Source organism: Cyprinus carpio, chromosome A7 (genome assembly GCF_018340385.1).
Source record: "Cyprinus carpio isolate SPL01 chromosome A7, ASM1834038v1, whole genome shotgun sequence".
Classification (NCBI taxonomy): domain Eukaryota; kingdom Metazoa; phylum Chordata; class Actinopteri; order Cypriniformes; family Cyprinidae; genus Cyprinus; species Cyprinus carpio.
This window is the reverse complement of record NC_056578.1, coordinates 28764580-28881963: the sequence shown is the minus strand read 5'-3', so window position 1 is coordinate 28881963 and position 117384 is coordinate 28764580. Positions and strand designations below refer to the sequence as shown.

General features: G+C 36.6%; 9 protein-coding genes across 18 annotated transcripts; 6 read left to right on the top strand and 3 right to left on the bottom strand.

Moving 5' to 3' along the window:
* The first annotated feature begins 4821 nt into the window (after positions 1-4821).
* On the top strand, positions 4822-21092 carry adamtsl5 (ADAMTS like 5). 5 transcript variants are annotated; one of them, XM_042760691.1, is made up of 15 exons: positions 4822-4971; positions 5389-5621; positions 5729-5978; positions 7741-7813; positions 10114-10265; positions 10683-10743; positions 11761-11866; positions 11975-12102; positions 16763-16886; positions 17886-17969; positions 18242-18405; positions 18546-18735; positions 18998-19105; positions 19735-19806; positions 19913-21092. In XM_042760691.1, the coding sequence occupies exons 3-15, from the start codon at positions 5959-5961 to the stop codon at positions 20239-20241; spliced, it is 1611 nt and encodes a 536-aa protein (XP_042616625.1). In that variant the 5' UTR covers positions 4822-4971; positions 5389-5621; positions 5729-5958; the 3' UTR covers positions 20242-21092. The 5 variants fall into 5 exon arrangements, with proteins under 5 accessions (XP_042616625.1, XP_042616626.1, XP_018936206.1 ...); XM_042760692.1 differs by lacking the exon at positions 5729-5978 and having other exon boundaries at positions 5389-5518; XM_019080661.2 differs by having other exon boundaries at positions 5389-5978.
* Positions 21093-21113: 21 nt separating this feature from the next.
* Positions 21114-35521, bottom strand: LOC109064234 (serine incorporator 4). 2 transcript variants are annotated; one of them, XM_042760695.1, is made up of 12 exons: positions 34937-35521; positions 32637-32804; positions 32239-32417; positions 31775-31854; positions 30294-30387; positions 29645-29856; positions 29364-29459; positions 25015-25141; positions 24868-24940; positions 24400-24439; positions 24163-24310; positions 21114-21868 (listed from the first exon to the last, which is right to left on the bottom strand). In XM_042760695.1, exons 1-12 carry the CDS (start codon positions 35003-35005, stop codon positions 21658-21660), a joined length of 1497 nt encoding a protein of 498 aa, XP_042616629.1. In that variant the 5' UTR covers positions 35006-35521; the 3' UTR covers positions 21114-21657. The 2 variants fall into 2 exon arrangements, with proteins under 2 accessions (XP_042616629.1, XP_042616630.1); XM_042760696.1 differs by lacking the exon at positions 34937-35521 and adding an exon at positions 34250-34891.
* Positions 35522-40309: 4788 nt separating this feature from the next.
* Positions 40310-41329, top strand: LOC109067045 (huntingtin-interacting protein K). The gene is made up of 4 exons (XM_019084083.2): positions 40310-40542; positions 40843-40898; positions 40993-41044; positions 41116-41329. The coding sequence occupies exons 1-4, from the start codon at positions 40381-40383 to the stop codon at positions 41209-41211; spliced, it is 366 nt and encodes a 121-aa protein (XP_018939628.1). The 5' UTR covers positions 40310-40380; the 3' UTR covers positions 41212-41329.
* An 83-nt stretch (positions 41330-41412) lies between these two features.
* Positions 41413-44940, bottom strand: mfap1 (microfibril associated protein 1). The gene is made up of 8 exons (XM_042760697.1): positions 44724-44940; positions 43748-43964; positions 43543-43675; positions 43269-43462; positions 42573-42842; positions 42324-42483; positions 42157-42246; positions 41413-41827 (listed from the first exon to the last, which is right to left on the bottom strand). The coding sequence occupies exons 1-8, from the start codon at positions 44803-44805 to the stop codon at positions 41648-41650; spliced, it is 1326 nt and encodes a 441-aa protein (XP_042616631.1). The 5' UTR covers positions 44806-44940; the 3' UTR covers positions 41413-41647.
* Positions 44941-45311: 371 nt separating this feature from the next.
* On the bottom strand, positions 45312-46726 carry hddc3 (HD domain containing 3). 2 transcript variants are annotated; one of them, XM_042760700.1, is made up of 5 exons: positions 46569-46726; positions 46359-46475; positions 46232-46287; positions 45860-46100; positions 45312-45776 (listed from the first exon to the last, which is right to left on the bottom strand). In XM_042760700.1, the coding sequence occupies exons 2-5, from the start codon at positions 46471-46473 to the stop codon at positions 45646-45648; spliced, it is 543 nt and encodes a 180-aa protein (XP_042616634.1). In that variant the 5' UTR covers positions 46474-46475; positions 46569-46726; the 3' UTR covers positions 45312-45645. The 2 variants fall into 2 exon arrangements, with proteins under 2 accessions (XP_042616634.1, XP_042616632.1); XM_042760698.1 differs by having other exon boundaries at positions 46359-46478; positions 46569-46717.
* Positions 46727-47009: 283 nt separating this feature from the next.
* Positions 47010-52783, top strand: LOC109096266 (VPS33B late endosome and lysosome associated). The gene is made up of 24 exons (XM_042760686.1): positions 47010-47151; positions 47439-47573; positions 47676-47756; positions 47899-47960; positions 48053-48102; positions 48188-48255; positions 48340-48385; positions 48468-48562; positions 48883-48987; positions 49071-49161; positions 49277-49354; positions 49459-49532; positions 49617-49703; positions 49810-49900; positions 50329-50403; positions 50503-50567; positions 50658-50712; positions 50795-50841; positions 50981-51113; positions 51239-51312; positions 51398-51499; positions 51597-51672; positions 51909-52031; positions 52127-52783. The coding sequence occupies exons 2-24, from the start codon at positions 47478-47480 to the stop codon at positions 52204-52206; spliced, it is 1854 nt and encodes a 617-aa protein (XP_042616620.1). The 5' UTR covers positions 47010-47151; positions 47439-47477; the 3' UTR covers positions 52207-52783.
* A 489-nt stretch (positions 52784-53272) lies between these two features.
* Positions 53273-61751, top strand: prc1b (protein regulator of cytokinesis 1b). 3 transcript variants are annotated; one of them, XM_042760689.1, is made up of 14 exons: positions 53273-53420; positions 53983-54115; positions 54198-54320; positions 55151-55384; positions 55487-55657; positions 55732-55881; positions 57277-57424; positions 57518-57654; positions 57725-57820; positions 58410-58556; positions 58730-58840; positions 59132-59239; positions 59358-59531; positions 61267-61751. In XM_042760689.1, the coding sequence occupies exons 1-14, from the start codon at positions 53410-53412 to the stop codon at positions 61336-61338; spliced, it is 1815 nt and encodes a 604-aa protein (XP_042616623.1). In that variant the 5' UTR covers positions 53273-53409; the 3' UTR covers positions 61339-61751. The 3 variants fall into 3 exon arrangements, with proteins under 3 accessions (XP_042616623.1, XP_042616622.1, XP_042616624.1); XM_042760688.1 differs by having other exon boundaries at positions 59355-59531; XM_042760690.1 differs by lacking the exon at positions 61267-61751 and adding an exon at positions 60910-61001 and having other exon boundaries at positions 59355-59531.
* An 840-nt stretch (positions 61752-62591) lies between these two features.
* Positions 62592-80391, top strand: LOC109062553 (tetratricopeptide repeat protein 17). The gene is made up of 25 exons (XM_019079672.2): positions 62592-62849; positions 63209-63298; positions 63428-63597; positions 63725-63836; positions 64470-64601; positions 65565-65674; positions 65820-65967; positions 66166-66305; positions 67767-67927; positions 68072-68184; positions 68845-68991; positions 69456-69571; positions 69667-69817; positions 69984-70055; positions 70840-71064; positions 73723-73909; positions 74558-74689; positions 75915-76177; positions 76266-76416; positions 76843-76963; positions 77047-77206; positions 77318-77401; positions 78669-78788; positions 78890-79033; positions 79116-80391. The coding sequence occupies exons 1-25, from the start codon at positions 62640-62642 to the stop codon at positions 79245-79247; spliced, it is 3591 nt and encodes a 1196-aa protein (XP_018935217.2). The 5' UTR covers positions 62592-62639; the 3' UTR covers positions 79248-80391.
* Positions 80392-81594: 1203 nt separating this feature from the next.
* Positions 81595-115898, top strand: hsd17b12b (hydroxysteroid (17-beta) dehydrogenase 12b). Of its 2 annotated transcripts, none has more exons than XM_042760684.1 (11): positions 81595-81703; positions 106093-106139; positions 106545-106620; positions 109756-109863; positions 110090-110154; positions 110284-110328; positions 111763-111797; positions 112460-112541; positions 113798-113863; positions 114215-114364; positions 114990-115898. In XM_042760684.1, the coding sequence occupies exons 1-11, from the start codon at positions 81610-81612 to the stop codon at positions 115095-115097; spliced, it is 876 nt and encodes a 291-aa protein (XP_042616618.1). In that variant the 5' UTR covers positions 81595-81609; the 3' UTR covers positions 115098-115898. The 2 variants fall into 2 exon arrangements, with proteins under 2 accessions (XP_042616618.1, XP_042616619.1); XM_042760685.1 differs by lacking the exon at positions 81595-81703 and adding an exon at positions 94175-94486.
* The last annotated feature ends 1486 nt before the right edge of the window (positions 115899-117384 follow it).

Below are 117384 nucleotides of genomic sequence, written 5' to 3'. Positions count from 1 at the left end.
GCAAGAGCTGATTTATGTCCACTTCCCGGACACACTACAGGTTTTGTCATTCATTTGCCACCCAGTATTATATACAAAGGAGTGAGAGCCTTTTCCACAGGTCATTCAGAAACCGTGTGCATGGACATGACTGCTCTTTTTCAGACTTCTGTTTCATTCTCAATAGTATCCCAAAAAAAAGAGTTGTGCTGTGTTTGTGACTGTTAGCTCAACACACAGTAACGACAGCAAGTCCATTAATAACTTTTATTTCAAACAGCAACACTCACTGGCATAAATTTAGCACAGTCATCCAGCTGCTTCTGGGTTCTTGGATTACAATGTATTGGCTTAGTGGTAACAGAAATAGCCAACGCTGATGTGATCAGCTAACAACCACAAAAATAATGCGCTGGAAGTGCTTCCAGTTGTGTACTTAATACTAAATTTAACTGATATTTATGGGAAATAAATTACATTGAAAGATGTTACTTTCCTGTTTGCTAAATTCTTTCTTTGTAGGAAGTTAACTTAATTTCACGCTAGCATTGTTACAGGTATTGCATGTTATGACAAAACAGGCAGATTTAACCTATTAGTGTGATTAAGATACAGCCAACTGAACTGACCGACATGCTAACAGAGGATCATCTCTCACAAACGTGTCTACAGACACAAACACTGACACTGTGTAATCACTGACCTGACCTTTTGTTGAGTCGGAGCACAGCTGTGTTTAAACACTGTGTTTTATGAAGATACTCGGAAGTGGTTTATTCACCCCAGTCTCCTCAGGTCCCCTTCCTTTCCTGTATGTCAAACTACTGTGTTTCTCAAGGACCTCACATAAGAAAATGTGGTGGAATGGCTGAACTTGTGTTTATTTGTCCTAGAGTGTTATCGGTAAATCTCTGCACAAAGATGCCTGATATAATCAGTGATAAAATCAGGGGAACTCCATAGTTTATCATGACAACTCTTGTGATATAGTTTGCACAGCCATGCTGCTGTGAAGATGTAGACATGGCACTGCAGTGCAAATAACATACATGAAATTACCCATAGCAGATCTGGGCAGGTGGAGCTGGGGGAGGTGGAGGGTTTCAAAGGAACTCTGCACTGCAGGACCAGGGGTGTTTTCCACTTCGCTTTTAGACACACGCTCACAAACATCCCTAAACACTTCTTTTCTATGGAGTCTCCACCTCCACTAAAGTGTGTTCCACTTGACTAAGGGAACGAGTCACCTAATATAGTATGTATACTTCATGCAGCTCCATATAACACAATGCAACATGATTTTGACGATACAGCAGATCACAATAATTTTACCCCCATCACACACAACTATATGAATAATTTAAAGATATAACGGTGTATTTTTTAAAAATTAGCCCAAGTGTACTTGATCAAGGGCTTAGGACATTCCAAATTCAACCCAGTGCAAGGATTCTGCCAGAAGTGGGTGCTTGTGCAACATAAACAATGCCGTATGAACATGGCCCATGAGGCTAAATAGACCAATCAGCTTGTGCTCTGTAGTGAACAATGTGATTGCTAGCAAATTGCATTACGGACCCATTAGCATGCGCCATCTAGAGTTTAATGACAGAAATAGATATTTATCAATCACAAATTAAGCATGGACAGAGAACCAGTAGTCATTTGTGTACTGTCACTGTGGGCGTCACTGAGAGGCACTATGTATTTAAAGATTACAAGGGAAATTCCCTTTCAGTGTTGTTTTTTTAAATGACGTTTGATAGTAATTTATTCATTTTTTTTTTACCTTGTTTTATTTTTGCCTCCCACACTTTTTCTGTAATGGTGTTTGTGCACATTTCTGGTTTAGATGGTAAAAAAAAAAAACTCTCACACATCTGCTGCCCTCTGGGCTTTCACACTGTGAGATTATTCCAGCTACTAAGCAGCTGTTCTATATTTTAACCTTTAGCTGATGATCCTCTGAGATTTCATTCCAAATCACTCAGCTGTTTACATCGTGATGAGCAGAGCCTCGTATGAAATACCTCTCAGGTCAAAATAGTTGACGTGCTTGTTAATTTTCCTATTAAACTCAATTTAAGTCAGAACATTGTTTGGGATAAGTGCTCTCTGAGCTAAAAGATGTCATGTAATGATCTGTCAACACACAATTAGTGGATTTTTGTTCCTCACTACTAGGAATGAAGCAGGCATTCTTGTTTTCCCTAAAGCTTAAATATTATGCATTTTGAGAGGGAATAATAGAAAGAACACCTACCTATACTATTAGTGGCTGTTACCTGTCAAACATCCACCATATCTGGCATAAACCATTTAGAGCAGCTGTCATAAGTGAAGTGTACAGGAGGGAGTCAATCCTCCAGAGACCTGTTATCATCAACTCTTATACATGTGTGCTATCTGGCTCACAAAGCCTATCCCAAAACAGCCCTCACCATGCAGTCATTCCACTCTCGCATACCTAGTAACTGCACACAGGGAATGGATTCATTAGCACTGTGGGATACATCACTATTGCCACTAATAAACAGCGTGCAAGTTGAAGGCTAGTCAGGTTTCCAGGGCAACTATTAAACTTTGCACTTGCTGAATGCAGACGAGTTGTGTACAGATACAGTATATCTCCATCAAGAGAGAATGTGTAAACTAGCTGCTGTTTGTATATCATACACAGCATATATATACACTTGAATGTGATGCTTGTATATGGAGTGATTTATATGTTTAGATGTCTCTTCATTAGACTTTTGCACTCACTAACCCCCGTTCTGAAAATAAGCTCCATTGTGAGTGGCTGTAAGGCTGTATAAGAATGAATCATTGAATAAAATTTGGACATACTACAACCCCCTTATTGTCTTTTGACTTAAGAGTGTCAGTTGCGTCGCATTACTGGCATTCTCAACTCCTGTACCGTGGCCTCGTGGGATAGATAGTAAAGTGTCCTGTTCAGAATAGGTCACCGGGTACTTTTTGCCTATTGTTTTTTGAATACTGAATTTGGGCATACTACTCTTTTCACATGCTGTTTTTTTACCTACTATGTAGTAGGGAAGTATGCAGCCATAGTCACTTGTTTTGTTCCTGAATGAATCAGTATTTTAAACTAATGGGTTGAATAAATTATTCAGTGACTCACTTTTTGCCACCTACAGGTGTTATGACTTAACATGCAGAAAGACAATATGAACACACTCATATACTTTTATTTGCTTCATAAAAAGATGTTGGTGCAGTGAATCAAGGATTCTGTTGGCAAAACCACAAGTTGAGTATAGCTGTCAGTGTTTACTGGGATTACACTCTGCCTGTTAGCCACACATGCATGGAACTCTGGAACTCTGTCATTCCCAGGTTTTTTATTCCTTTGTATTATGGTTACTAAATATTATTTTAGTTATTCTGATTGACCAGTCAAGTGGTTATACATCTATGACCTGGAGAAATAAAGACTGAATAAAAATATGAAAGTATATACACAAAAGTGTATAGGTCAACAAACCAGAAGATGCACTGTGGTCTGTTCACTGCAGCATCCACTGAGACTGCTTGTCAAAACTGCTAAGCATTCAGTGTTCAAGAAACATATTGTTGAGCAATCGCACAAATCTATATCAATGAATGTCTATATTTTCAAATTGAAATCTCTGTGCTTGAATGCAATACATGGCTATCTATTTAAAAATGCTGAATGGGATCTTCTTAGTAATTTGTCATTTGTTTTAGTAAAAATGGAAAGCCCAAAAATGAATCATCATCATTCCCTCACCCTTAAGTTTTTCCAATCCTGTATGAGTTTCTTTCTTCTGTTGATGGTTACCAACATTCTTCAAAAAAATCGTCTTTTGTGTTCAACAGAAATTCGTACAGGTTTTGAACAACTTCAGGGTGAGGAAATGATGACAACATTTTCATTTTTTGGGTGAATGATTCCTGTGGCTGTGAATCAGAGGTTGACTTTGTTCATTGAGGAGCATAAAGATGTGGTACACTTGCTAAAGACATTTCTCTGCAAGCTGAAACTTGCCATCCGAGGCTCTGGGGCACTTTCATCATGCTCAAGTAAAGTGCTTAGTAGAGTTAGCATCGCTTTCTTTTTTTTCTTTTTTTAATCAATGGACCTACAGACAAGAGACATACTGTAACAATGCCTGGGTCTGTGGTTTATATGTGATGATCCATTGCAGCTGATAGGAGTTATTTTAGGGACTGTTTCCATGGTCATGGCTGGAGTCTGTAGGAGAGCTCAATATAACCGCAGCCACTTGTTGAGCTGTGGCCTGTCATTGTTCTGATATTTCTAAACATCTAGGAAACAGTGACAAATTTCCAATTATTTGTATCATATCTGCCTTTTGTCATCCACATGAGAATGTTTCAAACAACACTTCATTATATGTAACTACACAGGTTATCTTACCATTATGTTTAGACATAATTGCTGCGGAGCGATTTCCTTCCATCAGTAATGGATAGCATATTGATAAAATATCATTAGGCATTCCTGTTGCTTCACTTACAGATCACCTAACCATATTTTGTTTTGAAAGACTAACTGTGCCAACAGTGCCAAAAGACTATTTGACTTCCACAGGACGAGCCTCAACAGATTGAGCCTTGAAAATTACCTATGGAAAATCCATTAAAAAATTTAATCCCTCTGGGAGTTGTTCTCTGATTCATAGTCTGATGGCATGCCCATCTTTCAATTTATCTAAACTTTCTGTAACTTAAGGCTCACAATACATGGACAATTTAGTACATGCACGAACTACAGCTACTGGAGCATTTGCAATCTGGATTGGACAGCATTCCGTTTAAGAGGGGCGTGTTTACTAGTTTTTCATCGGAATGTAGGCACACACTGGGCTGAGCTTCAGGTGAGCGCGGCGGCACGCAAAGCTGCGGCTCTCATTCACATCAGTACAAACTCTGGCTTACTTTATTTACATGCGCCGGGTCATCACAGACGCTGCTTTGTGACGGGTAACTCACTACTACTTTATTATGCGTGCTGCGTTTATATATGTTTTGCTTGTCATCTGAAATAAGTTTTACTCCCACAGAAGATGCTCTGTAGCCTGTAACGAAATGTGAACTGTAAAAATATTTCATTATGATGTAGGCTACATGTTTTCCCCTCCCCATCATTTCTAATCAGAGTTTCAACTTGATTTTCTTTATCAGTAAGTGCATGCAACTTTGATTTTACCGGGGGAAAAAGGCAGCAATTAGGCTACATTTGATTTAGCGATTTAATGTTGTTGTTGTTGTTATTAATATTATTTATTATTATTTTTTATAAAAAAAAAAAAAAGTCCTGTTGAGTTTTTGGATACAATGACGCATAACGTTTGTGCAACGATCAAATTAGAACAAACGCAATATTATATCTCTTCTCAGATGATATTCAGCGCCTGATGATGTGAATCTGAAACTGAATGTGAAATCCACAGGAGGACCAGGTGTCCTGACCGAGGAGCCGTTATTTTCTCTCAGGGAATACGGATGTTGTGTGTGCTGAGAGGCTCAGGTAGAGTTCACAGAAAGCCACCTGAAGACAGAAGATCTGAAATCTAATAACCAGAGCTTCTTGTGAGATCGGACGCTGATATGAAACTGAAAGCGATTCAGAGGTTTGCTCTATAAAACAAAACCTTGGAAAGTGAGAAGGACCTTAATTCAAATAAGCAGGGATGATGTGAAGTAGCCTATTTATTTTCAATGCTTCATTTTTATTCAGGATTATGTAGGATTCAGGACATCCTCTTTGGGTTCTGCGTGTTAGAAAACTTCAGGAAAAGTAGCTACCCAGCGGAGGAAGCACTTGTGAAACATGGATGCAATTAGGTTTCCCGATTTTTTTGATGATAAAAACCACTGGGATCACACATCTCGTGGTCTTTACTTTATCAGATGAGTGCAGTTTCAGATCTCAAGAAGTTATTTTGTGACACCTGACGAAGACCTAAAATGCAGAAGTCAAACAACAGGTATGTGGATCATGCTCCTCTGCTGTGAGGGGAAACACGTTGATTTTATTGTATTGCTGAAGGGAAGATGGAAAAGAACAAAGAAAACCACCCGGGACAGACTCGAGTCCTCTGTTTAGTTAAGACTATATGGGTCATTGACTTAATAATAAAAAAAAAATGCAGTAAAAATTCACCTCTTCTACGACAAAAACATGTTTTCACCTCTGAATTAAAATTATTATTAAAATGATATTATTATTTGATGCTTACCTTTTTAATTTAGTTAAAAAGCACCAACACACAGGAAGCCATTTTTTTGTCATGTGACCCTTTGAAAACGGTATATTTCAAATATTTTTTTATCATCTCAGACATTCTCATTTGCTTTATTTGTTGCAACTGAATTGTACAAAGCCAAATTTTATTTCAGTCACAGATACTTAGCAAGTGTTACAGTGTTATTGTTCAACATTTTTATTATCAGTTTCTCTGGAAACTCACTATATTGATTGCTTTTGAATTTTTTTTTATAGTATTTTCAACCATCACCATAGCTGTTCAGTATAATATATCAAAATAATATAATTATGAGCTCATGTACTGTTGGTGGCTTATATTTTTGTCTTGTTAGCAGCATTCTTGGTTATGGATGAACATTTTTCTCAGTTGTTTTTAAAATGGTCCCACATCCAGGAAACAGCTGTTTAATCTAATCTTTAAGAGGAGAACAGTTTACTGTTCACATAAACTTGAGATGCTTCAGCATGACTCAAAACAAATGTTAGATTCCAATTAGTTCAGATTTAGGACTTTGTGGTTCGTCTGCCTGAAACCTAATGGTTGCAGACCCATTTAATGTTTCTTTCATGTGGCTTTAAATGGTTTAACTTTAAAATATTTATTTAGAATTAAAAGCATTATTAATGATAAAGTCATTGTTTTTTTTTTTTTTGTTTTTTTTTTTATCACATTTTCATGACAGGCATAGGTTTATGTTCTTACCTTCGGGCAATGGCATTCAAAACCATCTAAATGAACATCATTATTGCCTTTTAACTATTGACCTTTTGACCCTTAACCTTGCTAATAAACTGAGCTAATATGCTAAACTGAGAATTTTATTTTAGGTAATTGTGATGCATTACTTACACTCTGTATCTCTTTTGATCTTGTTTATTCACAATGATTAGAGATGCACATGTAATCAAAGAAAGATGTATTTCATCATGTTGCTCTTCTGAATCAGTTCTTAATGGGAGTGTATTGTTTATAATTGACCAGTGTCCACTCTGGGTTGCTATTTAAATAAGCGTCTTAGCCCATGTTCATAGAAGATTAGGAAGAAGAACAATGTTTGTACACAATTCTATGATGGAGAAAGAAACACTGTGCCATGTTAATATGAGTCTTCCCCTATAAATTTTTGAATTCTTAGGCATTACAACAATACAGAAGACAGTCAGGCTTTAGCAAAGCTGTAAAGAGTTTCTGAGAATCTGCTTCTTTGATGAATCAATCGTTGTGTGGTCTCTTAGTATGCTGACCTCACTGCTGGGAGTCAGACTCATAGTCAAAAAATGCACGTAAACATGTTTTCTCAGTGACGTTAATGTATAGGACACACCATCACTATTTGTTATCATTAATCAAGAGTCTTTGATGTAGAGCAACAACACTTATACAGTGAGCCCTGAAGTCCGGGCTCCATTTTAAAGTCAAATAGGGTGGTGTGTAAGACTTGGTGTGATTGACTTACATGATTTATTTTCTCTGTCTCCAGGAAACTGTCTCTGTGCCAGGCCCTCATCCTCATAACAATACTGTTGTCTCCAAGTTGCCTGTCCTCTCTGCCTGTAAGATGGCCCCTATCCCATTATCCTTCAGTTAATAGACCATTTGCAACAGTAACTTTAATGTCCTGTCATGCAGTTAAACTGAATTTTTAGGGACAATCTTGAACAGTCAGTGTGATATGCTCAGATTGGCAAGGCTCACGGTTTTGCTCACTTTAACTAGAGTGCTATCTTTCCTGTTGATTGCCAAGAGCGAAGCTTAATCAGAGCAACCAGGGCAGGATCACCTAGGCCGGGGGTTCAGAAACCGGGATGCCTCCCTGTATTGTTTTGGATTTGCTGTTTATACACATTGCAGAAATGATCAGTTAAGAAGAACATGATCATTTGGCTCACTCCCTCTTTTGGGTTGTTCAGCCAAAAAACAGAAATTAAAATGTTTTAATGAAACCTGAGTGAATTCTGTCCTTCCAATGGAAGTCTATTCATCAAAAACTTATGATAAAACTGTCAAGCAAGCACGTTTGAGCTTGCCTTTACCATATTTGATGATTTTTATGTATGTGTGATGTTTATATATGAATGAAAAGCCTAAAATAAATCTGTAGAAAGAGATTGTGTCTCTTCAAATGACTTTTAAACAGTTTGATTCATATGGATTACTTATGATGTCTCCACCAAAGCGTCAAAGTTTTGGTGGAATTAATTTTTCAGTGGAGGGACAGACATTTCTCAGGTTTCATTAAAAATATCTTAATTAAGGAATGAAGAATGAAAGTCTAATGAGTTTGGAATGACTTGATTTGAGTAAATAATGACAGACTTTTGATTTTTGGGTTATCTAGACCTTTTAGTTTCACTGGTAGCTATAGGGAAAGCCTGCATGTACTACTCTGCCTTTGGTGCCTTCTGGACCTCACCCAGTTTATTTTCCCAGTTTCCCTCCCAAGATCCAAGCTAGGTCTTGTCCACCAGTCATTATCATCTTCATTCCTCTGGAATGACTTTCACATCTCCTTAAAAACAGCACAAGCAGGACCTATCTACAGGAAACCAAGTTCATTTTAGAATTAGGAATTTCATTTTTTTTTTAAAAACCCTTTTAAGGAATATACTCCAAAGTCAACATGTCTTTTTTAAAATCTTGCCTTTGGGGGGAAGCTGGTGTTCTGAAGTTGAAAGGTCGATTTCATTAATCTGCCTTGCCTACGGGCCCCATGGCAGACTGTCATTAACACTAATTTGAGTCTTTGCTACGGTAAGGAGGGCAGTTCCAGGTCATTCCGGTATTGAAGATGATGGACGTCGGTCATAAAGCACTATTGTGTCTGTGTGTCATTTTAACCCTCACAGCTAGACATCCTCACTCATTACCAAACCTCTATTCACCACAGGTCTCCAGGCTAAATGAGGTCAGGAGATTCTGATACACATTCCATTTCTTCCTGCAGTGGTAATCTTATTAGATGAGTCCAACCAAACCTAATTCTTCTGTAATGTTTTCACTGAAAGGTTAATCTCAGGAACCAGGACAAAGCTCTGGACCAAAAAGCAGTCATATATGTGCCAGTAAAACATCCCTTTAGGGGTCAAACTTTGGAATGCAAGTTTGGTGCTCTGTTTGTATTTCATGTTGTTGTTACGTGTACACACCTCATGTGACTCTCTGAGGTTCCTTAAATTAAATTTACGTGATGTCGTGGATGAATACTATTTTAGAAAAACAAACAGCTGCTCTGTATGAGGATGTTTAACATGATAGAAGCAGAAAACATGCTCTCCACACCTACATTACATTTACAAGAATACACATACACCTTGAGGGAGACCTTAGGCCTCAGGCAACCCATGGAAGCTACTCGCTCTTCACTGGCTTTTACTGCCTGTTTGTCTCAGATCAAAGCCAGAAACGGATCTAAGAATGACAGAGTAATGGTATCCTTGAAGACGATTAGTGGTGGTCTGATATGAATACTGCTTGTGTAATGGAGGCTGTGTGTAATAGAGCTGATGTGGCGTCCTCAGTCGAGCACCTGGGGAACACTCAAACACTTCCACAAATGTCAAGTGCAGTCTAGCATAGCCGATGAGCAGGAAATGTTTTGGTGGCCTCTCATATCATGTGTCTTGAGAACTAGTGAACAATCATTAACACTGAAAGCACAGGATTCCTTCAGTTTAGTGCATGACATACATCAAATGATTTTTGTAGTATAAATATATTTTACATACTGTTTTTATAGTGTATGAGCTTGCAAAAAACCTCTTGGCACAACTTAGTTGATCAAATCTGCCACCTCTGCTGTCTCTCTTTGTTGTTGTTCGGCAACCTTTAATTCACTTTGTTTATACATTTGCAGTCATCCAGACGAGTAGAGCTGGGAGGTGAGGAACCACAGATGCACAGGCAAATACATTTCATGAATGAGTGGGCTTCGTGGGGCGGGTGGTCTGTGTGTTCACGCTCCTGTGGGGGAGGGGCATCTGTCCGTACACGCACCTGCATCACCAGGTAAAGCACAGCCTTTGTTTACCCCATAATGCTATCTTCTCTGCTGTCAGATTATTATACATGTTTTCTGTCGGCAGAGAAATATTAGTAGCCAAGAAAAGAACTGAACTCTAATTTTTTTCTTCTTGACCATAAAAGGCATACAATCTAATTTCAATACACTGCACATTGCTTAATTGCAAAGGTTCATAGTTGTATCTTAAAAAGTACATAGGCCTATTACTACTTTAAGTTACTAATATGCATCTTTTAGGTGTAGATAAGCTGCAGTACAGTTCTTTTACTGCCCCAGTAACAAGCTGTTGTACCCCTAAAGGTTCATTTTTTTCTGACAGTGAAAAATGTAAGAACGCATTCTGTGTAAACAGCCTTACAGTGTTTTACTTGATCATGCTTGATTATTGTTTCTCCCTTTAGAAATCTGATAGGAGGGCCGTGCCCGGGGGACACCAGGCAATACAAGATTTGTAACACAAAGGTGCAGTAAATTCTTTACTGTTTGAACAGGATGTCTACATAGAAATACATTATAGCTTATGCTTATCCTAAGTGTGCTAGTGCAATATCAATAGTTTTTATGTATTTGGTTATCTAATTCTACAGTGCACTTTGTTGTATTTTTGCTTGGACTTAAGGTCATCCACCTTCAAACTTGTCAGATTTTAAATGGATGGTCCTCAATTTCATAACATCACTTTATACATACATATATATATATATCAGTTACTACACAAGTGTGTTGATGCATGCTAACATTATAAAATACCACAAAAAAAAGAAAAGTTTCATCCCCTGTATTAATTTTACTTTAGATGTGCATTGTTCTCATGATCTGTGTCACTATATTGATGTCAGGCAAACTAAAGTTCCCTGAAGTCTTGAGCTTGTATATGTATGGACTTCTCCAAATTTTCCAGAATGACAAAGAATGGTTTTAATGTTAACCCTTGTTTTAGTACATGGTTGCTTTTACCATATTTGATGATTTTTATGTATGTGTGATGTTTATATATGAATGCCTAAAATAAATCTGTATAAAGTGATTGTGTCTCTTCAAAAGACTTTTAAACCATTTGATTCATATGGATTACTTATGATGTCTCCACCAAAGCGTCACAGTTTCGGTGGAATTAATTTTTCAGTGGAGGGACAGAAATCTCTCATTTTTCATTAAAAATATCTTAATTTAGGAATGTGACACATCAAGATGGATTAGCGCTTGCACCTCAAATGCAATATCATATGTGTTCCTGACTACCTCTGAATGTGGACTGAGTGATCAGATCATTGCTTACACCTGTGATCCCATCACCCTGGACAGATGTTAAAACCAGCTTTAAATGGGGTCATTGTGTCAGCACACAGATGCATGTGTTGTATTGATCCTGAGTCATCCAGGGCTGTTCTAGTAACTCTAAGAGTGTTAATAAATCAGGATTTTAGCAGCTTTAGATGTGTGTGTTTTCTCTCCTGAGCTTTGCGTCTGTAACATCAGGAGTGTCCTGCTGACTCTATGGACTTCAGAGAACTGCAGTGTAAAGCTTTCAATGACAGACCCGTGGTTGCTGGCAGCAGTTACCGTTGGACTACCTTTCATGGAGGTCAGTGAAGCATGACTCTTCCCTTTTGAAGCATGTGTTGTGTTACTGTGTGGATTTTTCCGTCTGCTAGGTGCTTATACCGACTGAAACCTGATTTATACTACTTAGGATCCAAGCCATGTGAGCTCAGTTGCCTGGCGATTGGACACAACTTCTACTACAACTTTGGAAGGGTGCTTGATGGCACACCATGCCAATCAGATCAGGGGACAGTCTGTGTGAATGGAAAATGTCTGGTGAGTATATGGTTCTTCATAATTTCATAATAGCTGACAACCTCAAAATACTGTCCACCCTCACAAGAATATTTAAAAGGCTTATTTTAAAGACCTATTTCTACCTGATCTGACACTTTAAAATGACTTTTGTTGGGCTTTTGTTAGGACTAACAATTCTATTTTTAATAGGACAACTTAATAGAAATATTTCAAAATGTTTTTAGTTCATGTTTTAAATATAAGAAAACAATCAATAATTTGTTTTTTAATTGACTAATAAAATGGACGTTTAACAGTAGCTATTTAAAATAAATGTTTTAAAGAAAATACTAAGTGAAAATCATTTTAAAATGTTTGAAATACATTCAGGTTTGTTCCATCATATTACGTCATATTTTTGAGTTGATAACTGTTTATTCAAATTTCATGACATAAAACATTTTTAGGTTACCTTATCAAACTTTTTTTTTCTTTTTTTTTCTTTACAGTACTTTTGTCTGTCTCACCCCTTCTTCTCTCTAAACTCGTTATGCCATGTTTTTACCAGTATTGTTTAAAGTATCTTTTATTATATATTATAATATTATAATAGAGTTTTGGACTTGTGTTGTTACTTGTCACTATCGTATGTATATGGTATTCTGTACTGTGGTGTGTATCACCATCTGATTCCATCAATGTACTATTTTTTTTTTTTTTTTTGGAAGAGGTTATTATAAGGGCAAAGTGAAGTATTACAAAAACCTATACTGTATATGCACATGTAAAAATGACTGAATAGACCTTAAGCCCCATCTAGTCCTGAAGTCATGCTGGTGTGAATTTAGTTTCCATCACATGAGGACTGGAAAGGAGAAGCACATGCATAGTGGGGCCCAATCATTAGCACCATGTGGCAGATTGAATCCATATGTGTGAAGCACACCTTGTGTGTGTGTGTGTGGTTGCCCCTCTGTGAGGCCTCCGAGTCTTGGGAATGTGCCATTGAGAATCATTATTTCACAAGCTACCAAGATTAAGAAAGGAAAGGCAGAGAAAGGCAAAGAAGGAGATAAGGATGGGAGGTCATGTATTAGGAGGAGGGTTGCACCTGCATGAAATGGAGTGCACGGGAAGTCTAAAGACAAACAAGGGCTTAATTATATCCTGCAGAAATTGCTGAGGACAGTGCACTCCTGCACACCTCCCTTCTACCTCTGCAGTCTCCTGTGATGTCTCCTTCTCCACCCCTGCACTCTGGAGCTCAAGCCAAACTTCAGCCTGAATGGTCTTGATCCCTGCCAGGGCCTCATGATCTCACTGTTTGTGTGCGGTGGCTCAGACAGAGATCTTTGTAGCGCAGAGCACACATAGGCTTCTGTATGAAATACTGTTATAATGATTATATTATAAATATTATACATAGCCTACGCAATACGCAACACATATACACACGCATTAGCATACAGGTGACAGTTGACCATGCAGAGCATCACAGAGAAGTTGGAGCGGGGAAGTTAATAAAAGTTCCCAATGCTTCTGGAAAAGCTGCATTTTGAAAGAGTTTTGATTTGATTACCACGACAAACAACAAGCCAATTGGTCATGTGATAATAAGATAATAATAAGAATGTAACAGGCACAACATTAATTTGTAGGGATGTAACAATTAACCGTGAGCCGGTTGAAAATCGATTCAAATATGTGACGATTCATATCGGTTTAGATGCTAAACAAATCGCGATTCATTTAGGGGTAGGAGATTATATGAATGTATGTCTGAGGGGAACTTACTGTCTTTAGAAAAGTTTAGATGGTATTTTTCCTTTTATCTTGCCTCTGTATAATGCATATTAAATTTCATAAGTGCAGCACTGCTTTGTTTACAGCAGAAACCAAGGAGACACTTTAAGATCCACATGCTGGCAGAAAGTGAATCTGCATCTTGTTCAGCTCATCTACTGTTTCATGCAGATATTTTTATGTATAGTTTAACAAAACTGAAGTCAAACCATTCTGTTTTTGCTTCAAAATTTCGAAATTATACAATCTAATTTAGATTACAAACTGCTCATGTTGCATGTATGCAGCATCTTTGTTTGGATCATGATTAAAATCCAGTGGTTGCCTCTAATTTTAAAAGGTGTGAGCACAGACAAAGCCTTATTTTGTTTATATTAAGAGATTTATTTTATTTGGGTTACTTATTTATTTGATTTGGGGCTTGTTTTAAAATTTAAATTTAGTTTTGTTATTTACATTTACATTCTGTTTAAATTTTGTCATTTACTAAAGCGACTTACAAATGAGGACAAGAGAAGCAATCAAAACCAACAAAAGAGAAATAATATGCAAGTGCTATATTAGTATATTATTATAGTTATATTTCAATTTCACAAAGAAATGTACAGCATTTTCTCCAAGCAATAATAAAAGGACACATTTAATTCATAATTTGTCTTAAATATAATTTTGTAAAAAATAAAATAAAAAAAAAAATAAAAAAAGTGAATCGAATGGTGAAATCAAAATCGTGAATTGAATTGTGAGTTGAGTGAATTGTTACATTCCTATTAATTGGAAAAGCTAAATCCTCTTAATATTGCCAATTTTTGATGCTTTTGACAATATCCCTGCCTATTTTAGATTAGATTAGATTCAACTTTATTGTCACTGTGCAGAGTACAAGTACAGAGCCAATGAAATGCAGTTAACATCTAACCAGAAGTGCAAATAACAGCGTATATAAAATAAATATAAGAATGTGTGCATATACATTAAGATTTATGACATATAGTGCAAGTTATGAGGTAGGAGGGCAGAGACCAGCTCAATGCAAATGACTGTACATACAACACGGTACAAAGAAAGTATAAACAGAAAATGCATTGTACAGTGAATATAAAAAAAGAAGGTGCATTATACAGTGAGGTATGTAAATAGCATAAGTTTATATATGGCCAATGACCATAACAGTGCAAATGGCATCCAGAGGTAGAAATGTGCAAGGAAATGTGCAAAAAAATCAGAAATGTGCAAAACAGAGGGAATAATAAGAACATTGTGAGTGAGGATTGTAGACAGGTTATTGTTCAGGTGACTTTTTTTTTAAGCATAATCCAGGATATTGTTGACACATATGAAGCATCTCAGCAAGGAAAGCTTATCGCGGGCCGCCCACAGTGCATGCCCATCCGCTATGCTACTGTGTGGAAATAGCTGTATGAATTGTCAGAAATTATTTATTGTAAAAAATGGTTAGAATTAACCATGTTTTCCTGCCAGTTGGCATTGAGAGTGACTGAAACTTGATGGTCAGAAAAAATGACTAAATAGATTATAGTACTAATAACAGTGACATATGAGAAGTTTAATACCACAGAATTTTTTTTACATTTGCCTTTTTAGAAGCTGCTGTATATAAAAAAAACACAACGTGGCTGAATGCTATTTAGATAGCTGAAGCTTATAGGCGTTCATTATTTTCACTCAATTTAATTAGTTTTTTAGCACCCCCTCTGAACTGTTAAGCCACTCCTTAGCACCCCCAACAAAAAATCTTTGGGACGCCATTTGACAGAGATGATGGATGGTGCAGCTTTACTTTAGAGATACACTTACATAGTGGAGGTGGAAACGGATCGTTTTGTCTTGAACGTGTTTAAAGAATTCAACCCACTATTATTATTATTTGATCTCCATATTGTGGAGTAGATTGTTTTGGAATGATTCATAGTATCAAAATGTTGATATCAGAAATGATGCATATTGTTTGCTTTTAGTTTTTTCAAATGTATGTTGAAAAACAAAGCATTCTGCACCACCCCTTGTTTTTACATGTACTACTGTTAAAAATCATTTTAATATGTTGATTTGGTACTTAAGATTATTATCAATGATGAAAACAGTCATGCTGCTTGATAACTTAATATTTTGGGGGAAACCAGGACACATTGTTTTTCTGGATTCTTTGATGAATAGGCTAGAAAGTTTAAAAGAACAGCATTTAGTTGAAATACAAATGTTTTGTAACATTAAAAAAATATTTACATTATCTTCAATTTAACAAATGTTTGATGAACAAAAGTATTCAAATTTAAAAAAAATGAAATAAAATAAAAAAAACGCTTACCAACCCCACATTTATATGCATTCCAAAACAGTGATTAGACATTTAATAATTGTGAATAAAGACAACAACAGCATAAGTAAAAGCAACAAGAAATAAACAGCAGTCTGCATTATGAATACTTCATTGAATTTCTGTTTGCAGTGTTAAATTCATTACACCTAATCCATCCAGAATATACATATGATTAAAGAAGTTGAAACACTGAAAACTCATGAAATCAATTACAAACGCCAGAAAATATTGTGCCAAGATGAACAGATGAAAACAAACTGTTGCTGCTATTACAACGACAAAATAATTTTTAGTGTAGTAGATAATGGATTTATTTTGAGGGTCTTTAATCTTGGATGCTTCACTCTTTAGTAGTGTCTAAATTTATTTCTTGGAAGGTCTCCAACATTCTGTGGCCCATAAGCTGTTCCTGTTTTTCGTCAGGAGTGTTGTGGGATCAGCTTGTACTGTTAAAACAGAATGTGACAGTGCTTGATATTTTGGCTTCTAATCACAGGGATTGTATGTGTGCGTGTGTGTGTGTGTGTGTGTGTGTGTGTGTGTGGGTGGGTGCAGAAGCCAGGATGTGACTTGATCTTTGGATCTGAGCAGCAGGAGGATGTCTGCATGGTGTGTGGAGGCCACAACTCAACCTGCCTTCATCACAGAAGTGTTTATCAAAGCAACAGGCAGAACAACGGTCAGCAATGAATCTACCTATACTCACACTGACTCTAAACAGCAGAACAGAAAAATAAGTTCAGAATTCAGCAAATATGTTCAGTCTGATTTATATAATATAACGACTTTGAAATGGATATTTTATCAGTTTGAATGAATCTTTGTATGAATCTTGTTTAGAGTTGAGGACAATGACCTCCGAACTGTAAAAACTGGCATTTAGCCATGAAATTCTTAACATAACCACTGTTCAAAAATGTAAAGTTTCTATAAGATTTTTGTAATGTTTTCGAAAATGTTGTTGTGCTGCTTAATATTTTTGTGGAAATTCAGAATTTTTCTGGATTCTTTGATGAATAGAAATTTCAAGAGAACAGCATTTATTTGAAACAGAATGTTTTTGTAAGAAAGCAACACTCTTCACTGACACTTTTGGTCAAATTTATGGATTCTTTTTTTAATCTTTCTGACACCAAACTTTGAACTGTAGTGTAAGTGGTTTCTGGGTGACTCTCTGTCTCTCTTTCTCTTATTTATCTCACACTTTCTCTCCCCCTCACACATATCTGCATGCTTAGAACACTGACACTTCTGGCTTTGAGCTTCTCCACATTAAAACAGAATCTCTTTTAAAATCTTCCATCACACTGGCCAGCTGAAAATACAGAGCATTTACACTGGGGAAAACACAGTGATAATAGTGGCATTGTTTGGCCACCCAAAAAATACGCAGTTTTCCACTCTCTTGCATCTGGATTTCTGAGAGTAGGATAACAGATCCAAGGCTGCCAGCACAGAGCTCTGTAAAGAAGGTCAAAAGTCAAAGGAGAAGAGAAAAAAAAACAGCCTGGGTCATAATTCTGCAGTTCAGTGCCTCGCAATCCATGCTGCAGCTGCAGCAAGACACATCATGGAAACATACAGTTCCATTCAGGACTTTGCACCTGTTGGAAATAACAGTTTTTTTTTTTTTTCAAATAGGCTGAGATGCATTACTCACTCATATGTTTCCCTGCAGGACTGTTTGGGTACAGTGAGGTCACTATGATCCCGGCCGGAGCTACACACATCAGAGTGACTGATAACAGCAGAAACTATCTAGGTTAGAGCACCGCCTTGTGTGAGATCTCTCCAACATATGTTTCTCAAAGCAAAAGTGGCAAGGTGCACAGTTTGAGACAGAATTGTAGAAGATTACAGAAAAAAGCATTTACTTTGTCTTTATTGGTGCAATAAAATAACATATTGGAGAACTTGCAGTTTTTCACTAGGTTCTTGCAGTAACTAAACTTTGTGCAATTTGTCTGATTGCTATCTAAGAGCATTACAATAATGCTGTGTTATGGTAGTGCAATGTTTTTTTGTTTTTTAAAGCACTCCAGAATGGGCGCTCTCAGTTTGTGATCAATGGGAACTGGAAGATCAATGTTCCCGGTGAGTACAATGTGGCAGGAACCAAACTTCTATATCGGCGCTCTGCTGATACCTGGGAGAGTTTCGAAGTTCCAGGACCAACTCAGGAGGACCTGCACATCATGGTTAGCTTTTAAATTACACAAAAACTTGTTAAGTTCAAACTTGAAAAAAAAATTATTAATAATAATAATAATAATTCAACACAATTATTAACCCCTAGTAGCCAGTGCAACTGTGTTTATTTGTTCTGGTCTGATTCTAGGTCTTGTCCACTGATAAGAACTCTGGGATTGAATATGAGTACTGGCTGCCTCCAGACCGCTATGCCCTGTATCATGGGAGAAGTCAACTTCAGCAGCCTCATCACACGTCAAACCACTTACCCTTTGAACTTCCAACCACAACGACTACCACCACTACAACACAGCCAGTCACAAAACCTCATTTCTGGGGTAAAAACCTTTCCTTCCTGATATTTAGGAATAAATTCTATTAAGCTTTTGTTTAAATTACACTAGTTGTATAGTATGGTATTAGAAGTATCTTATCTGTGCAGTGACAAGATCTTGGTTTAAGATAAATTTACAGATTTAATGTTGAGTTCACTTGAAGTCTGTGTGATGGTAAATAATTGGCAGAAATGCCCCAGTCGCTTAAAGCTTAAATAGGAGTCTTTTGTAAATACAACTGTGATTTACGAGGTCATGCTCTCAGATCCTGCTGCTCGCTGGCCTCTTCACCCCCCCTATCAACAGCAGCCAGTCCCACGTTTGGAAAGAGATGAAAACCGCAGGAACCGAATGCCTGAAATACATCGCAGAGGTCAGTGCTATATCATTGCCATTAGTGTAAGTCACCGCAATTCTAGATTCAATCTTGCTTTTAAATATGCTTATTACTTCCGAAACTTTGCAATGTGTGCTTAGTAGCATGAAAAGTAAAACTTTTATTCAAATTGTGAATTGGTCATATATAGAAAGCGGGCAAATAGTGCCCCCTTTATCATCACTGAAGCTGTCAATCACCTCAGTTCAGCACAAATTGATCACTGGCTGAGTTCTGCACTTCTGTCTAACTTGAATGCCTCTTATTGGCTACTGCATTGATGTGCAGATATCTTTGATTGGCTACAATTCTTAGAAGACACATTGCAAATAGAAAACTCTGAAGCTCTTCACACAAATACCATTTGCACAGGAAGTGTTTGAAAGTTTTGATACCGAAGTGACTTGGTACTTTGTACTACCAGTACTGCACAAATGGCAATGTTACATTTTTACAATTTCAGTGTAAACCTGCTACGGAAGTACACATAGTTTTCCGTTATTTGCATATTATCATGTTTCTTGTTCATTCCCTTTGGTAATTGTTGTTTGCATGGATGACAAAGTCTGGGCTTTTTATTTATTTATTTTTTTGTTATGTCATGAATACATTACGTCCTTTTGTAGGCCACTGTGGGAAATGTCGCCGGGTACGAGGGAAGGGTGAGCGCCAGAGACAGTATTGCCAAAAAGATTTTGGTGAGTTCAATCAGTATCAAGTCTCCAATGCCAACATAAAACAAGTGGTTTCATATACATACTGTAGTATATTGGATGATGACAATACATTTGTCTGCTGCGACAGTATTTCGAGCAAAAGTGCTGGAAAAAGTCTATCATGGAGAGGAGACCCGCTATGACGTCCAAATCATTCACACATACCGCAACAGTTATCGTCTGGAACACCGGGAGTTCCTGTGGGCCCCCAACAAATGTGACTGTCCCTTTCTGGAGGAGGGGCATCAGTATGTATTGATGCTGCGACGGCATATTAATTATGAACGCACTCTCAATCGCATCCTGTTGGAGGAGGACAGCTATGCTCAGCCTTATCGAGCACGTGAGGACAGCCTTCTGCGCCCCCTACAGGAGCTCTGCGGTAACAGAGGCAGCAGGACTCAGTTCAGGGGATAAACACATGGACGATCACACTTTCACTGCACACTTATTCTGAAGTTCAACTCTTGTGCCAAAAAACAAGGCACAGACAGAACCCCCGCTCTGACGCTGAAATTAAATCTATGATGACTTTACTAAGGCATTTTGCATTCCTCAATAAAGACAATGGACACTTTGTTGGGATGAATTATGTCCATTAGGACAATTATGGGCATGAGAGAACGCAAAGAGAGTCACTAAATGAAGCACTTTAGGTGGACAGTCACCTTCTTTTAAAATTATACACCAAAGTAAATAATACACAAAGGATTTATGATGCCCTTTCTAGCACCACGTGTTTGTTAATGGCATAAAATCATTTAACAGCATGTCTGTCTTTATCATGTGCATTTTGATGTTGTTTTTTATATATGTATTTATAAGCAGACAGTATTTCTAGAGGAAACCTTGATTTATATATTGTCTTATAATTTTAAATGTTTTACCATCCATATATTTGCTTTTATCAATGGTTATGAAGTCCCTCAGTGAAATGATAATGAGTGTTATGAGTCATATATATTTACACATTCAAGATAAGCAGCATATACATATAACTGTCTATAGTGGAGTGCTTTTGCCAGTGAACAGTTGCTTTCTGCTTTATTTTTAGCAGCTATTTTTGCCTTTCATTATTTGCAGACTAACTAAGATTATTTTATTACCTTGATGAGGTTGTTAAATTATAGTCCAGCCTTTCTACAAAACACACATAAACTCTAGAATGTGTTTTATTAAAAATATATTTACAAAAATAACATTGTTTATGACAGTGACATCAAACTTTCTAACATAAACAGGCAATTAGAGCTAAATAGGCTGTAGCTTGGTTTTTAAAGTCATTATACTTTAGATAACAGCTTTTTCTCCCTGTGGAATCTGATTGGCTGTATATATACATACATACATACATAAGTACAAGCCACAGATCAATGAAATAAAGCATTGCTCACATAATTTATCCAACTTAATATACATAAATATAACAAAAGCTTAAATTAAATAGGAAAAAGCCCATTTCAGGTAGTTTCCGTATATCTATGCTGTAAGCCAATGAAAAATTCTTCTACATTTTAGAAAAAAACCTCCACTAAATGTACAGACATCCAGCATGTCCAGAAAATGTTAATGTTCCTTTTGGCAATTGTTACACATCCCCTAAAGGTATGCTTGTACAGTCTTAAACATGGTTAACATTTTCTGTTCCCATGTTGAATTGCATTCATAGTGCTGCTGATTTTAATCCTAACAGGATTATCTGGAGGATCAATGTTCATTTAACTAAAGTCTTCTCTTCAGTGGATCCACCATGACCCATTTCCTTTGCGGTGGAAATCTCCAGTAAACTGCACCCGTCCCCAATGTCTCTGACACTGTTGAACAATCTGTTTTTCACACGCTAACGCTAACGAGGCGGTGGGTGGCAGCCCGTCTCTTGATGCGGGCGCGGCGAGGTTGTTTGTGATCAGACTGGCAGTGGCACAGGGGACCCAGGAGGAGCCACAGATACAGAACCACACACGCCCAGCAGGAGGACAGCTTGACCCAGAACGTGGAGTAACTCCCATGAGTGAAGGTGGTCTCCAGCACTGCAGTCTCATAACTGGGGGAGACAGTATAGTATTATCAATATGATTCGAGCCCGCTTCAATTTCATGTACAGTAGGTAAAGAAAAGAATCCCCCCCCCCTTTAAAATAATCACATTCTGTTGCTTTGCAGCCTGAAATGAAGATGGACACCGTTTTTGTTTTAGTTTTATCCAGCTGTATTTACACTGTGCAACTTCCAAATGAAAGATATAACATCAACATGTTAGAGTTGGCAAAATGATCACCCCCTCCTAAAAATGACTTGTAAACTCAGTCAGGTGTAGCTAATCACCTTCTCAATGGCACACAAAGCTATTTGACTTCCATCTGATCAGCTGTGGTCATTTTGATTTAGCTCAGCATGGAAAGAGCTTTCTTGGAGCATTTCAGTCCTTGGTAGTGCAACTGAAGCAAACCATAAACTCTGAATGGCAAGGCACTGTCTAAAGATCTCCGGGATAAAGTTGTGGACAGGCACAAGTCAGGAGATGGATACAAATAAATTCCATGGGCTTTATCAATGCCTAGAAGCACAGTGAAGTCTATCATAAAAAAGTGGAATGTATTTGGTATAACACAGACCCTCCCTGGATCAGGACGTCCCTCCAAACTGGATGAAGGAGCAGGAGGAAACTGGTCAGAGAGACTATCAAGAGGCCTACAGCAACTCTGAAGCAGCTGCAGGAATTTATGACAAAGAGTCGTCATTGTGTGCATGTGACTACAATATCACAGATTCTCCACAAATGTGGTTTGTATGGGAGGGTTCAAGAAAAAAGCCACTCCTCAAGAAAGGCCACATGCAGTCACGACTGAGCTTTGCCAAAACACACCTTGAGGATTCTGAGGCAGATGAGACTAAAATGTATTTATTTGGCCTCAACACAATATTTCTGTCGGAAATCCTATACAGCTTACCATTCAAATGATAGCATCCTCCAGTAAAGCATGGAGGTTTGTTATATCCTGTTATGGGGGAGTTTCTCAGCAGCAGGGACTGGAGCACTTCTCAGGGTAGAAAGAAAAATGGATGGGGCAAAATACTGTCAAATTCTTGAGGAAAATCTGCTGCCCTCTGCCTGAAAGTTGTCAATGGGAAGAAGGTTTATCTTCGAACATGACAATGACCCAAAGCACACAGCAAACTGAGCACACAGTGGTTGAAGCCGAAAAAGGTGAATGTTCTTGCATGGCATGGTCAGAGTCCAGACTTAAACCCTACTGAAAATCTGTGGAATGACTTGAAGACTGCAGTCCACAAACACACACCATCAAATTGAACTGAACTTGAGCAGATCTACAAAGAAGAGTGAGCAAATATTGCAAAGTCTAGATGTGCAAAGTTAGTAGAGACAAATCCCAACAGACTAACAAAATACTGAAACAAGGGGGTGATCCTTTTTCCAACTTTTTTTTTCTGACAAGTTGATGTTTTTATCTTTCACTTGGATAAGTTTCACTGAATAAATACAGCTGGATAAAACAAAAACTGTGTCTGTCTTCATTTCAGGCTGCAAAGCAACAAAATGTGATTATTTTAAAGGGGATGATTATTTTTTATACCCACTGTACATTTGTCTGAAATAAATCTGAAAAAGAAAAAAAATATTTATAGATGTTATCAAAAGGAAAAAAATATAAGCAAAAATATTAAACTCTTTATTTACCTCAAAAATATTATTATTATTTTTTTCAGACTCAGGTAAGTCTATAACAGGAGGTTTTAAACTTTACAGACCCCAACCCAACCCATGGACCCCAAAATATATATATATTTATTATATATATATATATATATATATATATATATATATATATATATATATATATATATATATATATATATATATATATATATATATATATATATAATTTTTTTTTTTTTTTTTTCTCTGGTATACTTTCTTTGATCACAAATATAAATACCTTCTACGATATTTAAAAGTGCAATAATGCTCCACATTTAGAAATGATTCAATATTTTTTTAATCACTTTTTAATTTATTTATTTTTTTTAAAAAACTGGAGTAATGGCTGCTGAAAATTATCCCTTCTTTTAATCTTATCAACCAAACTTTTGAACAGAAATGTATATAATACATCAGGCTGAAGGCTACTCACAGACACTGGGAATTATTGTGTTTTTTTTTTTTTTTTTTTTATCTCTGTTTAGATAGTTGTGTGTCTGTGCTTGTACACATGGTTCCATCCACAGTAAATAAGATTAAATATGAAAACTCTTGGGTGTTCCAGTGCTTTCTACTCTGATCTCCAGAACAGTTCAGAGGAGTTCTTTAACAACTGACCTGAACCAGTTAGTGAGAGTCATCATTACGTAGAGGGAAGCCAAAAAGAAAACAAAATGGAAGAAAAAGTAGCTGTAAGCAACGCGCTGGCTTTCATTGTGGATGACTTTCTGACAGCCTTTGTTCTCGTCAATGACAAACTCTTCCTCTGACAGGACAGAAACAAAGATGTTAATCTCATAATGACATTAATATGTTTGTGAAATCTATGGCTATTGGAACTTGTTATATTCTCACCATCTTCAGCCTCTGGCCAGCAGAAGCAACAGGAGGCTTTCTGTTCAGGACAGAGAGTGAGAGACATTGTCAGAGATGTTAATTCAAAGACAATGTATTTAAGTACAATGATTCTGTAATTGTAATGGGTTATTTCACCCAAGAATGAAAAGTCTGTCATCATTTGCTCACCCTCATGTAGTTCCAAAATTTGTATTAGTTTTTTTTTTATACCTGCTTGTATTGTTTTAATTTTTGAAAATGATATTTTTTGAAGAGTTTTGGTTCCTAATGGGTTGATTTTTTTGGATTAGATATCTTCTTTTGTGTTCCACAGATGACAGAAACTCAAGCAGGTTTGGAACTACACGAGGGTGAGTAAATAATGACAGAATTTCATTTTTTTTTTTTTTTTTTTTTTTTTTTTAATAGTTAGAGTTGATCAGATCAAAACAATTATTTTTATTATGTTATGTTATGGTAAAGTACCTGGAACTCATAGCGGTAAACCTTAATCATCCAGAAAGGTCCAAAGACCTCAGCTAAGTATGAAGCCTCATTGCTGTGAGAGATAATCAGCAGTTAGCCATTTTACTAATATTCTAATTATTAATAACTCAATACGTTTTTACTCACCATGCAAAGAGAACACAGCAGTACATGATTGCAGCCCCAATAATGGCCACAGCATTGCCTTCATTTTGAATCTCATCCCTGCTGACTTTAGGGTAGCACACCGTCATGTTGACCCCCTGATACTCCACTGAAAGCACACACAAAAGCTGGTGTGAGTCATCACACATTTATTTATGTGAATTAAGTTTCTGGATTTGTTTTCCACAAACTCGTCATTCAGGGTTTCAGAATCATGCCCTGCAAATTCCTGTTCAATTAACAGCAAATGCTCAGCTAATTGAAAATGACTAATTACATTTAGTGTCACATTTATATGCTCCATTTAGGATTTCTTGAGCCCATTGCTGCTGGGTTTAGTGAAGCTTTAGAGGTCTGTGGATACTGTGTGCTATGTGTCTGAGAGAATTCCTCTGAGATGGGATTAAACTCCCAGCATGCCTCAGGGTGCACTTCAGTCCTTTATGAAGTCATGCAGCAAACAACGGCTATAAAACCGCTGATAGTTAGGGAACAAGACACGACACAACAAACACACATATACACACACGGTGCCATTCACCAAAATGAAAAAAGGGCACAGGAAGTCAGTACACTGTTTCTCTAGAAGCAACAACAGCCTACTGCCATATTAATCACACTACAAGCATGATGTTTCAAGCCAAAAGTGCTTCATCAGGCATTATGTAAATCATACTAAATCCAAAACCCGCCAAATGTAAGAATTATTCTTCAATCCTTTACGTCACCGGCTGTAATTTTTCTTCTCTGAACTTTACCATCCGTATAACATCTGTATTTCAAATACCCACATGAAACACCCTTAGCTACATCTGTGTTACATGCTTGAGAGCTTTTCTATGACCTCAGACACCAAAGCTTTTCTTTCTGGAAATCTCATTCATCTCTGTCCTATGTTAAGCATGCACCATTCATCACCTTTGCAGTGTGCCACAGTTTTCTCTAAAATTCTCGTATGGATGAAATGATGTGAGATGAGATGACGAACCAAGAAGAGTTTTGCGTGCTCCACTGATGACTTTTTGTTAATGACTATGTGATTACAGCCAGTTTGATTAACTTTGCTGAGGGATAAATCAATTCAATTACTCCTGTGAGGGTTTGCACGCACTGCTGCATGGAGGCTGCACATTGACCTTGAAAGTCTGTGATTCTACGTTGCTCTCTAAAAGGCATTTTAGTGTTTCATAAAGTACAGAAAGTATTCAAACAGGTCACCAATCACTCTTTAAGTTCCCGTCATCATTCTTGTGATGGTTAGTTACTTGGCTTTGTGTTGACAGATAGAGACAGACTCACACTTGCTGGATCAAGTATAATTTTTTTGCCAGATCAATCAGGGTTAAGTGTTTAATGATCTTGCAAATAGATAACTGTAATTTAAGCATTTCTTGTCCCATCAGGATTGTTGTGATTCATTTTATTTAAGAATAGTTTTGGTAGAATTTATTCATATTTTGGAAAACACACACACACACACACACACACACACACACAAATTACATAAGTAAATTGGGCTAAGTGTTTTATATTAATATTTGACAAATCAGTATTTGGAAGCAGGAAAGAGCAGAGTGACAGTATTCTGAATTGGGTTCTGTCCCGTGGCTAAAAAAGTAAATAATAAAAAAAAAAAAAACTACCTAAAAAGTTTTCTAGGTAGGTCGCAATGTCTGGAAATTTTAGCATAATCTAATTTAATCTGGATTACGTAACCCAAAATTGCAAGATTACGTAATTCCAAAAATGAAGTACTTGTAATTAAATTAAATTACATTTTAAAATACTAGTAATCAGACTACAGTTACTTTTTTATGGATTACATGATTACATATAATTTACACAATAGCAATACATTATTCATGATTGATTGATTCTCCCTAATTTCTCTTTTTCATCTTTTAAATTTTCCTTTCTAAAATAACCTGCTAATATACACTCCAGTTTTGTGGACCACTGGATTTACAAAAATCATTTCAGGTTTAAGAAGTGTTTCAACTTTCCATCAACTAACTACACGTACACTTATAAAACACTTACCAGACGTATGATCATATTGAAATGTGCTCATGCGAAAAACTATCAAAAGGCACACATTTATTTAATTTTAATTTTTTATTTTCGTTTATTTGCACATTAAGAATAATGTACTTGTGCATCTAATAGGCCAGTGCACGATTGCTGTATGTCACTGTAATCGTCTTTACCTTCATTACAATTGTCACCCATCTAAACTTTACTGGTGAGATACTGGTTTGCTTTATTCAGCCCATACAGACTCAACGGGTCACTTCAGCTTTATGCTGAATATTGGTGACTACCACATTTACCCGTACTGAGTGTAAATATTTTGCATTTATGGTGAGACAGAAAACACTTTAATATGAATATATAAAGCCTATTTTACATAGACTTTACATTTAATTCATTATAATTGTTGTTTCTTTATTTAGTTCAAAGTTAACATAAAAGCGTCTCAGTCTAGCTTTTTCGGTGTTTTGTGTATAAATCTGCACCCAGTGATTGGTCAAATCATTACGCTCAGGTGTTAGCGTCAGTCTGCCTTTGTCCTTCAGTGTTTCTTTAAAGTTTATGCTGAACTGAAATGTGTGTGAAATGTGTACAGACTTATAACACAAAGGTCGCAGGTTCGAGTCTCGGTACTGGCACGGATTGTAGGTGGGGGGAGTGAATGACCAGTGCTCTCTTCCACCTTCAATAACAAGACTGAGGTGAGAGACTCTTGAGCAAGGCACCGAACCCCCAACTGCTCCCCGGGTGCTGCAGCAATAAATAGCTGCCCACTCGTCCCGGTGTGTGCTTGTCTGGGGGTTATGGGACACCATTCTTAAGTTGGCCACACGTCTCTTCACTTTCACTAATATGATTTTGATACAAAAAAACAACATCAATAGGCCAAGGGCCACATTTTTATATATATTAATATAAGACAAGAATTCTGAAATGTTATTCTGAAATTATATATATATATATATATATACAGTACAGACCAAAAGTTTGGAAACATTACTATTTTTAATGTTTTTGAAAGAAGTTTCTTCTGCTCATCAAGCCTGCATTTATTTGATCAAAAATACAGAAAAAAATGTAATATTGTGAAATATTATTACAATTTAAAATAATAGTTTTTAAATTTATTATACTTTAAATGATCATTTATTTCTGTGATGCAAAGCTGAATTTTTAGGATCATTATCACATGATCCTTTAGAAATCATTCTAATATGATGGTTCATTATCAAAGTTGGAAACAGTTCTGCTGCTTAATATTTTTTCAGAACATGTGATACTTTTTAAGGATACTTTTTGATGAATAAAAAGTACAACAAAAAAAAAAAAAGAAGCTATGTTTTTAAAATATAAATATTTTGTAATAACAATATACACTACTGGTCAGTAATTTAGGGTCAGTATTTTTTTTTCTTTTTTTTTTTTAAATAAAATCAATACTTTTATTCAGCAAGGATGTGTTAAATTGATAAAAAGTGATAGTAAAGAAAATATATTATTAGAATATATATTATTAGAATTTTTTTTTGAATAAATGCAGTTCTTTTTAACCTTTTATTCATCAAATATATTAGACAGCAGAACTGTTTCCAACACTCATAATAAATCAGAATATTAGAATGATTTCTAAATGATCATGTGATAGACTGGATGTTACATGTGACACTGAAGGCTGGAGTAATGATGCTGAAAATTCAGCTTTGCATCACAGGAATAAATTTTTTTTTTTTAAGTATATTCAAATAGAAAACTATTATTTTAAGTTGTAATAATATTTCACAATATTACTTTACTGTTTTTTCTGTATTTTTGATCAAATAAATGCAGGCTTTATGAGCAGAAGAAACTTCTTTCAAAAACATTAAAAATAGTAATGTTTCCAAACTTTTGGTCTGTATTGTATATGCATAGTCTAGTTTGCATATATTTCCAGAACAGAAATCTAAACATTGGATAAATGTTTAGGTTCAAAATACTTGTTTCATTTTGGTGATATATTACAGTGAAGGGTTTTTAAAAGGGGGATGTTGGATATCTGTTCTTAAATCAGAAAATACTGTCAACAACCAGCAACTGAAGTGAGTTGAGAAAATGGCTTTTAAGGATGCATTGTAATTGAAATCAGCTGATGCAAATAGTGTATTTTGGATGTTTTCTTTCCACTTGGTCTGAAAGAAGACATGTTATGAAAGCAAAATAGCCCCAAACCCTAAAATTTACCAGTGCACGAAACAACAGTGGTTTTACCTGTAGTATCATGTCTTAAGACCTGAAACAATTCTGCAATCTTTCCGACTTACCCTTCTCTGGTGGGCGGCTGGATAGAGCAGAGAAGGTCAGGTACATGACATAGCAGCAAATGATGGAAGCCTGCAGGAGTCCTGAGCGGGGCTGCTCTGAGAGGGACAGCAAAACAAACCGTCAGCTTAAATGATTAGTCATACTTGATTTAGACTGCTTCAAGAGTATTCCCACAAAACTTTATCTTTTCTTGAGTTGTTAATATCTAAACTGCTGATATAAACTACTAAACTATTGTTTTGGTGAGAGAACAGAAACAGATGAAAAATGTAGCACTAACTTTGCTGCACACAGGGAGTGATTGCAATGAAAGACATGATGGTGCAGAGGGCCAGGTTAGTCCACAGCAGGGCTTTGTTCAGGTGGCATCCCGCTGGGTGAGTGTAGTATTTGTACATGAATGTGAAGGCCATGGTGGCGATGGTGTAGAAAAAGAGGGTAGCACACATGACTGCCACGTACCACCTCTTATTCTCAGCTGCACCGGTTAACCTGGGAATGAGAGGCGGGGCAGAGATGGGGTGCGATCAGTGACGCTTCACGTCTAAATCGAAAAGGAGAATTCATAATCCCATTGTGTTAAGGTGACTTTCGGCCTGAAAATGGCTTGAGGTAGACTCCACAAGCATCTGGGAAAAGCTGGAAGTCAGAGGGTAAACGGAGAGATAAGTTTGAATGCATGTTTGTATGTGTGTGTGTGTATGAATAAGTGAGATACTGGAGCAAGAAACAGGAAGGGACAGTGATCATCTACAACTCTAAAACTGTAGAGGGTGATATTTTATCATTCCAGAGCGAGATGTGACTCAGACAGCAACCATGTGGTTCTTCATATTCTGGTATTGGGTAGTAGTTGTAGTTAGTTAGTGCAGGTTTGCCTCAAGAAAACATACCCATTCTGTCTGTGTGAACCCAGTTTCCTCACTCACCAGTTTTTATTCCAGGTATGAGCGAAAGCAGTGATGAGAATGAGTTGAATGAGGATAAAAGCAAAGCCTCCCACTACTCCAACATAATGCCAGGCTACATGGAGAGAGGACAGAGAGGAGAAATTAAATGAAAACAGTAAAATCCAGTGAAATTAGATTTATGGGACACTGGGCTTTATTTATAATTTGAGCAGAGCAAAATCATACGTAGAACCATTGTATGTAAATGTACCACTGAATTGAACACAACAGTTTACACACAAATTCTGAACGATTTTCAAAGAAAAGTGTTCATTAATGAGGTTCATTAGTGAATCCCCACTTTGTGCTCTAATGAAAAATGTCCAGTGTGTCTATAGTGCCACCTGGAGGAATTAAATAAGAATTGCATGCCTGTAATATAATCACACTAAGCACATAATCACTTTAGATAACGACTATGCACTACACTCACCATGTTTTGATCGATGTACTTCCTTTCCCATAACAGTAGGGATGCGATGTATTGGTATCGTATTGGTTGCCAATTGGCTGCCAAATTTAGAGATTGATTAATTGGTATCAGTGTTGATTATTTAAGTGTGTATTCTCATTTCCCCTATTTTTTTATTTATTTTATTTTTTTTTGCATTTGGATTATCTTTACCATCATGTAACACAAAAGTTAATCTTTAAAATTAATATAATTTTCATTGTTAAAAGCAATATGTAGCAAATCTCCAAATGAATATCAATTTTTTATACTGTATGCATTATAATTTTGTGATGTCTAAATTCACTTGTTGTGTTTCAAATGATTTATTTTAGTTTTTAGTGTTTTATTTTTGATATGTAGACACAGTAGTATAGAATTGATCATGACTTGACCATAACATGCAGAACTTTTTGGGGTCAGTGAGATTTTGTTAATGTTTTTAAAAGAAGACTCTCATTTTTTTTCTTTTTACATAATACTATGAAATATTATTTAAAACAACTGAAAATTATTTTCTATTTTGATATATTTTCAAAAGTAAGTTTTCCTGTAAAGCAGAATTTTCAGCAGCCATTAATCCTGTTTACAGTGTCATATAATCTTTCAGAAATCAAAATATGCAGATTTGGTGTTCAAGATAAAACAATTTATTATCAAGGTTGAAAAAAATTTTACTTAATATTTTTAAGGTTTCTTTGATGAATAGTGCAGCATTTATTTGAGATGGAAATCTACAATTTTATAAATGTTTTTGCGCAATTAAAAAAATAATAATAATAATATAAAAAAAAAAACAGTCAGAATAAAAATTCTGACCTTGCACATTTAAATGGTAGTTTTATTATTGGATTCATTGGTATCAGTCTGCATTTTGATATCAGTGGATCCCTATATATTATTTATCAGAAATATAATGACTAAATATATATATATATATATATATATATATATATATATATATATATATATATATATATATATATATATATATATATGAACAGCTCACCATGCAAAAAGGATTCTGTGGGAATAAAGAAGGCAGCAGCAATCATTCCAAGCATGGTGATGAACTTCAGAAACCAAAACCTAAGTGAAGATGTGGAGAATTGGTGTGTGTTAGTTTATTTATATTAAGTAACTTAATAAAGCTGTTGGATGAGGCAAGATGTCATTTATATTTATAGTCCAAAATCTGTTGGGGTTGGTCCTACAAGAGCCTCCAAAGATGGTTGACCCTTGTCTATATCATGTTCTTCCTCTTAAGAACATAATAACGTCTTTTCAAAATATACACTTAAAAAAAGTTTTTCTCAGCAAAGTCATAGAAGAACCTCCAATAATCGAAAGAAGAAGAAGTCCATCTTTTGCCACCATAAAGAACCTTTTTGTGCAACAGAAAGTTTCTTCATGGAACCATAGATGCCAATAAAGAACCTTTATTTAAAGAGTGTAGGGAATAATGACACTGACCCATTATGAATGAGGGCTCGGAAATCCTGACTAGACTTCACATCAATGAGGAAGATGGCCATCATCAAGTAGAAACAAGCTGTGCCGAAACACACCCTGTAGACAGCAGAGTAGCCCACCAGCATCTGACAGTCTCCTCCACCATGAGCCTCATCACACACCACATTAAAGAAAGGCACCTGATGAAGAATGACATCTGTTATTGCATGCCAGTGTTTCTGTAGGGTACAGACTACTAGCATGTGTAGCTGGTGTGTGTCCTGCCAAGCAGATTAGCCAAGATTTGATTGCATGAGACTAGATATATAAATGAAATGAGTTTATGGTGTTTACAGCACCGGCGATACAGTGATAAAAGTTAGAACCACTGGAGCCTGTGCAACTTGTAAACAACTTACATTCTCCCTCACTGCCTCTGACACAGTCTTAGACAGCATGAGGCATGAGACAGTGCACGCCAGGATGTGGAACAACGTGTACATGACCCGCGTGCTGCTTGATGATTTGACGGGCGGACAGAAGGAGCAGCACAGGGAACATGGTGCCGGGCCACAGCAGCAGTATATCTGACAGAAAGAAAAGCAGACCGGTCAGGGGTTGGGATTAATCGAGGTCACTCAAAGCATCTGGAATTTTCTGATGGATCAGGGCTGGTTGCCTGGATGAGATCCAGGTAACCTCAGCTAAACCCAGAAGCATAGATTGGTCTGAAGCACAGTTCCCACTGACTTTAAAGATTAACAAACCGTCTTTTATGAGCACATACAGGATTTGAAATGATAGAGATGATAGAGATATGTGGTTATAATGAAAAATCTTTCAGAAGTTTTTAACGTGCTTCAATCCAATATCCTGTTGCAGTTATTCACTATTTGAAATGCAGGGAAAAGCCATCAAAATATATAATAATTCCTAATGGAAATGTTGAACCCTTATATTGTGATCCGGTCATTTTGGCCTGGAGGACTTTCTTTCTTCCAAAAATACTAGATAGTGTTATCACATTGGGCTAAAACTCACTGACTTTACTCACACAGGGTATAACAACTTAGTTATAACTAGTGCAGATTAGTGAGGCCTATGATCAATCAGTTCCAAAAAGCACAAAACCTGTGCTAACTGAAAGAAAACAAGTTGACAAAATTTGGTGATAATATAGCATAATGAGAGATTTACAAGCAACTTTTAAAAGGCTGGCCATTTTTGACAACAGCACAAGGGATAATTCATCCATAATTGTATATTCTGTCATTATTTACTCACCCTCATGATGTTCAAAACCTGGGTTTCTTCCTTCTCATAAACACAAAATAATATTTTTGAAAAATGTCTCAGTGTTTAGTTCATACAATGGATGTCATTGAGGGACCAGCATTGTTTTGGACCTCACTGATTCATTGTATGGACAAAAAAAAAAAAAAAAAAAAAACATCCTAATAAACAAACAAAAAACATTCTTCTATGTTCCACAGATGAAAAATAGTCATACAAGTTTGGAAGGACATGAAAGTGAGTAAAGGATGAGTAAATGATCATTATTATTTATTTGACATTGCTGTTTAAAGACAAAACCATCAGGTGCATGGTAGAAGGCCATAATTGTTAAATACAGCAAATTAGTTTTAAAGGAATGGTGAAAGGAGAATATTTTTGACCTAAAATTCCATGACTAAGTATATTTGTGCCAGCAGGAGGATTTGATTTTATTCTTTATAGAAACTGATTCACAGAAATTAAACAGAAGTTTAATAGTTTTATCAGTGATTCTCATGTCTCAGCAGTAAAACAAAAAAGCAAACTGAACAATGTATTACTACAAAATAAATAAATAAATAAATCATCTTCTCTTGATTACAATTATTTTACAAATTTTTAATTTACATAAAAACATGTCTAATGGCTTACTGACTGTGCATTGATAATTGTCTAATTGCTATGTAACTCAAACTGCTCTTAATAAATCAGTGGCAATATTCCTACAGCCAGTGAAGGAGGATGAAAACACACTGACTCTTAAAGCTCCTGATGATAGAATGAGTCATCCATCATCTTAATTTCTTTTGACAGAAAGAATGTTCCATGATGGCTGTGCTTTCTGTTGAGAGAGGAGTTTTACCTTCTCATACCAAACAACAGTAATAACTGACCAAATGATTTTAACAGTGCAATAACAATAGTAGCCATCTAAAATAGTAGTGGAATTAAAGTTTAAAAGTTGATTGTTCTATTCCGGTGAATAAACTCGACCACTACTTATGTAAATAATTATGTAGTTATTCAAATGAAAATGCACTAATGCAGGGTTATATAGTTAATACAAATAAAATGAGAAATGAGCTGAGTACTAAGAGCATTATGCCAGAGCATTATGACAACCTGTAAACATAGCGTGTCACTGCACAAGCTTTTCAATCATTTTTTCAATGATCCAACTAAAGCCACAGACAGTGCAGTACCTGCAAAAGTTAAGAGATGAAATAGGCAGATTCCTTATGTTTATCATTCATCATAAATTGTCTTTCAGTTCTAAGTTCTACAAAGGCAGATTAGGTTCTTGTAAGAGACGTTTGAATAAAGTGTTTCTTGTATTCCAGTGATCAGAGAACTATGAGAAATAAGTCTCATCTGAAAAACCTGACATGTCATTCTCACATCTTTCCTCACTATGAAACAATCTCCACCTCTACCTCTCTCTCACCTGATAAGCCACCATGTTCAGGAAATAGTTGTAGACACCGCTTTGGTGAAAAGCTTGATCAGTCGACATGGCTTCTTTTATTTCAAGGACGCTTAGTTATTAAAACACGACCTCCGGAAAAAAATAAATAAAAACAGTATATGCTATAACCAGTCAGGGTCAGGACACTGTATTATCTGTAGGAGCTCAGCTTTACAGGAAAGAGTCCTCAGCTAGTTTCTCCTGAAGGTGTAGTTCCACTGATCCCCAACTGCACACCCTCATGTTGCTCTCGTGGGAACATCTGAACATTCTTCTCATATCCTATACGAGCAGCCTGGTGGCATCGAATGGTACCAGGAGAGTGTGTAAGCAAGGGTGGATGCCCAGTTGCCCTCCCTCCAGTCGCCTGTACTCACGCAGTGAGATTAGGCAACAAGAGCAGCGGCAGGAGGGGGCAGGTTCTGTATGTTGGCCCATCTGTCCCTCCCTTCCCCCTCGCTCCAGTGCACCAGTGCATCCTCATGCTCAATAGGATTGCTCCAGTGTCTAATCGGTTTAGGGCTAAATAATGAAATTATTCTTGCGGTATTGTGATTTCTCTCACAAAGTAGACAAACTTTTAGATCCCCCTTTTGACACCTTAGCAACCGTTCCCTTGTCTGACTTTATATGTGATCTGGTCATCATGCTTTGACCCAGAAACTGAAGGGTGCAATTAAAGCAGGTGTTTGGAGGAATGCACAGGACCAGTCCCGCATTATTTTAGATACATTGACCACAGCCTCAATGTACAATGGGGGTACACTTCAACAAACACTAGCAACCTTTACATAATAAGTCTTCAAAATCAAAGACAGATTGTTTCAGTTGTTATAATGAAGTGGATAGGAGTTGTTAGCGTGCAGAGCGGCCTGTAGCTCTATATTTAGGTCAGTGTGTATTTGTGAGGATGTGCACTGGGATTATCCTGGAGTTTTTAGTCCTCGTCTCAGCCTGGGTGACCTTCTCTCTCCGGTAGAGTGACACACTAATCCAGACAGCAGGGTCTGACAAACACAGTCCCACTTGAACTCATCATCAGCCTTCAGCATCATGTACATGACATTGTGATTCAGAAATCACACTTGAAATCATTTAAAAGTAGAAATTGTTATTATTTACTCATCCTCATGTCATTCCAAACCTGTATGGCTTTCATATTGCTTCTGGGGATTACAAATGAATATATTCTAAAGAAAGCTGGGGTCCAAACAATCCTGGATCACACTGACATTCATTTTTTTATGAAATGAAACATTTAATTTAATTTTTAACAATATCTTCTGGTTACACTTTGTTTTAAGGTGATGTTGTTACACTGTCATTACACAAATAAGTACTGAGTAATGTTAATTAAATGTATTTACTATGGGTTTAGGTTAGAGTTTGGGTTAGGGTTACTGTTATAGTTAGTTATTATTATAGTAAGTACATGAAACGTAATTCTACATGATGTTGAAATATCACTTTTCTTCTTTTATTTTCTGCAGGTGAAAGAAAATCATACATGTCTGGAATTATATGAGATTGAGTAAATGAAGACTAAATGATCAATTTCTATTTTTGGGTGAACCATCCTTTTCTGCCACAAGGAAAACATTCTTTAATGTAAAATTGAAAACTTTTTTCTTTATATGTTATCCTCAGATGTGGCGAAACTGTCAACCCAGCTAACAGGGAATATTACTTTCAGAACTTATACTGGCGAGGTTTTCTCAAAGTTCTTCCAGTAACATTAATAGAATGTTTGTTCCAAGTTATCTGGCCTTTAATAACATTCTCAAAATGATAGCATGCATGTTCTTTACAATCTGTCCATGGACGTTTTTTTTTCTGGAACATTTTAGTTTTATCCTTGACATGTTGGGTTCAGCATTCTAGTTCGAGGCACTGACAAAGGTGCCAATGCATCTCAATGCATCTGTCAAAGATATCCATCTAGCACATTTTTTAGATAGAAAATCTATTAAAAATCAGTACCGTGAAAGAAAAAACTTTTGAATGTGACAGTCACTTGTATAAAGATTTTCCAATCAGCTAATGCTCTGTAGGTCTGGTGCATTAATTAATTTCCCTGAAAATCTGCCAAGGAAATGAATAGCAGGATGTGATTGTAAAATAGAACTGCATGTGCAAAAGCATTTGAAAGTCAGTGTTTAAGGTTATTGTGGTTTAAGTACTTCTCTTAATAAAGACTCTGTGTACTATTTCAGGCTTTTTCAGTATTGACAGTTCCACAGAGTCTTGTGGCCAAAACTTTGCTGGACACAATATCATTACATAACACTGTTTGTGGGATGTAGCTATCAGAGTGGCAGCGCATTACAGCAAAGGCTTTGTAGTATTCTTTCTAAAGAGGAGAAAAATCTATAAAATATGTTAAGAGAGGAAGAAATTTGTCTGTTTTGTAATTAACGTACTTTATGAATAAACATTATTTTTCTGTGTGGTGCATAGCAAAAAAAAAAAAGTATTACTAGGAACTGACTGTTTAATTTAGCAGCTGTAATCCCTGGTTAGCTAAATCACACAGTATGAACTTTTCTAAACCAATTAGAGCCTTTTAAAGTATACAGAGTGTATACTCAATGAACACCCTGAATGACTGCAGGTCTTTTCACTCAATAATTGGGAGGCTTGTGTGAGTGAGGAACACTAGCACATGGTTTAAACAAAAGCATGGCTGACAACATACAATGCAAATCACTCAGCTAGACCCATGAGAAACATTTGATCCATGTTATTTCATGGGCTTTAGACGAAGTGAGGGGAAAAATTCCTGCACAGACGCATATACAATTCTACAATCTGGCCTTTACAAGAATGAACGTTTACATTCATGGAATGACCAACAAATAGGGTAACAGTTGCTTGTGTTATTAGATCAAAAGATAATGTTAAATGTTGACAATACATTAACTTTGTGTTTTACGAAAAGAGAAACATATGTCATCACATCTGAAAAACATCATCTGATGGAACTGTGAAAACCATGAGGAGATAAACAGGTCAGTAAATGAATAAATAAATACATTCCAGCAAAAATTCTTGTAGAAAATATAATAAATAAAAAACAACTTATGATATGTACAGAACAAACATATGCTGTGATAATAATAATAACATTAATGATAATAACATAAAGCTTAAAGGAATGGTTTGTTTAATCCCTTCCAAATTTTGTCATCATAGACACAGGGTTACCATGGGTCTTTAAAACATCTTTAAAAGTCTTAATTCGCCCTTCCACAAATTAAAGCTTTAAAAAGGTCTTAAATTGGAGCAGAAAGTCTTGAATTCATAATTGTTTTGTTTTCAATACAAATATACAAATATTGTTATATCAAGATTTCAAAAGATATCATTTATTTGAGATACAAATGAAGATATTGAGTTTTTTTCTGAGACATTTAACAAAATTTGTTTATACTTAAAACAATAATAAAAATAAATAAAAAATCTGTCGACAAGGTATGACAACTTGATTCTCCTTTGTATTAAAGGGATACTCCATCCCAAAATGAACATTTTGTCATTAATCACTTACCCCCATGTTGTTCCAAACCCGTAAAAGCTTTGTTCATCTTCGGAACAATTTCAGATATTTTGGATGAACACCGGCAGGCCTGAGACTGTTCCATAGACTGTCAAATAAATAACAGTGTCAAGGTCCAGGAAAGTATGAAAGACATCGTCAGAATAGTCCATCTGCCATCAGTGATTCAACTGTAACGTTATGAAGTGACGACAATACTTTTTGTAAGTGCAGAAAACAAAAATAACGAGTTTATTCAACAATTCCTTTGTCAACAGTCTCCTCTGTGTCTCTCCTTATCACTGTATGCTCTTCTGTATCATCCGCGCCACAAGGATGCGCTGTTTTATTTAAAGGCAAAGCTAAATACACGTAGAAACAGCCATCCTTGTGGTGCAGCTGATATAGAAAAGCATACACAGCATACGGTGATATGGAGAGACACAGAGGAGAAGAATTGTTGAATAAAGTTGTTATTTTTATTTTCTTTGCTTACAAAAAGTGTTCCCGTCACTTCATAACATTACGATTGAATCACTGATGGCAGATGGAGTATTCTGACGATGTCTTTCATACTTTCCTGGACCTTTACAGTTTTATTTACTTGGCAGTCAATGGGACAGTCACAAGCCTCCCGGTTTTCATCCAAAATATCTTAAATTGTGTTCCGAAGACGAACAAAGCTTTCACGGGTTTGGAACGACATGGGGGTAAGTGATTAATGACAAAATTTTCATTTTGGGTTGGAATATACCTTTAAGTGTACTTTTCTGACCCCATTGGCAGATATTTGTTTTTGTTTTAATCATAAACTCATTTCATTTTGTTAACAGAAGGTACATTAAAAAGCCATTTTCCATATTCTAGTTAAGTTTTTTTAATTAATTAAAAATGAATGGCGATATTTTGGAAGCTGTATTTTCAAACTTTGAAGTGTTGCTATTAGAACTCATTGTCTGCTTCTTAGACTTTAACATGTACAGAATTTAATTGTATTGTGTTCCCTTTAGTATATTCCTCAAATTTTCTCTGCATGCCCTCTTCATCTATTGATTAATTTACAGCCACAGCTCAATCCCATCCTCACTGAAGCATGCTGCCCTACTAAATTAAAAATCGAGCTACATTTTAGGTCAATCTCTAAATGCTAAAGCTCACACAGTGCTACCATCACATGCAGTAAAGCTTACTTGGGCCCAGCAACAGCGACAACACATCACTTGCCACTGATCCGGCTGTCAGAGGAAATCTCCACGTCCACTGACTGTCAGAGATCAATCGTACAGTAGAATAAACAGATTGGAAATGATGGGGAAAGGCTTCCTATAAAACCTTTGTAACATTCCTCAAAGATCATAAACATATTACACTGAGAAGAGCAGGTGCTGCACTTCAGGTGTGCTCTGAAAAGGCTTCCTTTTTTTGTTAAGCTGATTACAAGTTGAGGAGGAGGCAGAAAACCCAGGAGGAAGAAGAAAGGCACATAGTAACAGTGTAGTAGTGTTTGTCTTCAGTAAACCTATTAAGGGACAAAAATAGTTACGGGGAAGCTTTTGAAAAGAGAGAGAACACTTCTGAACCTATAAACAACATCTGTTTGTCTATAAGTGAGGGTGTATAATTGTATACATATATAAATATTAATAGGAATTATATCAAAAGTCATCTAACCCTTCTTTTAATATTTTACATTTTGTGCTGCAGCATCTAAATTAGGAGGTATTTACATTGGCTGATGCATTATATTGCATATGCTTTGTATCTTAATATGTTACAACTCTATATATAAACACCATGATAAACACGTGCGCTCTATAGTGTGTCACGTGAATCTCAGTCCGGGTGTTTTCAGAGCTGTTTTGCGTTCCGGTTGCGTGAAGAAGCAAACATGGCGACTGAGGGAGATGTGGATTTGGACCTGGAAGCTGAGGAGAACTGCACGGGAAAACCAACAGAAAAGCCCCGAAAACATGATAGCGGAGCTGCTGATTTGGAAAGGGTTACCGACTATGCGGAGGAAAAAGAAATATCAAGCTCGAATTTGGAAACGGTGAGTTAATAGAAGTATCAGAAGCTAGTCTGGTTAGCCGAGTAACATGTGCGGCAGGAGTGGACTTGTGTGTTCACACAGACTGTGATACGACCTCCAGAATCACTGTTTTAAAACACTACCATAACTGTTTAATAGTCTGGTGTTTGAGCAGCCAGCGAGCTATGAAGAGAGAAGTGAGGTCGTTTCAGCTCACAGTATCTTCCTCTACGTGCTCAAGCCCAAAAAAATATACCTGTGATTGCTGCTATTTTAATTTTTGAACCATTGTTGATGTGTTTTTGACATGTGGCTTTGAAGGCCATGTCCGTGATCGGAGACAGAAGATCCAGAGAACAAAAGGCGAAACAGGAAAGGTGACCGTGTTTGATGTCTGATTACTATCATTTGGTGTATGACTGTGTGGTTAATAAATGATCAAGACAATACTCACTTTGATCAATTCCACAGAGAAAAGGAACTAGCCAAAGTAACAATCAAGCGGGAAGATGTGGAACTCATTGTGAGTATGCAAAAGTGTATTTCCATGCGAGATTCCTGAACACAATAAACATACTGAGATCTTGCTGACAGATGGGAGAGATGGAGATTTCGCGAGCAGTGGCGGAGCGCAGTCTCAGAGAACACATGGGCAATGTGGTGGAGGCGCTGATTGCACTCACCAACTGAGTGGATGTGACTGCTTTGAGATGCATGGATGCATTGGACTGCCTTCTTCCCGCTTTTGATGACCCTGTTCTTTTCACACTGTACTTATTCTGTAATAAAGGAACCTTTTTAAACAGTTTTTACCAGTACCACTTCCCTCTTTGCATCTATTAGAAGCTCAACGCTCTTTTTAGTAATACATTCCAGAATGAACCAATGCGATCAGTGTGATAGTAATTTATTGCTGTAAAACAAAAAGTAGATTATCCCATTAGAAACTGTGGAGCTAAAGCCTCAAAATTCTGTACATCGATGAAATGTTGTGTAGATGTATACAATTCAAATGCAATAAAGATTTGATGTCTTTGTTATGAGGTTTCTCCAACACTAGCAAGCAAAGAAGTTTAAAAGTGTCCTTGTTTGGGCTGAATGTGCTCTTCTAGCATAAATAACAGGTTTATGTCTTCCTCTTGTGCACTGTGGGCCGATCGAACACGTCTCTCACACCCCCTGCCTTCTGCTTGAAGAACTTGCTGTTCTGAGCGCTCTCCTGAGCCCAGGCAGAATCAAATGAAGTGGTGTCCTGATCCACCAGATGTGTGTATTTCGTCCGTCCGGAACGTCCAAAGTTCTTGACCTACAACGCACATTGAATAATTAGTCATATTAGTGTTACACACGGATGCTAGACTACTGCTAGATTTACTAAAACGGGTTCTCAACTCTAGCCCTCGAGGTTCACTTTCCTGCAGCTCCAACCCTAATCGAACACCCCTGAACAAGCTCATCAAGGTCTTCAGGGTTATTAGAATGATACAGACAGGCGTGTGTGTGTGTGTTTAACATCGCTAACTTTGAAAACAAGCCCAAAAATAAACTGATTTGAAGAATTTGACTATACAACTCTGTCATAAAATGGCATCAACGCCGAGACCAATATGCTGAATTCAAACCGATGGCACTGACCTGCATGACTTTGGGTAAGATTGTTTTGTTGAAATGGTCCTCGAGAGTTGGAGCACTGAAGTCTCTCCTGAAGACATCTTGCTCTTCATCCTGCGGAAAAGATGAAATGGATATTAAACAACGAGAACAGATTGTGATCAGGTAATGACGATCTGCTCATTACTCACCAAGAAGAAAGCTCCTCTGTGATAGTACTTCTGCAGAAACTTGTATTTGCCCTTTGTTGCTTTGTTGGTGACGACTTTTCCATTCGTCCGCAGTTCTGCCCTACGCTCTTCCTCGGTAAGAGTGCGAAACCTCTCTATTTCTGCTTTCTCCTTCTCGATTCTGTCATTGAACAAAAATGCCATGTGGGGTTATCATTTGTGTTACTAATGTGAAACGAAACCGTTTTTCCAAAACTGAGCAGTACTCACGCTTCTCTGTCTTCTCTGTCCCTCTTAATACGCTTCAGTTCTCTCACTTTCCAGGCCTCGTACTCCTCCTCCTCATTTTCTCCATCGGTGTCCAGACCATCAAGAGCAGCCAGAGTACGTTTGTTCTCCTCATACTCTTTCTTGGCCTCCTCCTCTACGATCTTCAGTGTGTAGCGGCGCCTCTCTTCAACTTGTTTTTTGGCCTCGATTTCCAGCTCCTTCTGACGCTGCTCCTCTGCTTCTCGTTCTGCAACTGTCACTCTGTCCTTCCTGAGAAGTCATATTGATAAGATATTTACTTTAGTATTATTTTAATACTATTACAGTCTTTATTAATATATTGAATTAGATTTTATTTTTACATTTCCATTCTCATTTTAATATTTAGTACCATGCAGTTGCTGATAGACATTAGTGCATTTCACACATACAGTCTTTACCGGTAAATTAACTCCGCTAGTAATTTACTGGTATGAGAAGTTGTAACATTACCAGTAAACTACATAGTATGGAAGTCAACAGCTAACAGCAACTGCTTGGTCACCATCATCATTCTTTAAAACATCATCTTTTGTGTTTAGAAGAAAGAAAAAAATTCTGACAGATTTGGAACAACTTTACAGCGAGTTAATGATGAAATGATGTATTTTTGGGTGATCTGTCCCTTTAAGGCTCACTTCTGTTTCAGAAACTCACTTGCGGATAAACACTGGTTTTAACCGAGGCTCGGTTTCATCCTCGCTGTCTGTGTATTCCTCGTACTCTGACTCTGATTCAGACTCCTCGCCAGACTTGCCCTCCTCCTCCACCTCCACCTCCAGGACCTCCATTTCCTCGTTCTTCCTCTCTTGTGCACGCTGACGCATCATTGCTCTCCTCCTCTCAATTTCCTATACAGGACAGAAGACATAAAACCACTTATTTGTAAACTCTTTTAGCTTTCCCTAAAGATTCTGTTCTAGTGACCCACTTCATCATCGACTTCCTCCTCCTCCTCATCTTCGCTGCTCTCCTCTCGCTCGGGGTGCCACGTTCCTTCATCCGAGTCCTCGCTGCTTTGAGCAATCAGCTCTGGCTCTGCGATCTGCCGGTGTCTCGCAAGCCTGTAGAAACACTAAACATTAACGCCAACAGGTCCCTTTCACAACTGTATTGCACAGATGGATAAACCGTACCTTTCTTCAACATCTTCGGTCACTCGATTCAGGAGACGTCGAAGACGAGGATCAGATTTTTCCTCCTCTTCAATTTCCATCTCTGGCTCAGCCTCTTTACCCTTCTTAACAAACTGGAAGTCCTCCTCTTCTTCATCCGAGGACTCCATCGGGGCATAGTCCGGACGCTTACCCGACACATATCGCTTCACCTTCACCTTCTCCATAGAAATTTCACCTTAAGTTAGATTAAAAAAAAAACATTGATAGAGTCATAAGCTGTTGTTACTATCGAAACCAAATTTTGTTTTATACATTTTCTAAAATTCTGAATTATTATGCTCTCCTTTTGCTGAAATTAATATAGGCTTTCCCCCAGCACTGACAGAAGCTTTCAGCACATTTCGTTATTTTACTTTTTTGCCATTTAATGACTAAACCACTATACTGGTCTTTTCCAAAGGCACCAAGTCTTCTACCAAGTGCAGTAACAGTAACTGAACGAAAAATAAACGACGGTTACCGAAACACATCTTGGTAAAATAGCAATATCTTTACATTTTTGTTTTTATTTATATCGATCCATTTAGGAATATTAATCACAACAACACTTGTCACATTTAACAAAACTGTAATTGCATTTCATATCTGCGCATATTGTATTAATTCAAATTCAGTAATGTGTAAAGTTATTAAAAGATGGCAAAATTCTAATAACTTGCTTTTGCTTCATGTTTTCTCAGACATAATTAAATTTAAAATAGACTGTGAAACTGTGTAACAGTGTAGAAAAAAAAAAACCCTATAAAAAACAAGCTGATATTCGAAACTAAATATTCGAGACAAGATCCGCATACAAACACAGTTCAACTGCGGGGGATTTATTCTGATTGAGACCGAGACTTTCATGTTTTCTTAATCGCATAATATTGACCCCTCGCACGAATCCTGTCAACACATGCTAACAGTCAAAGCTAGCTGTTTCTCAAACAAATACCTTTTTCATTGCGGATCGGCACAGCTCCTGCCGTCGACTGAATCGGCGGCTGCTTGGCATTTAATGCGTTTGATCCTGACATTTTGGACGCTTCACCCAGGTCCCTTTACTCTAGAAAAAATAAAACACAATCACTGAAAGTCCCCGTGAAAATCTTGTTTACAGTCCTTTATCCGCGAACATGGACGACCCAGTAATTGTCCGCCAGTAGGAAACCGCACGAAAAATCGTCCCCGGAAACACTGACCTGTTAAGTAGTTCCTACCTTTTATTGCACTTCTATTATTCAACCCATTATTTTTGTCCTGTCCTTCCCTTTGGTGATAAGCTGAATGATATTAATCAGGTAAAAGCACGGTATTTCTAAAATTATTACTATTAGTGTGGAAATCAGCCTCCACATCCACATGTTGTTTGTAGCCTCATACAGTTTTACTGTAGAAACATTAATAGTAACTATATCACAGTTACTTGTGAAAAACTGAACTATGATTTCAACAAGAAACATCTGGGTAATAAATCAGCATATTTGACATTTTTATTATTCATATTGATCCATTTAGGAATATTAATACACAACAAAATTTGTCCCATTTAACAAAGCTTTATTTGCATCTTCATATTATTAAATACAATTATGCAATTAAAAAAACCTTAATAATAAAGCGGACTCAAAATTCAAATTCATCCGTCGTTCACCCGCCCTGATGTTGTTCTGTATGACTTTATTAAGCGAAACACCAAAGAAAATGTAGAGGAAATCTTCATCAACACCTCCTCTTGTGTCCCACAGAAGAAAGAAAGTCAAAATAGGTTTGGGACGACTTTCGGGTGGCCTGAACTGGCCCTTTAGTGTAAAGAACATTCCATGTTGATCAGTTACCAAAAAAAAAACAAAAAAAAACACCATCATTTAATTTCATCACAGCTGCACTCCTCTCTCCAAAAAGAGCTGCTGCAGTTTCTCCTCGAGTGCTGCGTTGGTGCCGCGGAGCCCTTTTATCACCCGAGACGCCCACACGAAGTATTCCTGAACCCTTTCTGCCGTCCAGCCTGTCAACACAGATGCAAGACACGATCAGCATCATCACAGGTCGGAAACGCATTCATCCTAAGCAGCAGTTTCAATGTCTCACCTGTGGGAGTGCAGCGATTGAGGTCCCGCAAGTTATACAACTTGTCAGCTAGTTTGACTAGTTTGGCCTGATGGCTGCGGTGCGGCGCGTGCTCCACCTGCAGCCGCTTTCTCTCCTCTTTTGGTAAAGTCTTGTCATCTGTAACCTCCTGGACGATTCTCGCCACGGTCGGTCCAAACACAGCCTCCAGCTCATCGATTGTTGTGTCAGTGTCCTCAACGGTGTCATGAAGCAATGCAGCCTGCATCACAAGAGCACACAGATAAAACACACAAATGCTTTTGAGAAATTCCTTTAGCCTCTGTCATTACTGCATGGCTCAGTAAATAAAACCCTTGTTATTTCTTCCAGAATTAAGCATTTTGCACTCACTTGCAAAACTTCAATATCTGTAATTCCACCCTCGTGACTTAAAATCCTTGCCACGCCTGGAAAGAGGAGAAAAGCAGCTTTATTTTCTGGAGTCTGTCTGATTATAAATGACTCTGTTGAACAGTACCTATGGGGTGATTTATGTATGGTGTGGCATCGGGGTCTTTTCGGCGCTGATTGCGATGTTTCTCTGCAGCGAAGTCGATCGCTTCCAGCAGCACTGCAGTCGACGACGAGCTCATAGCTACTTTGAAGTAGAATAAGACATTAAATGCACAGTCTGATGTTTTTTATAAATAGCTCGGACTGAATACATAACCCAGGACATACAACTCACTTGTATATTAAAAATAAGGGTAATGTTACGATATATATCTGTTGTTTGTGTGTAGGATACGGTTGTTTTGTGTCCGCGAGTCTAAGAGTCCGTAGTGAAACAAGCGCAGCGCTAATCGAGTCTTTTTATTCGGATCTTTTCAGTGAATCAGTTCAAGGGTTGATATGAAACGAGTAACTGAAAACAGCACACAAATGTTAATATGCACTACAGGTTTACCAACAAACATATGGAAATATGATAGAAAATAACTACACTACTATTAAAGCGTGCAAAAACCATTTTAGATAAGCGATGAATTAGTATGTCTGTATTTATGTCTTAGTATTTATTGTTGCAAACTTTTTTTGAATCATGGCGAAATTAATCGTGTGAAATTACAATAAACACCTGCATTAATCGAAAAACGTGGTAAATAGCGATATGTGCCTACATGTGTGTGGTTTACTGTAACGTTTCAGCACCGCCAGAGACCACGGAAGGACGCATATGAATCACTGGGTTTGCTGTTCAAAAGAACCGAGTTGCGGAAATGAATCGGACTGTCAGATAGCGAAACCACTTCCGGAAAAAGGTGGACGAGGTATAGGATACGAATTTACTGCTTTTTGTATACATGCTGATTGAATTAATACGGATTACTACATTTATGTTATTATTATGGCTGACTTGCAATGTGGAATCGGACTTTCCGATATGTTGATAAACTGTCTAAATAAAAGACAGTTTGAGCTGCTGAAGGAAAACCAGCTTCAATCACATGAGCACAATTCAGACAGAAGCTGCAGTAATCGAGTGATACTTGTTATTATGCACATGCAGCTTCCACAGATCGGAGTGACAGTAATCTTATAGAGAAATGTGTTACAGGTGTATTCAGCTGTGCAAAGTGTGGTGGGATCTCTCCATATGGCACACACAGAGTGGAAAGATGCCCCTGGGCTGCCTGATTTCTCTCTGCTCAAAAGACTGGCCAGAGACCAGCTCATCTTCCTGCTGGAGCAGGTGACACGACCATCCACTGTTTCTTTAAATTCTCCTCTCTCCAAAAAACTACTTTCCATTTTTGAATGTGTATTTTAAAGCGTCAACATGTGTGTTTTGCAGTTGCCAGGGAAGAAGGATTTATTTATTGATGCAGATTTGATGAGCCCTCTTGATCGAATAGCAAATGTCACAATCCTAAAGGTATGATATCACATATACAGTTTTAGGAGAAAGTATTGGCACACTGTCTTTCTAAATGCTTAGCAATTTCTATCTTCTTCTTGAAATATTATCGGTATGCAAATGTGTATTCTAACAAGTCTACGCCTGATTTTGCGTTTAGCAACATGAAGTCGACAAACTGTACAAAGTTGAGCTGAAGCCAATTGTCAGCAGTTCAGACCAGTAAGTAAAATGATGTTTTTAACGAGCAAAAACAAGTTTTGTTTATATACTTCCTCTCTGAAATATACATATTTTCTCTTTTTTTTTTGCAGGCTGTGCTTCCTGATACGTCCTCGAATACAAACTGTGAAGTGGATTTCAGGTTGACACGGTTTGCTGTTGTGATATAATCTGGGTGGAAAAAGCAGGAGGAAGTATAGATTAATAGTTTGTCCTAATGTTTACAGATTTAGTTAATGCAGACAAAGTGGCTGGAAGATTCAGAAGATATAAGATCATATTTACCCCACAAAAGGTAACGAGTGGTCTGGAAATTATATGAAAATATGCCAAAGTTTTATGATGTTGTCTGATTGTAATGTTATGACGTTCTTTACAGTTTTATGCATGTGAGACGGTTTTGGAAGAGCAGGGTGTCTATGGAGGTAGATTAAGTGTGTTAATGTTTCTCTCTTTGGCACTGTGTCTGCTAATAATACAGACATTAACTATGACGTTTTTTCTTAGATGTTACAACCGATGAGTGGAATTTCTACATTCTTCCTCTGGATGACGACATCCTGAGTTTAGAGCTGCCTGAATTCTTCAGAGATAACTTTCTGGTAATGCTGATTTGATGAATATTACTGATACAGACTCTTCAGTGCCACGTGATTCTTCGGAAATCATTCTAATGTGGTGCATTTCTTCTTATTTTTAATGTTGCTGCTTAATATTTTTTTTTTTTTCAGGGAAAAATTTATAGAAAGCATAACAGTTATTTGAAAAAGAGGTCATTAATCTCTTTACTGAATTTAGATGAATTCAATGCATCCCTGCTAAATAAAAGTATTAACTTCTTTAACTGACCTGGAACTTTGGACTAGTAGTGTAATTTATGAGTAATGATCGATATATGAGTAACTGTTGTTTGATTCATCAGGAGGGAGACCAGCGCTGGGTGACCACTGCAGGAAGTGCTCTACGTCTTTTACAGTCTGTCTATGGTTCCTTCTCAAAGGTGTATGGTATTGGTAGATGTGCCAAGGTGAGGATTTGGGACAAAACCCTTAACCTTGCAGATTGATAGATTTTGGTCTTTCATGTCATACTGTATGTCTGCGCATGTAGATGGTGTATGAATCCTGGAGGGAGCTAATGGAGGACGGGGAACAGAGAACAAGGCAACCTGAATTTGCCAAAGTCTTTCTTGTTGACAGAGGTCAGTTACTTAAAATGAAAATACATTTACATTTAGCTGCACTATTACAGTTTTTGGAAAATTGCCTTTTTCTGTTGTAATAACAACTTGCCGAATTTGTATTTTAATATTTTAGATGTGGACTTTGTTACTCCTCTCTGCTCTCAAGTCGTTTATGAGGGATTGGTAGATGATCTTTTCAGAATAAAATGTGGTAAGTAAGCAATTTTAAAACATGTTCATGTCTGTCTGTATAACAGGTTAATTATGACATTCTCAAGTTCATTTTATTTTTATGTCATTTTGATTTGTTTCTAGGCAGTGTGGAGTTTGGACCTGATGTCACTTCCTCTGACAAGAGCATTAAAGTGATGCTTAACTCTCAAGATAAAGTAGGAGTTATACAGACTTTATTAAATTGACAGTGAATAGTAACTGCTATTTTAAAAAACGACCCTGCTTGTTTAATTCATCAGGTGTTCAGTGAAATAAGGAACGAGCATTTCTCCAATGTGTTTGGCTTTTTAAGTCAGAAGGCCAAAAATCTTCAAACAGCATATGATGTAAGTGCTTGCTGCAGATGGCATGTGTTTCATAGCATGTTAGGATACATTTGAGAATATTCTCAGTGTAACAACAATAATCAAAAAATGTGTGAATTGGTAACAGAAACGGCGTGGGATGGACATCCAGCAGATGAAGGCATTTGTTGCAGATGAACTGAAAGGACTGAAACAGGAACATCGTCTTCTCAGTCTTCGTAAGTAGTGTATACACTATGGTTTGAAAGTTTGAGGTCAGCAAGGATGCATTAAATTGACTGGAAGTGACAGTAATAACACATACAATCTTACAAAAGATTTCTGTTAAAAACAGAAAGCTGTTCTTTTGTACTATGAATTTTTAAAATAAATCCAGACAACTATGATTTTGATAATAAAAATTTTGATAATAGCAGCAAGAAATGTTTTTTGAGCACCAAATCAGCATATTAGTGACCACAAGAGATTTCTTTCAAAAACATGAATAAAATCTCTCCGCACCCACATTTTAGAACAGTAGTGTATGTTAAATGTTTCCTTTGGCATCATAAATAAGCAAATCCTGTTAAGTTAGTGTAGTTGCTTGCAAATAATGAAAAGAGTTTCTTAGGAATAAATAAAAGAACATGCTTCGTTCTTCCACTAGATATTGGTGCAAGTGAATCCATGATGAAGAAGAAAACCAAGCAAGATTTCCAGGAATTGTTGAAGACTGAACACTGTAAGATGTCTTGATAAGTATAAGAGCACACAAATCTGAAATCTAAAATCTACAACATCTCCCTCATTTCTGTATCTCCTCCTTTTTTCCAAATATTAGCATTACTCGAAGGCTTTGAGATCCGTGAATGTATCACCTACATTGAAGAACATATCAACAGACAGGTATGAGAAAACAAAGAATCTTATTGTTATGAGACACTGGTATAATAAAGCTACAGTAATAATCACGCTTGAGGAAACTCTGTCCATCAGGTGTCAATGATTGACAGTCTCAGACTCCTTTGCCTGTTGTCCATCACAGAAAATGGTGAGTCTTGTCTACAAATTCCATAGCTAAGGTTGTTTATTTCAACAGTTTCTGTTAAATATTGCATTTAATTCTCCAACAGGTCTTTTGTCCAAAGACTATAGATCTCTTAAAGCTCAGTACCTTCAGGTATGTTATGATTTGAAAGTTTACATTTATAAACAAGTCATTTACGTAACACTTCATAAAGCCATGGTGTTACTTTGTCTTTAAAATTAGTGTTTAAGTTGACCGTCTTAAACGACTGACGATGTTGTCTCTTGTTCAGAGTTATGGTATAGAGCACCTGCTGACGTTTGCGAACCTGAGGCAGCTGGGTCTGCTGGAAGAACAGCAAGCTGGAGAAACACTGACAGTCATGGAGAGTAAAGTGGGGAAACTTGTCAATGACAAGACTGTAGGTGAGAATGTGGACAAGTGCAACCTCTCATTGGCTCTCTCTCTCTCTCTCTCTCGTATTTATTACATTGAATACAGTGTACACATGCATGCACTGGGTAGATAGTTTCTTATGCTTTCTGTTCAGGGAAGCTGACGGATGCCTTTTCCTCACTGGCTAAGAAGAGCAATTTTCGAGCTCTGAGTAAAAGACTTGCTCTGGTTAGCTAACATACAATATTTAATTACTGTAAAGAACAAAAAACAATAAATATTTACATCATGATCCTCTTATGTACACCTACAGGTACCAAAGTCTGGTGAGGAATATGATCTTCGCGTTCCGCGAGACATGGCTTATGTTTTCAGTGGTGCTTATATTCCTCTGAGCTGCAAACTGATCGAACAGGTTAGCTTTAAAAAAGGCTTTGAATGCTTTGGCTTTTTTTCTTGTTCTTGCTAAACAGCATTTTACAGTGTTTGCTTCTGTCCCGTGCTGTCTGCAGGTGTTGGAGAGAGATGGATGGACAGGTATGGAGGAGGTTACACGCATGCTGAATGGACAGGAATTTGCTGTAACAGGTTTGGACAAAGAATTTGTTTGTATAAAGCTTTATATAATGTTTGTAAGCTATGTAAAGTTATTAAATGGTGGTGTAGTAGTTTAGAATATATTCATTACTGTTTGGAATTTGTAAAAAACATTTTTGTCAGTTTTCTTATGTTCAGAAAAATTGGATTATTATTATCATCATTATTATCATTATTATTAGTAATAATAATGATAATAATTTATCTTTGTCCTGTTTTTGTTTCAGGTGGCAGTAGTAGTTCAGAAGCCAGGAGCAAAACGGATGCTCAAAGGATTGTTCTAGTGATGTTTCTTGGTGGCTGCACCTTCTCTGAGATCTCTGCACTCCGGTTCCTTGGCAAGGAAAGAGGTGAAATATTCTAGAATGTATTTTGTGTTTTTAAAGGTACTTATTATGTAAAACAAATGGAATAAATGGTTAATATAAGATTGTCCATTTGAAAGGTTGCAGATTCATAGTTGTCACTACAGCCATCACTAACAGTTCACGGCTTCTGGAGGCATTACTGGATAACAGTGCTTGAGTCTGAGACGACATTCCACAAGAAGACACTCTATGATCAGTTCCAGGAGAGGGCAAAAAGGACAGAACACGACCGAATTATCCCAGACATCTGTGTCTTACCCAAACAAATGTACTGTTAGAGGGGATGATGATTATTAAAGGGTTAGTTCACCCAAAAAGCAAAATTCTGCCATCATTTACCCACCCTCATGTGTTTCAAATCTGCATGAGTTTCTTTTCCAGAACATAAAAGAAGATATTTTGAAGAATGTTTGTAACCAAACAGCTTTGGTGACCATTGACCTTGTATAGAAAAAAGACTGAAATGTGTCTCAGAATTTTTTCTTTTATGTTTCACAGAAGAAAGAAAGTCATGCATGTCTGGAACGGCATGACGGTGAGTAAATTACGACAGGATTGTGGTTTTCGGGTGAACTGTCTGCGCAGGGGTCCTCTGAATTTATGCGTGCATAATTGGCAAACATGGAATATAAAAAAACTGCACTTTATAAAAATGTTTTGTACTCTCTGTTCAGATCTTGTCATGCATGCAGTAATTGATTCAAAACTGATCAATAAAGCAGTTACTGGTGTCAGGTGTGTGTTTTAGCTCCATTTAACCATTACTGAGTACACACTGAACCCTTTAGCTATGTGTATGTTTTCAAGTCAAAGTTAATTCGTTTATTTTTGAAATGACCAACAATATGACAATAATCACATGACACAAATATGATACACTTTCTTATGAGACGTATTAATGTGATCTATTATCTAACATAAATTTGACCTAGCATGAAAAGCAGCTTCTAAAAAAAAATTAAATAAAAAAATATATGGTTATGGAAATGAAATATAAATAGTTCAATAACCAGAGATATTTCAAGATATGTGTTATAAGACGTCGGAAATAAAGGGTAAAATGGACCATAACAATTACTTATTTGTTACTATATAATATTCATGGAAAAATTCAGGAGTGGTCGTTTAAAAACGTTTCTGAGGTCACGGTGGAAGAATCCGTCTGTTTGTGTGACGCATCTTCTTCACGCATGCGCAGGAAAGCTAGAATCAGCCAATCAGACGAGCGACGCTCTTTCGACGCGTATTTTGAATCAGACAGAAACGGTTACGCGCACGGTCGGAGTGCGAGGACTGTACAGTCACATATTCCTGTATAAAACACAAATAAACAAGCGAAAAGCCTTGTCTTGGGGCGAAGATGAGGAAGAGGTGAGTATGTTTGCGGATATGTTTTAATATGGGGGTGTTTATCTACGGATGCTGAGGCAGATTTAAACGTGTGTCATCTGATCAAAATGCAGTTTGAGCTGCAGCTTGTTTTGAAGATGAGATTTGGCATTACAGTCTATATTAATCCACACACGCGATCATTAACTTAACTTACATGTCATTTAACTGTCTGAGATTCATTCAGTTACTGCTGTTGACAGATAGCAGGTGTTTTCAGCTCATTTTAACTCCAGCTCTTGTGGGTGGGTAACGTTAACGTACTCATATAATGTCATCATGGCAAACATGACTCAGTGGAGCAGTAAGTTAGTTAACATGCTTTCACTGAATGAATACATGACAATGTGTGAAAACGTTTCATCGCATTTCTAAACAATCGAATATACATAACGATATATTTATGTAACGTTAGATAATGCAGTGACTTCTGTTAATGTTATTAATGAACCTACTCTCTGCTGGATATCTTTAAGTACATATCTTTCAACGAAGAGATGTTTATCAGCAATGTATTTTCTGTTCTTTCTCTCAATGGTTTTAGTGAGGTGATTGCTGCAGAATCAGTGGCATGTCTGAATAAAGCGCTCTGCCATCTGAAAGACATCTGGGAGGAAATTGGCATCCCTGAGGACCAGCGATTAGAGAGAACAAATGTGGTTAAGAATCATGTCAAAGTGAGTAACTTACTCGAGCGGCATCTGCTGAATCCTGTGAAAGAGTGTTTTCAGTGGTAACCTAACAAAACGTGTACTTTAGAGTCTTCTGGACATGATGATCGTGGAGGAAGAGAGTCTGCGGAAACGTCTGATGACAAGTATTGAGAAATGTCAAAAAGAGTTGAGGAACTTGTGCTTGGAACTGCAGCTTCCCCCATTTCAGGTATTTACTCTGGATACATGCTTTAGATGCCACCATGGTAACCAGAAAAAAAATAATGTTTTGAATAAAGTTTGGAACTGAGATTTTTTTTCTTTATCTCATACGCTCACCAAGGCTGTATTTATTTTTTTTTAATCAAAAATACTGTAAAAACTGATATACAGCACACTACAGTGCACTATATGTTGAAAACAGTTGTTAAACTTAATATTTGTGTGGAAACGCATAATTGTTTTTCAGGATTCTTTGATATATGGAAAAGTAAAAAACAAAACCAAAAAACTTTTATTTTTAATTGATCACTTTTGATCTTATCACATCCTTGCTGAATAAATGTATTAATCTCTTTAAAAATCGAACTTTCCCTGAACTTTTGAACATTACCATATCACGGGATACCACAGAAATATTAAGCAGCACAACTGTTTTCAACATTGATAATAACAGAAATGGTTCTTGAGCACCAAATCAGTGTCTCAGAATGATTTCTGAAGGATCATGTTATACTGAAGACTGCAGTAATTGCTTCAGAAAATTAAGCTTTGTCATCACAGGAAAAAAAATTATTACATTTTAAAATGAAAAAAAAAGGGTTATTTTAAATTATATTATTTCACAATATAACTTTTTACTATTATATGATGACTATTATAATTACTGTTATTACCGATCAAATAAATGCAGCCTTGGTGAGCATTAATAATTCCAAACTTTTGACCAGTAGAAAATGTTTTTATAGCTAAATTATACACTAAAAGCCACATAACTCCAATTTTGTCACAGAATGAAGAAAGGTTTTTTTTTGTGGTTCTGGTTCATAATCATTTTAGGAGGACAAAAGTAGCACAATGCTGCAGCAGGAAAAAGACCTCCGGATGCACGTTGAAGTGATGTTAAAGGAGAAAAATCAGAGAATACAAGCGCTCAAAGCCTTAACCGAGCAGGATCAGGATCTCTGTGACCTGCTCTGCTTCCAGCCGTTTTCTATCTCTGCTGATTCTGTTCCTTCCCTGGAACAGCTGGAGAAATTCCGTCAACACATCTCCTCTCTCACTGCTGAGAAAGTATGACATTAAGTCTTGGATTTAAATACTACACTCTTATAAATGTCTCAGCAATTGAAGTATTGTATTCAGTTTGATTAACGTTTTTTTATATATGTTTAAGAACGAAGACACAACGAATTTGTCACATTGAAGAAGCAAATAATACTTTGCATGGATGATCTGGATCAATTGCCTGAGACTAGTTTTGAAAAGGATGTCGTTTGTGAAGATGAAGAGAGTTTTTGCTTGTCTAAAGAAAACATTGATTCACTCAAAGTCCTCCTTCACCAGGTACAACATAAGCTCAATCTGACATACTCTAAACATTGTAAACAATTATATTACTCAGTATTTAAACATTTCAGTTGGAGTGCAGAAAGGCAGAGAATGAACGTGTCTGTGGCTCTTATCGGGAGAAGATCCATGAACTATGGGAACGGTTGCAGATTCCACAGGAAGAGCGTGATGCAATTTGTGAACACATGACCCTGTCAAAGAAACGAAATATGCAAGCTGTTAGTAACCTTTTGACTTTTTGCTTCTATGAAAAACAAATTTAACACATTTTTTTTTCCTTACCTTAATTATAAAACATTGCATAAATTACAGGGTTCCCGCAGGATCTTAAGTATTAAATTTTACATGAAAGTCTTAATTATGATTTCGTCAGGTCTTAAATTTGGGGACAGAAAGACCAGAATTGAGATATGGCTTAATGTGACGATTAAACTGCAAAACGCTATGATTTCATATAATAAACACGAGCACTGCACATTTCAGCATCCAGTGCTGCCCTGCATTGTGTTCTGCTGTTACCAGGGAAACACTTATATTTCTGCCGTTCCGAAAGCACCTCCTGCTGGCAGAAAATCAATTTGCATTTTCAATAAGCCTGTTTTATTAGAGAAGGGTATTCCTGCAATATGGAGGTAGCAGTTTCAGGACCGCATTTCTAGGACCCCATAGGTTTTTCAAAATTATTTTATTATTAAAAAAAAAACATAAAAAAAAAAAAATATATATATGTAAAAAAATTGCGGTACAATTTAGTGTGTTTATTAGTACAATAATAAATGTAAAATAATTTGAATACAAATACTATTTCACAACATCAAGCAGCACAGTGAACTGTTTTGCACAGCTAAATAGGCTAAATGGAGATTGCTGACATCACCTCACACACTCAAGTTCACACCAACTCTTACATTAAAAATAAGATGGAAAGATAAAAAATGAATAGTTTCCATGTATCTAGTCTTTGCATCTGTTTGTTTGAGGTTTGAATCAGGTCTCTGTTGGGAATAGAATTTGCTAGATGGCGCTGTCATGGAAAAAAAATAGGGTCCTAGTAGAAATGCGGTCCTAACTGTGGTCCTGAAACTTCAGCCTCCGGTATTGCAGCAACACTGTATTGGGGTTGTTTTTGTTCAGACCAATGTGAAAATCGACCCATGTTTTTACCCTGCAAACACACAGAGCTGTAAATGTGAACTGGTGGATCGATAAGAAGATAATGTATTTATATGTTATTTAATTAATATAAAAATTTATTGATAATAATAAAATTAATATAATAATGAATACTTTTGACTCATCCATTTTATTAAAAATGGTTTAAATGCTGAAATGTGAAGTGTAGCATTTTATAAAACTTTTAGTTTTTGTGAAAACTTGTATCTGAAGTAAATCATGCTTTTTATATTCATTTTACACTTTAATATGTTACTATAGACATTGCCCTACCCCGCTCATATGGTTTTAATTTTATTTATGCAGGTCTTTACAAAGGTCTTAAAAAGTCTTAAATTTGAGCTTACCAATCCTGCAGAAACCCTGAATTAAGGCTTCTAAATGGCTAACTATTGTATTGAACACAGATATAAAAAAAAAATGTTGTCCTCTTCTGTTAGTTACAAGCTGAGGTCGGACGTCTTGAAGAACTGAAGCTTAAAAATATTCAAAATGTTACTGAGGCCATTCGGAATGAGATTGCCGTGTTCTGGGATAAGTGCTTTTATAGCTCTGACCAGCGGCAAGCTTTTGTGCCCTTTTATGATGGTGAGTAGTAATTTCTATATTGCATTGTTGACTTCAAAATCTGCCTGTATTTTGTAATAAAATAAAGATTTAAAGGTTGCTTTTTTTTCTTAGATGATTTCAGCGAGGAACTCCTAAGCTTACATGATGCAGAAATAGTGCGGCTTAAACAGTACTATGAGGATCATAAAGATCTTTTTGAAGGTGTTCACAAATGGGAAGAAAGCTGGAGAGTTTTCTTAGAGCTTGAAGTAAGTTGAACTAACTGAAAATATTCATCATATGCTTTTGCATCACCTAACTCTGTACATTTTGTGGTAGGAAAAGGCCAAAGATCCGTCCAGATTCACCAACAGAGGAGGAAACCTTCTAAAGGAGGAGAAACAGCGGGCTGATCTGGTCAAAAGTCTCCCCAAGGTAATTATGACGTGTGTGTGTGTGTATATGTATATATATGTATATATGTATGTATATATATATTGGTCAGTAAGATATATATATTTTTTTACACTAAATTAATACTTTAATTCAGCAAGGATGGGTTGAATTGAAGGCTTTTACATTCAAAGATTTCTAATCCAAATAAATGTTCTTCTTTTGCACTTTCTAATCATTAAAGAATCTTGAAAAAAAGGAATCATGGTTTCTACAAAAATATTAAGCAGCACAACTGTTTTCAACATTGATAAAAGAAATGTTTCTTGAGCACCAAATGAACATATTAGAATGATTTCTGAAGGATCATGTGACAGTGACGCTGAAGACTGGAGTAATAATGCTGAAAATTCAGCTTTACATCAGAGGATTAAGTTACATTTTAAAATGTATCAAAATGGAAAACTGTTAATTGTAATAATATCTCACAATATCTCACTGTTTTACTTTATTTTTGATCAAATAACTGCAACTTTGCTGAGCATAAGAGACTTTATAAACCTTGCCAATCCAAAACTTTTAAATGGTAATATGCTATAAGCTTAGTAGTAATTGAGTCTCTCTCATTTAGCTTGAGAAGAAGCTGAAGGCTGAGATTGAACAGTGGGAGCATGAACAGAACAGAGAGTTTCAGGTGAATGGTCAAAAGTTCATGCAGTTTGTTACTGATCAATGGGAGTCGTACCGGCTGGAGAAGGAGCGGGAAAAACAGGAGCGGGTATGTATGTATTTCACTTTACTGGGCATCAATATACATGTATTCTAGAGCTGTGAATTAACCCAAGAGTAGTTTGTATTCACGAATTATGCATTATTAGAGAATGACCAGTTGAAAACCATGAGAAAGATTTAACATTGATAGATTTTAATCATACAAGAACTTTCTTTCAGCAACTAAAGAAGAGCAAACAGACAGAGGTGGACATGGTCTATGGTACTGTGATCCGGACACCAACTAAACGAAGATTTCTGGGAAGCACAACACCTTGTAAAGCTCGAAAGGCAAGTACAAAAGGATTTTATTAATTTATTTCCTGACGAAGACTGCAGACATAAAATGGAGACAACGTGGAACCCTTTTACATGTAATGGGTCTAATTTGTTAGTGAAAACAAGTGTATCAGTAGAAAACATGCAAGGAAGGACTTGATCTATTTAATGTTTTATCCATTGGGAATTGACTGGGTTGTGAAAAGTTCATGTTGACTTTATTCTCATTACATACCTTGATGCACAATATATTATTAATGAATGCATGGCTGTTGCAGTATTAACTCTTTGGCTTTTCCTCAGCTAAACGGTACCTCCAGTACTGGCACTTCTAACAGCACTATCCGATCTGTCTTTGGTGGTACTGTCTGCCATTCTCCTCTATCACGCCCTCCGATTTCAGCTTGCAAGGTCAGGGCACAGCCATCACAAAACTATTGTACTCAAGCTTAACTAATTTGCTCAATCCTTTACTGATTAACTAAGTTAATGTTTTACATCTTCCCTTACGTGTCTTCTTTCAAAGCAGGCTAATGTGAGGACTCCAGGCCACGGCAAACCTCCTCATCAAGGTTTGCTAGAACGCAATAAGGAGAATATCTGTCATCTAACTGGTGGCGTGGCTGGGATGACAAAGGTACCAGCTAGTCCACAGCGTAACTTCAGCATTAACTCTGTCGCAAGCACCTATTCAGAATTTCAGGTAAACTCTTCATCTTCTCCATCAGTAACTCACAGTCTGGACAAAGAGAGCAAGAGCTTGAATTGAATTGTGTTTCAAACGAATAGCTCGCCCAAAAATAAAAATTTGCAGAAAATTTACTCACCCCTCTCAGGTCATCCAAGATGTATATGGCTTTGTTTCTTAATCAGAACAGATTTGGGAAACCATTTGCATTACATTATTTCTTCACCAGTGGATCCACTGCAGTGAATGGGTGCCGTCAGAATGAGAGACCAAAGAGCTGATAAAAACACAATAATCCACAATTAATCCACGTAATCAATTAACATCTAACATGAAAAAGATGTGTGTAATAAACAAATCCATCATTAAGACTTGAAACTGTTGCTAAAATACAAGTCCTTTATCCATAATATTGGTTTCTCCAGTTAAAAAGTGGTCTCATCTGAATCAGGAGAGAAATATGCACCCTTTTCAAGAGACAAAAGTTCTAAACAAAATGTATCTGTGGATTTTGATGTGAGAGGACAACAGGGGATGGACTTGAGGAAGCGTTATTATGGATTATGGACTTATATTTTGGCCAGAAGTGACAGTTTAAAGTTAAAATGTGTAAATGGATTTGTTCTTTACAACCATGCAGCTTTTCACTTCACAAGACATTAATAGATGGTCTCGAGTGGATTATTGTGATGTTTTTATCAGCTGTTTGAACTCTCATTCTGACGGCACCCATTCACTGCAGAGGATCCATTGATGAGCAAGTGATGTAATGCTAAATTTCCCAAATCTGTTCCCACAAAGAAACAAACTCAGCCACATCTTGAATGGCCTGAGGGTGAATGAATTTTCAGCTAATTTAAATTTTTTGAGTAAACTATTCCTTTAAGAATATGAGCATATAAATGTCTATTTAAAAATTGGTGATACTGGCATCATTTTATGCTAATAATAATAAAAAATAAATAAATAAATAAACTTGTTTCTAAAGGAAGTTGTCAAGCTTGAATCTATATAATCAAGGTGTGTTAGAGATTTATTTCCAAATAGCCTAAAGTTTGCCTATTTAACAGTATGGTTAAACACCCTAACTAACACTGTTTTAACCGTTTATGTTGTACTGTATAATAAAACTAACACTTTTATAGATTTTACTAAACACTTTTATAAAGTATGTAGGAATAATGCATTGGGGTCATCAAGACTGGCAGGGTCCTGTATTTATTTAGAAGAAATTATTGGCTGACTGTACATTGTTACATGAATACTAAACAAATAATATCTAAAATATTTACATTCTCACTTTGAACATTGATTTTTATAATGTTAAAAAAAACAAATGAAGTTTTAATTCACCTCTGAAGGCATTTGTGGTGCATGTATTATATCTGATTAGTTGCTGTTTTACATCCTCTTGGCCTCTCTTTGAACTGGACTGCTTTTTACCCCCTAATTCACACTTCTAACCAAGACCATCTCTATTTATTTATAATTCAGGTAATGCCTGACTACCAACATCTGTCAGTCTTTGTCCTGCTACAGAAAATTGTAGTGTAATTAATTAATAAAAAAAATTATAAAATTATATATATTATATTGTAATTTAATAATAATAAAAAAAAATGTAATTTCTTAGATTGTATTCCAGGCTGTAAATATATCCAGTGTATATTATGTAAAACCTAATTTTTCTATGTTAAGAAACATATTTACAGGTCAAAATGTCTCTTAATCTGTCATTTTCTTGTCACAGCGAGACCTCTCCAAGTCATCTAAATCAAAACATGCACCTGAAATCCTGAACTCAACCATCATTCAGCTTTAACTCTACTGCATGCAACACTTTGTGCTATTAGGACTGGAATCTTTAGATGGTGGCTTATGGGCTCTTGTTCTTTATAGCTATAGCTATGCATTTTTATATGTAAATAAAGGTAATATATATTTAAATGTCTCTACTACATGTATGTTCACTTTAACTCTAGGAAAGCACTGCAGATTCAATGTTTGTAATGTAACAAATGCATGTGCATTGTAATGTTACAACTGTTCAGCTGTCCCTAACAAATTAAGACTTTTAAAAAAATTAAATACTAGTTATTTCTCAGTATTGGTAATTTTCTCGAAATCACAGTGTATTTTATGGTATGATTTTGAATGTTTTGCACAATGTAAAATACTTTATTTCATTCTTTGAAGTATTGCACAATTCACTACATAAAAGTTCACTTTTGAACATTCTGTGAGTCCTGTCATTATTTCAGTCAAACTATTTCTTCTATCACTAATATCTAAGATTCTTGAGTCTTGAATTCTGTTTTATTCCAAAAACAGTTGCTGTTTTATTTATGTATTTAAGCAGTTGTTATATTCCTCAAGCATGTAAATTCACATCCAGTTGTTGCTTTTACTTTGCAATTTGTTAGCAAGTTACATTACAAACTGCATATTTAAATAACGGATAATAATAATGGAGCCACTGTAATAGAATGTCTTACTATTACTACGACTTCTCTATTCTACATATATTTAATTTTTTTAAGCACAAATTGATTAGTATAAAAATATTACAAATACATTTTAATAGAAGTCTTAACAACCTTTATAGATTTTAAACAAGTATATTTACAGAAGAAAAAAATCTGCAGTTATTTGGAAAACGTGGTTTTTGGTTTCACAATTAAAATAATTATAAACAGTTATGTATTATCGCATATATTCATGTAAACTTACAACTATAAACCCCAGCGTTTTGTTAACTGAATTAAGTGAGTAGACTACATTACACAAAATGCTTGTATGATGCGTGTATAATTGTTAATAATATAATAGTTGTGCATGTAATTATATATATCTGGCTTTATTAACTTTATGCAATTCTTGGTTTTTAATTATTATGATTAAAAAAAGAAGAGATTAAAACAGTAGCGTAGACCTTGACTGTAACAAATAAGTTAGTTTGAAACAAAAGCGTTTTACTGAAATGGCATAACATTGGTGATTTATTTATTTGATTGTTATGATGATATATTCTTTAATAACTGGAAAATGAAAATCAGTGGGGCGAATGTTTGGGTTATGCGTGGAGGCGGGGTTACTCAGTAACCCGGAAGCAGATTGTGGTGAATGACGCGAAGCTTTAGGGTCGAATGGACAGACGGTAAAAAGATGGCGGGTGACAAGAGCAATATCACAGGCAATCATTCCACTAATAAACGCTCCTGGAGCTTTTCCGTGCGAGGACCGGCGTTCATGTTTATCTGTGTACTGCTGTCCGAGCCTGCGCGAGCCACCACGCACTGGGTGGTGACGGAGGACGGCAAAATCCAGCAGCAGGTACGAGACTGTTCCGTGTTCAGTCACTCCACCGCTCTCTTAACAGCTACATATTTACAAGACGAGATATTGACCGTTCTCAGCAGGAGCTTTCCAGTCGGATTATTCCTCACTTTAAACAGCTGTCAGACAGACGCGCGTGTCGAGCTCGTGTGTTGACAGCTGTTAGTATGCAACTTATAACGATATATAACAGCACACTACTAGTGTGTGGTGACTCAATAATACTGGCCAGATCATCCGCCTGATCTGGCTTCTTGCTGTCTTGTAACCTCTGAGCTGGTGTCTGTCAGGCAGTGACTCTCGCTTAAAGCATGTGCGCGCGCATTGATTTTGATCATGCTCACTCTCGTTTTCAGGTGGATTCTCCTCTCAACTTGAAACATCCCCACCATTTAGTTCTTTTCATGCAACAGGAGACTCGTGTGAACTACCTCAAGAAGTTAGAGGTGACGTAAAGCCTCAAATTCATCATAAAATCTTTAACAGTGAAATTTGTCTTGAAGAAGGCGGCTCTAGAGGTAAAGGTATGCTCCCCTGAACCCTTGTGTGACAGTGAGTTATTGTACGTTTTGCAGAAGCAGCTAGTTGCTCAGAAGATTCACATTGAAGAGAACGAGGACCGGGACACTGGTTTAGAGCAGCGGCATTATAAAGAAGATGCTGACTGTGTCACAGCTAAAGTTCCTCTGGGGGACCTGGATCTCTATGATGGCACTTTTATATCCCTGGAGAGCAAAGACATAAAGTTGGTGGTGTTTGCTTATGAAAGAAATATGTTTCCTTGTGTGTGTGTGTTTTTATTAATATGTATTGATCATTTCAGTTGTCACTGTAGATTATGCCATTCTGGTTTTATTGTTGTGGTTTTCTAGTCAAGAGGATTTTTTGGATCAGATATCACCTCTACCTCCCGACCTGGAAAAACCTGACTGCGCTAAAATTCTCGACCTTCCTTACAGCATTCATGCCTTTCAGCACCTCAGGGTGAGTGTTTTGAGTGCTTTAAACTGCACCATACATGCACTACTGATCACAAGATTTGTAATGTTTTTTAAGAAGTCTTTAATGCTCAGCAAGCCTGCATTTATTTGATCAAAAATACAGTAAAACAGTAATAGTGCGAAATATTATTACAGTTTTAAAAAATTGTTTTTCTATTTTAATATATTTTAAATGTAATTTATACCTGTGGTGAAGCTGAATGTTTAGCAGCCTTTATTCCAGTCTTCGTGATCTTTCAGAAATCATTCTCATATGCTGATTTATATACATTTATTATTAAATAAATGCAGCCTTAGTGAACAAGAAACTTCTTTCAAAAACATTAAAGATACTATCATAATTATTCCAAATGAATATGAGCTTGCAGCACAGGGTTTAAGCAGACTAAATGATTAAAGTTCTTCATGTGCCTTAAAAGAAGTCTGCTGTTTGCACTGGAAGGTCCAGTTATGTGATTGTGGTTAACCATTATGAGGTCAAAACATAAAAAAAAAATGAAACATGCACAGTTGAATTAGTCACAATAAGAACTTTAAGGTGAATTTTCATTTCATGCCAACTTGTCTCTTGAACATGGGCTCATTGTCTTTTTGCTCATTGGCTTTTCCCGCTCAGGGTGTACAAGAAAAGGTGAACTTAACATCACCCTTGCTTTCAAAGGATGACCCAATCTTTACCTCGCTGTCTCTTAAGCTGGGACAGAGTGTGGATGAGGTTGGGCATCAGATACACGAGGCACTTCTAAGAGTAAGTTGATTTGCTCTATTTTTTAAAGTTCTGGGATCTCACAGTCCTGGAAAGCCTTGAAATGTTGCAGTTGTGATTTCCAGACCTGGAAAAGTCTGGTATTTACCGGAAATCTTTGTAGTTATGGTCTGTTATTGTGCTTCATAAGATGCAACCCAGCATCAATATGCACATTAGGGAACTTTATTAGAAAGTTTATTAGCTTTGAGTCACAAAGGCATCTTTTTGAATCAAAGCTAATACATTTTTATGACATGTAAAGTGCTTTACTTTGAGCATCTTTGCTTAGAAAGCTGAGTCCTTCTAACCACAGCAAATGTCAGGATGCATGATATATCAGTACCATACTTTTTAACAGACTGTATAGAGTTTTTATTTATATCAGTTTCTGTACATATTGGAAATATTGACTAATATAATATATTTAATTCATGCTCATTTCCCCAATTTATACATTTAAATTACTTTTGCCGTCATCTAATGGTCACTTAAAGTTAATCTTTAATAACACTAATAACTTAATAACACTGTTAAAAGTAATTTTAGCAAATCTCAAAAATAATATCCATTTTTAATATTCTGTACAGTATAATGATGTGATGTATTCACTTGTAGCATTTAAAGTGATTCATTTTGTGTTTTCCTTTTTAAATTTATTTTGACAAAAGTGTATTTTGATATTGGCCGTGTATCAGCATAATTTGTGTGTCTAATTGAAGATATTAATGAGAATAATTGTTTTAATTAATTAATACTGAGGATCGGTACCTGGCACAAAAATGTCATTCAAGTAGTTGTGTACTCACGATTAACTGGAAAAGAATTAAGATTTATTAGTGGGAATGCGTGGGAAGTTTGTTTATCTTTATGGTTCAGTTTTTAAAGGCTTGTAGATAAAGCAGAAGTCAGCTGAAAATGTAATTTCTTAAGATTAATGATGACTGTCTTTTTCTCACTTTCTAAAATTCTTCTTCATGGGTGCTTTATAACATGGCCTCCTTCTACTGGCGGATGAAGAATGAACCCAGGCGAGCTGTGGACTGTGTGGTCCGTGCTCTCCATTTTTCTCCAAGGTGAAGTGAAATGACACATGGATACAAATCACAGATGGATAGTGGGCACAGCATATCAACAGCGAAATCAGTGTTTCGTCACCTGCGCAAAGACTTGCATAAGTTGTTTTACATAAATTTGTATGTACTTCCTCTCTTTTTGTAGGCAGCACAAAGATGTTGCTCTCATCAATATGGCAAACATACTTCACAGAGCACACTTCTCGGCTGACGCTGCCGTTCTCGCCCACGCTGCTCTGGATCTCACCACCGATCTCCTAACCAGCCATTACACCCTGGGCAACATTTACGCTGTGAGTGCAGCGTATTGAAAAGAGGGATGGTTTCTGAAAATACAAATTGTTTTTGAACTTCCTCATAATCCTCTGCACATACACTTTCTGCTGTACAGGAAATGGCAGTTTTTCTTTAGTATCTGATTTCCTTGTTTATATGGAATGACACTCAGTTCCTCGTTGCATCTCTTTGCCTTCCTCCTGTCTCTCTGGTAGATGTTGGGGGAGTATAATCACTCCGTGCTGTGCTATGAGCAGGCCCTGCAGGCTCAGCCTGGCTTTGAGCAGGCCCTGAGGAGGAAACATGCCGTCCTCTGTCAGCAGAAGCTGGAGCAGCGGCTTGAAGCTCAACACCGGTAGCACAGACCATTTGTTTTCTCATTGACTGTTGTGATTTTGACTCTTTTTCTGTGTAATTACTCTGTGTCTCATTAAGAAACCATCTGAGTATGGAGTAGCCTTTTTCCTGGTATTGAGTGGCTCTTGTATTTCTGCGGAGAACTTCCCCTTTGCTCTTTTTATGATGAGGAATTCATTATGGATCATTTCAGGGGTCTTCAACAGGATTGTACTTCAGGAGGGCTGCCAGTTATGTAGTTTGTTCTCAAACTGATTTTATGTGAAAGAAGAAAAATGCATTAAACAAAATGCATCAAGTTGAGAAGCTACAATTTAACTGCATGTGTCATTGCGCCTCCCACATCGAAATATATTTAGTTAAAATAAAATGTACAAGTAAATTATTATTTCATTGGCTTTGCAATGCATGCGAGCATCATTTAAAATAAATTGTATTCAAACAGAAAAGTTTTATTCAGCAGGGATGCATTCAAATGATCAAACATGACATTTATTGTTACAAAAGATTTCTATTTTCAATAAATACTATTCTTTCTAACTTTCTGTCCTTTGAAAACCCCCCAGAAAACAAAACAAAACACTATTGTGGTTTTCACACTAAATTAAGCAGCATAACTGTTTTCAACATACTGTAGATAATAATAAGAAATGTTTCTTGAACACCAAATCAATTAGAATGATTTCTGAAGGATCATGTCATATTGAAAACTTGAGTAATGGCTGCTGAAAATTCAGTTTTGCCATCACAGGAATAAAATACATTTTAAAATATCAATATAGAAAAATAATCTTCGATAGTGATGATTTTTCACCAGTTTTTTTTTTTAACTGTGTATTTGATCAAATCCAGCCTTTTATGATTTGTAGGAGACTTCAAAAACATTTAAATAAATCTTACTGACCCCAAATATTTGAACAGCAGTGTACATTAATGTGCTTCTTATAGATAAGTTATTAAAGGCCAGTCTAAAAAGTTGGTTTTATACAGTATGCTGTTTTATCTATTGCTGGGTCCTAAGTTATTGAGATTTATTTTCTTATATTTATTTTCTTACTATAAGCAGACATTTTTTGGACAAAAAAAAGAGAACCAAAAAAAAATTTAAATTAAATGAAAGGATGTTGTTTTCACACTAGAGGTTTGATTGCACATAAAGTTTGATTTGCTTCATGTGAAAGTCGACTGACAACCTAAGAACCACACTTCATGTGGTGAACGCAAACTTACATGCTATTGTAAATGTATATTTTGTGATATTTTTTAAATACTGACACAAAATGTTGACAATATTTTGGTAGTTACACCAGATAAACAAAATCCGAGCTAAGTGACCAATGCTCTCTAGTTTTAACATTCAGACTTAAGTATTTGTTTTCTGGCAGTGATGATTGATAAATATCTTGCAGTTATTCTGGTGATGGTGCGAAAACAACATGCATCTTCCCTCTTTGTCCAGGTCTTTGCAGCGCACCCTGAATGAACTGAAGGAGTACCAGAAGCAGCATGATCATTATCTGCGACAGCAGGAGATGCTGGACAAGCACAAGCTCATTCAGGAGGAGCAGATCCTGCGAAACATCATCCACGAGACCCAGATGGCTAAAGAAGCTCAACTCGGTTAGACTGCTTGTTTTACCTTCCAACTCCAGTCATTCAGTTTCTTTAACAGACCCACTAACTCAAGGTCCTAAAAAATTTATATTGTGCAATATACTGGATAAATATGAATGCGTATAACAGGACTGCAATGGTGTGTTTTAGGAAACCACCAGATGTGTCATATGGGCCAACAGAAGTTCACCCTGCACTGTCCGTTTGACTTGCCTGTACGGTATCACCGTGGAGAACTGTTTGAAAATGTCCACTACATTCAGGTGAACTGAAAACACACTTTGAATTATTTTGTTAATAATGAGACTAAATATTGAAGAGGTTTAGAATAAAAAATACTTTTTACTTGATTTCTACACACCTTGAAAAAAGTATATACATTATTTAAATGCTTATGAAGTTTCAAGAATGTATTACTTTACATGAATCGTGCTTGACTAGAAAAAAAAAAAACGTGTGAATTAAAATAAGAAATATCATGATTTTTAGATGTTGTAGATTATTTTAATGCTTGAATCCTTGAGGGCCCCTTAGAAGTTTGCAGAGGCCCTCAGGTTAGTGGACCCTGGCCCTCTGGTTGAGAGAAGCACTGGTCTGTAGTAATGCCGGTTCATGAATTTCAGTGGACAAGCAGTGGTTCATGAGTGTTTTGTGTAACAGCAGTGGAACATATTAATATTTGTGCCAACGTGTCACTCTACCCTACTTTGACTGCTTGCAAAACTATTTTTGTAGGCGGAGAAAAATTAAACAAATTAACTGAGTTGTTGAAACTAACTTATTTATAGACCGGTTGTATGAAAACATTATTTTACACATGATAATGTTGTTGATATTCAGTATAACAGCACTCCTCTTTGCTTGATTTCTTAAGTGTCAATCTCCTCTTGTTCTGACGTGTGTGTGTGTGTGTGTGCTTGTAGTTTGGTGAGGATGTGTCAGTAGCCAGCAGTGTTGCTCTGGTGTCCGAGTTGAGTGTGAATGAGAGTCACAGTCCTCAGCAGTCCTACACCATGTCCTTAGGACGGGAGCCTGCAGCCCACTGGGACAAAGAGACAACCTCCACTGATGTAAGAGTGTGGTTAATTCCTTTTTTTTGTTTTTTTTTTGGTAAACACTCTTATTGTTAGCTGTAAACAACGGAATTAGCCTAAATTTTAAATGAACACAAATGCGTAAGTAAAAAGTTGTGTTGAACTTTGTGAATGACGGTTGAATGATTCCTCTTTTGTGAAAATCATGCAAGCATAATCTTAAAAATAATATGATTAAAATACAATTTAATGTAGTTAGCATGGAGTTAGATAACTAATGTCTAATTTCCTGCTAAATATAATAAATACACTAACATTTTATCAATAAGGCATTTGCATAACAACTTGTTTTATTGTGGTTTTGTCTATTCATTACTCAAATTACACAGATTTATTTTGGCATTAGTAGTGTTGCCATGGAAATGGATCATTTCTGTATTATCTATATTATCCTACATATTTACACTAGAAGGCACAATCTGTTTTTTGTGTGTGAATAGGAAAGTCATATGGTGCTGTGGCCCAGGAGGTCAGACTGTGCACAACGATTCCCCACAATCCCCCCTGTGCACCTACTTCCTACCTATTACCTGCCCCCTGAGTCCCGCAACTTTAAGTAAGACATGTGGCACTGTGACGTGAACACTTATGTTACATATAGTATACAGTCACAGAATCACAGACTTAGTGTTTTCTTTGTCATGTTACCAGGGCTCTGAATATTCTCTTGGAGAGCAAAAGTCCTCCACCATCAGGAAAGACGCCGGATTGCAGCTTTAAGAATCTTGTCACTGCTAGAGACCCACTGGACTCTCTGGCCTGGGCGTTAGAGAAGGAGCTGTCTGACCCACATGCTGCAGAGGTATGAGCCAGCTTATTCAACATTATTAGTCTGAAGGAGTTCTGTACCACACCCTTAGCCTACCTGGGCTATTTGTGCAGGTAGATGAAGCAGAGAGAGCTATTTAGTATGTGGGTGTGTTGTGTATTCTCAGGTGAGTCATTCTGTGTGTGTGTGTTTTATGCAGGTGTTGCTGAAGCGCAGTGGTGGGAGGAGTTTGGAGCAAACTGGAGCACTGATTGCTCAGGCTCTGGACAAGGTAAAAGAATAACGTGACTCATGTTGAGTACATTAACAATTGCACTGTTCTCTCTTAGTAGATAATTGAGGACCAAATTATGTGAATTGCAAATTGAAGATTTTAATTAGTAAGATTCTAAAAATTTAGTTGATTAAAAGCTGATTAAAAACCTGACTAAATATGTAAGGATGGATAGTGTGGGTCTTATGGAAATAATGGAAATATGAAGAAGTGGAAAGTACAGATGGAACTGAAGAATCAAATTTGTATGTAAAAGTATTAAAAATACTCTTATCCTTCTCCATACCCATGTAATGTTTATATACATTTTTAAGTATAATTGTTTTTTTAGAATATTTTTTTCTATTCAAGGATAGTTCATAGTGACTATTGACTGTTAAGCTCAGAAAAGGACAAAAAAGGCACTATAAATGCACCATGAAAGTAGTCAGTATGACTTGTGTGCTGTAGTGAAAATAATATAAAGTGTTCTGAAGCCATATGATAGTTTTGTGTAAGAAATAGACCCAAATGTAAGACATTATTCACTGATAATCATTATGTCTGCTGCAGTGCAAGAGTAGCTTTCAAATCATACACATATTCCTGTGATGTCAAAGCTGAAATCAGCAGCCATTACTCCAGTTTTGTGCATTATTTAATTTTTTTGTGATACCGTGTAAAAGTTTTTACTAGGACTTTTTATCAGTTTAATGCATCTTATAAATAAAAATATAACTAGTATTGTAATTGTAAAAACAAAAGCTTTAAGAAGATCAAATGGGAAGTCTCTTTCTCTCAGATGAGTGGGGCGCGGTGGATGATGCAGAATGAGGCAGGTCTTTTCTGGCGTGCTAAAGGAAATGGCACACAAGCTTTGGCGTGTCTGCGTCAGGCGCTCCATTCAGCCCCTCCTCAGCACAGAGACATGCCTCTGGTCAACACTGCCAACCTGCTGCTGCACTACGGCCTGCATGACGAGGCCCATGAGCTGCTGCAACAGGCCCTGCAGATCAACCGCTCAGAGGTATGCACTGACACTGACCTATAATGCAGACCGTTGAACACCCCACCGTTTTTCAGTGCAGACCACCCAGATAACACTTTAAGGGATTACATAACTGAGTGACATGCCACTCACATGGACAGCCATGGAATATTCCTCTAATGCTGTAGAAGAGTTTAAATCTCAAACATACAGTGATGCTAACTAGGGCTGTCAATTAGTTAAAATATCTGATCATATTAATTACATTATTTGCTTTTTAATTAATTGCAATTAAACATAAATATTAAAAGCCCAAGGACAAATATAATTCAAAAGCATTACAAGAGGCTGTAGATGTCGGTATATTGTTCATATCGTTGACTATAACTCTGTTATTGGCCTACAGTCTGTAGCAATCAGTTCAGTTAAGTTAGACAATCTTGCTAAGTTAGATTTAGGGGCTGTTCACACTGTGACCCATGTTTACACCTGCATCACAGTACACATGCAGACAGACATTTTTGATCTGGCTTTATTTTGTTTTTACCATCACATACGATGAGCACTTTGTTTTAGTTGTTTACATGTTGTTCAGATTATGTTTTTTTAACACAAGAATGAGCTGTGTCAATGTCTCTTTAAATCGAAAGTATACTTTAGTTTTGGCTCAAGCACTTAAAGGTGCACTAAGTGATATTTGAGTACTGTGTCGGACCTGAAACAAACTCGCAGCCAATCAGCAGTAAGGGGCGTGCCTAGTAATGATAGAACGCTCAGTGAGTGCACAAGACGGATATTAACAGATCGACTATAGATAGCGAGAGATGGCAGATGAAAAATGTTAATGTTAAAAAAAGAGGAAAATTTTGGAGGAACAAAACATTACGATCAGGCAAGATGTAGGACCTGTGTAAATAGTGGCGCAGCTTTCCAGCGGTGGAGAAACTTGATCGGAAGGGAATCGGACGCCGAGGTTGCTTTGTTTCTTCTTGATAGGTGAGTTAACATTGATTTTGCTTTTTCACACAACTTTTCTGTGATGACTTTTGCTTGAATATGCTGTGGCCTGTGGTTGCTGCCAGGGCTGTGTATGTACGTGTGGGGCGGAGTTATCAAAATAGGGACGAGGTCCTGTAGGGGTATAGGCGTGTTTGTTTTGGTGTTTTTATTTATGTAATTCGTTTTGAGAATATCTCTTTTTGAATATTTAAATTGTTTTGGAATAAATATTTTTAAAGTGTACTAGGTTTCATAGTGTGCAAATAAACACATGCACACTAGAAATGTTATTGTTGTCCAGTGGCTGCTTTATTTCTTTCTAAAAGTTAGAAGAAATAAAAAGTGTCTTTGCACTCTTTTAAACCAGAGTCATGGATCGCTCTTAAAGACAAGCACTCATCAACGTGTGCTTCTATTGTTATTGCCAAATCCAGTAATATGGGTGTTGTTCCGTATCATCCCTCTCATGTTTTTGACTGTGAAACAATGGCCTGGGCTAGTGTTGCCATCTTGTGGCAAAACTAATCAGTGCAAAAAAAAGCACAAAAAAGTACACAGTTTGAGTGTTTAGAAAAATCTGACCGTGCACTTTCATATTTCATATAACACTCTAGAATATGTGTAGAAACTGAAGTATACCTTGGGCTTTACTCCTTTGGTGATTGTGCAGCTGCTTAACTGTAAGTGTGGCAAGGTTACTGTGGACTTGCAAAAAACATGCAAGTGGCACTTCTCAGGTTTTTCACTATATATACGGATCAGAGACTATGCATTTTTTCACATCATTTTCTTTGGAATTGATAGCACTGGTTAAATTGACAGTCCAAAGTATTATTTCACCAAAAAATGAAAATTTGCTGAAAATGTGTTCACCCTCAGGTCATCCAAGATGTATTAAAGTTTGTTTCTACTTTGGAACAGATTTGGCGAAATTTAGCATTACATCACTTGCTTACCAATGGATCCTCTGCAGTGAATGGGTGCCGTTAGAGAGTTCAAACTGATTATAAAAACATCACAATAATTCCCAAGTTATCCACACGACTCCAGTCCATCTATTAATGTCTTGTGAAGATAAAAACTGCATGTTTGTGATAAACAAGTCCATCATTAAGACGGTCACTTCAAACTTTAGAGTCCATAATCCATAATATTGCATTCTCTAGTGAAAAAGTCATCTGAGTCAGGAGAAAAATATGCACAGATCAGGCGCTGTTTACAAGGGTAAACAAAACAGTTCTAAACACATATGTCAGTGGATTTTGATGTGAGAGGACAACAGGGGATGGACTTACTGGATGAAGTATTAAGTATTATATTGGATTATAAACTCATTGGACATTTCAGCCAGAAGCGATGATTTAAAGATAAAAAGCCTTAATGAGGGATTTGTTTATTACAAAAATGCAGCTTTTCACTTTACAAGATGTTAATTGATGGACTGGATTTGTGTCGATAACTTGTGGTGTTTTTATCAGCTGTTTGAACTCTCATTATGACGGCACCAATACACCTCAAAGGATCTATTGGTGAGCAAGTGATGTAATGCTATATTTCTCCAGTACAAGCTTATCTTTATCTTGAATGACCTCAAAATGTAAAATTTCAGTTTTGGGTCAGCTATTCCTTTAATCAAAACAGAAAAATTTTATTATGTGACATAACTGTATTTTTCTCTCTCTCTCTTTTTCACACCAGCCTCACACCCTGTTAAGCCTGGTCAACGTTCACCTCTCTCAGGGAAACCTGACTGGTGCTCTGGCCATGTTTCGTCGGGCCCTGACTCTCACAGTTCACTGTCCCCAGTGTCGTGCCAGCCTGCCTCTAATGCGCTGTCTCCAGTTTTACCCTTTCCTTTACAATCTCCAGCACCAGGCCTGTCCATGTAAGTACATTTCTCAGTAAACCTGAAGGAGCATTGCAACACTGAACCAAGAGTTTTCCGCCTGGACAGCTACCCCACTTCACCTTCCTCCATCACTCACTCCTTCCTTCTCCCTGGTGTTGCAACCTCAGCAGCAGAGCGCTCAGCACTCTTTTTATAGCCCAGGCACTGTAATCTTTGAGCCAATTTTAGACTCTTTACCGTTGCATCTTCTATTCTGGGTTTGCTCCATTCCCTCTCCTGCTCCCCTTTTCTCTTCTCCTCAGCATCCTGCACTGCTCCCCTTCTCTAGCTCAGCCCTCTATCCCCTGGCACTCTTCTGAGTGAGTGAGACTTTGAAATAGTGAAATCGTGTCCTCAATAATTCAGGGCACTGAAAATAGCACAGGCTTTATTTAGATGCCGCTGCGCTCTGCAGACAAAAATGAACTCATTGTCCTGTTCTCGTTTGGGGAAACTCTGAGCTATTGATTTAGGGAATAATATGGAAATGCTCTTTTCAACTAACAACCTACTCATTTATACAATCCGAATGGTGAATATGTGTCCAAGTAGCTTGTGTTTCTACCTTCTTTCAGTTATAATGCAGTTATATTGATTTTAAAAATGTAAGCTAAGTAACATGTGAACTGAATTCTGTCTGTGTAGCTGGTTCTGGCTGTGAGGCAGAGGAAGACGCAGAGCTGGAGGAATGGGACACGGCCAGCAGCAGAAGGCAGGAGCCCTGGGACACTGATGCCATGCCTGTGTCTGCTTTAGAAGACGCTCTCCTCTTTGAGAGTAAGATTAATGATGGAGCTTATGGGGGCTTCTTTCTCTGTGTTTGATGTTCACATAAGATACAGTGGACTCAGTTCCACAGTCTGAGACCACTAGCAAAAATGCTTCTATTTTGCATTTTTTGTAATGTGTATTAACAATTTTTTTTTTAAATAAAATATAAAAATTAATTATATTATTAGCATAACAGTTGAAGTGAGTTCACATACTTATTGGCAGAAATGTTTATTCTATTAGTGACTTAGAAATAGCAATGAATCTTAAATATCTTGTAATTTTTTTTTTTTTTACATTATGGCGTTTCTTTTTGACATTGTTTCAAGGTTTAAATGAAAATTTAAGTCCTAGATTTATGGTCTCAGACTTTTGAACTCCACTGTCTGTCTCCTCTGAGAATTGGAATTATTGTGACAGTTGTCAGACAGCATTTGTCCTCATCAATGTGCGATCACATTAGCAACATTTCTGCGAAAATTTGGCAAGAAAAATAGAGCCATTGTCAATATTGTAGCAATGTATGATGCTCATCTCACACAGAAATCACTTTCAAAACAAGTAGCTTTCTGTTGGCAATCGCGGGAAAATCACACAACATACTTGAACCCGCTGTGAAATCTGCGTGTGAAAATATTTTGCTTTAAAATGAAATTCCCAATTGTGTGGATATATATATATTACTTAAACTGCATCAAAACCCATAGGAAATGGGAACATGAAACTCAGTTTAATAATTTATTAATACAGTCACTTTCCACATGCTTTATGGACTTAACATATTTATTTAATAGTATGCCATTATATGTTAAATTTGAAAGCCCTAGTTAAGACATTTTTTGTACTCAAGATTTAATCTAAAAATGTGGGGGAAAAGGCTCTGAGATGGTACTGTTCTGTCCTTGCTAAATTAAACATACAGTGTAGTGAGGTTATGTAATGTAGCAATATAGCACAGTACTATTTTAAAGATTTATGGTTGCATATTTTATACTGTTTCATATTTCAAGTTGTTTTGCTTACTATTTTTAAACAATAGCTGGCAGAATACATGCAGTACAGTAGTATTTTTTATTTTACAGACAGCCATTGTCAGATTGCTGATTTTAGTGTACATGGAATTGAATTAAATCTTCTGAACAAGGACTTAATAGATTGTGCTTCTAAACAAGCAGCACTCTCACAGTTTTCCTTTTGACCTTTTCTCCTGTTACTCTCTTGTCTTCTGCAGAGGTGGTGGTGGACAGCAATGGTTCTGGGGAGGCGAGTGGGCAGGACAGGGGCCGAGAGCAAAAGACTGATGGGATGGAGGAAGAGGAGCAGGACTGGCGTCTGAGGGAAGAGCTTATAGGAGCATTTGAGGGGGCTCTGGATATGAACGGGAAGACAGGGGACCTACGTGGCATCCGCGTGCTGAAAAACGACAGGGTCATGGGGGCGAGAGGGGGAGGACCCTGCTTCGGCAACTGTGAGGATGATGAGGGAGCTGAATGGGTACGTCTCTCTGTATAAACGTTTAAGAACTTTTTGTATTTGTAATCAAGGAGAATTTAACTGTTTCCCATTTTCTTAATTTCTTCAGATAACATTCCAGGTGAAACGTGTGAAAAAGCCAAAAACAGATACCTCGGAGAGCTGGGTGGGAGAAGGAGATGTTCGTCAGGGTGAACCAACAGCAAGTAACTCCGTCCTTGAGATCAGTGGGCCCACCATCCCCTCACCGGGACCCTCAGGTGCTGAGAATGAACTGCCTTCCTACAGGACATGCTTTTCAACACAGAACAGTGTTATTTAGCATTGTTTATATACAGATATTTTAACTTTTATTTTTATATTCAAAATTTTATCTTCATATTTTTTTAGTTAATATTTAAATGTTAGTTTTGTTTAAATTAGCAGTTTTAATATATTTCCGTTTAGCTTATTTTCATTTCAATTTTTATTTTTAGTCATTTTAGTTCAGCTTAACTTATTTTATTTCAGTAAGTTGCCAAGACAACATTTTAAGTTTTCCATCTAATATTTATGTTTTGTTCTATTTCAGTGAACAAAAATGATTTTAATAGTTTGTTAACGATAACAACACTGACAAAAAGATGATTCTACTTGTACTGTAGCTGCAAAAGGTGTCATGACATCATAATATTTTGTGTTTTTAGAGAGATGGAAGGACTACAGCAGTCTGGGTTGGCCTGGTCCAGAGGAATGTCAGCGCACGCGTCGTGTGGACCTCACAACTGTGGCTAGTACTTGGCTGGCTGTGTCTGCCAAGAACATAGAGTAGGATATCATTCTCAGATTCGGTTGGAATGCTTTCATAGTGGGCACTTTTCCACTAACGTGTGATTCTGAACTCCTCACAGTATCACAGAGCATATAGACTTTGCCACTCCTCTTCAGGAGCCAGCAGTGGAGCCGGTGTGCAATGCCAATCTTCCTGCCAGTATGCACACACTGGACCATCTGAGTGGAGTGGCCAACCGCGGAGGCATTCACTATACTGGAGAGAGTCAGCTCAGAGAGGTGCTTTTTATATCACCTATTTATAGCTGTCACTGATTCTGCTGATCTAAAATGTTCTGATGTTTGTGAATGGCTGTTTTTTCTCATCTCACCCTCATTCTTCTGTCACAGGTGTTGCAGAATCTGGGAAAAGATACATTTCCCTCACAGTCTTTTGAACAAGTGGGAACACGTATTGCTAAAGTGCTGGAAAAGGTGAGTGTTTTCTGTTGTGACTACAAGTCACATGCACTTTAAAAGTTGCCTTCAGTTGGATTAAAGCAGTTTGTCTTTTTATAATGTTGTGTAAATGCTTTATTCTGAATGAAATCGTACCAATCTGGTTTTTGCAAAGTCAGACTAACAGACCTGCATTGCTCTTTAAAAGTTTGGGGTTTGGTAAGATTTTGTAATGTTTTTGAAAGTTTTTATGCTTATCAAGGCAGTATTTATTTGTTTAAAAATATAGTAGAAACAGTAATATTGTGAAATGTCAAAAAAAAAAAAATAATAATAATAATAATAATAATAATAATAATATTATTATTATTATTATTATTATTATTATTATTATTATTATTATTTATTTTTTTAAATGTAGGTAATTATTCCTGTGATGGCAAAGCTGCAGCCATTAATTCCAGTCTTCAGTGTTATATGATCCTTCAGAAATAATTCTAAAATGATGATTTGGTGCTCTGTGTTGATTATTAGCAATGTTGAAAACAGTTGTGCTGCTTAATATTTTATTGGAATCAATGATAATTTCTTCAGGATTCTTTAATAAATATAAAATTCAAAAGAACTGCACTTTCTTGAAATGGATATATTAATATAATAATATCATAAATGTCTTTTACTGTCTCTTTTGATCATTTTAATGCATCTGTGCTGAATATTTTTTTTTTTAATCTCATTCCAAAACAAAAACAAAATTGGCTGTGATTGGCTTTATCCGTCATGTTAAGCGGACTAAAGTTATATCCACTAAATTTGACTAAAATTGCATCCACCTTATTTTAATTTAAGTGTGGGTGTGGTCATATTTAACTTGATTGTGCGAGGCTTCTTTGTGATTTGCTCCCAGTAATTTTACCTGTAACTGTCCATTATGCTGCTTGATATTGCAAACTGCTATTTATCATATTAATTAATTATCTGAATAATAAACATACTTATTTGTAGCAAAAACAGTTTTACAGTTCACTGCACTTTGTATTTATTTACCTCTAGCAGCTAATGAATTGGAAGTTTTGCACATTCAAAGAAAATAGCTTGCTTCCGTGTTGCAGAATAAGGTAGATACTAGGACCGACAGAGAGGACTGGAGCTCTACTACGCAAAAACCCAAACTGCTTGATAAACATAATTTATGTCTGTTTTTGTATTTCTAGCTGAGAACAACTCTATGGAAAATGTGTCAGTGAAAAAGAGTAATAGATTTTGTTACATTTCATGGTCTGGGTGATTTTATGTCCATTAGAATCAGACATCCTGGGTTCTGTCCAGCATGGCAGCGTTGTACTGGAGGGTGAAAGGTCAGGGAAAGCGAGCCATCGACTGCCTCCGCCAGGCTCTGAACTACGCTCCTCACCATATGAAGGTTCTGCACATTCCCCTACTTTTATAGTTCTTCTCCATTGGTTGGCTTGTACAAGAGCAAACCTTACTGCATGATATAAATATTTGTTTCTGTTCTGTTAGGATGTGCCTCTCATCAGCCTTGCCAACATCTTCCAGAATGCGAGGCTGTGGGAGGACGCCCTGACTGTGGCACGGATGGCAGTGGAAATTGCTCCTCACTTTGTGGTTAACCATTTTACTCTGGCAAACGTTTATATAGCTATGGCAAGTGATTTTTCTGAGACACTCAGTCTTCTGAAGGATTTTATTGATGTGTTTTTAATAGATACTTAATATGTCTTCATAGGAGGAATTTGAGAAGGCCATGCATTGGTATGAATCGACTCTAAAACTGCAGCCAGAATTTGGGCCAGCCAAAGATCGTCTGCGCACCATCCAGTGTTACATCCTCTCCAAGAGGGACCGCCGAGCTCCCTGAGGACACAACACGCACACACACGCACAAACGTAACATTAATATGCTCTTTAATCTTAGCTGTCAATGAGGAACACGGTGTTTGTCTATTTGTTGTCTTAATTTTATGAATATAGACCATATCATTACTGTCTATAAGGTTGGATTTCAGTTGAGCTATGAAAATGGTTTCCCTTTTTTTCCAGTCTTTAGGAAAATTTTATGATGTTGTTTTATGGTTAAAGGATTGTTTATTTCTATAAAACATCTCGATATTCCTACAAAGGGATATTTTTTTTGATGAGGTCAAGAATCAGTGTTTGAATATGCCAGACTGTTTGAATGCTATTTTTTTTTTTTTTTTTTTTTTTTTTACAATAATACCAATGATACAATGCATCTTCAAGTCTCACTATATCCATATACCCCTCTCTTTCTGCAGTAGCTGCTATGTGTATAAAGGGTGTCTTAAAATCTTATTCAGAACAGATTGTTAAAAGAAACACTATAGTCCTTTCCTTTACACAGCCATTCTCAGATTTAGTTATGTCTTATGATAACAGTTCAGGCTGTTGTATTCTCAAATGATTTCCTTGTATCTGCCATTAGAGCAGGCTGAAGCATCTTGTATATACTATTGTTGTTGTTTTTTTTTTTAAGCTAAAATATCAAATGCTTCAAACGTTGAGAGGAGAGTTTCCCCTGATGGTTTACTGTACTGCTCAAAAACTTGGTTGTTATAGCTGACATGGAATAAATCATTAGCGTTCAGGCTGAAGACAGCGCCACTGCACATATTTAAGCTAAGCAAAACATTAATAACACAAATGTGGTTTAGATTTTTTTAACAGATGTATTTTCCCTTCTGTTTTTAAGAGGGACCTTTAAAAAGGAGATTATTTTGCTCTAAGTTATAAAATACACTTCCATTTACTTTACTTTGCACAGCTGAGATGTTGACTCTAAGATTTGATCTGTACTGTTCTATTTAATATTTAGAAAGTCAAGATAAACATTTTTGTGTCCATAGTTTATATGAAAACATACAAGTTCCTCAGAAATGGAAGTGGACATATGGGTTTTAAAGACATTTTTATGATTGTTTACTGATCAATTAAACTTGAATCACAGTTCAGAACTGTTAAGGATAAAGGATAATATCATTCAGGCTGCTGTGTCTCCTTTAAAATGTTCCAACAACCTTGTGAATGGGTCACATTGTAAATATGTTCTTACTTTTTAATGTGCTTACAGGCTAATTTTTATTGGCTGTAGAGGTTGATGCTATAATAAATGCTATCCTGTTTTTGACCACAAGGTGGCTGTGAAGCCTCATGACATTCAATACATGAAGACATGCCATGATAATAAACATACAGACGTACATAGGTGGTTTTTGACACGTACTATAATATCACATGTACAGTATAATGTACTATAATGTAACATTTAAAAAAATCATGTTCATCCATGTAAATGTCTATCGATTTATAATAGGTTACAAATGTACATGTACAGTCTAAAGTTCTTATTTCTCAATAATCAAATAAATAGGTGTTTATACTAGAGCAAAATATAATCATGATTATTTATACAGAATATTTAGGCTACTGCGAAATATGATAGCAGCACCACACTAGCAGCTGGACTTATTAGCCCTCAAAACAAATATCACTCAGCAGATTTTGCTTGACACTTCAGTAGTAACACCAAGTCTAGCTGAACGCCACACTCACGGGAGAGCCCCCACCTGCCCATCCCCATCAAATCAGAGCCCCGCCCCCTCGCTTTGTCAGCTGAATTAATTTGATACTATTTTTAAAGTTCTGCGTTTCCCAGGGAAACCTAATGACGCAGTGACGTCAGTGCGGGTCAACAGCACAGTGATAGGCTGGTGGCGGGGAAAGCAGTGCTCTTCACAACATTAATGACACTGCTGTATCTAAGAAGCCCTGGGGTCCATTAAATCAAGCATACAGAGTGTGTGTGTGTATATATATATATATGTTTTCTTATATATATATATATATATATATATATATATATATATATATATATATATATATATATATATATATATATATATAAGAAAACATGTTTTCATACACATATATACACTACAGTCTGCGTTACTACACAAACTCGTGGTTAAACACTAATGATAAAATTATATTTTGTTTGCAAATTTACGTGAACTCTTACCGTGAATGTGAAGATCTTGCACTCACAACGTCGCATTCTCGTGTCTGTCTATGCAAAACAAGTTTGTGCGATGCCAGCTCTCCTTTATTCTCTCAAATTGACTGGGAACGCTGATACTTTAGGTATTTCTGTTCATTCAGAAAAAGCGAGTGAGCTCATTCACGCAGTGAGCACTGTGGTCCAAATGCAGGCGCACGTCTGTGTACTCCGTACTAGATTCCTCTCAGAACACTATGCGAACATCGCTTTTCACTTCGATGAACGAGAACATGCATACGGTGAGTGATATTTGATTTCTTTCTGAGTTCTCAACTCATTTGGAACTTTAATTTTGACTTCCGACCGCTTTTAAAGTGATCTGATAACTCTACAGAGGTTGGTTGCTTGTAGTTGGATCGTACAGGCATTTGGAGAATAGGCTACAGAGTACTGCTTTTGTGTGTCTTTCAGGATCACAGAGAAGCGCACGTGCCACTTAAGAGTCTCACGCTTCAGTTCGTAGGCTATTTGTGCTTTGTATTGAGTCTTTTTATTACTTTCTATTTATCTGGATACTTCGCAGAGTGTTATAATAGTAGCAGATTAGTCGTCCTTGATATTATGCGGCCCTTTCACAACTTTAAATTCACTACTGCGACGTTCTCAAAGCGTGTTGTTCTCGATGTTGCCGAGTGGTCACGATTCGCACAGTTGTAACATATGAATCGCACCGACATCTCCGGTACCCTTTTAGCTTCTGTAATGCTTCTACGTTTTAAAAATAGCACACAAAACAAATGGACTAATGAAACAAGACCTTTTTTCATGAAGTCAGTCGTGTTCCTCCTAACTTGAGTTCCAGCAGATGAGGAACGTGCGAGCCCTTTTCAAAACTGTAGATCAAGTCACTGAATATGCAGCCTGGACTGTCTAGACTGCCCCAACTCAGTCCTGCTGCACCCAGTAAGAACAAAGAAAGGACTGTAAGAAAGAATCTGTTCTCTTAACAGTTGAAATGAGTGGAGGCGGGTTTCAGCACCACGGACAGCGACTCACGGCTGCCTCAGGCCTCAGCTCGAGCGCGTGCGTCGCACTGCATTTTACGTGAAACCGTATGAAATACGTAGCAACAAGTCTACTGCTGCATGAACTCAATGACACCATGGAATACGTATTTTCATCGCCGTTGATCATCCTGAAAATATTTACCCTGCGTTTCCACTTTATATATATATATATATATATAATATATATATTATATATATATATATATATATATATATATATATATATCTTTTTGCGTTCTTGCAAGGACCCGAGTAACCATATTATATGATTATATGAATAACCCTACTATATGATTGACTGTGTCGGGGACTGTGTTGTGTTTAATTGTATAAAGTCTGGTTTAGAATATATATATATATATATATATATATATATATATATATATATATATATATATATAGAGAGAGAGAGAGAGAGAGAGAGAGAGAGAGAGAGAGAGAGAGAGAGAGAGAGAGAGAGAGAGGTCCATCGGTTTTCAAGAGTTTAATCATTGTGTCCATTCTTGTTCTTACACTGACATTGTTTATGTGGTTGGTGTACGGAGCTTGTGTGTTTCTCCTCCTGCTGTAAATCATGTTTACATTTTTGCCTCAAGCATTCTTCATAATATCGCCTTAAATGATAAAACAGCCACCGAATCCAGCAGTAATGTCTTTCATTAAGGCATCGACAAAAGGAGGGGAGTATGAACGTGACGTCAATGCAACTGACGCAGCTTTGGATAAAGGAGGAAACAGAAAATACTTATTTTCCATATATACATGATTGCATTGCAGGAGTTTGTATCTGTTACTGGTAATATCGTTTTGATGCAAGTAACTGGGGCGTAACACTTGCTCAAATCAGTTGAGCAGTCCATCAAAAAAACAAACAAACAAACAAAACAAAAAAAAAACCGAAACGAATCCTCATCCATTCAAATAAAAGCAGAAATCACGATTAGTTTTTTTTTCTAAAGGGTGCCATGTCTCCATACCCGAGCGTCACGATCCTTTACGCAAACCGGGTTAGTGAGAAGACGTGAACGCGCATGTCACGGTGATCACGTACAATTCCTCTGAGGAGCATTTGTGAGTGCCTTTTTTCTCCAAGTGCTCTAAAAATAGTAACAGCTTGATCCAGAAATAGACAGGGGTATCACCCTCATATGCAGCCTTCGTTCTGAGGCATAAAAACACACCAGGGCGGCACGTTATGTGCTCTCGTTGCGTCCTTGAGATATTTCCTTGTGGTATTATTGAACGTTTCGTTCAGTACTGACACAATGTATTCTTCTCATCGAGGGCTCCCTCCACCGGCGAGACCTCTCGCTCTCCTGGTGACCTCGGTTGCATGTTCTGGATTGAAATACTCTATGTATTTATAGACGGTTTTGTATGGTCATTTAATTCTGCAAGTAGGATTAGTTATCGCATGCATCATGTCAGGGAATCACCCCGTTTGCGTTCAGTGAAGGAAGCTGGAGGTGGATCACACTGGAGCTTGCTCTCAAATACGCAAACAAAGACTGCCTATAAATGAACTATTATCAGTCGTGGCTGCTATCACATGATGTAGCCTCCATAATGTAGAGGAGCTGTCCGCCATCAGTGGTGCTGAAATCCGTCAACTTTCACTCACAACGTTGCAGCTATAGTGTCCAGTCCTAAGGTCCAGTCTTTACAAAAAGTACTAAAAAAAGACGATTCACTCTAGACCTTTACCAATGAATAAAAGTGCCCTTTCGTGTCCTTCATCATGTGGAAATTGTTGTAGGCAGAGCGTCTTCTGGTTTTTACAGCCTATTCCACACACTGAAGACTGCTTTTGTGAATATGACCATTTCCTCAATAATTCAGTATATCACATATGTTTAATAATTCATTCCCTGCACGGGATCCTGAGGTTAGTCTGGTAACCCTACTGAAAACATGATCTTAAACCAGTTCAAGATGATTTGCTGGTCTTAAGCCTGACTAGGCTGGTTGAGATGGTCTCCCACCCCGATGAAAAACTCAAACCAGCTCGTGAATCCCTCTAAAAAGGACCTGTGAGAAACCATTGAACCTCAAAATCACGTACGTGGTAACACCCTAGAGGTTTTTTTTTTTTTTTTTTTTTTGGAAGGGAAATCAATGTTTTTTGTTTTTGTATAATCATCAAAATAAGCGACGCTGATTTGTAAACAATCCGGTTTGTTTATAGACCCAAATGCGTGGTCTTTGTGAAAGCAGCTCGTAGCTGTAAAATCTCGGTCATACATATGGTCTATGTTCATCACTTCAAAGACCAATCAATTCTTCACGTTTGCCAAAGGTACGAAATGGGCAAGAGCCCAGCGCTCCTTAGTAATTCATTTTTGGCGTGCAGTTTAATCGGAAACAGCACAGATTGGCGAGTCGTGACTGCTAAAGTGAGTAATGCGCGTCGGCTGCGTCAGTAGGGGCAAAGCGCTGGGTGCCGGAGACAGATGGAGGGAATCGTGACTGACTGGAGACTTCCACAAATGAAACCACAACCTCATCATGTCTCCTTGAGAGCGCTATCTGTTGAGATTAGACTTAAATGTTAGGGTCTCGCTGTTCTCCCCTGTCACTCTCAGTCCTGACCTTGGAATCCGGAGGCAATTTTACACATTCAGAGAAAAGCGAGCGCAGGGCTCTCTGGTCAGAGAGTTTATGTGTGCGTGTGTGCTCGTGCTCGTGAGGAGGACGAGGTTATTTTATGGTTGCATGTGTGTGTGTGTGTGTGCGTGAGTGCGAGAGATGTGTGGGGTATCCAAATATAGCCAGACTCAGAGAATGATGTTCATTATTTTATGAGACAAGGAAAGGAGGAAGCTTTGGTGACTACAGACCTGCACAAGGATCTTGAGGAACTTGTGGTAAGTGTCCAGCTGGATCATTTTGATATTTATCGGCGGTGGTTATGCGTATATTTGATATTGATATATGCATTTTGTATTTGAATGAATCATTCCAGATGCTTTGACTTGATACTCTTAGATTAACACCAAGTTAACAACCGAAACTCGTATAATAAAACACTTTCATTACTAGACATGTCGTAGTGACGAAAGGTTGGCAAGTTCGGATTAAGAAAGCTCGCTTTGCAAAGGCAACAATGAAGCAAATTTATTAAATGCATTTCGCACACCGGTGGAGAATTAGTTTTCTATATTTTTTCCTTTTTTCAAAAAGGGGGGTCCCTGTGTGAGAAGAGCACGGATTGGTCGAATGACGAGTTTTCGTACGCTCCAATGAAATCCTTCACTGCTCTCTATTTACCGTGAGCTGGAGCGCAGTAATTCCCCTCCTTCAACAGATCTATCGACTGACAGGAGTAGATCAGCTTTTTGCTTAACCACATCACGAACAGGAGAATATGTACAGTATGGCCATGGGAACGGCATCGAAGCACGGATAAAATGACAGTGCACGGGCTCGAAAGGGAAGGGAGTCGTACACTAGAGCGGATTCTGTTCATTTCTGCGCGAATGTGTAGAATTGGTGGCTGCTGCACACGGTCCGGCCATTGGCTACAACAACATGGACTGTTAGTAATTATGGACCAAGCCTGCAACTCAGATGTCACATTCAAAGCGTACGGAAAAGTCTTTCACGAATCTTTTTGCTTTTTGGGGTCTGGGCTTGCTGTTTTTAAATGTGAATGGGTTGCCCTTAAAAGAATTTGCGTTTGGGGAGGGCAGAGAATGATAGTAGTAGGATATCTCTTACTTCTGCTCCTCTTGGACTATCACCATTCTCATCGCCAAAATGGCAAACGTTGCAGTTCTGATGAGTTATTAGCCTATGTGATTTTTTTAAGAATTGGAAATAAATAAATAAATAAATCAAAATAAAATCCGCGGTTTTCACTATTTTCTTTCTTTTTTGAGTCTGACACTCCCTTTCAGTATCAAGTGGCTGCAACCGCGCCTTATCAATTTAAAACGATTTAATTCTGAATTTTAAGAGTAAGGGTTGGAGTCTGCATGCTTACTATAACTAAAATAAAGAATGCGATGCGCGACGCTTTTACCATGTGAATAAACAACTGAATTAAAGCTCAAATGCAATAAAAATAATATTACATCTGGATCGTGACATCTTATTTGGAGTTTTGCAGAGACGCAGCTGACGCGCGCGCAGGTGCTGTTTCATACAGCTCGTGGAACATCAATTGTGTTTGGAGAGTTACTATATATTTTCCAAACAGGATTCGTGATACTCCTATTTAAATGGAAAAAGGCACAGCAGCCGATGTATGGACGGACCGATCCTTGAACGACTCCTTGTTAAATTCAGTTAAAAACACGCGTGTATGTCAAAATATCTGCTTGGAATCACAACTTTAGACTAGTAGTGTCACGTGCCCTTACCTGTGCTCAGAATTAAGGAAACGGGGCCAGAGTTTTGTTGTCCGGACATATGGCTTGTTCACACTTACCTTCACATATAGCATACACAATAAAATTAATTTTCGAAGTTGTAAATAAAACAAATATTATTAGAATACGTTTTAAAAGGAAAATACTATTTAAGTCTTTCTACTGCAAAATTAACGGTATTTAAGTGTCACTTGCAGCTTTTTTGAAATTAATTGTGAAATTTACTAACAATTTCTGACTGAAAATTGTTTCTAGAGCAAATTTTTGTCAGTGTAGACAGAGTAATTGCATACAAAACTAAGGGAGTCTTGATAATCCACTCAGACACCCTAACATTAGATTTATCCACAATTCATCAGGCAAACCACACACTCTCTATTATAACCTTTAAGGAAAACCTAACTCAATAATTTTATCATTGTCATCATGGCACAGTATGAGAGCCTCTGATAATATAATGTGCTACTGTAAAAACGCAAAACAGTATATAGGTGCAGCAGTGCTGTAAGCAATGAAAGTGAACCACTGAAGCAGTTAACCATCACAGTAATATAATAAAGTTTTTATGTTTTATTCTGCTACATGTTCTTCAACATTTTGTTTTGAGATCTGCAAATAGTAGATAATATGCGATGTTGCATGCTTCATTGTTTCAAAACATGCTATGTAATGCCTGACATTTAAACTGTGTTTGGGACTAAGCACCATCAGTTTAATAAGGACCAAAGTCACTGTGACTCTGTAATTTAATGGACTATTTGACTATGATTTCAACATTATTTGGTTTGCAAAAAAAAAAAAAAAAAAAAAAATGAAAAGAGAATTATTTGAGTCATAAGTGTGTATGTGCATGTGCTGGCAGCACTTTCCTGTTCACTTGTCTCTAATTGTCATAGACTAGTTATGACGAAAATGTGCCGTTTGTGTTCAGGCCTTTTCACGTTCTTGTTCAATATCATGTTCCAGTCATGTTCTCTAATCAAGCAGAAATAACACATTAAAGTAAATCACTTAGTCTTGTGAAGTGAGTACTATAATGTATAACAACAATGCATGTTAATTTCTGTGCAGGTTATTTTAGCCCCAGGGCCTGAGCTAAAACATAGAGAAGAAGACAGACACACACAAACACACACAAGAGAGAGAGGGAGGGATGGGAATCTGAGTCAACAGATCAGGGCAGCCCATGCCTAAATAACAGATACCAAGCACGTAAATAATGGCATTTGTGTATGTTTTCTCAAATGCTTGTTTTATACTGGATAACATTTATGGATTATCTTTTCTTTGTCTTCTTTTTATGATGCTGTAGATTGCAACCAGATGCACTGATTGCATATTTAGTGTAAATGTTAAGATTTATTCATTAAGAGAATTGTTCATTTTTATGTTTTAAAACTAAAATATGACATGAGGTTGACTCCCGTCCTCTGACTCTGCATTTAAGAGGTGACACGCTCGTATGGTAACCACTCTAAACCATGTGTACAAACAATGGATTGTTATTTTGTATTAACTCATCAATAAGAAAATAAATGTTTATAATGACAAATGGTGTTTTCATTCTCATTAATTTTTGCAATGGGGTAAACTATTTAGATGATCTAGGCTGATTCATTTGTTTTAGTAAACACACCACATATTAGGTTCAAAGCCCAGACGATCCTCATGTTGTGATATCCTGCACTGTTAATACCATTTCAACTAATAGCTTATAATAGTTAATATCAGTCACTATAAATATAATGTCTCTCAGATTGTTTCGTAAAATAATAATTGCAGAAGCAACGTTTAAGTTGTCTGTGCATTAGTGCCTATTGACTATGCCTTTCTTTTGTTAGATTTGTAAAATGTTATTTTAAAATCTGCAAAGTAAATTATTAACCATGTAAGAAGCAATGTGATATATAAAATGAATATGAATTGTATAGGAAGCCTTGATACAGTACTTTACACGTGTACAAACCAAATTAGAAAGTCCCAAAGGCTGCAAACGTATCTCATTTTATTACCATCTGAGCTTACGCAATACATTTTTTGGGGTGAATAATGCCTTTATAATGTGCTGTTTTTATTTCCACATACTCCTTAAAGAAACGCAAATGCAAATTAAACCTCAGTTAAACAGGTTCTCTTAAATACATAAATATTTTCTCATGTTGTAGATGCTGTGTTGAACATGCTCTGAAAGAATGCTTAACCCTTTTGGCATTACCCAGCCTCATCTACTTCAGACGCAGACAGTCCATAGCATTTTGTATGGCTTAACACAGTTTAAACTTGCAGTTTCATTACTAAAAGCAGGTAAGCAGGTAATTAAATCTCAACAATACTCTCTTTACAATAATTTGTTTGTTTGTTTGTTTCTTTCTTAAAAGGACTAACAAACATATATATTATAGTCCTATAATCTTAGCATCCATGTCATTCAAACAATTGATAACTTTTTTCTTTCTATAACATAGAAAACAGATTTGTTGTTGTTTTCTGGTAGTTTTCTAGTAAACTGTATCAAAACACATTATGAGTTTTCTCACCCTTTGTCTTAAAGTGCTGCAATGAGATTCAGATTATGCTGAATTTATTTAAAAATATATTATTTTTTTTTATATAAAAGATATATATCATGACATTAATTTAAGATATTATGCATTTTTCAGGATTAAACAATTTTGAATACTGAGTAAGGAATGCATCTGCCAAAAATAATACTCACGGCAGAGATGTGCAGAGAACTGGCTGCATTTCTTTCTCATGAGTCACCTTAGAGATCTCCTTAAAAACAACAACAACAACAACAACAATAATAATAATAATAATTAAATATATATATATATATATATATATATATATATATATATATATATATATATATATATATATATATATATATATATATATAAATATGAAATAGAATGTGGGTTTTTATACATCCTATTCATTAGACAGTTATATTTTTCTTCACTCATGTACCTTATGCTTCAGGTCACTTTGAAATATACCTGATGCTCAGTATGCTTTCAATAAACCTCTCCTAAAGTCTTCCTAAATCTTATCTTTACAGACCAGTCGTTTCTGTCTGCCATTTTATAGATTTTATATTTTGACCTTTTAAATGATAAATTATATATTTTCAGAGCTACTGAATTTACAAATAATACTGTACATTGAATGACTGCAATCTGATAATAAAGATACTTCTTTAAAGGTCTTTGTAATGACATTTTACCCATATACATTTTTTTCAGAAGGCATCTAAATATGATCTAGAATGATTAAAAAATGTAACCTAAAACATCTTCCCTTTCCACTTACATATAACTCATATGGACTATTGAAATGAGCTGAATCAGATTAAAGCAACTACTAAACATGTTAAAAAAATTAAAATTGTCTTTGTTTGAAATAATTACTTATACTATCTGAGAGATCTTCTGCTAACACCACTGTTCATATATTATAAGTCATTTTATGACTTATAATATATGAATTATTTTGTTTAATTGCTGTTTTTAGTGACATTATTAGTGACATTAGTGACCACATTCACTAACTCTTGTGAATTTATTTGCATTAAAACGTGCAGCTTTATGCACCTAACAATATTGTATATAAATACTTGAGTACTAAAAGAAAAATAAATGACTGAAAGCACAGTTTATTTGTTATGTCTGTTCTCAGTTCAAAAATTCTTCAAATTCTTTTTGTCTTGAACATTTATGCTTGCTTTTATCCCTACAATTAAAAATAATTTTAAATGATGTAGATTTGATGATATTATGTCATTTCACGCCCCCTCAAAAACTGCTGTAAAAGCAAACAAATCTATGAGGTTGGAGGGGATTTGGCATATTTAACATAAATACATTCACACAGACACAATGAGACTAATCGGTCACATCTTTACCTGTTTAAAATATTTGGCCATCAAAATAATGTAATCTGAAAACATGGAAATGTCAGCTTTCCAGGGTTTTGTTTAAATAATTGTTACTCTCCATTTTGTGTGTAATAATGTGAATTGTTTTACTTTTGCTCATCCTTTTATCATCTGTATACTTAAATAAGGGCTTTTAAAAGTCATAAAACAATTTAAACTGACTAAATGTAGTCATACCTGTGTCCTTTCTGTCTGACATGCAACATATAGTCAAACATGGAGCCAGGATTGCCAATACAAACCAAAAGAGCCAGACACATTAATGTGTTAGTTTAATTTTGACTGTGGCATATTAAAAATTAAAGCTCAGTCAGAACACTCATTGCTGGCATTTATATAGATGTTAAACAAGTTGTCCTACAGTTTGTGCAGTCATACCATCATAAACATTTTGTCCCATCATGTAAATGCTGTTCATGGTTTATTAAAATGCCCAAATTCACACTGATCTGGCCTGCGTTTCTCAAAAGCACTGTAAGCTTCATAGAAACTATTTGCATCAATAATCTGTGTGTCAGTCCTTGAGGACAAAATGACTGAAAAGTCCCTGGGACTTAATGTTACTTAAAGTATTTAATGTTTTTTTAAATAATAAAAAACGCTTGGGTTAAGCTTAGTCTGTGGTAATAAAACGTGTCTTTATTTAAATATAATAGAAGTTTATTATGATGTAGATGTGTGTTTTAGGTGTGTGTGTCCATGTTCAAGGACCTGAGATTCAGTAAATGAAAATGAAGAAGCACCGTGAAAAGAAAAATGTACTTACTTTGAATGTACATGTGTTCTGCATGAAGGATTTTTGAAATGTTTTAATTTTTTATTTTAGACATTGTAGATGAGTAAATAAAAAAACAACACAAAAGTCAGAGAAAACGGAAGCAATTATATGCAGTGTGGAAAAGCATGCTAAATTTGAAAAAACATGGGTTATTAGTGGGAACCAATAAGAACATAAATAATAACATTAATAATAATAATAGACAGACAATAGTTGAGCACTTCTATAGAAGTTAGAAGATGTTCATAATATTTGCCTGAAATATCTCATTAGTATTTTTTGTTAAATATCACCCAAAACATATTAACTATATTGAATCTTTTCATTAAACATGTTACTTTGACTGCAGGGTTATCTTCAAACTTAACCTCAACTACACACACACACACACACACACACACACACACACACACGTTTACTTAAATGGAGAGATTACAGTACATAGACTTCTGTTGGATTTATATACAGATAGTTATACATTTTATAAGCTAACCCTAACCCACACTCTAACCCTACCCCTAACAGAAAACTTTCAGAATTTTTACATTTTACCAGTTTTACAAATGAGGATGCCCCAAAGGGAGGTTTTTGGAGATTTTGTCAGGTTTTGACCGCCTTTGGTACAAATTTATCTCCAAAATATGGTTAAGTAGGCACACACACACACACAAATGCACGCACACACACACACACATGAATGCATGCACACACACACACACACACACACGCACACACACACACACACACACACACACACACACACACACACACACACACACACACACACACACACACACTGTTTCCATGTTTTCTCGGAATATTCCATATGTGTAATGGTTTTATACTGTACAAACTGTTTATTCTTTTACATTATACTAACCCTACCCTAACCAACCCCTTATATTTTTAGATTATCAAAAAACTTCATTCTGTAAGATTTATAAGCTGATTTTTCTTATGGGAACCAAAATGGGGATTTTGGATATTGCCATCTTCATGTGGAAATTTTGATCCCATAATTTAGGGTATACCTGAACCACACACATTCACTCAGGTTTTCACTCTTGCAGTGCATGTGTGTTATGGGCATGTAAATCTGCACTCTAAAAAAGATGGTTCTTTAAAAGTCCTTTACACGTAGTAACAGTTCTGTTTACAACCATATCATCCTGAAGAAACTCTTTTATGCTGAAATGGTTCTTTGTGTTGGGGTTAAGGGTTTTTTAATTCCCACCTTTTTATTTTTTCACATCTGTAACTGTCAATGGCACCTCATTACTACATTTCTGGAGCTCAACCATGCAACATCACAGACTATCAACAGACATCTCGACAGGTAAATTATTTTATTTGTAAAATGTCTATGAACTTTTACTTTCGAATTATAACTGATTAGTAAAGTGCAAGCAGCTCTGTTCAGCTAAGGATACTTCAGTCCTCTTCTCCACTATAAGTAACAGTGATATTGAAGTTATGATCCATATTGCTAGAATTTTAAATTACTTGGGTTTATGTATAAACATGACCAGTCACAAAAAACAAAATGTAAACATAATTGTTTTGTATTTCTCTCCTGATTCTGTGGCATCCCACAACCTTCTCAAAATACACACATAATGATGGACATAAAGGCATCATATACGATTGTGAAGATTTTTCACTGGAACTTCTTTACATTGTCTTCATTGCATTTTTTAAAATGTATTAATTCATGTTCACTGTTGTTGTTACTGTTAGATCCCTGTCATTTTTGTTACAATTTCACGTCAATAACAAAGTAAAAGTACTGTATCTGACAAGGCTTGCCATTTTTTTTAAATGCAAAACACTAATAGATGCTATAACAAGACCAGGCAGACAACCAGGTTAAACAATATTAAGAAATAATTTTATATATGCTTTCAAAGCATTGTTCTTTGAAGAAAAGGGTTCTATTTAGCTTCAAAAAGGGTTTGGCTATTATTACAAGCCGAAGAAACCCATTCTGGTATCATCTAGAACCATTTTTCTTACCATTGTTTAATGAAACATCTGTCAAATGTGTGTGTGTGTAGGTTTTTTCAGTATCATGTATTTGAAGAAGTATATGATACATACATACATACACTTACATACATATGTAAGCTATGATATGAATTGTGATACTGCAGCTTTAGTCAACAACAATATAATTTTTTCCCCTTTGCAGGAACAAGATTGTCACTCATATTTAAAGCTTGGAATTCTTTAAAAAGGCACTGGTATATTTTCTATTTCATATGTCATGTTTTGCACACTATAGGCTATAATACAAATTATTGATTAAATAATTTATCAAATAGGTAACAGCATTTAAAGTTAAAAACCTTTGTCAGTCCACTGCCGTTAGAAAAATAAATTCACAGACTTATCTAAGTATGTATTTCGTTTGTAATCGTATCATTTCGACCAAGCTTTAAGTTAATCTAAGTCCTCTCGGGGACCAACCATTTGAGACGTCTATATATTCCTGCATCTCAATGTTTTATCCACACTTTTAATCTGCAGCCTTTCGCTGATACACATGAGATAGTGGGCGATGACGAGCTATAACGAACAGAACTTAGATCCAATCAGAATGCAGTCTGCAGAAAATGCAACAATACGTAATTAATGCGGAAGCGGATGTGCTTGAATCCCGCACACCAACGAGCCGATAGCGTGCAGCATCACATCCATCGATATTTGTAGCAAACACTGTAAACAGTTGTGATCTTGCGTGTGTGAGACAGCGAGGCCCACTGACTGTGTTATGATGGAGCAGCTGACCGATGCACTGTACTGGATCGGAGCTGTCACGGTGGCCTGGCTGTCGGTCAACACTCTGTGCTGTCTGCTCAGCGGGATCCGCGTGTGGATTGTGGGCAATGGGAATTTGATGAGGGCGTCCCTACTCGGGAAATGGGCAGGTTGGTACACACTGCACTGACAGACGTAGCGAACACTTTTATTATTATCAGGCAAGCCGCTTCAACAATCAGCCATCAGTTACTGTGTGTGCAATGTAACAATATAGTGGTCGTGTGATATTCGCCTGTGTGCAGCAATTTCTATATAAATAACTTTTTTCCTCTTTTGTTACACATTTTATACATGACTTAAACTCAGACTGTCTAATCCGCTTGACGTGTCCATCTTCCGATAATACTGTTTCCGGGTCCTGTGCTGCTTTGGCTGAAGCTCTAGTTGCTTCAGTGCAGTGCTGTGTCTCTTGTTGTTTGAATAGATCTCGAAAGGGACCAGAAGCAATGATTGCAGGACAGAAATACAGACAAGTGCAGTAATGTTACTTTATGGATAAATATTGTGTGTTAAAAAAAGAAAAGGGGGGAAAAAAAAAGAGGCAAAATTGCAATTTTGTGTCAGTTTATTTTTTTGTGTAGCCTATATCTGTTTACTAATTCGCAAGTATTTAATATTGAGAATTGGTCCCTAAACTTAAGTGTCACCCCTTCTCTAATAGTAGCAGAACCGGAAGCTCTCTCTCTCTCTCTATATATATATAAGGTCGATTCATTTTCTCCATGGGGAAATGGATTTTTAACCATAACTTATGGACCTTTAAAGACAGACATACAATGAGCACCAAGCTTTATTAATTGAATGGAACATACTTTTGTTGAAATCATGAAATCATTTGCTTTATTTATTTATTTTTTCAATAATCCTGGTTTAAAAAAAAAAACTAAACTTTTTATTAGTGTGAGTCACTTTGTACCTGGTCTATACAGCTAGCTTGCAATATCAAGTAGCAAATAAGTGGTTTATAGCAAACATCTTGTTTTTAAAAGAAGTTAAGCAGCATGAGCATGGGCAAGAAAACTTGATTGCCAAGCCATTTCATGTCTTTAGTTTCTCATAGTGTAAATTGTTTAACATAAGCGACCACAGAAGCTCATAGAAGCACAAGGTCATAATGGCTCTGGGTCGTAACTGAGGTGTACTTTGTAACAAAGGGATGAGTGTGATGCTGACCGGGGTGGAAGGGATCTGGAGTTAACCAGTGCATACTCTGCCAATGATTTCTTAGCACAGGAGTGGGAGTCTTTTTGCTTTATTCATAGACCTGACTTTTGACCATGTGCTTATCATATGTGGAGTTCCAAAAGGCCATCATTCTGTAGAGTTTAGACCTGTCACCCCACCAACAAGCTTTGCTCTGATTTTGACTTCAGCTCATATCTAATCAAGTGACTTCCTTGCTGTCGTTAATTTTTAAACCATTTTTAAATGCCAGCTGTCGATCTTTTTAAAAACAAGTACAGATCATGTCATAATTTATCAGTCATCTGTGAGAATTTGTTAGTGATACTTAAATGCATTTAGTTTTAACCAATATAAATCAGTGCTTCTCAGCCTTTTTTATTCAGAGACCCCTGTTGTTTAATACAACATTCCAAGGCTAACTTTTTTTTTAACAAAAACGATAATATTGATTTTAATTGAATGAACCAAGATTCATTGTATGATTCCAGAAGTTTCCTGTATTATGCTCTTCAGAAGAAAAAACAAAACAAAAAACTTTTTTTTTCCAGTAAAAAAAACAACAGTTTTTTAATGGTTCTCAAACAGGGAGTCTGGCCCACTAGGGGGTCTCAGCAAATTTCCAAGAAAGCTGCATCATTATTAACATATTAAAATGATCTAACTCTCATCATATAATAACTATAAATAACCACTAAATCAGTAACTAAGTAAAACATGAGTTATTGTGAAAATAATAAATTAGGTGTATTTTAATGCATTAAAAATAAGATTTGTCTTCATAAATTTGCCCCTTTTAATTTTGAAAAAAGCATATTTTAAAAATAATAACTTATATGAAAGCCAGTAGGATATTTGAATTCATACAATTGCTTTGCGTTAAGAATAAATGGAAATTCAAGTTGTTTTCACTGCTAAACTTTTAGGGTTTTGCAGTCATTGAATCAGTGGTTTAAAATGATCAGGTACCATTTATGAATGATTCATTCATGACTGGATTTGTGAACCAAATCCAATTTAAAATGAATGATTTGTTTATAAATCCCACATTTATACTTCTCTTATGATTTCACTTAGGAGAGCTAGGGAGGTTGTGAAGATTTTTAATGAGTAACCGCTTAAATTTAGACTTCCTTACACAGAGCATCTAAAGCCATATGACAGCTTTGTGTCATTTGTTTTTCAAGTCAGATCTTTTCAAATAACTGCTTGATCCATTTAACTCGTTGATTCAGTTATCTGGTTGAAGAAGTTATTAGCAAATTTTCATCCAATAACTACTTAAATTTTGTTTGTTTCTAATAGGGCTGTGCAATTAATCACATTCCATGACAATCGCATCTGATTAATTGCACAGCCCTAATTTCTAATATAAAGCTGTGCATCAATTCAGAAGACTTGGTGTATAGTGCATAAATCATGTAAACTGTGTTGTAGTGATGGTAGAAATGATCTTTTTCAAACCTTCGAGTCAACTGAACCAGTTGTTTCGCACTGTTTCTCAGTGAATACGCATGATTGAAACATTTCGAAACAGTTGTAATGTAACAAAGCCTCATTTACTGAAATCACGTGACTTCAACAGTTTGATATGTGCTCTGAACCTCTAGTTCGAAATAAATCATTCACAAATGTTTCGAAAGCTTCACAAGGCAATGCTTCGAAAGCACCAATCGCTATCTTTTTGAGGCTTGAAAGCTTCACTTCCCATTAATTCACTAGTTACTGCATAGATTATAGGGATGCACGATAAATATCGGCCGATAATTAATGCGCATCTTGCCAGTAAAGCTGCTTCTCTAATTAGCGGCAAATTCCATCAGGTGCATGATTTCACATAGAACAGCTGTTACTACACAGAGCCCTTGTTAACTGACAAGCTGCACAAATCCACGTCCATTATCAGCATTGATTTGCGCAGCTTGTCAGTTAACAATGGCTAATAGATTAAAACAAATAATTTCTAAAAAATAGAGGGAAGAATCCCTCAAAGGCATTTAGCAGACACAATTATAAAACATAAGGCAGAAAATGATACGAAATATGCATAGAAAATATATGTGATTATTTTAACTCTAAAATATGTTGTCTTAAAGGGACAAAGTTCACCCAAAAATGAAAATTTCCTTTTGATTTACTCTCCCTCAGGTAGGGCTGAACGATTAATTGCACTTGCAATAATTGCAATATGGAAAAACGACGAATAGTCTGCGATTACACTTGGTCATGTGGCACGCAAGAGTAAAGAGGTGTGTTCGACTGGGCTTGAAGATCGATCGGTGTATGACATCAAAGTATGGCGAGAGAAAGCATAAGGAGATGTCCGCTCTCTCATAGCTCTCACAGTACTTTGATGACACACCGATCATTCTAGCAGCGCTGCTTCATGTCGAACACATCTAAGCAGTGTTCAGAGGAAGCACCAAGTTGGCACGCTACAGTGTTGCCAAGTCCGCGGTTTGGGAAACCCCTCCATAAAACGTGTATTTTACCCCCGGAATACTGGTGGACCCTCCTCGAAATGCAATTGGGCTAGTTTTGAGTAGCAATTGGGCGGGTTTTGTTGTGAAAACCTGGCAACCCTGGCACGCTACACGTGGAAATGTTTTAAAGCATATATAATATAAACGTACTTCAAAACGGCACATTGAAATTACTCAAGCAGTAACAAGTAAGGTGCATTTCATTACTGAAGACTTTATAAATAATATATTTAATAAGGTTATATATATATATATATATATATATATATATATTAGGGGTGTAACGATGCACGTACCGTGTACCGAACGGTTCCCGGGCAAATTCCAAATGGAAGTGATCATCCCTGTCCCCTTGGAGTGGGGACTTTGGAGTGAGCAGGGCACGTTCATGCCATTATGTAGTCATTTGGAATGCACTTGGCAAAAGGAGCGATGTCATTTCCTCATTATCTTCAGCTGGGATGTTCCTGTGACAACGCTGCACAGTGTCCGTCAGCAGATGACGCTGTTTTAATGTCATAAATGACTTTTTATTGTTGTTAGCATAACTGTTGCAAATAAACATTTTTTTTTATTTTAAAAAAGTTTTTTCAAATATGCTATATAATATATAAAAAATATATATATATATATAATTTTTTTTTTTTTTTTTATGCTGGTGTCCATCAGCGAATCTGCTGACGGACGCCGTGCAGCGTTGTCACAGGAACATCCCAGCTGAAGATAATGAGGAAATTACATCGCTCCTTTTGCCAAGTGCATTCCAAACGACTACATACTGGCATGCACGTGCCCTGCTCACTCCAAAGTCCCTACTCCAAGGGGACAGGGATGATCACTTCCATTTGGAATTTGCCCGGGAACCGTTCGGTACACGGTACGCGTATCGTTACACCCTTAATATATATATATATAAAGTCTTTTTAAAGCAGTGGTTCTCAAAGTGTGGGGTGCACGAGTATTGCAGGGGGCGTGCGGGCCATCAGCAGAAAAAGAAAAGAAATAGAACAGTAAACAGCCAAAGAAAGTAACTTAGAATGGGAGATGGATTGGTTTGTGAAAGGGAAGAGAAAAGCCATAGATGATGTCGCACAGACCCAGGCAGAAAATATGACATATATAGCCCTAATATATCAAATAGAATAAGGCGTCAGTTTAATGTCGGGTTTTGTTGTGTCAAGTTGCGCCATGCCATAGACAGCGTCACTGATTATAATGGGTTCTACTGTATTTTGTGGCTCGCGTCTGGTGTAGACAGTGTTTAATGTTGTTGGGAGGGGAGGAAAGCCTGTGTCCTATGCCTTAGCGGACAGCATGAAACCCACAATAAATAAATAAATAAATAACAGAGAGAATAATAATAATAATAACAGTTAATCTTTCTATGCTATTTTTCAGTGTTTCAAGTGATGCAGGTGTTTCTTCCCTGTAGGTTTTTTTTTTAATTAAAAAAGCATACATTTTTCATAATGTTTCTTGAAATTATTTGGCGAGACCAAAAAAGTTTGAGAACCACGGGTCTAAAGTTAACAGACAGTGTTTAAAAAGTGCAGTCCACATGTTTACATATGTTTATTACAGTGACTTTGAATTACCTAAAGTAGTGTGGTAAAGCAACAAATTTGTTTTTATATTTCTGCAGTTTACTTTAGTTTGTGTGATTTGTATATTAATGTTTACACCAGGCTTATTTGTCAGTGCTTACAAGGTTGGAAGTTCAACAAATCAGTCAATATACTACTGTGATTGTAGTTGTTAAATAAAAATGTCATTCAGATCAATTCATGCATCACCTAATTTCATCGTAACATAGGCCTGGCCTACAGAAAAGTACATTTCTGTTTAATCTAACTTATATTGTGTTGGTCATACTATACAATGATTTTCAGCTTGTCTTTGTTGAATAATACAGAACATGAAGAGCTTTAAAAAATAATCGCATATTAAATCACAATAAGATTATTTTCTAAAATCGTTCAGCCCTACCCTCAGGCCAACAAAGATTTAGGTGACTTTTTATCTTCAGTACAACAGTAAAGAAGATTTGGAGATTATGGTTGATAAAATGCATGTCCACGGCTACCTTCTTTTTCAGAGTCAAAAAATTATATACAGGCAGCACAAAAATAATGCCTGCGTCTCCTGATCATATGTTGAGGTCTTATGAAGCGAAACAATCATTCTCTGCAAGAAACTGAACATTATTTACAACATTATTATCTGTAATCCATAGCCTTAGGCAAACGGTCTGGTTCGTTGGAGCAAATTGTTCTTTTGAACCAGTTAACCAAATTGGACATAACCACCTGACACCGCTCCTGTCTCTAGCCAGCACAGAACTATTGGAATTACTATTGTAATTTTTGGAATTACTCTGACTTGAAATGAGCCGACATACCTGCGTATATGATCTTATGGTGCCAGGTAATTTTTGTCACTTAATTTAGTGCTTCAGTTGCTCCAACCATCTACTGAACTGAGGAAACAGTTCAAACTCAGACTGAAGAACTGATGAGCTGCTGATTTGAGCTTGCATGAACTAAGCCTGCACAATTAATCAAATTTCTACTCGCGATTACAATTATGGATGCCACAAATATGTAATAGTTCAAAGTGGCAATTAATCGTTCAAAGTCCACTTATGTTATTCTGCTTGCTTAAGATGCGTTTTTTTCTTTCTACATGTTATCTTAAGGGTTTCCCCCATTATTTTAATTTTAGTTTTAGGATAACGTTTTAATACCATTCATATTTTTACTTTTTTATAATTTAAAGAAGAAACAAATCCGATGTATATTTGACATTTGAGGCTTAATACTATAGAAAAACACAAAGTTTTTCAGTTAGTGTGTTTTCAGCTTGTTTATTTTCATATAAAAATATGGCATGCAGTTGCATCAAACTATGGTATAAACATCAATCAATGTAAATTGTGATAATCGTAATTAATAATCACAATTACAATTTCAAGGGAATAATCGACAATTATGTTTTTTGTCATAATCGTGCAGCCCTAGCGTGAACTGAGCACTTGACTGAAGGGACAAAATGAAAGCTTTTCTCATGGTTTATGTAAAAAGGTGTTATGATTAACACTAGTTTATTCACTTAAAACATCACATTATTAATGGGTGCTTTCTTGCAAAGACTAAGCATTTTGTTTCATAACACCTCTTCATTATATTGTCAGGAGCCACAGCTGTTCATTTTGAGATGCCTGTATGTGCTTTTTTGACACTCAAAGTCATGGTAGCTGTGGAATTTTATGAATCGTCAAAGTTTCAGCTAAAAACTTCTTTACTGTTCTACCAAAGACTTTAGATATACCAAAGACGGTGCATTCGGGAGAAAGTGTAAACGGTAATATGGCGGAATAGTCCTGCCTTCTCAATAAAAAATTAAAATATGTTTTTTAATGCTATTGGAGCATGAGAAACAACATTTATGAGGCAGTTGCTGTCAGATTTCATTGGTGATTTCAAATATGAAATTTAAATGTAAGCGTTGTGACCAGTTTTGGAGAATTTGATGTTTCCCCATTCAAAGACATAGCAGCTGCACTAACATGACCAAGAGGCGTTTCAAAAATGGCAGCCGAGTGAAATGACTTGCCTTAAAGGGACTTTGGTTCTACTGAAGAAAAAGTAACCTTCTTGGATGGCCTGAGAGTTAATAAATTAATGGCAAATTTTCAATTTTGGGTTGGCTATCCCTGAAATACCAGGTATTGTCTTGATAATAATGCCATTGTCTTAATTTCTCTGCCATTATTACCTGTATGTCAGTGTGAAGCTACCTTTGTGAATGAAGGCATTTGTTGGCTTAATGAGTGTTTGGATGTAATTGGTTGACTGAGAGCTGCAATTGAACATTTGAGTTCTCGTGTATATTTACATCTCTCATGAAGAGCACCCTCTGTAACACGTGCCTAGTCTCCTTGTTTTGCACATTATCTCCCTCCATTTAGCCGTCTATTTTATTGTCATTCCCTCCTCTTCCTCATGGAACAGTGCACAAAGTGTTTCCTCTGCATCCTTTCTTTCTCTCAACTCCTCTGGTGCTTTTACACTGCTCTATTATCAACCGACAAACAGACCAATAGATAATTTTTTTAAAATCAGTCAGTCAGCTGAAAATTATACTTTAAAAATAATATATAAATCTCTCTCCCTGGTATATTTCTTAATGCCTGAATATGAACTGAGGTGAAGTGTAGCTTTACAGCTCATCCATGTCCGCTGTAAATGTGTGATTCATCTTCTTTCCAAGGAATTTGCATGGTACAGTGGCTTGTCATTTACTGGGAATATGAGTCAAAAATACTGAAATCTGCGTATTACATGTTCGCACAATCATGCGCATTTCACCACAATGACGTGACATAATTATGAATATTTTATATGTAATATTTCAACAAGAAATATGATATTGACTGCAATTCTCTGCTGACGTGGCTTTAATTGAATTCTCTGTCCTCTTTTGCACATTGTTCTGAATGCTTCATTAATAGATATTTATGAACTGTTGTAATGCTACTGTACTGCACACTTGATCGCAGAAAACATCCACATAGTTCTCCCCCTTTCTGAAAATATCTTGCCTCAGGGAAAAATAAATGCATCTCGCTCTATTTTTAGAGCAGCCGATTTTAAAACCATCCTTTTGAACAGTGCTGCTGATGTGAAACAAATAAAGCCGTTGAGAGAGGCACGTGGCACCCCATGCTATTTAAAGAAGCATGTTACTGGGAGTGGGGGCCCAGGAGACACTTTGAATCCTCTACTGCGGCATCCAATGAGGCGGGAGGATCCCGGTCTGCGGACGGAAAGGGGTGTGCTATTACATAACACTGCAAACATGGGAACATCCAAGGGCAGTGAGAGATCATGGCACTTTTGTTTTTCTCAAGTTTTCCAGGTTTAAAAGAGCAAAACTTGTAGGCTTGGTGGAGAACTATGCCTACTTATTACAACCCCTTGGGAAAAAAATAGACTTGTTGTGGATTAGTAAGTAAACTGTAGCTTGAACAGTAACTGTAATGAATATATTCATCTGGTATTGTTAATCACTTAATCTGAACCTGCAATGAACGCTGTAACATATGTAAAAAATAAAATAAAAATGCATTATTGGCAGCAGTTAGCACAACAGTCGGGTCCAAATAATGGTGTTTACCCTGTTGTACAGCTTCATTCTTGTTGGTTCATTCACTAGCTCCTCATAGTGTGACATTTCAGCTGGAGTGAATGCTGCATCAAATGCATGGGTTCTCCGTACCGGATGCATGTACGGCCTGGTGTGTGAGCCCGGGGAGGAGGAGTGCAGTGCATGTGATGCCGGGGGAAGCTGAGGCTCGTTTGTATTCAAGTGCTGCAGCTGTTCCAGACGAGGCTGCAGTGCCTGCCTGGTATTTTTAATCTCCTGTTCTTTTTTTAGCCTTCAGAATATTTAGCGGCAGCAGCATCAGTGTGCGCTGTGAGGGGGCATCTTCACTCTTATAAGATCATTTCTCAGTTGACCAGACTCCGGCATTTAATCTTTTAATGTAGCTCGAGAAGGTTGACGAAAAACACTTTTCTTCATGCTTGTGATAACCTGCCAGTCACTAATGTGAAATTAAAGAGGAGTGTTTCCCTGTTGCCACCTCACATGTTCGCAAAACTGAAATGCTTCTCCAGGTTGTCTAACCTTGTGGTTTTAATGGAGGATCATTTTGAGTTTTTCTCAGTTGCTTTTCATATGCCGGATAGGAAGGGGTTGTGTCTGACTAATGTACAGTTTGTGTGAGAAATTAATTCACTGGGCTGTTTAACGTCATTGTTTATCTCTATACTTTTAAAAATAACTTGAATCACACTGACACAAATTCCTCATCAATAGCTTTGGCATCAGCTTCCGAAGATTTTTCTCTGACATTTTCTAACAGATGATGTTCAAAATCTGTGAATGTTTTCACTTAGATGCAGGCTTAGTGCTGTATGTATCGCAGGAAATATCGTGCTGGATTTTTAGAAAGTGCTGGAATCCTTGTATTGCAGGTTAAGTTGTTACATTTTACTATAACCGTTTTCTTCAGAATGCAAATGAAGTGAAAATAGTTTATAATATATACTCTACTGTTCAGATGTCTGTGGTCAGAACATTCGTGCAAGGATGCGTTGACTTGATCAAAAGTGACAGTAAAGAAATTTATAATGTCACCAAAGATTTGAAGTTAATGCTGTTCTTGTGAACTCTCTACTGGTCGAGGAATCCTGAAAAAATAGCAGCAGCAGAACTGTTTTCAACACATGATTTCTGAAGGATCATGTGACACTGAAGACTGGAGTAATTGCTTTTGAACATTCAGCTTTGGCTTCACAGGAATAAATTACATTTTTAAATATATTAAAGAAAAAAAAATCTTAAATAGTTCACAGTATTACTGTGTAGTTTTGATGAAATAAATGCAGCCTAGCTGAGATTTCTTTCAAGAATCAATGTTATCCTCAGTGAAATTGAGAATGATTTGTACAATAGTCAAATGCCTTACATTTTGTACTATTTTTCTGTTATATTCTGTTTATCGTTATGTGATATTGTGATTTTTATATTTGAATTAAATTCTATTTAAATGGATAGTTTGCTCACAGATGATGATACATTATTTTTGGTGACTCTCTCTTTTAAGCAAGTAAGACCTTGAGTGGCACATTCCTTATCTTATATTAAGCTGTTTGTGTTATTGTTTAAGGAACACATTATAATGCATCGACATTTCTTCATAAATTTGTCATCATTGAAGGACAAGGCTACTTTGCTGTTATGAAATTCGAAACATGCTAGAGTCTTGAAATGCACGGTTATTAAATAGCTAATGTAGTTTGTGGATTGTGCTTTACTCAGAATAGTCATTGTGAAACAGTGTTCTTAGTTTTACTCAAATCAAGATGTTTTTGCGCCTTTTCTGCAGACAGGATGTGAACAGATATATCTTCTTTACACCAGATGTCTAGGTAAACTGTATATTACATATGTGATACGATACAATGGCGCTAAACACGTGATGGCTTTTTTTTTACTAAATAGAGTTTTTCTGAATAAGACTCGCATTCATTCACATTTCCAGCATGTGTTGTGGACATTGCTCAGGGTGTGTTATGAGATGGAGGCTTTTGGCCATACAGCAGCATTCATAAAAATCTCCCTCTCTCAGTCCTCACCTATCTGTACATGCTCGGAGCATTTCGGCCCAACCAGTGTTTTTTTCCCTTCCGCTCATGTGGAGTAATGTATTGTAAATGTGCTTAAAAATAACTGGGAAAATGGTTCCCTTGCCTCTAACTGTGTGCCGCCCCCTCCCAACTGTACTCTCTGTTAGCCGCTTGCCTTTCACTCTTCCCTTTTCTATTTTTAACTGCCCCCAGGATCAGTCCTCATTCGCTCCTCCCTTTTTGTGCTGTCTTATTGTTCGTCATCCACCCCTCCCTCGCCACACTCTCTTGTGTTACTCCAGCCGGTGTATGCGGGCTGCCCATGTAAATCTTTAATCAGTGCTGGCATTTCTGACACCAAAGATGCCAGGCTAAGGGGTGGGGATATGTGTCCCGTGTCCTTGGTGCTCGGTGAACAAGGAAGAGAGCATGAATTCAAGCTTGTCTGCTCTTTCTAAAAATGTGAAGCCGTTTCCCTCTTTGCTTGCCTTCAGGCTATTTTTACAAAGGCGAACTGTGTTTGAGGGCTAACGGGGCTTGTTATGTAGGTGTAGTCTGGACAACTAATCAAAAGTGGTACAGGAACATGTCTGTTTTGCTGTCATTTCCAGGCTTTCATCAGCAGACACCTATGTTTAACGTGTCTGATAAATTGAAAATAATACAGTTCGTTTTTATGGTTGAATTTAAAGACATCTTTCTTCTCTCACGACAGTAACAGCTTGCATTGTTTATTAAAATGCATAATTACACCTCTTATCAGTGTGTCTTTACACATATGTTGAGTTACGTGGTATGCATTTAGAGTGCCTGATAATTTTCAATCTCTGACTGACTCTGTCTTTTTCTCTATAGTTGTGACTGGGGCCACTGATGGAATTGGAAAAGCCTATGCGGAGGAGGTAAGATTTCTCAGGTTTTATTTGTCAGGTTTTTTTTCTTCCCTCTCTTCACGGAAATCACAGTGAGTCATCAAACTAGAGGTCTCAGTCAGAGTTCAGGGAGAACTCCACTCTCAAAGGTTTGCCTTGTACAGTCGACAAACCCAGCAAGCATTAGCCACCCTGCTGCTTCTGCTTTATGAATTGTGCTTTTTGTTATATACTGTTTTGATCTGATTCTGTAATAGTGTACTAGAATGATTAGGATCGTGTTGATGGTAATATGGATCGAAATGGATGATTTGATTGTAAAGGCTAGTTTACTGTAAATATGGTCTGATTATAAGCGATTTAAAGTATAATCAAAATAAAATAATACAGTTATAAAAATAATGTTTAATGTGAAATGTTTCTGATTCTGTGCAGCTTGCTCGACGAGGTTTTGCTATCGTTCTCATCAGCCGTACTCAAGAGAAGCTGGATGAAGTGTCCAAAGCTATTGGTAGGTGCCTGCATAGATCTTTGTAAGAACACTGTATGGACCTCATTTACTAAATGCGAGTAGAATGAAAAAAACATTAAACTGAGGTGCTGACTCTGTGTGGTGAGTGCTTTGGTGCTGTTGTCCTGTGGCTGTCGTTGCATCTTCCAGGTGGATGCTTCACACTGGTGGTGGTTGAGGGGAGACGCCCCCCCCCCCCCACCCACATGATTGTAAAGTGCTTTAGATGTACAGCAATACACAATCAATTGCTATATAAATGCATGATTCATTCATAAAAATACACCTGCTCCCAAACATGCATTCATTATGTGTGAAACATCAGAACATTTTGTGTTCTTTTAGACAAAATGACACTAACACTATTTAAAATAATAATATATATAATAACTAAATCAATTATTTAAATATGAAAATAAATTTCACTGATGATTTATAACAGCTGCATAGTCCATGTTCCTTTTTATTATAGATTACTATTATTCAGAGTGTGTGTGGTATCTGTCTGCAAGATTGACACTTTATTTATATTTTTATTATGCATATGGACAATTAGTCTATTTTGCGTTTAAGGAAATTACTGGACCCTTACCTGAGAAGAGAGTCCAGAAGATCCCACAGCCTTCCTGTACACACAATTCATATAGTTGTGATTTCAATGGCGGTATTTTTATATGTATTGTGAATGAGCGTGCACTATTTGTAAAATGATTGTATCTGAGGTTTTACAAAGCATTTGTGAATCAGGAGCGCTTTTCAAGGAAGGTCTGCATTACACGCATTATGGAAAATATAAAAATAAAAACACTTTTAAAATATGTCAGTAGTAGAATAACACTGATATTTATTGACAACGCTTTTGTAGCTTTTGTTATTGACAGTATCAAAATAGCCAAATATTGTGTGGTTATGCCACCACTCGGTTAATTCATTATTTAAAAATACACTTATGAAATTAATACTCTGATCATTGTGTTCCTAATTCTGTTGTTTTGTGTGCAATTTGTTGCTGTAGAAAGAAAATTCAATTTCAAAAAATATTTTAATCATTTACAATTTTATACGTATAATTCATTTTTGATTGTGTTCTTTATACCCCTGGCACCACAAGAACAAAGTAAAGGCAGGATCTTCTAGTATGGCATTGTTGAATGAATGGAGCAGCAGTGGCTGAATCGCAGATGCACCCCCCCCCCATTCATTTTTTCTTGTCCTTTGGTTGGCTGACTCCTGATCTGAGGAGCATGGCATGATTTAGAGCATGCACGCACGTGTGTGTGCCCATGTGCTGTAAAATGTGCATTTGTGTTTGCTTGTGTGCAGAGGACCTGTGGGGTACATATTTGTGTGTGTGAAAGTCGTGAGGAGCAAGTGCTGCTCCTGTTTGTGAGGCAGCGAGTGTCTCCCTCTGCTAAATGAATGTGGATGTTAATGAGCGGAGTTATTTTTAGCTCTGTGTTGAAAGGCAGGCACTCTGCCAATTGAGCTGCCTGGCTGCTGCAGCAGAGCGCGACTTTACAGATGGAGGTGGATCCTGGAGATGTCATGGCGGGGATGAGAGAGAGAGTAAGAGAGCATCAAATGGAGGAAATCAGCCCAGTGACCTCCACTGAACACTGCCAAATACAGTCATGTGCATCTTTCATTGGATGCAATTGGAATTATTTGACAAAAGTGATGGACATAATGACTGTTGCGTTACATGTGTGGTGTAGACCTTCAAATGGGCGGGACTTTGGTATGGTGTATATTATATTCAAACTTGTGTTTTATACAGTATTTTTTAGGGCTGCACGATTACTCAAAATTAAACCAAAATCGCTATATTTTATAGTGGGATATGAAGATAAGTCAAATATGAAGCTGGGCACTGTGATCATTTACACATGAGCAGCTTGTGATCTGGTGTTTTCAGTGTCTCAGAGCACATGAGCTTATAATATTCAATTGAGAATGTCTTCCCTAACTAACTTTTAATGAGAGGCATTTATAACTGCTGTTTTCTACTAAAATAACAGTTTGATTGGAAAATAAGAAATAAAGATGTAAACATTAGTTTTGTCATTTAATAGCTGTACTGTAAAATAAATTTAGTATTGTTTTTCTTAATTTCTAGATTTTTTATTTTTTTATTTTTACAGTTACATATAATGAAAGTAATATTTCTTATGTTTAATATTTTATTTAGTAGTAGTATTGTTAATGATGGTAATAACAATAACATTATTATTATTATTGGTGTTGTGTTCTTGATTTCTAATCTCAATTTTGGGTCAAATTATGCAGCCTTACAAACAAACAAGATTTTTTTTTTTTGCATTGTAAATCATAATTGCAATTTTTATCTTGAAATTATTTATGAAATTTGCACTGTGAAGTAGGATCCGACTAATGCTAATGATGTCACAGTGATGACGTATTGGCCAAAATATCAGTGTACTAGTATTTTACACTAATGATTGTGCCAAAATGCCAAAGTGAACTGAAATTAGACCGTAGACTTTTAAGATTCATCTTGTGTTTTTTTTTTTTTTTTACACACAAATATGCCCAATCGATATCAGTTTCAGAGCTTTTCTTTCAATACATATTTGGTACAAATTTAACACAGACACAGCAAAAAAAAAAAAAAGAAAAAAAACCCTGAAGACCTGGTTAACTAAAAAATATATAACATTATACACCAGTACAGCAAATTCTCACCAGGTTGAGATTTATTAGGATATTTTATCTTTTTATACCCCCATTTTCCTAGTGTGACTTTCTGAATGCATACTGTATATACATGTCAGATTTCTTTCAATAAAGCAGAGGAGTGTCTACTACAGCGAGTATGTAATTGGAGTTAAAGTACTTTTACAATAGAGCATTTTAGTGTATTTAACAGAATTGAATGATGCTCTGGTAAAGAGAAACTGCAATTGCAGTTTAAGTGACTTGCTTTGCTGCAGTGATGTTATTTGATGTTAGTTATATTAGTTGATTTAAATTGGAACTTTTACATTAAAAACAGTGTCTCACTTTAATCGAATCAAAGGCAGCACTGCATCATGTTGTTAACATTCTCTGACATTCTATAAAGCACTTGCATTCTTAATGTTTCGCAATTGTCTTCTTTTCCTTCTGTTCCCCCAGAGAGCAAGTATAATGTAGAGACCAAAACCATTTCTGCTGACTTTGGATCTGTGGACATCTACCCGAAGATCGAGTCTGGACTGGCCGGACTGGAAATAGGAGTTTTAGGTATGTTACATATCTATCATTTAGTTGATAGAGGAATTATCTCTTCAGTTATGCTTTAGTATTTGCTGCCAGCTATGGGAAGGTGGAGGGAACTACCTGTGTTTCCAGAATAATGTTTTTTTTTTTTTTTTATTATTATCATTATTATTACTCAATCGCTTTGCAAGTCATTTTTTTTTATTAAATAACTTGCTCTTAAATTCTTGTATGTCTCTTTCTCCTGCAGTTAACAATGTTGGAGTGTCTTATTCCTACCCAGAGTTCTTCCTCAACATTCCTGATGTTGACAGTGTGAGTTTGTGCAGCCACTTGCGCATTACGCAAAACTTCCATTTGATTAACAGAAGTATAAAAGTCTGTTGTGAGTTGTTTTGTTGCTGTTTGTTTTGGTTGGTAACGTATTGACAGTTGTGATTGCAGTTCATCAACAATATGATCAACATCAACATCACATCAGTTTGTCAGGTAAGAGAAAGTTGCTCCTCACTCAAGTCTTAGAAACCGCCTTTACTAGTCCACTGTGACTGAAAACACAGTGTATGTATAAATTAGACATGTACTGATACAAAATTTTTCTGCCGATATGATAGCCGAATATTCAGAATGACATCTGCTGATACTGATAAAAATATCTCTGAACTAATGCTGTAAACCATGAGATGCCGGGGCCAAAAGGCACTTTGCAATTACTAAATTTATCTAATTAGATTTATCTGCTGATACTGATTATCGGCCGATACATCTGTGCATCCTTAGTATAAATGACACAAACAGTCATAACATAGTTTTTATAATTTGTCATGTCATAATTTAGTCTTTGGTCATTTTTTGCTGGTGTGCTTTTAAGACTAAATGGCCTTTTTGCCTACATTTTTGTAACATTAATAATGTCTGTCCAGCTTCCTCTGTATTACCACACTGTGTCTTGGCAGGCCAAGTTTCTGAACACAAAATAAGTGCTGCTGGCATGAAATGATGGTGGTCATGTGTGTATGTGTTCATGTATTCAATGGTTTGGAATTAGAAAGATGCAGAACGCCTTTGTGCACTGGAAAGGAAGGTTTTGCATTCTGATTCTAACAGTGTTTTAATATTACACTTAAGCTTTATTCTTTTATCAAGGATAAAATTATTCCTCATAATGTGATTAACAAATTTGACTCATTGATTAAATATTTACATCACTTCCTATATATAAACACTTGTTTGTACTCAGGAAAGTTGTGTGTAGCTCACTGCATCTGCAGGTCTTTATTATACAGTCTGAAAGTTTGAGTCTATGCTGCCACCTTCAGGATCCAAAATGTATTATTCTGTCAATACAGTGTGTGTGGTTTGCAAAAAAACGTCCATTCATAGACATGGGACAGAGTTAAGGTTTATAGTGTGCATTTATGCATATGTGAAATATTACTGAAAAGATTGTTGGAATTGATCAGATTTTCTAATCATTTATTTGATTTTATTTGAAGTGAAAGTGAAAGTGAAAGTGAAAGTGACGTGACATTCAGCCAAGTATGGTGACCCATACTCAGAATTTGTGCTCTGCATTTAACCCATCCGAAGTGCACACACACAGAGCAGTGAACACACACACACTGTGAACACACACCCGGAGCAGTGGGCAGCCATTTATGCTGCGGCGCCCGGGGAGCAGTTGGGGTTCAGTGCCTTGCTCAAGGGCACCTAAGTCGTGGTATTGAGGGTGGAGAGAGCGCTGTACATTCACTCCCCCCACCCACAATTCCTGCCGGCCCGAGACTCGAACTCACAACCCTTCGATTGGGAGTCCGACTCTCTAACCATTAGGCCACGACTTCCCCATTTATTATTTATTTGTGTAATAGTCTTTAAAGCTTGTAGATCTGATTCATGTGCTCTATCCCTGCACTATTGTAGATGACTCGTTTGATACTGCCCAGGATGGTAGATAGGTAAGTTTAGAAATGACCACACTATGATTCTGTTGACATTCAAAGTAGTGTTTGGTAAAGCAGATGGAATGATTCTTCTTCGAAGCATTATGACTAACTAGTATGTCCCAAAGGAGTGTGTCATGCAAATTTTTATGTGGTTATTTTTGTACTGTTCAGTCATCCCATACTTACATAGTGGTTTTGGCCTTTATTCTTGCACACTTCAGTCCAGTAATATAGTAGTTCACCCCCCCCCCCCCCCCCCCAAAAATAAATAAATAAATAAATAAACTAAAATAAATAATCTTCTTTTGTGTTCAGTAGAAGAAAAAAAATTAATAATAATTTTTTACCAGCCAATGTATTTAGTAATGGTCTTCCTAAGTTTGGAGAATAAAAGCCATACTAAAAGTATCTGTAGCTCCTCCCATCTAGAGCCTCTGGTGTGCACTAGTACATAATAGAACATGGGCACCAGTTGCCATAGCAACAGGGATGCAAGAATCCATTTGCAGGTACCAGTGTGTTATCAGGGATAACTCTGTGCTGTCAAAAGAGTCAAGTGAAAATGAAACAAATACATGGGACATTTTAAGCACCGTTGTCTGTAGAAAACATGCTTACGTGCTGCTCCACGAGAGTTCGAACATTAATTGGTGAAAAAACACTACTCTTTCCAGGTCTAAAGGAGTGATCTTGAATGTTGCTTCTGCGAGTGGCATGTACCCAGTTCCTCTCCTCACCCTCTATTCTTCCTCGAAGGCAAGTCATCTTTCTCTTATTTTCTCTACCTTGGATCAGGTCTCCATATCTTTGTGAGAAAAGTCCGTCTGGTCTTTTGTTGCTAAAGTTCTCAGAGGATGTTGCTGTATGCTGTATGGTTAGCAGCACTATTTTGATCAAATTAGTTGTTAAGTTGGCTTGAGAAAACCAACTTACTGAAATGCTATTTAAACTTCTTATTATTCTTCTTCTGAGACTAAAATGATCAACTCTAACTCCTCCTAGAGTTTTAACTCTACAGACTCCAAACTCAGCCCAGCTCTTCAGACTGATCTCACCGACTGTGCTGTATCTTTTCTAACTGATCCGACTTACGGTTTTCATAAAAATGAAGATTAAAAATAATAAAAATCACATAGACTTACACATAGACCTATCTATCTATCTATCTATCTATCTATCTATCTATCTATCTATCTATCTATCTATCTATCTATCTATCTATCTATCTATCTATCTATCTATCTATCTATCTATCTATCTATCATCATAGCAACACTCTAGCAACTATCAAACCAACCTAGCAACCACACCTGGTACCCTAGCAACCACATAGCAACAACCAAGCAACCAACCCGAGTACCTTAGCAAACGGTTAACAACATCTTAGCTACCACCAGGGGTACCCTAGCAACCACCAGGTGTACCCTAGCAACCGCATAGCAAAACCCTAGCAACCAACCCGGGTACCCTAGCAACCGCATAGCAACACGTAAGCAACCACACCGGGTACCCTAGCAACCGCGTAGCAACACCCTAGCAACCACCCCGGGAACACTAGCAACCACGTAGCAACACCTTAGCAACCACCCCAAGTTCCCTAGCAACCGCATAGCAACACATTAGCAACCACCAGGGGTACCCTAGCAACCGCATAGCAACACCCTAGCAACCACCAGGTACCCTAGCAACTGCTCTAGTAACCACCCCTAGCAACCAAATAGCAACACCTTAGCAACCACACGGGTATTCTAGCAGCTGCATATCTATCTATCTCTGACAGACTCTATTGCCTTCAAAACATCTATTGCCTTAAACTTTTTAATTTTTTTCAAACTTTTTCAAACTTCCTAGTCCGGCTTTCTCAAGCCAACTTAAAGTTGAAAAACTTTTTCATCTAGTTTATATTACAAGGCTACTGCAGCTTGATGGACTGGGTTATTTGTTTATTTTATTTTTTTTAACATTCATGATTTTAAAGGACATACATTACATGATTATTCTTACACCTCCAGGCCTTTGTGGACTACTTCTCCCGTGGTCTTGCTGCTGAATACAAAAGCAAAGGGATTATTATACAGGTAATTTATAAACAGTAGTTTAAAAATTAAAGTCAATACAGAATTCAGACATCATTATATTAGTTGTTTAGTAAAAAGAGTGACATGTAAATATGCAAAGATTAATTTAAGTATAATGCCATTTGATATCTATCTATCTATCTATCTATCTATCTATCTATCTATCTATCTATCTATCTATCTATCTATCTATCTATCTATCTATCTATCTATCTATCTATCTATCTATCTATCTATCTATCTATCTATCTATCTATCTATCGTCTGTCTGTCTGTCTGTTTTTTTTTTTTTGCTAGTAATAATGATGTTCATTGCTTACACTGATAATGTGTCTTGTGTAACTCTTTGAAAGTGTGCTGCCGTTTTATGTGACGACCAAACTGAGTAAAATCAGGAGGCCCACTCTTGACATCCCCTCTCCGGAACGCTATGTTAAAGCCCAGCTGTGCACTGTAGGGCTGCAGACTCAGTCGAATGGTTACTTCCCTCATGCCGTCATGGTGAGACCCTCTTAAAATGCCTTCATCTTTAATTCAGTGTTCAGGTCTACAATTAATCAATTATACACTACTCTTCAAAAGTTTGGGGTCAGTAAGATTTTTTTTTTATGTTTTTGGAAGAAATCTGTTATGCTCACCAAGGCTGTATTTATTTGATAAAAAATGCAGTTAAAGTTTATAGTTTTTTTTTATATATTATAAAATAGTCCAAATAGTATTTATCCAAGTTGAAAAAAATTGTGCTACTTAAAGTTTTTGTGGAAACTGTGATACGTTTTTTATTTATTTATTTATTTATTTTTTAGGATTTTTAGATTAATAGACAGTTCAAAAGAACAGCATTTATTTGGTTATTTAAAATAGGAATCTTTTGTAACATTATAAATGTCTTTACTGTCTCTTTTGATCAATTTAATGCACCCTTGCTGAAAAAAAAAAAAAAAAAACCGATTTGCACTGACCCCAAACTTTTGAACAGTGGTGTACATTCTACAAACTATGCTTAATAGGACCATTTAGAATGATGAAAGCTTGTATATGATACAAACTATAGTACTAAAGTGGATTATTTTCATATTCTGTATTTTGACAGTCTAACAAGTCTGTTATTATGTCATTGATGCAGGGTTGGGTGACTACTGCTCTGCTTCCTGCAAAATTGCTCAACAAATATGTGATGAGCATGGGGTTGTCCCAGCGTGCACGCTATCTGAAGAAACAGAAGCAAGGTTAGAAACAGAAAAGGGACAGACAGAGGGATGAAGGGATGGTGTGATTAAAGAAAAGGAGGGACCAACCAACCAACCAACCAAAAATAAATAAATAAATCCCCAATCTCTCTTCCCTTTTGCTATCAAGGACCAAGAGCACTCACACCCAACTGCTCCTGAGATGGTTAAAAAAAAGCATGATTTGCTTGAACAGCCTTTGCTTAGTTTGGTAAGACAGCCACAGAAAAGCTGAAGTTCCTAACAGTCACTAACAGCATTGATCAGTGCAGTTTGTTTGGTTTTCTTTTAAAGAAAGTACATATTTAGTAGTTCTCTGGTAATAGTCATCTGATGAACATAAATAATGAGAAAAATGTTCTCCAGCTGAATGAAATGTCTATTCGCACAACAACACGTCCATTAACATAATTGATATGATTGAAATTAGGCAGCTTGCCCTCAATCGTTTAAAAATTGCATCTGCAACGTCTACAAAATGGTTCACTTATAATCTTGGTCAATATTTGCTTTTTTTCCCATCTGACTCAGCAGTTGTTTATTAACTAAATGCACTACATGAACTATTTGTGCCCATCACAGATGGCACTATGCTTTCTATCTTTAGAGCATCTTTTTGAATGGAGATGTGATTTATATTGCACTAACATTGTTGTGGAATGTTTGTGTACGTCCTGTATGGTTAACTTTGTAATGCTGGTACTGCTGGTGACAGGAAGCAAATTTCAACTCTGACACCAGTTTATTTGAATGCTCAGGCTGTTATTCCGTTATTATCTGGTCAATGATAATGCAGTATTTTCTCCTAAACAGAATTCCTGAATTCATTATAAATGAAGCTGTTCTTAGAAGTCATGAACACCTTTTACAAGACAAAAGTCTAAGGCCTGCAACATCAGACTAAATGCACTCAGTATGCCTGCTTGTGAATTGATCTTGCATTTCAAATAAAAACATCTCTTTTAATAATGTTTCTAACTCTTATGTTTGATGGATTTGATACACAAATGGGAGCTGTTAGTTGACATTGATTATAATGCATATATTGTTATATAGCACATGGCTGTGTTTGTGGTAAATTGATAAAGATTGAAGGAGAAAGTTTAGACACTATTCAGTAAGACTGTCATCATGATGATTTTGGCATGGCTTCATTCCCTTAATAGATCATCTTTCTATAGCAAAATAAATATAATTGTGTGTAGCGCTGAAACCCTATTGTAATTGTTAGAATGGCCAAGGATCAGCAAACTCCATGTTAAACTCATTGGGCAGACCAAACCCAAATAGACTTGAAACTTGGAGGGATGATAGTACTCATACCATCTACGTCACCAAGGCTCACCCAAATCGGCCTGATGGGGGTGCTATAGCAATCAAAAGTACAAAGTCTCTCATAACTCCTAAACCGCAGGCTCACATCAGCCTGGCGAAATGTTCGTTTTTTTTTTGGGATTTTTTGAAAAACCTACTTTTGTGAACTAGTCCTAGGTTTTTCACCCGATCGGAACCAAAGCAGAAAGATTCTCTGGAGAGTGAATATCAATAATTATCAAAAAAAGTTGTATTTTCGACTCACTGTCATAAAGGGATGCCAAAACATTCAAAAGGGGCAGGGACACTTTTACTAAACTGGCTATAACTTTTGAATGGAATGAGATATCATCAGACTCAGAACACTCATGAAAGAGCTCAATCTGAGGTCACACGCTATAAGAGGAAAAAAAAACAAACATAAAAATGTCTATAACTACGCAACCATTTCTCCGATCAACATGAAAAAGGACATTTGCATATCAAAAACATTGCCGCCACTGGCCAGTGAATTTTGAGCACCTATTAGACAAGGCTAAAGGAGGTCAATCAGAATTAAACTCAGTGGGCCTATTTGACTCATGGTCTGAGAAATCTGAAAGAAATCGGTCACTGGGGGACAAGATCACATTTTTTTTTTCAAGGCTGTAAATGTTTGTATGTTGCAAATGAATGATTTTGACAATAATAATTTATATAATTTATATAAAATATAATTAAACAAAGAATCAGATGTGAAACCACTGGCTGTAATGGAACATAACACTTTGGATGGCGTTACTTTTTTGACCACTATATGGCCACAGCATAAACCGTTTTAAAAAGCTTAGAGTAATGAACCTTTTTCCGATTAGTGATGGGAAGTAAAGTAAAGTACAGATCATTTTGCCGACTCTGACCTTTTTTTTGAGTCATTTCGTTCATTTTAGCAAAATGTCATTAAAATGTTACGTGTTACTTCGGCTCAGACAATCCATC

Excerpts from the sequence above, each read along its gene's own strand:
- LOC109096266 (XM_042760686.1), top strand. The coding sequence starts at position 47,478 with ATGGCACACACAGAGTGGAAAGATGCCCCTGGGCTGCCTGATTTCTCT. Across the intron at positions 48,103-48,187 it reads AACTGTGAAGTGGATTTCAG|ATTTAGTTAATGCAGACAAA; the intron begins GTTGACACGGTT and ends TAATGTTTACAG. Across the intron at positions 48,988-49,070 it reads GTATTGGTAGATGTGCCAAG|ATGGTGTATGAATCCTGGAG; the intron begins GTGAGGATTTGG and ends CTGCGCATGTAG.
- LOC109062553 (XM_019079672.2), top strand. The coding sequence starts at position 62,640 with ATGACGCGAAGCTTTAGGGTCGAATGGACAGACGGTAAAAAGATGGCG. Across the intron at positions 62,850-63,208 it reads ACGGCAAAATCCAGCAGCAG|GTGGATTCTCCTCTCAACTT; the intron begins GTACGAGACTGT and ends TCTCGTTTTCAG. Across the intron at positions 71,065-73,722 it reads TGCAGATCAACCGCTCAGAG|CCTCACACCCTGTTAAGCCT; the intron begins GTATGCACTGAC and ends TTTTCACACCAG.
- LOC109067045 (XM_019084083.2), top strand. The coding sequence starts at position 40,381 with ATGGCGACTGAGGGAGATGTGGATTTGGACCTGGAAGCTGAGGAGAAC. Across the intron at positions 40,899-40,992 it reads CAAAAGGCGAAACAGGAAAG|AGAAAAGGAACTAGCCAAAG; the intron begins GTGACCGTGTTT and ends TCAATTCCACAG. Across the intron at positions 41,045-41,115 it reads GGGAAGATGTGGAACTCATT|ATGGGAGAGATGGAGATTTC; the intron begins GTGAGTATGCAA and ends TCTTGCTGACAG.
- mfap1 (XM_042760697.1), bottom strand. The coding sequence starts at position 44,805 with ATGTCAGGATCAAACGCATTAAATGCCAAGCAGCCGCCGATTCAGTCG. Across the intron at positions 43,965-44,723 it reads GCCGATCCGCAATGAAAAAG|GTGAAATTTCTATGGAGAAG; the intron begins GTATTTGTTTGA and ends ATCTAACTTAAG. Across the intron at positions 43,676-43,747 it reads ACCGAAGATGTTGAAGAAAG|GCTTGCGAGACACCGGCAGA; the intron begins GTACGGTTTATC and ends GTGTTTCTACAG.
- prc1b (XM_042760688.1), top strand. Across the intron at positions 55,882-57,276 it reads AGAAACGAAATATGCAAGCT|TTACAAGCTGAGGTCGGACG; the intron begins GTTAGTAACCTT and ends CTCTTCTGTTAG. Across the intron at positions 59,532-61,266 it reads GCACCTATTCAGAATTTCAG|CGAGACCTCTCCAAGTCATC; the intron begins GTAAACTCTTCA and ends TTCTTGTCACAG.
- LOC109064234 (XM_042760695.1), bottom strand. The coding sequence starts at position 35,005 with ATGTCGACTGATCAAGCTTTTCACCAAAGCGGTGTCTACAACTATTTC. Across the intron at positions 30,388-31,774 it reads CACAGAATCCTTTTTGCATG|CCTGGCATTATGTTGGAGTA; the intron begins GTGAGCTGTTCA and ends CTCTCCATGTAG. Across the intron at positions 21,869-24,162 it reads ACTCTCACTAACTGGTTCAG|TTATGAGACTGCAGTGCTGG; the intron begins GTCAGTTGTTAA and ends TGTCTCCCCCAG.
- hsd17b12b (XM_042760685.1), top strand. The coding sequence starts at position 94,330 with ATGATGGAGCAGCTGACCGATGCACTGTACTGGATCGGAGCTGTCACG. Across the intron at positions 106,140-106,544 it reads GAAAAGCCTATGCGGAGGAG|CTTGCTCGACGAGGTTTTGC; the intron begins GTAAGATTTCTC and ends GATTCTGTGCAG. Across the intron at positions 109,864-110,089 it reads ACTGGAAATAGGAGTTTTAG|TTAACAATGTTGGAGTGTCT; the intron begins GTATGTTACATA and ends TTTCTCCTGCAG.
- hddc3 (XM_042760700.1), bottom strand. The coding sequence starts at position 46,473 with ATGAGCTCGTCGTCGACTGCAGTGCTGCTGGAAGCGATCGACTTCGCT. Across the intron at positions 46,288-46,358 it reads ATACATAAATCACCCCATAG|GCGTGGCAAGGATTTTAAGT; the intron begins GTACTGTTCAAC and ends TCCTCTTTCCAG. Across the intron at positions 46,101-46,231 it reads CAGATATTGAAGTTTTGCAA|GCTGCATTGCTTCATGACAC; the intron begins GTGAGTGCAAAA and ends CTTGTGATGCAG.
- adamtsl5 (XM_042760691.1), top strand. The coding sequence starts at position 5,959 with ATGCAGAAGTCAAACAACAG. Across the intron at positions 5,979-7,740 it reads ATGCAGAAGTCAAACAACAG|GAAACTGTCTCTGTGCCAGG; the intron begins GTATGTGGATCA and ends CTCTGTCTCCAG. Across the intron at positions 10,266-10,682 it reads ACACGCACCTGCATCACCAG|AAATCTGATAGGAGGGCCGT; the intron begins GTAAAGCACAGC and ends TTCTCCCTTTAG.